Here is a 144,179-nt window from a genome sequence, read left to right as displayed (position 1 = left end):
AGCGGGTAGACAGGGCTGTTTGCCTACTTCCTTTCTTAGGACAAATATTCTTGTTGTCCAACCAGATTTCATGGTGGGTGGCCTAACTAATACTCCTCTGGGGGGATAGTGGGCATAGAACAAAGGGGCAGAACTTTACAATTAGAAGCAGCTCAATCAGACTGGCAACGGGAAGTATTCTCCATACAACGAAGAAAATGGGAAATCGTCATTGTTTATAAATGTCTCACGAGGCTTTTGGTCAATTGTAACGTTCAAGAGTAAGATTGTCAGGTGTTTGTTGAGTCGGTGGGGTGGGGTTTAATAGAAAGAGAATGAAGACTAGAGTGCAGGGGGTGGGGAAGGTGTTGAGTTGATGCACAGATCCACAGCAAATCGGATTGAGGGTTGGAAGTAAGCTTGAGGCTGCGGTCATGGGCAAAGTAGGTCATGGTGTGGAGATGCCGGTGTTGGACTGGGGTATACAAAGTTAAAAATCACACAACACCAGGTTACAGTCCAACAGGGTTAATTGGAAGCACTAGCTTTCAGAGCGACCTCCTTCATCAGGGAGTGTCGCTGCGAAAGCTAGTGTGCTTCCAATTAAACCTGTTGGACTATAACCTGGTGTTGTGTGATTTTTAACGTCATGGGCAAAAGTTGACACTGAATGACTTTGTGGGATAATAAAGGTTTACCTCAGTTATCACTGAAGAAGCTGAGAAATATTTCGCTGAGAATTTGCTTCTTGGGTTGAATTACAGCCCAACAAATCAGCCAGAAAAAACAATACCGTTTGATGGAGAGAAGAGAATATGTTGATTTAACAGCAGCATTGACTCTGGCCCTCAGTGGCTCCACGTTGTCCTTGATTTCCTGCTCTGGTTTCCCTCAGATCCTGCACTTTGACCCCTACAAACGTCAAATTGTGTGGGAATCCAACTGCACATCCAAACTCACTCTAAACTCCTCAGGATTGCAGCTTCTGACAAATCCCCTCCCTTTCAAAACCTGCGATCATTACAACCAACCTGGAGCACAGGAGAGAATAACAATGTAGGTGTATTCAGCAACTTTAATGTAGGAAAACATCCCAAAGGCACACACACGTGTGTGAAGCAGAGATACCTCAAAAGGAGCTACATAGGAGATGTTAGGGCAAATAGTCAGGTGTTTGGTCAAAGAGAAAGGTTTTAAGTTGCAAAGTGAGAGGGAGAAATACCTCCGGACAGAATCCTAGAACGTTGGGCCCAGGCAGTTCGAGAACTGTCACGAATAGTGGAGGGAATAAAATGAAGAATGCTGAAAGGGTAAGGATTAAGGCAGCTATCCCAAAGGACTGAAGCTGGAAGCAGATACAGAGATAGAGAACATAGGAACAGGAGGAGGCCATTCAGCCCCTCACCCCTCAAGCCTGCTACACCATTCAACAAGATCATGGCTGATCTGTGGTCTAACTCCATATAACTCCACCTTTGGCCCAGATCCCTTAATACCTGTGCTGAACAAAAACGTATCTACCTTCGATCCAGCGTTTGTGGAAGATTGTATCAAACCTCTACCACCCTTTGTCTGTAGACATGCTTCCTAACATCTCTCCTGAACAGAATTATGTCTGCCCTTAATTCTCAGACAAGTTCGAGAATCCCCAACCAGTGGAAACAATTTATCTATCTATCACTGTTCCTGTTAATAACTGTTCTGAAAGATTTGAAAACAGGGACACAAATTTTAAAATCAAGGTCATCCGAGAAAAAAGGCTCTCACTGAGCACCTTATCTAATCCTCTGATCATCTTGTATGTCTCCACTAAGTAGAAGAAAGTGAGGATTGCAGATGCTGGAGATCAGAGCTGAAAATGTGTTGCTGGAAAAGCGCAGCAGGTCGGCAGCATCCAAGGAGCATTCCTGAAGAAGGGATCATGCCTGAAACGTTGATTCTCCTGCTGCTTGAATGCTACCTGACCTGTTGCGCTTTTCCAGCAACACATTTTCAGCTCTGTCTCCATTAAGTCACCAGTCAACCTTCCTCTAACAAAAACAGCCACAAGTCCCTCAGCCTTTCCTCATAAGACCTTCTTTCCATACCAGGCAACATCCTAGTAAATCTCCTCTGAACCGTTTGCAAAACTTCTATATCCTTCCCATAATGCGGCAATCAGAACTGTACGCAATACTCCAAGTGCAGCTGCACCAGAGTTTTGTACAGCTCCAACATGACCTCATGGTTCTGGAACTCAATCCCTCTACTAATAAAAGCCAACACACTGTATGCCTTCTTAACAACCCTATCAACCTGAATGGTAACTTTGAGGGATCTATGTACATGGACACAGAGATCCCTCTGCTCATCTACACTACCAAGGATCTTCCCAATCACCCAGTACTCTGCATTCCTGTTACTCCTTCCAAAGTGAATCACCTCACACTTTTCTACATTAAACTCCATTTGCCACCTCCCCACCCAGCTCTGCAGCTTATCTATGTCCCTCTGTAACCTACAATATCCTTCCACACTGTCCATAACTCCACCGATCTTAGTTTAATCCGCACATTTACTAACCCATCCTTCTAAGCCCTCACCCAGATCATTTATAAAAATTATAAACACTAGTGGACCCAAAACAGATCCTTGCGGTACCCCACTAGTAACTGAACTCCAGGATGAACATTTCCCATTAACCACCACCCTCTGTCTTCTTACAAGTAGCCAATTTCTGATCCAAACCACTAAATCACCCTCAATCCCACGCCTCCTTATTTTCTGCAATAGCCTACCATGGGGAACCTTATCAAACCCCTTACTGAGACCCATATACACCACATCAACCACTTTACCCTCATCCACCTGTTTCGTTACCTTCTCAAAGAACTCAGTCAGGTTTGTGAGGCACAACCTACCCTTCACAAAACCATGTTAACTAATGCTAATCAAATTATTTCTTTCTAGATGATTGTAAATCCTCTCTCTTATAATCCTTTTCAACACTTTATCCACATCCGAAGTAAGGCTCACTGGTCTGTAATTACCAGGATTGTCTCTACTCCCCAAACAAGGGGACAACATTTGCTATCCTCCAGTCTTCTGGCACTATTCCTGTAGACAATGACGACATAGAGATCAAAGCCAAACACTCTGCAAACTCCTTTCTATCTTCCTAGAGAATCCTAAGGGTAGCAGGGTGGCTCAGTAGTTAGCACTACTGCCTCACAGCACCAGGGTCCCAGGTTCAATTCCAGCCTTGGGCGACTGTCTATGTGGAGTTTGCACGTTCTCCCAGTGTCTGCATGGGTTTCCTCCCATAGTCCAAAGATGTACAGGTCAGGTGGATTGGCCATGCTAAATTGCTCATAGTGTTAGGTACATTGGTCTTGGTGGGTTACTCTTTGAAGGGTTGGGTTGGGCTGAAGGGCCTGTTTCCACACTGTGGGGAACTAATCAAATCCCATCTGGCACAGGAAACTTACCTATTTTCACACTTTCTAGAATTGCTAACATCTCCTCCTTATGAACCTCAATCCTATCCAGTCTAGTAGCCTGTATCTCTATATTCTCCTCGACAACATTGCCTTTTTCCTGTGTGAATATCGATGAAAAATATTCATTTAACACCTCTTCTATCTCCTTGGACTTCACACACAACTTCCCTTTACTGTCCTTGACTCTAGTCATTTTTTGATTCCTGACATACCTACAGAAAGCTTTAGGGTTTTTCTTGATCCTACCTGCCAAAGACTTCTCATGTCCTCTCCTGACTCGTCTTAGCTCTCTCTGTTGGTCCTTCCTGGCTACCTTGTAACTCTCAAGTGCCCTAACTGAGCCTTCACGTCTCATTTTTACATAAGCCTCCTTCTTCCTCTTGATAAGAGATTCAATTTCTTCAGTAAACGACAATCCCCTCGCTCAACTACTTCCTCCCTGCCTGACAGGTACATATTTACCCAAGACACACAGTAGCTGTTCTTCGAACAAGCTCCAAATTTCAATTGTGCCCATCCCCTGCAGCTTCTTTCCCATCCTATGCATCCTAAATCTTGCATAATCACTTCAAAATTACCTTTCCCTCAGCTATAATTCTTGCCCTGTGGTATATACCTAACCCTTTCCATCACTAAAGTAAATGTAACCAAATTGTGGTCACTATCACCAAAGTGCTCACCTATCTCCAAATCTAACAGCTGGCCTGGTCCATTACCCAGTCCCAAATCCAACGTGACCTCGCCTCATGTTAATAGCAGAGCCTTAGTTAACTATACTGAAAGCAAAACCAACAAAGCCAGACCCCAGGACAGATGAGGACAACAGAATAGTGCACGGAGTTCATATCAGCAGTTGTTGAATGGAAGAGAAATCCAATTAACTGATTAACTTTAAAACTGAACACAGATTTATACGAGGGTTGCAGATATTAGACCGGCTCTGTTCAGGGCCGGGGGTTGTTGGCGGGTGCTAATATTAAGATCAGACATGGAGTAATGACGTGCGCAAACAGTCAGGCCGTCTTAAACACTGCTGTCTCTGAGAGTACAAAACAACAGGAAGTTACAGCAATTGACACAACAGAGAGAGCAGAGATTTATAAAAACAGGCTGTACTCTGTCTTATTTCCTTGCAATTTCTGAAATCCAAAGGTGTTTAATGCGAATAATTAGAACTGCTCTGTTTGATCTTTTCATGAGTCTCTCTTCAAACAAGTTAACACCCAATGCCCAAATTCCATCTTCACTAACCTACAAACCCTATGTACACCTTCACACTCTATCACAAACTACCAACTCATTAACGCCCACAAACTATTAACGCATCAATGGCTCAGAGAAACGCTTCATCTTGCATAGGGTATGCTTCTCGTTTTGTAAGACCTAGGCACATACTAACTCTCACTGGGGTACAGCTCCCACACACACTGACTCTCACAGGGGTACGGCTCCCACACACACTGACTCTCACTGGGGTACGGCTCCCACACACACTGACTCTCACCGGGGTACAGTCCCCACGCACACTGACTCTCACTGGGGTACAGCTCCCACACACACTGACTCTCACTGCGGTACAGTCCCACGCACACTGACTCTCACTGGGGTACAGCTCCCACACACACTGACTCTCACCGGGGTACAGTCCCCACGCACACTGACTCTCACTGGGGTACAGTGTCCCACACACACTAACTCTCACTGCGGTACAGCTCCCACACACACTGACTCTCACTGCGGTACAGCTCCCACACACACTGACTCTCACTGGGGTACAGTGTCCCACACACACACTGACTCTCACTGGGGTACAGTCCCACGCACACTGACTCTCACTGGGGTACAGTCCCACGCACTCTGACTCTCACTGGGGTACAGTCTCTCACACACTGACTCTCACTGGGGTACAGTAACACACTCATTGACTCTCACTGGGGTACAGTCCCACACACACTGACTCTCACTGGGGTACAGCTCCCACACACTGACTCTCACTGGGGTACAGTCTCTCACACATTGACTCTCACTGGGGTACAGTAACACACTCACTGACTCTCACTGGGGTACAGTAACACACTCACTGACTCTCATTGGGGTACAGCTCCCACACACACTGACTCTCACTGGGGTACAGTCCCACACACACTGACTCTCACTGGGGTACAGTCTCTCACACACTGACTCTCACTGGGGTACAGTAACACACTCACTGACTCTCACTGGGGTCCAGCTCCCACACACACTGACTCTCACTGGGGTACAGTCCCACACACACTGACTCTCACTGGGGTACAGTCTCTCACACACTGACTCTCACTGGGGTACAGTAACACACTCACTGACTCTCACTGGGGTACGGCTCCCACACACACTGACTCTCACTGCGGTACAGCTCCCACACACACTGACTCTCACTGGGGTACAGTCCCACACACACTGACTCTCACTGCGGTACAGCTCCCACACACACTGACTCTCACTGGGGTACAGTAACACACACACTGACTCTCACTGGGGTACAGTAACACACTCACTGACTCTCACTGGGGTACGGCTCCCACACACACTGACTCTCACTGCGGTACAGCTCCCACACACACTGACTCTCACTGCGGTACAGCTCCCACACACACTGACTCTCACTGGGGTACAGTCCCACACACACTGACTCTCACTGGGGTACAGTCTCTCACACACTGACTCTCACTGGGGTACAGTAACACACTCACTGACTCTCACTGGGGTACGGCTCCCACACACACTGACTCTCACTGCGGTACAGCTCCCACACACACTGACTCTCACTGCGGTACAGCTCCCACACACACTGACTCTCACTGGGGTACAGTCCCACACACACTGACTCTCACTGCGGTACAGCTCCCACACACACTGACTCTCACTGGGGTACAGTAACACACACACTGACTCTCACTGGGGTACAGTAACACACTCACTGACTCTCACTGGGGTACGGCTCCCACACACACTGACTCTCACTGCGGTACAGCTCCCACACACACTGACTCTCACTGCGGTACAGCTCCCACACACACTGACTCTCACTGGGGTACAGTCCCACACACACTGACTCTCACTGCGGTACAGCTCCCACACACACTGACTCTCACTGGGGTACAGTAACACACACACTGACTCTCACTGGGGTACAGTCTCTCACACACTGACTCTCACTGGGGTACAGTAACACACTCACTGACTCTCACTGGGGTACAGCTCCCACACACACTGACTCTTACTGGGGTACAGCTCCCACACACACTGACTCTCACTGGGGTACAGCTCCCACCCACACTGAGTCTTACTAACTTTGATAGAAAGCATTAAGAAGAATGTCTTTGATTGGATGGTGGGCTCGACGTTGGTTTATGTTTAATGACAAAAGAACTAGAAGTGAGACTAAAGGAAATTTGTTTGAAGCAGTGAGTTGTTCTGAACTGAAAGGGAGCAGATTCAGTGGAAACTTCCAAAAGAGAATTGGAAAATTTCTAAAAACGAGAATTTTCAGAGGAGAGAGCAGGAGATGGGCGGACTGATTCGAAAACTCTTTCAAAGAGCTAGCATTAGAGACAAAAAAACTGCAGATGCTGGAATCCAGGCTAGACAAGCAGGAGACTGGACAATGACGTCAAGCCAGGCAGCATCAGGAGGTGGAGATGTCGACATTTCAGGTGTAACCCTGCTTCAGGACTTGTAGTCATGAGAAGGATTACACCTGAAACATTGACTTCTCCACTCCCTGATGCTGCCTGGCTTGCTGTGTTCTTCCAAAGAGTTAGCAATGGCAAGTTGGGCTGAATGGCTTCTCTGATTTAAGATTTGATGATTCTGTGATTAATGCTTGGGAAGAGCTACTATAAAAGAGAGAAACATGACCAGACATGTGAGAGTGATGACTTATTCTGGGACAGGCAGGAGCAGCTGAGTCACTGCCTGGAATCAAAACATCCCTCAGTGTCAATGAGAGGGAAACGTGAGGCAGAGGTTATCGTGTGTCAGCCAGGGTCAGGGACACTTGCACCAAACTTGAGCTGGTGTGTCACACTGATTTATAGCTTCAGCTTCCCCCTGTTCACACAGAGTCACACACTTTCACTTCAATCTCACAACCTATGATTGTATTCCCATTGGAGATCTGAGGGAGTGCTGCATTGTCGGAGGGTCAGCATCGACGGACTGCTGCACTGTTGGAGGGTCAGTGCTGAGGGAGTGCGGCACTGTCGGAGGGTCAGCGCTGAGGGAGTGCCACACTGTTGGAGGGTCAGCGCTGAGGAAGTGCCGCACTGTCGGAGGGTCAGTGCTGAGGGAGTGCTGCACTGTCGGAGGGTCAGTGCTGAGGGAGTGCCGCATTGTCAGAGGGTCAGTGTTGAGGGAGTGCCGCATTGTCGGAGGGTCAGTGCTGAGGGAGAGCCGCACTGTCAGAAGGTCAGTACTGAGGAAGTGCCGCACTGTCAGAGGGTCAGTGCTGAGGGAGTGCTGCACTGTTGGAGGGTCAGTGCTGAGGAAGTGCCGCACTGTCAGAGGGTCAGTGCTGAGGGAGTGCTGCACTGTCGGAGGGTCAGTGCTGAGGGAGTGCCGCACTGTTGGAGGGTCAGCGCTGAGGGAGAGCCGCACTGTCGGAGGGTCAGTGCTGAGGGAGTGCCACACTGTCAGAGGGTCAGTGCTGAGGGAGTGCCGCACTGTCAGAGGGTCAGTGCTGAGGGAGTGCCGCACTGTCAGAAGGTCAGCGCTGAGGGAGTGCTGCTCTGTCGGAGGGTCAAGTGTGACAGACTGCTGCTCTATTAGTTGCACTGTCTTTCCAATGAGATATTAAACCATGGCTCCATTTGCACTCTGAGATAGATTTAAAATATCTGCAGAACCTGTGTCAAAATAAATCATGTTAGTGTCCACAATGTCATGGTGAATAAACATCCAAAAAAACCAATCTCACAAACACTGACATCACTGTGGGATCGTGCTGTTCAGAAACAATATGGAAACTGTGCTTGAAGTCAGTATTTTTAAAAATTCACTCATGGGATGTGGGGATCATGTGGGCCAGAGGACAGAAAAATACCAACCACACCATGTGGGTCTGGAGTCACGTGTAGAGTTGAAAAGTATGGCACTAGAAAAGCCATTCTGATGAAGTGCTTCTGCCCGAAACATCGAGTGCCCTGTTCCTCGGATGCTGCTTGACCTGCTGTGATTTTTCCAGCGCCATACTTTTTGACTCGGACTGTCCAGCATCTGCAGTCCTCATTTCCTCCTGGAGTCACATGTAGGCCAAACCAAGTAAGGATGGTCGATTTCCTTCAATCAAGGTTATTTGTGATAACATGGATTCATAGATGTTAAGGTGCTAGTTTTCTTTCCAATTAAAGTCAAATTTCACCAGAACCTATGCAACAAGAACATTGACGGAGGGATTTGGAATATCAGCCCCGCAATATCATCACAATTCAATCCAGTACTTTATCGGCTGAAAAGCAGTTGAACCTTTCTAAGACATTAAAAACAATGTGACAGTCTGATTTCCTTTCTTACCACCTTATGGTGGGAAGGGGAACGACAATAAATGGATGTTTGATGACCAGCACAGACACAATGGGCCAAAGAGCCTCTTTCTTGAGATGCAAAGCTCTGCAACTTTAATATCCCCCTACTATTGGTGCCTTTGTGATGAATCGACAGAGAACTGGTTTCTGCTGAGCATGAGGAAAGGACCATGCTGTTGGACATGTTGTGATCTGTCTGCATCATTGGCTGAGGGGATCAAGGCTAAAAATGCCCCAAAATGCCCTTTGTTGCCACACGCATCCACAATCCTTCACTCTGAACCCGCAACTACAGGCCCAGGGCAAACATGACCGCTCCAGCACCATCGTCATGGCAATGCCAGGTTACAGGCCACAGCCTAAATCTAGCCATTTCCCTTCAGCAAAACCCCAACTTTCTTCAGCGGGACTTCGGAGAACTTGGAAGAAGGCTGAAAAGCAGGACATCCAGGGTGATTATCTCCAGTTTGCTTCCAGTTCCTCGGGCTGGAGAGGACCAGAACAGGGAGAAAATGGACTTGAATGTGTGGCTGGGGAATTGGTGCAGGAAGTAAGGATTTAAATTCTTGGATCATTGGGGTATGTTTAGCGGTCAGGATAAATTATACAAGAGGGATGGGTTGCACCTTAATAGGTGAGGGACCAGCATTCTGGCAGGCAGGTTTGCCACTGCAACACAGCTGCGTTTAAACTAAATAGCGAAATAGCAGGGGGGGAGGGGACAGACTGGAAGTTTAAGAAGGAAGTTAAAGGGAAAGTTAGAACAAGAGAAGTCAAGAAAAACAACGGAATCAATGGAGCAGAAAACTCAAAAAAGGATCATGCCATAAGGTCAAGTGAAATAGGGATTTATAGGAAGGGTGAGGGGAGTTACAAATTAAAAATAATATATTTGAATGCACGAAGCATTGGAAATAAGGTGGATAAGCTTAAGGCTCATTTGGAAATTGGCAGTTACGATGTTGTGGGGATAACTGAGACGTGGCTTCAAGTGGACAGGTTATACGTGCTCTCGTAAGGGCAGACTGACTGGCAGAGGGGGTGGGGTGGCCCTGTTGGTAAGGAATGATATTCAGTCCCTTGCGCGGGGGGACCTGGAATCAGGGGATGTAGAGTCAGTATGGATAGAGCTGAGAAATTCTAAGGGTAGAAAGACCCTAATGGGAGTTATCTACAGGCCCCTAAACAGTAGTCTGGATGTCGGATGTAAGTTGAATAAGAAGCTGAAATTGGCCTTTCGCACAGATGTTACTACAGTTGTTATGGGGGATTTCAACATGCAGGTATACTGGGAGAATCAGGATGGTACTGGACCCCAAGAAAGGGAGTTTGTGGAGTGCCTCCGAGATGGATTCTTAGAGCAGCTGGTGCTGGAGCCTACCAGGGAGAAGGCAATTCTGGATCTGGTATTGTGCAACGAACCAGAATTGATCAGGGACCTCGAAGTGAAGGAGCCATTGGGAAGTAGTGACCATAATACAATAAGCTTCAATCTGCAATTTGAAAGGGAGAGGGTACAATCGGAAGTGACAATATTTCTGTTGAATAAAGGGAACTATGGAGCTATGAGGGAGGAGCTGGTCAAAGTTCAATGGTGCAATACCCTAGCAGGGATGGCAGTGGAGCAACAATGGCAGGTATTTCTGGGTATAATGCAGAAGATGCAGGATCAGTTCATTCCAAAAAGGAAGAAAGATCCTAAGTGGAGGCAGGGTGGCCGTGGCTGATGAGGGAAGTTAAGGACCATAGAAAGACAAAAGGGAAAAAGTATAACATAGCAAAGATGAGTGGGAAATCGGAGGACTGGGAAGCTTTTAAAGAACAACACAGGATAACTAAAAAGGAAATATGCAAAGAAAAAATAAGGTACGAAGGTAAACTGGCCAAAAATATAAAGGAGGATAGTAAAGGCTTTTTTAGGTATGTGAAAAGAAAAAAAATGGTTAAGACTAAAATTGGGCCCTTGAAGACAGAAACAGGTTAATTTATTACAGGGAACAAAGAAATGGCAGAAGAGTTGAATGGGTACTTTAGATCTGTGTTCACTGGGGAAGACACAAGCAATCTCCCTGAGGCAACAGTGGCTGAAGGACCTGAACTGAAGGGAATTTATATTAGGCAGGAATTGGTGTTGGAGGGACTGTTGGGTCTGAAGGCTGATAAGTCCCCGGGGCCTGATGGTCTGCATCCCAGGGTACTGAAGGAGGTGGCTCTAGAAATCATGGATGCATTTGTGATCGTTTTCCAGTGTTCTATAGATTCAGGATCAGTTCCTGCGGATGGGAGGGTGGCTAATGTTGTCCCACTTTTTAAGAAAGGAGGGAGAGAGAAAACAGACAATTATAGACCAGTTAGTCTGACCTCAGTGGTGGGAAAAATGCTGGAGTCAATTATAAAGGACAAAATTATGACACATCTGGAAAGCAGTAATGGGATAGGTCAGAGTCAGCATGGATTTATGAAGGGGAAATCATGCTTGACTAATCTTCTGGAATTTTTTGAGGATGTAACTCTGAAGATGGACGAGGGAGATCCAGTGGATGTTGTGTACCTGGATTTTCAGAAAGCCTTTGATAAAGTCCCAAAAAGGTTAGTGAGCAAAATTAGGGCACATGGTATGAGGGGCAAAATACTGACGTGGATTGAAAATTGGTTGGCTAATAGGAAACAAAGGGTAGTGATAAATGGCTCCCTTTCGGAATGGCAGGCAGTGACCAGTGGGGTACCGCAGGGATCAGTGCTGGGACTGCAGCTTTTTACAATATATGTTAATGATATAGATGAAGGTATTAAAAATAATATTAGCAAATTTGCTGATGATACTAAGCTGGGTGGCAGGGTGAAATGTGAGGAGGATGTTAGGAGAATACAGGATGACCTGGACAGGCAAGGTGAGTGGTCAGATGCATGGCAGATGCAGTTTAATGTGGATAAATGTGTGGTTATCCACTTTGGTGGCAAGAACAGGAAGTCAGATTACTACCTAAATGGAGCCAAGTTAGGTAAAGGGGCAGTACAGAGAGATCTGGGTGTTCTTGTACATCAGTCAATGAAAGCAAGCATGCAGGTACAGCAGGTAGTGAAGAAGGCTAATAGCATGCTGGTCTTCATAACAAGAGGGATTGAGTATAGAAGCAAAGAGGTGCTTCTGCAGCTGTACAGGGCCCTGGTGAGACCACATCTGGAGTACTGTGTGCAGTTCTGGTCTCCAAATTTGAGGAAAGACATTCTGGCTATTGAGGGAGTGCAGCGTAGGTTCACGTGGTCAATTCCCGGAATGACGGGACGATCTTACGCTGAAAGCTTGGAGTGACTGGGCTTGAATACCCTTGAGTTTAGAAGGCTGAGAGGGGATCTGTTTGAGACGTATAAGATTATTAAAGGATTGGACACTCTGGAGGCAGGAAACATGTTTCCGCTGATGGGTGAACCAGAGGACACAGCTTAAAAATAAGGGGTAGGCCACTTAGAACAGAATTGAGGAGAAACTTCTTCACCCAGACAGTGGTGGCTGTGTGGAATTCTCTGCCCCAGAGGGCAGTGGAGGCCAAGTCTCTGGATACTTTCAAGAAAGAGTTGGATAGAGCTCTTAGCTATAATGGAATCAAGGGTTATGGGGATAAGGCAGGAACAGGATACTGATTGAGGATGATCAGCCATGATCATATTGAATGGTGGTGCAGGCTCGAAGGGCAGAATGGCCTACTCCTGCATCTATTGTCTATTGTCTACTTGCATTTCTTGGTGATTGCAAACGTCAAACGACAACTGCACATATATTTCCAGATTTATATAAACCCTGCATAAACTTTTTAAATCTCGAGACACAAGGTTAGAGAGACTAACTCTGATATCCTGTTACTCAAATAGATTACCATGGACACAGGAAAAAGGTGGCGGGATTTCAGAGTAGTTTTATTTTTAGGTTAATTCATCCCTTTTATGCTGTGCTGATTTATGGTGTTTGTTTCCTCCTCACTATCAATGAATATGTTTCCCTCTGAGAGCGGGGAGGGGGGAAGGTAGGTGTAGGGTGATTCATTCATATCGAGAGAGAATGGATCGGAATATCAGGGACTCAGATGGTGAGAGCAGGAGGCAGAGACAGAAAGAACATGGTGGTGAGAAGAAAGGAGATATGCAAGGGTCAGAAGAAGGAAGACAGGAAATCTGGGAGAGGTTGGAATACCAGCAAACAATAAAACTACATTTCTAAAGCATCTCTTTCATCCTGAGGCTATTCCAAAACACTCCACAGCCAATGAAATACTTTTGAAAATACTAAGTACTGCGGCAATGTAGGAAACCATGAAGATAATTTATGCACAGCAAAATCCAAAAACAGTGACATGATCTCTTCAGTGATGTTGATTGGTGAATTCAATATTGATCACAGAGCAACAGGGGAAACCCCTGTTCCAGTCAAAAACAGAAGCTCTGGGACATCTTACTATCCCCACAGAGCAAGGACAGCATCTCTGTGTACACTGTCTCAGAAAAGAAGCACCTCCAACAGTGTAGCACTCACACACCATTGTCGAACTGTCGGAGGGTCAATGCTGAGGGAGTGCCGCACTGTCGGAGGGTCAGTGTTGATGGAGTGCCGCACTGTTGGAGGGTCAGTGCTGAGGGAGTGCCGCACTGTTGGAGGGTCAGTGCTGAGAGAGTGGGCACTGTCGGAGGGTCAGTGCTGAGGGAATGTGCACTGTTGGAGGGTCAGTGCTGAGGGAGTGCTGCACTGTCACAGGGTCAGTGCTGAGAGATTGCTGCATTGTCGGAGGGTCAGTGCTGAGGGAGTGCCGCAATGTCGGAGGGTCAGTGCTGCGGGAGTGCCGCACTGTCAGAGGGTCAATGCTGACTGAACACCGCACCCTCGGAGGATCAATGCTGAGCACATGCCGCACTGTTTGGAGAGTTCGTGCTGAGGGAGTGCCGCACTATCGAAGGGTCAGTGCTGAGGGAGTGCCGCATTGTCAGAGGTTCATTGCTGAGGAGTGCCGCATTGTCAGGAGGTCAGTGCTGAGGAGTGCCGCATTGTCAGGAGGTCAGTGCTGAGGGAGTGGGCACTGTCGGAGGGTCAGTGCTGAGGGAGTGGGCACTGTCGGAGGGTCAGTGCTGAGGGAGTGCCGCACTGTCACAGGGTCAGTGCTGAGGGAGTGCCGCACTATCGGAGGGTCAGTGCTGAGGGAGTGCCGCACTGTCGGAGGGTCAGTGCTGAGGGAGTGGGCACTGTCGGAGGGTCAGTGCTGAGGGAATGTGCACTGTTGGAGGGTCAGTGCTGAGGGAGTGCTGCACTGTCACAGGGTCAGTGCTGAGGGATTGCTGCATTGTCGGAGGGTCAGTGCTGAGGGAGTGCCGCAATGTCGGAGGGTCAGTGCTGCGGGAGTGCCGCACTGTCAGAGGGTCAATGCTGACTGAACACCGCACTCTCGGAGGATCAATGCTGAGCACATGCCGCACTGTTTGGAGAGTTCGTGCTGAGGGAGTGCCGCACCATCGAAGGGTCAGTGCTGAGGGAGTGCCGCATTGTCAGAGGTTCATTGCTGAGGAGTGCCGCATTGTCAGGAGGTCAGTGCTGAGGAGTGCCGCATTGTCAGGAGGTCAGTGCTGAGGCAGTGGGCACTGTCGGAGGGTCAGTGCTGAGGGAGTGGGCACTGTCGGAGGGTCAGTGCTGAGGGAGTGCCGCACTGTCACAGGGTCAGTGCTGAGGGAGTGCCGCACTATCGGAGGGTCAGTGCTGAGGGAGTGCCGCACTGTTGGAGGGTCAGTGCTGAGGGAGTGGGCACTGTCGGAGGGTCAGTGCTGAGGGAGTGCCGCACTGCCGGAGGGTCAGACTTTCAGATGGGTTGTTAAACCACTTTCCATCTATTCTGTCAGTTCAATGTGGAAGATTCCACGACAGTATAAAAGAAAGTGAGCAAAGTTCACCTTATTGTCTAGACCCATCGGGACACCAACATCAAAGGAGCTGACATGACCCAGAAATTATAGGGTTCCTGTTTGGGGGAGCTTGCTGTGAGCTTAACAGCTGCTGTTTTCATCCTTACAACTACAGCAACACCTTCAGAAATATTTCTTTGGTTATACAGTACTTTGTGACGATTACTCATTAGTATGTAAACAGATTAAGGAATGCTTTGAAATGCTCCAAAACCTACTGCCCACAGCGCCCCACCCCTCTCCCACACAGCCAGACCCCACATCCCCTCACCAACCCCCACCCCTCTCCCACACAGCCAGACCCCACATCCCCTCACCAACCCCCACCCCCTCCCACACAGCCAGACCCCACATCCCCTCACCAACCCCCACCCCTCTCCCACACAGCCAGACCCCACATCCCCTCACCAACCCCCACCCCTCTCCCACACAGCCAGACCCCACATCCCCTCACCAACCCCCACCCCTCTCCCACGCAGCCAGACCCCACATCCCCTCACCAACCCCCACCCCTCTCCCACACACCCAGACCCCACATCCCCTCACCAACCCCCACCCCTCTCCCACACAGCCAGACCCCACATCCCCTCACCAACCCCCACCCCTCTCCCACACAGCCAGACCCTGCATCCCCTCACCAACCCCACCCCTCTCCCACACACCCAGACCCCTCACTAACCTCCACCCTCTCCCACATAGTCCCACCCCTCACCCACACACCAGACCTCGCATCTCCTCCCCAGCTCCCAGCCCTCTCCCACCTCCATGTGAGAGTCTCATTGTGGCTGAGATGGGACATTATCCAGACAACTGTACATCACTTGAATAAACATCTAAAATCTTTCTCTTTGCGTTGTGAGGTAAGGAGAATTGTTTTAATCACCTTTGAAGTTAATCAAAAAATTGGCAGATTAAGTTATGAAGAATGCAAATAGATCTTTAAATACATCTATGTGAACTCTTTGAATTCTTCCCTGAAAACCGCACTGACCCCCAGCTGGGTACGGCTCCCACACACACACTGACTCTCACTGGGGTACAGTCCCACACACACTGACTCTCACTGGGGTACAGCTCCCACACACACTGACTCACTGGGGTACAGCTCCCACACACACCGACTCTCACTAGGGTACAGTACCACATGCAATGACTCTCACTGGGTCACCTGACATTATTTGAGGATACTGTTAGGTTTGCAGGAAGATTGTTAGAATATAAATCTTAGGTGTCAGGTAATATTCAGGGTTCATCGCTTCCCACGGCAGATATTTGAATATGACTTTAATTCAAAAAAAGTTATAATAAAGAATATAATAATGACCATAAATCCATTGACGTGAAAGCCCATCTTGATTCATTCATTTACTTCAGGGAAGGCAATTTGTTATTTTTGCCTGGTCTAACCCACATGTGACTTCAGACCCATAACAGTGTGGTTGACTGTTCATGTCCCTTACACCCACATCCTGCGAATGAATGATGAAAAAACACTTGGGTGATTGAATTGCTCTCAGGAGGTGGTGGTGAGCTGCACACATTACCTGCTGCTGATGGCATTGACACCATTTCATTGTCATTTCTGGGTCCAACTTTGCTGCTGATTTGTTGATGTGGTGTAACCTCTAGATCATGCTTCCTTCTGTAAAATACATCAGTGAGCCAGGTTGTACTTTACGATGATCCAAAGGCCACTTTTACTGTGTATTCTTTCCCCAGATTTCTGGCCCAATGGCAGTTGAGTAATTTGGGGTTTCCGAAGTTTTGTCTCAATTGCACACAGGTGCACATCTCGTGTACCTGACTGTAATTATTCTGAGAGCGAGAAAACCTGCAGCAACTCGCTCTGACCATTAATCCTTCCATTGAGACACTCAACCATCAAGGACATGTGCTGGCATGATCTTCACACAGTTATTAAAACTTTATATCAAAATAATCACCCTCCTCGTTTTCTCAAAACTCCACTCCCCAGGCCTGTGGTGGAATATCAAAGAGGGAGTGGATTTACAGAATAAAGGTTGTTCATTTCTAACTAAGATGTGAAGGAATTTCTTCTCTCAAAGTGGAGTGATTGTCTGACATTTTATGCCCTGGTCAGAAGTGGAGGTAAGATCAGAAAAAAAACATTTCAAGAGGACATAGATAAATGTCTGGAATGTCAAGGAAGGGCCACAAGGAGCTGACATGAGAGGGTAGCTGAGGACTGGAGCATGTCAACCATGATCTTAACAAATGGTGAGATAGGATTGAGGGGCAGAATGGCCTACTTATGCTACTATTTCTTATGCTATGGTTGTAGGGGACCTCAGAGAAACCTGGAGTCTGGTGTATAGTCAATATGCTCATTTTAGAAACTGCCTTAGAAGCAGTTCAGAGGAAATTCTTGGGATGTGGGACATATCTAATGAGGAAAGATTGTGTCGGTTGGATCTGTAGTGGAATGAGTGGTGATCTCGTGGAGACATACAAGACTGTGGGATGCACTTTAAATATAGGAAGGTCTTCAGTTGAAGACAGGGTGAGACTTTCCTTCCCTGGGGTGTTGTTACTTGATGGAATTCTCTACCGCTGCGAACAGCTGTGGCTGAGTCCCTGAATACATTCAAGGCTAAGTTAGAATGGTTTTCATCAAACAGGGGGTCACTGGGAGCACAGAAAACTGGACTTGAGGCCACAACCAATTCAGCCATAATTTTGTTGAACAGGAGTGTAAATTTAATGTAATTCCTATTTTAACCTAAAATATTACTTGCATCAAAACTGCCAAAGAAATGAGCAGTAGCTCAGTGGCTGTACCCTCACTGCGCAGTCAGGAGGTTGTGAGTTTGTTACCTCTCCCCATGTAAACTGGGCAAACACCCCCAGAGGAGTGCAGCACTGTCGGAGTGTCAATGCTGAGGGAGTGCCGCATTGTTGGAGGGTAGGCATTGAGAGAGTACCACACTGTCAGAGGGTTAATGCTATGGGAGTGCGGCACTGTCAGAGGGTCAGTGCTGAGGGAGTGCCGCTATGTCTGAGGGTCAGTGCTGAGGGAGTGCCCCACTGTTGGAGGGTCCGGGCTGAGGGATCGTCACACTGTTGAAGGGTCAGTGCTGAGGGAGTGCCACACTGTTGGAGAGTCAGTGCTGAGGGAGTGCCACATTGTCGGAGGGGCAGTGCTGAGGGAGTGTAGCACTGTCAGAGGGTCAGTGCTGAGGGAATACCGCACTGTCGGAGGATCAGTGCTGAGGAAGTGCCACACTGTCAGAGGGTCAGTGCTGAGGAAATGCCGCACTGTCGGAGGGTCAGTGCTGAGGAAATGCCGCACTGTCGGAGGGTCAGTGCTGAGGAAGTGCCGCACTGTCAGAGGGTCAGTGCTGAGGAAATGCCGCACTGTCAGAGGGTCAGTGCTGAGGGAGTGCTGCACTGTCAGAGGGTCAGTGCTGAGGGAGTGCCACACTGTCGGAGGGTCAATGCTGAGTAAGATCCGCACTATTGGAGGGTCAGCACTGAGGGAGCGTCACACTGTTGAAGGGTCAGTGCTGAGGGAGTGCCGCACTGTCAGAGGGGCAGTTCTGAGGGAGAGCCACACTGTCAGAGGGTCATCGTTGAGGGCGTGCCGCACAGTTGGAGGGTCAGTGCTGAGGGAGTGCCACACTGTCGGAGGGTCAGTGCTGACAGTGGGCCGCACTGTCGGAGGGTCCTTGCTGAGTAAGTGCTGCACTATCGGAGGGTCCGTGCTGAGGTAGTGCCGCACTGCTGGAGTGTCGGCGCTGAGGGAGTGCCGCTATGTCTGAGGGTCATTCCTGAGGGAGTGCCACACTGTCGGAGGGTCAATGCTGAGGGAGTGCGGCACTATTGGAGGGTTAGTGCTGAGGAAGTGCCACACTGTCAGAGGGTCAGCATTGAGGGAGTACCGCACTGTCAGAGGGTCAATGCTATGGGAGTGCCGCACTGTCGGAGGTTCATTGCTGACAGAGTGCTGCACTGTCGGAGGGTCAGTGCTGAGGAAGTGCCACAGTGTCGGCGGGTCAGTGCTGAGGGAGTACCGCACTGTCGGAGAGTCAGTGCTGAGGGAGTGCCGCACTGTCGGAGGGGCAGTTCTGACGGAGTGCCGCATTGTTGGAGGTTCAGCGAGGAGGGTGTGCAGCTATGTCTGAGGGTCAGTCCTGAGGGAATGCCACACTGTCAGAGCGGCAGTTCTGAGGGAGTGCCGCACTGTTGGAGGGTCAGTGCTGAGGGAGTGCCGCTATGTCTGAGGGTCAGTCCTGAGGGAGCACCGCAGTGTCGGAGGGTCAGTGCTGACGGACAGCCGCGCTGTCGGAGGGTCAGTGCTGCACTGCCGGAGGGTCAGTGCTGAGGGAGTGCCACACTGCCCAGAGGGTCAACGCTGAGGGAGTGTCACACTGTTGGACGGTCAGCGTTGAGGGAATACTGCACTGTCAGAGAATCAATGCTGTGGGAGTGCCGCACTGTCGGAGGGTCAGTGCTGAGGAAGTGCATCACTGTCTGAGGGTCAGTTCTGATGGATCGCCACACTGTCGGAGGGGCAGTTCTGACAGAGTGCCGCATTGTTGGAGGTTCAGCGATGAGGGTGTGCTGCTATGTCTGAGGGTCAGTCCTGAGGGAATGCCACACTGGCAGAGGGGCAGTTCTGAGGGAGAGCCGCACTGTTGGAGGGTCAGTGCTGAGGGAATGCCGCTATGTCTGAGGATCAGTCCTGAGGGAGCGCCGCACTGTCTGAGGGTCAGCGCTGAGTGAGCGCTGCTCTGTCTGAGGGTCAGTGCCGAGGGAGCGCCGCACTGTTGGAGGTGCAGTTCTGAGGGAGTGGGCACTGTTGGAGGGTCAGCGATGAGTGAGAGCCGCACTGTCGGGGGGTCAGTGCTGAGGGAGAGCCGCACTGTCGGAGGGACAGTTTTGAGGGCATGATGCACTGTTGAAGGGTCAGCTTTGAGGGAGTACCACACTGTCAGAGGGTCAATGCTAAGGGAGTGCCGGACAGTTGGAGGGTCAGCGCTGAGGGAATGCCGCTATGTCTGAGGGTCAGTCCTGAGGGAGCACCGCACTGTCAGAGGGTCAGCGCTGAGGGAATGCCGCACTGTTGGAGGGTCAGTGCTGAGGGAGTGCCGCATTATCGGAGGGTCAGAGTTGAGGGAGTGCCGCACTATCGGAGGTTCAGCGCTGAGGGAGTGCCGCACTGTCGGAGGGTCAGTGCTGAGGAAGTGTCGCACTGCTGGAGGGTCAGTGCTGAGGGAGTGCGCACTGTTGGAGGGTCAGTTCTGAGGGAGTGCCGCATTGTTGGAGGTTCAGCGATGAGGGAGTGCCACACTGTCAGAGGGACAGTTCTGAGGGAGTGCTGCGCTGTTGGAGGGTCAGCGATGAGGGAGTGCCGCACTGTCGGAGGGTCAGAGTTGAGGGAGTGCCGCACTGTCGGAGGGTTAGTGCTGAGGAAGTGTCGCACTGCCGGAGGGTCAGTGCTGAGGGAGTGCTGCAGTGTCAGAGGGTCAGCGCTGAGGGAGCGCTGCACTGTCGGAGGGTCAGTGCTGAGTAAGTGTCGCACTGCCGGAGGGTCAGTGCTGAGGAAGTGTCGCACTGCTGGAGGGTCAGTGCTGAGGGAGTGCACACTGTTGGAGGGTCAGTTCTGAGGGAGTGCCGCATTGTTGGAGGTTCAGCGATGAGGGAGTGCCGCACTATCGGAGGTTCAGCGCTGAGGGAGTGCCGCACTGTCGGAGGGTCAGTGCTGAGGAAGTGTCGCACTGCTGGAGGGTCAGTGCTGAGGGAGTGCGCACTGTTGGAGGGTCAGTTCTGAGGGAGTGCCGCATTGTTGGAGGTTCAGCGATGAGGGAGTGCCACACTGTCAGAGGGACAGTTCTGAGGGAGTGCTGCGCTGTTGGAGGGTCAGAGTTGAGGGAGTGCCGCACTGTCGGAGGGTTAGTGCTGAGGAAGTGTCGCACTGCCGGAGGGTCAGTGCTGAGGGAGTGCTGCAGTGTCAGAGGGTCAGCGCTGAGGGAGCGCTGCACTGTCGGAGGGTCAGTGCTGAGTAAGTGTCGCACTGCCGGAGGGTCAGTGCTGAGGAAGTGTCGCACTGCTGGAGGGTCAGTGCTGAGGGAGTGCACACTGTTGGAGGGTCAGTTCTGAGGGAGTGCCGCATTGTTGGAGGTTCAGCGATGAGGGAGTGCCACACTGTCAGAGGGACAGTTCTGAGGGAGTGCTGCGCTGTTGGAGGGTCAGCGATGAGGGAGTGCCGCACTGTCGGAGGGTCAGAGTTGAGGGAGTGCCGCACTGTCGGAGGGTTAGTGCTGAGGAAGTGTCGCACTGCCGGAGGGTCAGTGCTGAGGGAGTGCTGCAGTGTCAGAGGGTCAGCGCTGAGGGAGCGCTGCACTGTCGGAGGGTCAGTGCTGAGTAAGTGTCGCACTGCCGGAGGGTCAGTGCTGAGGGAGTGCTGCACTGTCGGAGGGACAGTTCTGAGGGAGTGCAGCACTGTCGGAGGGTCAGCATTGAGTGAGTACCGCACTGTCAGAGGGTCAATGCTATGGGAGTGCCGCACTGTCGGAGGTTCATTGCTGACAGAGTGCTGCACTATCGGAGGGTCAGTGCTGAGGGGGAGCCGCACTGTCTGAGGGTCAGCGCTGAGTGAGCGCCACTCTGTCGGAGGGTCAGTGCCGAGGGAGCGCCACTCTGTCGGAGGGTCAGTGCCGAGGGAGCGCCGCACTGTTGGAGGTGCAGTTCTGAGGGAGTGCCGCACTGTTGGAGGGTCAGCGATGAGTGAGTGCTGCACTGTTGGAGGGTCAGCGATGAGTGAGTGCCGCACTGTCGGAGGGTCAGTGCTGAGGGAGTGCTGCACTGTTGGAGGGTCAGCGATGAGTGAGTGCTGCACTGTCAGAGGGTCAGCGCTGAGGGAGCGCTGCACTGTCGGAGGGTCAGTGCTGAGTAAGTGTCGCACTGCCGGAGGGTCAGTGCTGAGGAAGTGTCGCACTGCTGGAGGGTCAGTGCTGAGGGAGTGCACACTGTTGGAGGGTCAGTTCTGAGGGAGTGCCGCATTGTTGGAGGTTCAGCGATGAGGGAGTGCCACACTGTCAGAGGGACAGTTCTGAGGGAGTGCTGCGCTGTTGGAGGGTCAGCGATGAGGGAGTGCCGCACTGTCGGAGGGTCAGAGTTGAGGGAGTGCCGCACTGTCGGAGGGTTAGTGCTGAGGAAGTGTCGCACTGCCGGAGGGTCAGTGCCGAGGGAGCGCCACTCTGTCGGAGGGTCAGTGCCGAGGGAGCGCCGCACTGTTGGAGGTGCAGTTCTGAGGGAGTGCCGCACTGTTGGAGGGTCAGCGATGAGTGAGTGCTGCACTGTTGGAGGGTCAGCGATGAGTGAGTGCCGCACTGTCGGAGGGTCAGTGCTGAGGGAGTGCTGCACTGTTGGAGGGTCAGCGATGAGTGAGTGCTGCACTGTCAGAGGGTCAGCGCTGAGGGAGCGCTGCACTGTCGGAGGGTCAGCGATGAGGAAGTGTCGCACTGCCGGAAGGTCAGTACTGAGGGAGTGCCACACTGTCAGAGGGTCAGTGCTGAGGGAGTGCCGCACTATCGGAGGGTCAGCGCTGAGGGAGCGCCGCACTGTCAGAGAGTCATGCTGAGAAAGTGTCGCACTGTCGGAGGGTCAGCAATGAGGGAGTGCCACATTGTCAGAGTGTCAGCATTGAGGGAGTGCCGCACTGTCAGAGTGTCAGTGCTGAGGGAAAGCCTCACTGTCGGAGGGACAGTTTTGAGCGCGTGCCGCACTGTTGGAGGGTCAGTGCTGAGGGAGTGCCACACTGTCAGAGGGTCAGCGCTGAGGGAGCGCCGCACTGTCAGAGTCATGCTGAGAAAGTGTCGCACTGTCGGAGGGTCAGCAATGAGGGAGTGCCACATTGTCAGAGTGTCAGCATTGAGGGAGTGCCGCACTGTCAGAGTGTCAGTGCTGAGGGAAAGCCTCACTGTCGGAGGGACAGTTTTGAGCGCGTGCCGCACTTTTGGAGGGTCAGTGCTGAGGGAGCGCCACACTGTCGGAGGGTCAGAGTTGAGGGAGTGCCGCACTATCGGAGAGTCAGCGCTGAGGGAATGCCGCACTGTTGGAAGGTCAGGGCTGAGGGAGTGTAGCACTGTCGGAGGGTCAGTGCTGCGGGAGTGACGCTCTGTCAGAGGGTCAGTGCTGCGGGAGTGCCGCTCTGTCAGAGGGTCAGTGTTGAGGGAGTGCCATACTGTCGGAGGGTCAGTGCTGAGGGAAAGCCGCACTATCGGAGGGTCAGTGCTGAGGGAAAGCCGCACTGTCGGAGGGTCAGTGCTGATGGAGTGCCGCATTGTCAGAGGTTCAGTGCTGAGGGAGTGTAGCACTGTCGGAGGTTCAGTGCTGAGGGAGTGTAGCACTCTTGGAGGGTCAGTGCTGAGGGAGTACCACACTGTCAGAGTGTGAGGACTGAGGGGGTGCCATACTGTCCGAGGGACAGTGCTGAGAGAGTGCTGCACTGCCGGAGGGTCAGCGCTGAGGGAGTGCTGCTCTGTTGGAGGGTCTGTGCTGAGGGAGTGCCGCACTGTTGGAGGATCAGCGTTGAGGGAGTGCCGCTCTGTCAGATGGTCTGTGCTGAGGGAGTGCCGCACTGTCGGAGGGTCAGCACCGAGGGAGTGCTACATTGTCGGAGGGTCAGCACCGAGGGAATGCTACATTGTCGGAGGGTCAGTGCTGAGGAAGTGTTGTATTGTTGGTTCAGGGTGAGACATTGAAGCAGCTCCCTCTGACAGTTCTGTCGTTTTGCTCCTTGGGTGGGTAGCTGTCTGGGGTGTTCGGATTGATATTCCTCATCCGTCTGCGATTTTCAAAGGAACAGAATATCTGACCCTATACCTTGTTATTGTTTGTGGGATCTTTCTGTGTGCAAATTGCTGTAGACAGATGGTTTGGAACAACCTGGCAGTTCATAAGTAAGTCTTACTGTTCCACTGCTGGCGTCACACTGTAATGCGAGCCTACCTCAATCCCTGGGTCATCACACGGCCACCTGCTTACACAGGAAGATCCCACTGAGAAGGGAAATATACAAGATATGATAGAAACATGAGAAAACTGCGGAAGTTGTAAATCAGAAACAAAAACAGAAATTGCTGGAATTGCTCAGCAGGTCTGGCAGTATCTGTGGAGAGAAATCAGGTCCAGTGACCTTTCCGCAGAATTTGAACTTTTCCAGCAATTTCTGTTTTTGATACATGTTGGTATGGTTGCCGAGAGAGGGGGTGGAACTACCAGAGAGGCTGAGGGAGTGCCGCACTGTTAGAGGGTCAGTCCTTCATGAATTGTAGATCCTTAAGGTGTGGGATTTGAGAATTTTGAGGGAGGGGTTTATGGGCTGGGGGTATGGGCAGTGATTAACCTGTCAAAAAAAAACCTGGTTCACCAGGGTTTCTATATAACATATTTCCAGATTAAACAATTAGGGATTGTCCAAAAGGTTGGTGAAAAGTTTTGAAAAGGTCTCTAAACTTTTGCTGCATTCGGATGAAGGTAAAGTTGGTTCTGATTCTGGGAGATTGAAGAGGTGTTGGGAGGAATGGGGCGTTGTTGGGAGGAATGGGGTGTTGCAGGGGGGAGTAGGGTGGTGTGTCGGGGTGGGGATGGGGTGGTGCAGGGGGTGGGGGGAATAGGGATGGGGGAATGAGGTGGTGTGGGGGGGAATGGGGTGGTGTGGGGGGGAATGGGGTGGTGCGGGGATGGGGTGATGCAGGGGGATGGGGTGGTGCGGGGATGGGGATGTGTGGGGGGAATGGGGTGGTGCGGGGGGGCAATGGGGATGTGGGGGGAATGGGGATGTGTGTGGGGGAATGGGGATGTGTGTGGGGGAATGGGGATGTGGGGGAATGGGGATGTGGGGGAATGGGGATGTGGGGGAATGGGGATGTGGGGGGAATGGGGATGTGTGTGGGGGGAATGGGGATGTGTGTGGGGGGAATGGGGATATGGGGGGAATGGGGATGTGGGGGGAATGGGGATGGGGGGGAATGGGGATGTGTGTGGGGGGAATGGGGATGTGTGTGGGGGGAATGGGGATGTGTGTGGGGGGAATGGGGATGTGGGGGGAATGGGGATGTGGGGGGAATGGGGATGTGTGTGGGGGAATGGGGATGTGTGTGGGGGGAATGGGGATGTGTGGGGGAATGGGGATGTGTGTGGGGGGAATGGGGATGTGTGTGGGGGAATGGGGATGTGGGGGGAATGGGGATGTGGGGGGAATGGGGATGTGGGGGGGAATGGGGATGTGTGTGGGGGGAATGGGGATGTGTGTGGGGGGAATGGGGATGTGGGGGGAATGGGGATGTGTGTGGGGGGAATGGGGATGTGTGTGGGGGAATGGGGATGTGTGTGGGGGAATGGGGATGTGTGTGGGGGGAATGGGGATGTGTGTGGGGGAATGGGGATGTGTGTGGGGGGAATGGGGATGTGGGGGGAATGGGGATGTGGGGGGAATGGGGATGTGGGGGGGAATGGGGATGTGTGTGGGGGGAATGGGGATGTGTGTGGGGGGAATGGGGATGTGGGGGGAATGGGGATGTGTGTGGGGGGAATGGGGATGTGGGGGAATGGGGATGTGGGGGGAATGGGGATGTGGGGGGAATGGGGATGTGGGGGGAATGGGGATGTGGGGGGAATGGGGATGTGGGGGGAATGGGGATGTGGGGGGGAATGGGGATGTGTGTGGGGGGAATGGGGATGTGTGTGGGGGGAATGGGGATGTGGGGGGAATGGGGATGTGTGTGGGGGAATGGGGATGTGGGGGAATGGGGATGTGGGGGGAATGGGGATGTGGGGGGAATGGGGATGTGGGGGGAATGGGGATGTGGGGGGAATGGGGATGTGGGGGAATGGGGATGTGTGTGGGGGGAATGGGGATGTGGGGGGAATGGGGATATGGGGGGAATGGGGATGTGGGGGGGAATGGGGATGTGGGGGGGAATGGGGATGTGGGGGGGAATGGGGATGTGGGGGGAATGGGGATATGGGGGGAATGGGGATGTGTGTGGGGGAATGGGGATGTGGGGGGAATGGGGATGTGTGTGGGGGAATGGGGATGTGGGGGGAATGGGGATGTGTGTGGGGGAATGGGGATGTGGGGGGAATGGGGATGTGTGTGGGGGGAATGGGGATGTGTGTGGGGGAATGGGGATGTGGGGGGAATGGGGATGTGTGTGGGGGGAATGGGGATGGGGGGGAATGGGGATATGGGGGAATGGGGATGGGGGGGAATCTCGATGGCTACGGGTCCATCTGCCCAGCATTACCCCCCTCCCCTACACTCAAGCCCATAGACACACACACACACACACACACAGCCCCTGGGGTCAGGGAGCTCTCTGTTTGATACAAACCTCGAGTCCCCGCCCACCTCCGGAGGGAGGGAGGGAGAGGGAGTCCCGGGGAAGTTTCTGTCTGTGTCTCTGTGTCGGTCTCAGTCTCAGTGCGGGCGGTACCGCTTTCAGAAGAGCAGCAGCTCCGAGTGGAGTGCAGTTATTGCCCCCCCCCCCCCAACCCCCTACCCCTTGGGGCAGGAGCTGGAACAGATCCCGAGCCGCCTGCAGCTCCCTCTCTGTCGCTCACTTTCCAAACTCAGCGCTGTCCGCTCCCTCCGGGATTTACAGCAGCCCCTGGATTGCCGCTCACTCTCTAACCTGCCGGATTTATGATCTGTCCGAAAGGAATATCTCGTGGATTGAAGGAAAGAGAGAGATCTCCCTGATCCTGGACTGGAGGAATGTTTGGATTGAGTTTGTGTCTCATTTTACTGCCAGCCTTTCTCTCAGGTAGGAGTCCTGGGGGTGGGGGTTTGGTAGGGGCTAGGATCCCGGGACACGCTCATTTGAACTTGGGGAGAAAGTTTTCTTTATTCGGATCCGGGGAGACACTGGTTTCCGTTACTGGGAACTGGAGTTTTGAAAGTTTCAGCGCCTTCTGTTCAAGTTTGGGCTCAGAGGAGATGGCCATAAGAGAGGGTCCCGTCCCTCTCCTCTGCCCCTCTCCCTCTCCCACTCCCCAGGGATCACAAACGGCTCTCCTTCCAACCGCCTTCCTTCCTAACCCCATCTTGGTAGAAGTTGCATTTCACCATCTCTGTACCGTGTGAGAGGATGTTGCTGACGCACTGGACCCTGTGGTCTGACTGTACACAGGGGACTGAGAAGGAGAGAGACAGACAGAGACGGGGGGTGGGGGGAGAGGAAGACTGAGAGGGGGAGAGACTGAGACAGAAAGACTGAGAGGGGGAGAGACTGAGACAGAAAGACTGAGACAGAGAGAGAGAGAGAGAGAGACTGAGACACAGACTGAGATAGAGAGACCGAGGAGGGAGCCATAGAGAGAGAGTCTGAGAGGTTGGAAAGAGAGATTGACAAAAAGAGACATTGAGGGAAAGGCCAAGGGAAAGATTGAGGGAGAAATGGAGGCAGAGACTGGGGCAACAGAAAAGCTGAGGGAGTGAGGAGGAAAGTTATTCAGGAGAGACTGTGATTGAGAAAGCTGGGGCATTTCCTGACTGAATCTTGCTTCTCTGATTTTTCTGGCTCACAATTATGACACTCAGAATGATCAAACTACTTGTATTTCTGATTTGGAGGAGCCAAATTTGGACTGGGGTGGACAATGTTATAAATCACACAACACCAGGTTATCGTCCAACAGGTTTATTTGGAAGCACTAGCTTTCAGAGCACTGTTCCTTAGTCAGGTAGGTGGTTGTGAGCAGTGCTTCAAAAGCTAGTGCTTCCAAATAAACCTGATGGACTATAACCTGGTGTTGTGTGATTTTATACTTGTATTTCAATATTGTTAGGCTAAATATCCAATCTCCAGGTTTTAGAACATAGCCCCTGACCCCTGGGACATGAACCACATGGTTCAGTCTATAGAACATGACACTGGTCTTCAGAATGGGGAGCACACTACAGTGTCCAGGCTAGAAAACAAATTATCCCCTGATTAACCAGAGTCTGCAACACACCCTGGGTCTGACTCTAAAACATTGCCAATCCTCAGTCTCTCAAACGTGATCCAGTCTGACTGTGACCCAAGAACATGAGCCTGACCCCATGCCCCCCAGTGTCTAGAACAAAGCCACTCAACTCCAGAACATAATTAACCCAAAACTCTGGAACATGATCCAACTCCCTGGCTACCCAGATTCTGGAACATGACCCTTACCACCCCCTTGATATGACCCGTATTCACCAAGCTTTGGAACACGAACATCCCAAAGCTGGCTGAACCTGGAACAAGTGAATGATCTCCAGATGGTAGACTTTATCCACAGACATACAAATTGGAATCCATTCCCCAAGCTCTGGGACGTGACTGTAAAATAAAACAAAGAACTATTGACAGTGTAGATCTGAATTAGATAAAAACAGGAATTGCTAGAGAAACTCAGCCGTTCTGGCAGCATCTGTGGTGAGAGAAACAGAGTTAATGTTGCAAGTTCTGAAGAAGGGTCACTGGACTTGAAATATTAACTTTGTTTTCTGTTACTGCCAGGCCTGCTGGGTTTCTTCAGCAATTCTTTTTCTTGTTTGTTTCTGGAAAATCTCCCCCCCCCCCCACCCCACCCCCATTCCTCAGACTCTAGAACCTAATCCCAATTTTGTAGACACTACACCACAATTCCCCAGGCTCTAGAACTCAAACTTGGGCGGCACGGTGGCACAGTGGTTAGCACTGCTGCCTCACAGCGCCCGAGACCTGGGTTCAATTCCCGACTCAGGCGACTGACTGTGTGGAGTTTGCACATTCTCCCCGTGTCTGCGTGGGTTTCCTCCGGGTGCTCCGGTTTCTTCCCACAGTCCAAAGATGTGCGAGTCAGGTGAATTGGCCATGTTAAATTGCCCGTAGTGCTAGGTAAGGGGTATGGGTGGGTTGCGCTTCGGCGGGTCGGTGTGGACTTGTTGGGCCGAAGGGCCTGTTTCCACACTGTAAGTAATCTAATCTAATCAAAGACCATCCTTCAGACTCTGGTACGTGACCCCTATTCCCCAGAATTGGGAACTCAAATCGCACCATATGCTTCCCACCCACTGCCAACTCCCCCCCCTCCCTCCCCACCAACCACCACCTCCACATGCAACTGTAGAACTCAAAATCCTATTCTCCAGACCCTGGAACATGACCCAATTCTCCAGACTGTTGAACTCAAATCTTGTCCCTTGGGTTCCAGAACCCAACTCCAGCCTATGTGTGCTAGAATTTGAATACCACCCTCACTCTCCAGACTCTAGAACCCCAATCTTCATTTTCCAGATTCTAGAACTCACCCCACCCCCATTCTCTAGATTCTACAATACCTCTGGATTTTTAGATGGCTGACATCTTCCCAATCTTCATAAAATTCAACTTGGGCAAAACTCTGCTACCTGCACCCAAAACCACACCAAGTCCCATTCACTATGAGCTCCCATGTTTGCTGACCTGCACTATCTTCAAGTCCAGCATCATCTTCATATAAAATTCTCCTCTTCATTTCAAAACCCTTCCTGGCCTTCACCCCTCTCTATTTCTGTCACTTACAGACCACAAGCTTCCAATAAATAGGCCATATAAATACAATGTGTTTTCAAGGTTGGGCTGGGGGATATGAATGGGAAGGATATCTTACTCCTCCCAGAAAGATGGGGTTGTTCCAGTTTCTCTGTGCATTTTTTAAAACCTCATTTAATTCAGTATTAACTCTGCATGATAGTTGACAATATTTTGACCAAATATTGTGTGTCTGTGTGTGTATGAATGTCTGTCTCTATGTGCATGTGTGTGTACTGATATAAGTGTTTGTCTGTGTGTGTGTGTTTGATTGCATGTTGTTCTGTATATGGGTGTTTGGGAGTATGTCTGTATGTGTATATGAGTGTTTGTGTGTATGTATAAGTATTTATCTGTGTGTATTTTTGTGAGAGTGTACATGTGTCTCTGAGTGTGTGTCTGTCTGTGTGTGTGTGTTTGTGTGTGTGCACATGTGTGTCTCTCTGTGTAAGTTCATGTGTCTGTCTATCTGTGTCACTGCTTTACCCGTCACTGACTAACTTGTGGCTCTCTTTTGCACGCGAGTGTGGGTTTTCTTTCCTCTTGTTGTGACCTCAAAGCTGTCACGTGGGACTCCGTGTCAACCTCATGTCAATCTCTAGACCATTATGTAGCAGCAATTGCTGTTCAGGGCAGATAGTGGACAAAATTTACTCAAGCATTGCCAGTCCATGGGTGCCAATGCATTTACATGGTACCAGAAAGAAAGTAGGTTTTCAGAAATGTTCTGTTCTGTTTGACAATGAAGAAGTAGAGCAGGAGCGTGAAACCTGGTGACAGAGTTGTGGATCTGTGTGCCCCCTCAGGGATGCTGTGTAATGTGATTTTCAATACAGCAGTTTCCCCACGCCCTCCCTTTCCTGTCTCAATGATTATGTCATGGGCAGTTCAGACCATTATCTATTATCTCCCCATGTGGTCGGTTGCCTTTGTAATAATCGTCCCAGATATGATAACTGCTGATTTGGCCTCTCTCTGATTCTTTGAGAATTGGCACTCATTCATGGCTGTTGAACTAACCCAGGAGCTCTCAGATACCCAGTCCCACAGTATAACAGGCAGGGTCCAAACTAACCTCAGTGCCTTTTGATCAGGGTACAAGCACCAAGCCAGGCTCTGAACACCAGTCTGGGGAGTTGAAGTCTCTCTCTGTCTCTGTCTTTCCCATATGTATGCCTCTCTGTTTGTCTCTGTCGCTGTATCTCCATGTTCCTGACCCTCTGTACGTCTCTCCTATGTCTGCTTCTCTGGACCTCTATTCCTTCCCTCTCTATCTCCTGTGTGTCTCTGTCTCCCTATGCCTCTCCCTCTGTCTCTGTGTATGCCTCTGTTATTCTGTCTCTCTCTGTGTCTGTCTCTTTGCACCTCTGTCCCTCCCTGTGTCTCTGTCTCTCTGTGTCTCTATCTCTTGTGTCCCTGTCTCTCTTTGTCTCAGCTTGAGTTAGGATATGTATATCTGCCTCTGTGTGTATATATCTGTGTGTATCTCTGTATTGCAGTCTTTTTGCCAGTTTATCTATCTGTTTCACTATCTCTGTCTGTGCATCTGCTTCTGTGTCTGTCCATATCTGTATCGGACAGCAAATGTTCCCGAGGAGAAGTGGGTGAGAGAGCCTGCAGAAAGTAATCTCAGGGTTGGGGAAGAAGATCAATGAGGGGAGAACTCACAGTGATGGGGAGAATCCAACAGAAAGATGAGGAGAATTGGTTGCTGGGTGAGTGATATGGGAGGAGAGGAGGAGTGGGTGGGAACATGGAAAGGAGATCCCTGTATAAACAATCTCCATTCCATCCTGTCCTCCCATGAGTTTATCAGCATTGAAAAGCAGATGTGTGGGAGCTGCTGACATTCATGAAATGAGCTATCTCTCATTCACCAAAGAATGACATCCCTCAGGATTATTGTAAAATATACCAGGTCCACAGATAATGGAAACTCATCAATGCCTCACAAAAATAAATCAAAATGAGTCACTTGGTTTGCTGCTTGTTGCTGTAGCTGTGATTGGAATTGGGTCTGATTGAGTCCCATCTGGGACTAGGAAACACGATTGTGTCTGACTTTGGAATCCAGGAGCCAGGAAACATAGGATTGTTCTTTTCTTGATTCATTCTCTAAGAGTAAGAGCGTGTGAATTCTGAATCTCAGGGAACGTGAATTCAAACCTCATTGAGAAATTGTAACAGAGTTGGAATTGGCCAAATAGGTGAATAAAACCACATTATAATCATTGGGGTTCAATAAAAGTGACCTCAAAGCGGTCAGCTTTTGTGAATGGGTAATTAATGTCTTGTAACCATAGTAACCTATGGCTTCTCCGTGGATTGGCACTGTATGTGACCAATGGTCTATCCACTACATTCTTAGAGTCACTCAAGGTAGGTAATAAAGCTTGTCTTTGCCAGACACCCACAGCCCCAGACTGATTAAAGAAAAATCATTTTTCTTTGTCCCCAAATTGAGAGGGATTTGCAAATCCCACTTAATCACATGAAGTGCACGTCACTAAAACAGGCCATTCAGCCCATCTACTTCACACTGGAAAAGCCTTGCCCCAGCCCCCTTCATCATATCTGATCACAATATCCTGCCATTCCTTTGTCCCTCCTGTATTTATTCAGTTTATCATTACCTGTATTGATACCATTCCTCTCGAGCACTTCTTGTGAACAAAGTTCACTTTCTCCCCACTTTCTGGGAGGTAAGATATTTCTCCGGGATTCATGATTGGATTTGTTATTGACTGTTTGATATTAATGCTCATTACTCCCACAAGTGGAAACATCTTGAGGTCAAGCTGTTAAGCCCCCATCGAAGTCACCCCTCAGCCTGTCTTTCTGACAAGGACAGGCTAACACCAGCTACAGTCGATCACTTTTCACTGTCATTGCTTTCCTCTCCTTCAGGAAGTGAAGGGGTTGGACATGGACTGAGGTCGGGTGATTGATAAGTTTGAACAGGGTTTGGTGATGTGGAGAATCATCAGCTGGCAGGATCCTGTACTAAATGCCCAGAATGTCGGAGAATTGCTAAACAGTGACAGAGAGTGTATTGCAATGAGCGCCCCAGCCCTCCATCTCTATCTGCCTGTTCTCTTTGTTCAGCAGATAGACCCCTGATACACAGCTGTCACCTGTTCCCAAACACGGGGCACTGGCTCTTCAGGGACAATACTGAACGCACACAGCAGAGTCACAGGATCGACAGCAGCAGGTCACCAGTCAGTGCGAGTAGGTTTCATCGCCCTCAGAGGATCAGAAACTAACCCTTCCATAAATATGGCAGTTATATGATTCAGGTTCAAATGAGAAAATATTTCAAATAAACATTCTTCTTCATCTCTTCTGGAACCATACCCCAGTGAGGGTCAGTGTGTATGGGAGCCGTAACCCAGTGAGAGTCAGTGAGTGTTGGAGACCGTATCCCAGTGAGAGTCAGTGTGTGTGGGAGCTGTACCCCAGTGAGGGTCAGTGTGTGTGGGAGCTGTACCCCAGTGAGAGTCAGTGTGTGTGGGAGCTGTACCCCAGTGAGGGTCAGTGTGTGTGGGAGCTGTACCCCAGTGAGAGTAAGTGCGTGTGGGACTGTAACCCAGTGAGAGTCAGTGTGTGTGGAAGCCGTACCCCAGTCAGAGTCAGTGTGTGTGGGACTATACTCCATTGAGAGTCGGTGTGTGTGGGATCTGTACCCCAGTGAGAGTCACTGTGTGTGGGACTGTACCCCAGTGAGGGTCAGTGTGTGTGGGAGCTGTACCCCAGTGAGAATCAGTGTGTGTGGGATCTGTACCCCAGTGAGAGTCAGTGTGTGTGGGAGACTGTACCCCAGTGAGAGTCAGTGTGTGTGGGAGTGCACCCCAGTGAGGGTCAGTGTGTGTGGGAGCCGTACCCCAGTGAGAGTCAGTGTGATTAGATTAGATTACTCACAGTGTGGAAACAGGCCCTTCGGCCCAACAAGTCCACACCGACCCGCCGAAGCGCAACCCTCCCATACCCCTACATATACCCCTTACCTAACACTAGGGGCAATTTAGCATGGCCAATTCACCTGACCCGCACATCTTTGGACTGTGGGAGGAAACCGGAGCACCCGGAGGAAACCCACGCAGACACGGGGAGAACGTGCAAACTCCACACAGTCAGTCGCCTGAGGCGGGAATTGAACCCAGGTCCCTGGCGCTGTGAGGCAGCAGTGCTAACCACTGTGCCACCGTGCCGTGTGTGTGGGACTGTACCCCAGTGAGAGTCAGTGTGTGTGGGACTGTGCCCCAGTGAGAGTCAGTGTGTGTGGGACTGTGCCCCAGTGAGAGTCAGTTTGGGTGGAACTGTACCCCAGTTAGAGTCAGTGTGTGTGAATTACTTAAAAGTGATACTTTCATCCATTGAGATTAAAAGCTAGTATTTAAATAAGGTTGGAAATCCTATTAGTGTATTCACTTTGAAGTGCAGTCACTCTGATGGAAGTTTTTTTGTGATATCAGACAGGTGTTTTGCTGGGCTTATTCATTCATTGAATGGGTGAGGCCTAATTAAAGGGACACTTGGCTTTGGATGGTATGTGAATTGAAGGTGTTGTGAATTACTGGCTGCTAAATCTCTCTCTTTCTCTGTTTGTCAGCTTTGAGGTGCTACACCCCCTGCTCCAACGGGGGCAGGTGTAACAGGAATCCGAATGGTACCGAAGATTGTCTGTAAGTAAAATGTATTGTTGGTTTGGGGGTATGTTGAATCACTCTGCATTTTACCCCAAGAGTTTCCCTTTCTTTTCCCAGTCATTTCGCTGCTCTACCTTCCCTTTCCCTTCCCTCTTTCCCTGCACCTCAGTTACTGTTGCCTTCATTCTCTCTCCTCCTTTCCTCTGGTGTTCGCCCCACGTGCTTCTCTTTTCTGCACTGGGCAGGCACAGCTCTGCGAGAGTCCCTGTGCTGCCCTGTAATTATGCTGCTCAGGTGATTTATTTTTGTTTCTGATACAAATGTGCCATTGCGGATAGCAGAACGCAGCCTTACACGGATGGTTGAAGTCTTACACTTTAACTTAAGAAGTAACTTTTTGTTTTGAATCCGGCCTCCCTGGGAGGAAGGTGGAAAGTGATCGCATTCTTTAAAAAGGAATTGGTTGTGGATTTTGAAGGAAGTACATGCAAAATAGAGGCAGATAGTCACCATTTAGCCCCTCAAGTCTGTTCCAGCCTTCAATAAGATGATGCAAAAAACCCAAAGAGCAACAGATGCCAGGAATCAGAAACAAAAACAGAAATTGATGGAGAAACTCAGCAGGTCTGGCAGCATCTGTGGAGAGAGAAAAACACAGTTAATATTTTGGGTCCAGTCATCCTTCTTCAGGACAGAAGAACTGGACCTGGAGTGTTAACTCTGTTTGTCTCTCCACAGATGCTGCCAGACCTGCTGAGTTTCTCCATCAATTTCTGTTTTTGTTTCCATAACATGATGGCTGATTTATTAGGATTCTGAATTCCACATTCCAATCTGCCCCCAATTACCTTTATCGTTCTGTCTAACATGAATCTATCCATCTCAACCTTCAACATATTCAATGACCCACCTCCACCACATTCTGAGGCATGGAGTCTCAAAGTCACACAAGCTTCTGAGAGAAACATTACCCCCTTCGTGCCAATAGACAATAGACAATAGGTGCAGGAGTAGGCCATTCAGCCCTTCGAGCCTGCACTGCCATTCAATATGAAATGCCACCCTGGATCTGGACTGACCCACAAGAGGAAACATCCTTTCCCCAACCACCTTGTCAAGACCCCTCAGCATCTTATAGACTTCCATCAAATCATCCCTCACCCTTCTAAACTTCAGTGGAAACAAGCCCAGTCTGTCCAACTATTCCCCAGACAGCAACACACTCATTCCAGTTCTCAATCCGGGAAACCTCTTCTCAACCATATCCAGTACATTTGCATTCTTCTTTAAATCAAGAGATCAAGACTGCACACAATGTTCAAGATGTGACCTCACCGATGCCCTGTATAACTGATGCAAAACCTCCTTACTTTTACATTGCATTCCTCTCATAACTAGAGATAGCTTCCCATTTGTTTTTTTGGTTACTTGCTGTAGTTTCACACTAATATTTTATAACTCATGCACTCAAACACAGAGATTCCTCTGCACCTTGGAATTCTGCAGTTATTCTCCATTTAAGCAACACTGATTTTTTAAAAAAAATCTCCCTTCCTAAGTGAAAAATTTGACATTTTCCACACCATACTCCCACCTGCCAGGCTGTTTCCCACTCACTCAGCCTACTTCTATCAGTCTGTAATTTCGTTGTGTCTTCTTCACAACATATTTTTCGACTAATCCTAGTATCATCTGCATTTCTATCCAAAATGTTATCCCTACCCCATAACATTTTATTTTCCAAAGTAACTTTATCGAATGTTTTCTGGAGATCCAACTCCAGTGTAACTCCAGGCTCTCCTTTATCTATAGCACATGTTACTCTTTCAAATTACTCCAATAAACTGCTACTTTCCAGTCTGATGGCGTGTTTCCTGAATCAAGGGAAGTTTGAAAAGTTAACACCAACGTATCTCCTACCTCAGTATACCTCTTGTATAAACCGAGGACAATGTCCATTTGGACCCAGAGATGTGTCAGCCACAGCTCCACCTGTTTGGTCAGCACCACTTCCCTTGTGATTGGACTTTCTCTAAGATCCTGTCTCCTTCCCCACCTCCTGGTTTACAGCTACTCCTGGAATAGGCTTTGATAATGAAGACAGAAACTCATTTAGCTGCCATGTATTTATTATTAACTCTTCATTCTCACTCTCTACAAGACCAACATTCACTTTTTTGCTTTGTAAATACCTGTTGATATTCTTGCCATTTGTTTATACACCTCCAGTTAGCTTCCCCTTTCTAACTTTCTTATCTTGATTAACCCTCCAGTTATTCACTGCCATATTCTGAGCAGTCACCTGACCTTACACTCACCTTTGCACAGTTTTATGAGCTTTCCATAAATGTGATGCTGACCTGGATTTCTTTAGCTAATCAGGGAAATTTCTATATTTATTCATGGGACATGGGTGTTGCTGGCTTTGGCCAGTATTTATTGCCCCATGCCTAGTTGCCCCTTGAGAAGGTGGGGGTGAGCTGCCTTCTTGAACCGCTGCAGTCCATGTGCTGCAAGTTGAGCTACAATGCCTTTAGGGAGGGAATTGCAGAATTTTGACCCAATGACACTGAAGGAAAGGCAATATATTTCCAAGTTAGGATGGTGAGTAGCCTGGAGGGGAATTTGTATATGTTGATATTCCCATGTATTTACTGACATTCTCCTTTTAGATGGAAGTGCTCATGGGCTTGGTAGGTACTGTCTAATTTGGTGAATTTCTGCAGTGCATCTTGTCAATAGTACACACTGCTGCTACTGAGTGTCGGTGATGGAATAAATGAATTTTTGTGGATGTGGTGCCTATCAAATGAGCTGCTTTGTGCTGGATGATGTTGAGCTTCCTGAGTGTTGTTGGAGCTGCACCCATCCAGGCAAGTGGGGAGTATTCCATCACATTCCTGACTTGTGCCTTGTAAATGGTGGACAGACTTTGACTCACCAAGGGGAGTTATTCACAGCAATATTACTAGTCTGTGACCTGCTGTTATAGTTACTGTTTATGCGGTGAGTCCAGTTATCCTTTCTGGTCAATGCTAACCTTCAGGATGTGGGGGACTCAGTGATAGTAACACCATTGAATGTCAAGGGACAGTGATTAGCTTGTCTGTTATTGGAGATGGTCATTGCCAGGTATTTATGTGGCATGAATGTTCCAAGTCTGGATATTTTCTGGATGTTGTTGCATTTGAACATGGACGGCCTCAGGATCTGAGGAGTCGCTAAAAGTGCTGAACATTGTGAAATTATCAGTGAACATCCCCACTTCGGACCTTGTGAGGGAGGGAAGGTCATTGATGAAGCAGCTGAAGATGGTTGGATCTAGGGCACTACCATGAGGAAGTTGAACCTTCTCTTGAAACTTTTTCTTTATAGTTAGAATATACTTAGAGTATTCTGAAATATCCCCTTAAATACGCATGTAACAATCTGACCTAGTACCCCAGTTCACTTTAGCTAGCTCAGCTTTCATGCCTACATATTTGCCCTTATGAAGCTTAAAATATTGCTCTTTGACCCTAACTTCTCCCTTTAAAACTGAATGCAAAATTCAATCTTAGTGTGATTGCCATTTCCCAGGGTGTGCTTTTCATCTGAGGTTATTCATCTATCCTGTCACATTACACAATATCTTGTCTAATATAAACAGCTCTTTGATTGGTTCCAGAATGCGTTGCTGTAAGAAACAATCTTGAAATCTTTATGAATTCCAAATCCAACTGCCAACTTTATTTTTCTGGTTTACATGTAAATTCACCCCATGATTATTGCTGTCCTTTTACCATAACCACTCAGTTTGTTTGTTTTGTATGCCCTATGCTGGTTACAGTTACGGACATATACAGCATATCCACAAGCAATTTATTTCACTAGCATTCCTCATTTCCTCCCAAACAGATTCTACTCCTGAACTCGTGAACCAACGTCATCCTCAAACATTGCACCTATGCCATCCTTTATTAACAGTGCTACCCTTCCAGCTTTTTAGAGCTTCTTATATTTCTTGGAAGTCATATACTCTTCAATAATCAAAGCTCAATCTTTATCACCCTGAAGCCATACCACCAATGTCTATCACTCGCATTAATTTCCTTCAATGTGTGCTATCATTACTTTGTAATGAAGGCTACGCACATTCGGGTACAGAGCTTTTGTTTTTGTCTTTTTGTTATCTTTGTAACATCTAGTCTTGAATGTGCATTCCTAGATTTTCTGTCTGCTCTTTGAGGCATTCTCTGACCCCCGTTTCCAATTTTACTATTTATCTCTCTTTCCTTGTCCTTACTCTTTGATTTGCCAGAGCTTTCCACGTCTGATCCTTTGCACCCACTCTTTAGTTTAAAGTCCTCTCCACTCCCATAGGTCTGTGGTTCACAAGAACAGTGGCCAGTTACATTCTGGTGTAGATTGGCAGCCCCCACTTCTCCCATGCCAGTCTTTGAGCCATGTATTTATCTGTCTAATTTTACATACCCAATACCAATTGGGGCTCAGGTAATAATCCAGAATTTAGATTCTGATTTTTAATTTACAACCTAGTTCCTCATAACTCTCTGTATAGAACCTTTTTCCTAGTTCTGCCTATGTCATTGGTGCATATATGGACCACAACCATGGGATCCTCCCCCTCTTGCTGTAAGTTCCTCTCTGACACTAAGCAAATGTCCTGAGCGTGACCCTTGTTGTAGACGCACAATACGGCCATCTAGACTTTTGGTCTTTGCTGCAGAGAATTGTGCCAAGCCTTCTGACTGTACAATCACCTGCTACAATTACATTCCTTGTGGTTCCCGCCACTTGAATGGTTCTCAGTAACATGTTTAGTTTACACAGCCCCTCTGTAACCCTCACTCTCATCCAAACAGGCCGAGAGAACCTCAAATCTATTAGGCAATTGCAAAGGCTGATGCTCTTGCAGTCCTGACATCTGTGTCCTGTTACCCACCTCACTCAAAGTTACATCCACCCATCGTATCCCCAAACAAAGAATCCAGGTTACCGTCGCCCCACAAAGCCTGTAGTTCAGACTACAGCTCTCAAACTCTGAGCTAAAGCTGCTTGAACTTCAAACACTTCCCACAAAGTTTTTTATCCTGGCATCCAGAATGCCCCACATGTTTCAGTCTTGATACACCAGGTGAACTACTATCCTCAAGGAATCTGAATCAGTTAGTTAGCTTATTTACTTATTTATTTTCCCTTTTATTTATTTAATCAACTTTTATTAACTTTACTCTCAACTTGTGCACTGTGTTAAAATTGAACAGTAGAAAATCTTAAACCATTTACTAGAGGCTTACAAACCTAGCTCCTTTCTCTAGAGTAGAGCAACAATTAGCTCCAAAGAATCTTGGAACAGGAAGGAAGGGGCAAGTAGAGATTTCCTTTCAAAGACCTGATACAGTTTTGTAGTGATGTGATTGGTCAAATAGTCTCTGTGTGTTGTGATTCAATGGAGGCCATTAGAACAATTGGTTGTGTTGTGAGATTTTGTTAGAAGGACTTTGTTACAGGATGGTTTTCTAGGTTGGGCAAGTTTGTCTTGGGCAGAAAGCATTGTTGGTGGTGGAGGGTTGTGGTGTTGGGGTGTTACCATGATTGGTGGATTGACTTTTATATTTTTTGAATCCTTGATGATGCCAAATGTTCACTTTCAAATTTGTTGGCTTCCTTCCCTCACAGACTTTAATAACCTGCTTGGGTTTTAACGGGATCTTGGTTGGGCTTTTATTAGTTACCCGGTTGAGTTTTTATTGGTTACTTGGTTGGGTGTTTATTGGTTACCTGGTTGGGTTTTCATTGGGTTCCCGGCTGGGTTTTTATCAGGGTCCCAGTTGGGTTTTCATTGGGATCCCTGTTCTGTTTTTATCAGGGACTCGGTTTGGGTTTATATCGGGCTCCCAGTTGGATTTTTATCGGGGTCTCGGTTGGGTTTTTATCAGGGTCTCAGTTGGGTTTTTAGCGGGGTCCCAGTTTGGGTTTTTATTGGGGCCCCGGTTGCGTTTTTATCAGGGTCTCGGTTGCGTTTTTATCGGGGTCTCGGTTGGGTTTTATCGGGGTCCCAGTTTGGGTTTTTATCGGGGTCTCGGTTGCGTTTTTATCGGGGTCTCGGTTGCGTTTTTATCGGGGTCTCGGTTGGGTTTTTAGCGGGGTCCCAGTTTGGGTTTTTATTGGGGCCCCGGTTGCGTTTTTATCGGGGTCTCGGTTGCGTTTTTATCGGGGTCTCGGTTGGGTTTTTATCGGGGTCCCAGTTTGGGTTTTTAATCGGGTACCCGGTTGGGTTTTTATCAGGGTCTCGATTGGATTTTTATTGATTACCTGGTTGGGTTTTTATCAGGGTCCCAGTTGGGTTATTATTGCGGTCCAGTTGGGTTTTAATCAGGGACCCGATTGGGTTTTTATCGGGGTCTCAGTTGGGTTTTTATTGGGCACCCGGTTGGGTTTTTATCAGGGTCCCTGTTTGGGTTTTATCGGGGACTCGGTTGGGGTTTTATTGGGGACCCAGTTGGGTTTTTATCGGGGTCTTGGTTGGGTTTTTATCGGGGTCCCAGTTTGGGTTTTTATCGGGGTCCCAGTTTGGGTTTTTATTGGGGTCCCTGTTTGGGTTTTATTGGGGTCCGGTTGGGTTTATTGGGGTCTCGGTTGGATTTTTATCAGGGTCTGATTGGGTTTTTATCGGGGTCCCAGTTGGGTTTTATTGGGGTCTCGGTTGGGTTTTTATTGGGGTCCCGGTCGGATTTTATCGGGGTCCCGGTCGGATTTTTATCAGGGTATCACTTGAGTTTTTATCGGAGACCTGGTTGGGTTTTTATCGGGGTCCTGTTTGGGTTTTTATCGGGGTCCTGTTTGGGTTTTTATCAGGGTCCTGGTTGGGTTTTTATCGGGGTCGGGGTTGGGTTTTTATCGGGGACCCGGTTGGGTTTTATCGGGGACCTGGTTGGGTTTTTATCGGGGTCCTGGTTGGGTTTTTATCGGGGTCCCAGTTTGGGTTTTTATCGGGGTCCTGGTTGGGTTTTTATCGGGGTCGGGGTTGGGTTTTTATCGGGGTCCCGGTTGGATTTTTATCAATCACCCGGTTGGGTTTTTATCAGTTACCAGGTTGAGTTTTTATCGCTTACCCAGATGGGTTTTTATCGCTTACCCAGATGGGTTTTTATCGCTTACCCAGATGGGTTTTTATCAATTACCCAGATGGGTTTTTATCGATTACCCAGATGGGTTTTTATCGATTACCCGGATGGGATTTTATCAATTACCCGGATGGGTTTTTATCGCTTACCCGGATGGGATTTTATCGATTACCCGGATGGGTTTTTATCGATTACCAAGATGGGTTTTTATCAATTACCCAGATGGGTTTTTATCGATTACCCAGATGGGTTTTTATCGATTACCCGGATGGGTTTTTATCGATTACCCAGATGGGTTTTTATCGCTTACCCGGATGGGTTTTTATCGATTACCCAGATGGGTTTTTATCGATTACCCAGATGGGTTTTTATCGCTTACCCAGATGGGTTTTTATCAATTACCCAGATGGGTTTTTATCGATTACCCAGATGGGTTTTTATCGATTACCCAGATGGGTTTTTATTGATTACCCGGATGGGTTTTTATCAATTACCCAGATGGGTTTTTATCGATTACCCAGATGGGTTTTTATTGGGGTCCTGGTTGGATTTTTATCAATTACCCAGATGGGTTTTTATTAAAGACCCGGTTAGGATTTCATTGGGTTCTCTGCTGGGTTTTTACAAATTGTGGATTTTCCAACTGCTGCAGTGTGAATTGAACACCTCATCTCAATGTTGTTCTCTTGTGGGTCAGTCACAAGGTTAAATGCAGCATGATATTTATGTAACTGCCGAGCAGTGCCTTGTGTCTTGCCATCGCTGAGGGATTGCAAAAGATGTAAAGGTGAAGCTTAAGGATAACCTGATAGAGATCTTCCTAATGTTGAAAGAAATGGGTCAGTTTAACAGGGAGGACAGAAATACTGGGTCATTAATATGAGAGTCACAAACCAATTGGAGATAATATGGATCTTGCTCCCAGACAGAGTGGACAAGGGGAATTGTTTAACAGGGAAACTGAATGAACATGAGGGAGAAAGGAATGGGAGGAAATGGGAAGACAGTGAACTGAAGATCGGGTAGGAGGAAGAGCATCATGTGGAGCAGAAAGACATCACCGAGTAGAAGGACCAAATGGCTTATTTCCATGCTGAGAATTTCTGTGTCAGATTTAAAAATGTTAATCTTTGCTTTGAATTGCGTCTAAGAGGTACGGGGCAAGGAGAAGCTGAGGGAGGTAGAGGAGCTAACCACTTGGTCCAGTGTTCAATTCATTCAGAGAGTGAATTGTTTTTAAAAATGCTGCATTGTGGATCGACAAACATTTTGATTTCCAGCCCCCGCGACGCACCATCCTACCATCTGTTGACTGTAAGGATCACACATTGTGTCACTCACTGTTCCGTATCTAAACTCTTCCACACACACAGCCTCCCTCCCTCCCTCCCTCGTGCCCTAGCCAGGGCTATGAGCAATTACCAGACAAAGTCCCAAAGCATCCCTTTCAATAAGCGAAAGCCAAGCCACACCACTCAGGCAAACCTGCATCCCCCGCCCCCCACCGCTTTGCCAACGCTTCAATCTTTAAATCTGTTTTTCTCTCATTCTTTCAGTGGCTGACAGCTGGAGTTTGGTTGGACTTTGGGGTCTATTGTTAGACCTCAGATTAATACTGTGTGACTAATCATCATGTCTGAGGCTGTCAGGGCACGTCTTGCTGTGACTGCTCTTTGCTGGGTTACAATGCCAGCGCAGATGGACACACATTCTAATTAGACCCTTTCGTCCTTTCTCTCCTTCAGCCCCTCCAATCCATTCCCCCCCCGCCCCACAATGAAATGAGGAGGGTGCATATATTATTCTTGAAGGAGAGATAGGCATCGTCATCATTGAGAACACAGAGTAATGTTTAATAAGGTTCTAGCACTAAGCACCCTGAGATTTGGGTTAGCGACAAGTGGGATTATGCAGTGAAGCAACTTGGCAAATGGCCCTTGTTTCAATGTGTCTCCCTCAGTCACACAATGCCTTCATTGTGTAGAGCTCAGGCCCAGACCCAACCCCATTCAAAACCCCAGCCCAATCAGAGAGTGTAAAAAATGTGTCGATAGAGAGGTGCCGGTGAATTGTCTTCATGTGAAGAAAACACTGTCTCTCTCTTTTTCTGTTTCTCTGTACCTCTCTGTCTGTCTCTGTCTCTCTCTCTCTCTTTCTTCTCACTTTTTCTCTTCTCACTGTCTCCTTACTCACTCTCCCTGCTCACTGTCCCATTCTCTTTTCAGTCTCACTCTGTTTCTCTCTGTCTCTTTTTCCTTGTTTTTCTCTTTGTCTCTCTTTCTAATCAACCCTGGCTCCTTTGCTGTACTCTTCTTCATCTTTGTTACTCCCTCTCTCTTTCTCAGAAAACTTGATCAAACAAGAGAGATTATTATGCAATATCTTCAAGGAGCAAAGAGAAGTAGAGGGAATGAGTCTGAGTGAGAGCATGTGAGTAAGAGAGAGGGAGAGATCTGAAGATTGGTCTCTCCAGCTGGGTACATTCCAGTCCCTGTTCCCAGTCTATTGGGTGGACTCTGCACACAGGGAGATTTCATTCTGGGTTCCTCATCTTCAGAACAACATCCCAGTTCATAGAGAGGCTGGGAATATAGATTTAGAGGAACAGACTTAGAGACAGGAGTGTTCAGTGAATGGGGAGAGACTGGATATGCTGGGCTTGTTCTCTTCAGAGCAGAGAAGGTTAAGGGGAATTTAATTGAAATATCCAAGATGATGTAGGTTTGGATCAAGTCAATAAGGCAAAGCTGTATCCGAGACAGGAGGGTGAGTGACCATAGGGACACTGATTGAAGTATAAGAACCAGAGGTGGGAGAGAAGGAGAATGTTTTTGACACAGTGAGTTGTTGTGTTCTGGGACATGCTGCCTGAAAGCAGATTCAGCAGGAACTTTCCCAAGGGGAATTGGAGTAATACTGGAAAAGGGGAAATGTGAAAACTAATGGCGAAAGAGCAGTGGATTGGAATTAATTGGATAGCTCTTTCAGGCATGATGGGCTGATGTACTGTATCATTCTCAGACTGATTCAACCAACCCCCTCTCTGCTCACTCACCCACATTGGCTCCTACTCCAGCAAGACCTCATGTTTAACAATCTCTTCACTCTGTGGCCTCACCCCTCCCTATCTCTCCTCAACCTCACAGCCCTCTGCACTTCTCCCCCTCCAGCATTTTGCATTTCCCTGATTTTAATCCCTCCGCCATTGAGACTGTCCTTCAACTGCTTGGGTCCTAAGCTCCAGAATTCTCACCCTCTAAACCTCTCCGCCTTTCTCTCTTTTTCTTTTAAGATGTTCCTTAATACTGACTTCTTTGACCCCACTCTAGATTACTTGGTCCTCTAATATCTCCTTTTTTGTAGACAGGTATCGATTTTGATTTCATAATGCCCCCTGTGAAATGCCTTGGGATGTCTACTGTTGTTACTGAATAAGCGTAAATTGTTGGATGGGGGGCACGGTTTGAGCTTGTGTTTCCCCAAGCCTCAGCTCCTATTGTTTACATTCAGAGTAAGAGGCAACAACATGTCGGGTGTGAGATCCTGTCAGACACTGGGCCATTATAACTGGGAGTTAGGCCCTCAGCCTGAGACTGCTGTCTGGCTGACAGAGTGAGACAGGATTAACATGATCAGAGTTGCTCCATTGAGCTGCTGTAGGAGGTAACCCCACTTGAATTCAATGTGCCAAATGTGGGTAATGCTTCCTATAAGATGGCCACCTGCACGGGTGGCTGCGTGATAATTTTAAAAGGACCATGGAGTGCAACAAATACATTGTATCCAGCAAAAGGGAAATTAGATGGAACCTGACTACACGCAATTTTCCTCTAATAACAATGTTAACGTTCACTGCAGTAAAGATTCCACATTCCATACTCACCGGGTTTGAGACTATGCAGTGTCTTTTTTATTCACTCACAGCATGTGGGCATTGCTGGCTGGGCCCACCATTAATTGCCCGTCCCTAGTTGCCCCCTTGCAATGATGGGGGTGAGCTACCTTGTTGAACTGCTACAGTCCACATGCTGTTGGCTGACCCACAATGCCCTTAGGGAGGGAATTCCAAGATTTTGACCCAGCGACACTGAAGGAACGGCAATATATTTCCAAGTCAGGATGGTGAGTGGCTTGGAGCAGAGCTTGCAGGAGGTGGTGTTCCATGTATTTGCTGCCCTTGTCCTTCTCGACGGAAGTGATCATTTGTTTGGAAGTCTGTCTAAGGCTTTTCTGTGAATTTTTGCAGAGCATCTTCTAGATAGTAGCAACAGTATGTACTGAGGGTTGATGGTGGAGGGAGTGGATAATCTAGGTGGTACTTGGCTGGGTTGGATTTGTCCTTCCTTTTGCGTACAGGACATACCTGGGCAATTTTTCACATTGTCGGGTGGATGCCAGTGTTGTGACTGTACTGGAACAGCTTGGCGAGGGGAGAGGCAAGTTCTGGAGCACAGGTCTTTAGCATTATTGCTGGAATATTGTCAGGACCAATTGCCTTTGCTGTATCCAGTGTCTCCAACTGTTTTATGATATCACTTAATGTCAGAGAGATCTACAGCACAGAAAAAGGCCCTGCAGCCCATTGAGTCTGTGCTGGTCAATAACAACTGTGTGGAGTTTGCACATTCTCCCTGTGTCTGCGTGGGTTTCCTCCGGGTGCTCCGGTTTCCTCCCACAGTCCAAAGATGTGCGGGTCAGGTGAATTGGCCATGCTAAATTGCCCGTAGTGTTAGGTAAGGGGTAAATGTAAGGGTATGGGTGGGTTGCGCTTCGGCGAGTCGGTGTGGACTTGTTGGGCCGAAGGGCCTGTTTCCACACTGTAATCTAATCTAATCTAATCTAAAAAACTACCTAACTATTCTACTCGCATTTGCTAGCACTGAGTGTTGTATGCCTTGGCATCACTGGTGCACATCTAAATCCTTCTTCAATGTGATGAAGGTTCCTCCTTCTCCCACCCTCACAGGCAGTCAGTTCCAGAATCCCACCACTCTCTGGGTGAAAAGAGTTTTCTTACATCCCCTCTAAATCTCCTGCACGTTCCCTTCAATCTATGCCCGGGGTCACTGATCCCTCTATCAATGGGAAATCTTCCTTCCTGTCTACCCTGTCTAGGCTCCTTATAATGTTATTCACCTCAATCATGTCCCCCTCACTCTCCTCTGCTTTAAGGAAAACAACCCCAGTCTGTCCAAACTCTCTTCATCACTGAAACTCTCCAGCCCAGACCCCATCCTGATAAATCTCCTCTGTACCCCCTCCAGTGCTATCACATCCCTCCCATAATCTGGATTCCAGAACTGCACACAGTACTGCAGCTGTGGCTTAACCAACATTGTATATAGTTCCAGCATCACGTCCCTGCTCTGAAACTCTAAGCCTCTATGCCTTCTTAACTACCTTACTAAGAAGTGAATTGAATTGGCTGAAGACTGGTATCTGTGATGCTGGGGACCACTAAAGGAGGCCAAGATGGATCATCCACTTGGCACTTCTGACCAGAGGTTGGTGTGAAAATTTAATGTCTTTTAATCTCAACGACACTGAGGTTAATTGGGGAGGTGGAAGCTTCCTGGTGTCTGTTACCGAGTCTCAAGTTGGTCAGGCCCTGACCTTCCTGAATCATTCTAATTCAACATCTGAAGTCAGGTTACTGTTTACATATGAAAGTGAAAGTATTTTTGGAGCTGTGCTTTGATGTTTAAGTTTGAGGTGAGAAGTGCTATTCAATCATTAATCCAAAGACAGGAGTCATTTATTTATTACACAACCACCTGGGTTGAACATTGATGAACGAGCAGGCAAGCCACACTCGCTGCTTCTTACCTTCCTCCTTCAGTCTCAAAGGTTGAACTGTAATATGACACATTCCACAGGAACCTTCCTTGTTGTGAGAACTGTGATGTGGAATCTTCCAGAAATGAGCCATTCAGCCCCTCCACTCTCTGCTGATCTTTCTGCTCCACACAAACCACCCCTGCCCCAGTCACCATTCCCTTCTGCCATGTGCATCTTCCCCATAAACATACCAACACCATTCACTTGGACCCCTCTGTATGGGAGAGAGCTTCATCCTCTCCCCACTCTCTGGAGGAAGACATTTCCCCTCAATTCCCCACTGGATTGATGAAGCACCCTTAGACTGGTGATCCCCCTGCTCCAACTGTCTTAGAAATAAAGCCATTGTCTCAATATCTAACCTATCAAAGCCTCTGGACACTTTAAAATACATTTTCTGCTATCATGCAGCTTTTGTGGGGAGAAAGCAGGGTTAATATTTCAAGTCCAATGACTCTTCATCAGAACTGGTTAAGACACCAAACTTGAAAGATTAACTCTACCATCTCTCTCCACAGATGCTGCCAGACCTGCTGAGTTTTTCAAGCAATTGCTGTTTATGTTTCAGATCACCAGAATTATTTGTTTTATGTTCCCAATCAGCTCCTTTTGACATATAATGTACATGAGGTATCATAAAGACAAAGTCATCATAGTCTCTCAGAGTTAGTAGAAAGAGACAACTCTCTGATGGTGCGTTTAACCACAGGGACATTAAGACTCAGGCAAAGGGAGAGATTGAGGAGAAGAACCCTTCATGTCAGTATCAGCCAGTGCAGGAATTGAACCCATGCAGTTGGTGTCATTCTATATCGCAAACTAGCCCTCCAGCCAACTGAGCTTACCGACCCCAATGACACTGTAATATTTAGAGCTGTGGTAGCTCAGGTGGAGGCAGTGCCATGAGCTGTTATTGGCTGTGTGATTCATAGGCCAAGGTTACGAACTCTGGGATATGAGCTGTAATCTGGGCAAAATTGTGGAGAAAATTAAATAAAACTGCAAAAGCAAAACTAGCCTTAGAAACAGTGAGCATCAGACACTATATGGCATCACTGAGGACAGAGTGGCTCAGTGTTCAGTACTGCTGCCCCACTGCGCCAAGGACCCGGGTTCAGTTCCAACCTTGGGTGACTTTCTGTGTGGAGTTTGTATATTCTCCACCTGTCTGCATGGATTTCCTCTGGGTGCAGAGTCCAAAGATGTGCAGGTTAGGGTGGATTGGCCATGCTAAGTTTTGCCCCATAGAATCCAGGAATGTGCAGGTTAGGGTGGATTGGCCATGCTAAAGTGTCCAGAGATGTGCAGGTTAGGATGGATTGACCATAGGAAATGTAAGGTTACAAGGATAGGGAGGAGGGTGGATCTGGGTGGGATCCTTTTTTGGAGGGTTGGTGTGGACTCAATGGGCCAAATGTCTTCTTTCTGCACTGTAGGGATTACCTGACACTGCACCTGGAGTATTGTATATTGTTTGGGTCCCCTTACCTGAGGAGGGGTGTAGCTTCATTGGAGCAGTTCACTACATTGATTCCAGAGATGAGGGCTTTGTCTTGTGAAGAGAGATTGAGCAGTTGAGGCCTCTTCCTCTCTGAAGTTTATAAGGGTGTGAGGAGATCTAATTGAGGGATATAAGATGCTAAAGGGGATTGACAAAGTAGACATGGAGAGGATGTTTCCTCATGTGGGGTAACTGAGAACGAGTGGTCATGGTTTTAGGATACAGGATTTAAAACAGAAATGAGGAGAAACGAATCTCTCAAAGGTTTGTGAATCTCTGGAATTCACTGCCCAGAGTGTGGCTGATGCTGGGACTTTGGGTAATTTTAAGGAGGAGATAGACCGATTTTTAATAAGTAATGGTCAGGGAGAGTGGGCAGGAAAGTGGAGTTGAGGCTGAGATGAGATCAGCCATGATGGCATTAAATGGTGAAGCAGGTTTGAGGGGCTGAATGGCCTCCTCCTGCTCTTGACTCTTAAATAAATTACCAGATTGTCATGAACACCCATCTGGTTCACTGATGTCTTTTAGGGAAGGACCTGGCCCTACATGTAACTCCAGATCAACAGCAATGTCATGGACTCAGATCTGCCCTCTGGAATGGTTGAACAAGCCACTAACCTCAGGGGTAATTCAAGATAGGCAACAAATGCTGCACTTACCAGTGATACTAGCAGGCCTGTTAATCAATGTAAAATTTATAACGGTTATGAACAGTAATAAAATCAAACTGCCACTCAATGTACGACTCATTCCAGAACTGTCTGTTCTGTTCAGAGACTGAAATCAGACAGCGATGACAGATCAGACAATCGAGAGAGTTTCAGAAGTGGTTCATAGAAGATGCTGACTGAAGCCTGTATGGGGGTGGGGAAATTGCTATTGCTTACTGATGAGTGATAACTGCTCCCACCATCTCATCAAATTATTCAGTGTTTGCCCTAAATTTGCTCACCCTGTCCTCTCCATTATTTCCCACCAACCTCACAGACAGACTACACTGAGGGCTTGTGCCCGAAACGTTGAATTTCCTGTTCCTTGGATGCTGCCTGACCTGCTGCGCTTTAACCAGCAACACATTTTCTACACTGCTATAGCACCTTCCACCTTGGTGACAAGTACCACCAGGACAAGGAAGCAAATCCCAAAATCTAGTAACTGCTGGAGAATCAGAAATGTGACAGGCAATTCTTGCACAGCAAGAATTCACACTTCTCTGGACTTTAGGTTCTATTTGAAGGTAGCAACACCAACGCTGCAGACTCCCTCAGCGCTGACCCTCTGACAGCGCAGCACTCCCTCAGCACTGACCCTCCGACAGTGTGACACTCCCTCAGCACTGACCCTCCCACAGTGCCCCTCCCTCAGCACTGATCCTCCAACAGTGTGACACTCCCTCAGCACTGACCCTCTGACAGTGCCCACTCCCTCAGCACTGACCCTCCGACAGTGTGACACTCCCTCAGCACTGACCCTCTGACAGTGCCCACTCCCTCAGCACTGACTCTCCAACAGTGCCCACTCCCTCAGCACTGACTCTCCGACAGTGCCCACTCCCTCAGCACTGACCCTCCGACAGTGCGACACTCCCTCAGCACTGACCCTCTGACAGTGCGGTGCTCCCTAAGCACTGACCCTCCGACAGTGTGACACTCCCTCAGCACTGACCCTCTGACAGTGCTACATTCCATCAGCACTGACCCTCTGACAGTGCGGCGCTCCCTCAGCACTGACCCTCTGACAGTGCTACATTCCGTCAGCACTGACCCTCTGACAGTGCGGCGCTCCCTCAGCACTGACCCTCTGACAGTGCTACATTCCATCAGCACTGACCCTCTGACAGTGCGGCGCTCCCTCAGTACTGACCCTCTGACAGTGCGGCGCTCCCTCAGCACTGTCCCCTCTGACAGTGCGGCGCTCCCTCAGTACTGACCCTCTGACAGTGCTACATTCCATCAGCACTGACCCTCTGACAGTGCGGCGCTCCCTCAGCACCGACAGTGCTGCACTCCTTGAATACTGCAAGCATTGCAATATTGCAAGAGTCACCTGGATGAAGTGTCAAAATTCTGAGTGAAACATTGATGGTGTACAACAGAGATCTCTCCTTGACTCATTGAACTGTGAGGAATGAGATTGTGAGAGTCTCCTTATCTGTCTTCACACAGAAATTGAACTGTCCAGAGGAGCACCACCATTTCATCTGCTGATATCTGTCATACAATTTCACAAACCAATAAACAAGAGCCTGAACTATGAACAGGGCTGCTGATAGAATTGAAGACACACTTATTTTTTGGCAAGTGCATTACTGCCTCTAACACTGGCTGAAGGCTTGTGTATGTGGGACTGTACCCCAGTGAGAGTCAGTGTGTGTGGGACTGTACCCCAGTGAGAGTCAGTGTGTGTGGGACTGTACCCCAGTGAGAGTCAGTGAGTGTGGGAGCTGTACCCCAGTGAGAGTCAGTGTGTGTGGGACTGTACCCCAGTGAGAGTCAGTGTGTGTGGGAGCTGTACCCCAGTGAGAGTCAGTGTGTGTGGGACTGTACCCCAGTGAGAGTCAGTGAGTGTGGGAGCTGTACCCCAGTGAGAGTCAGTGTGTGTGGGAGCCGTACCCCAGTGAGAGTCAGTGAGTGTGGGAGCTGTACCCCAATGAGAGTCAGTGTGTGTGGGACTGTACCCCAGTGATAGTCAGTGTGTGTGGGAGTCATACCCCAGTGAGAGTCAGTGAGTGTGGGAGCCGTACCCCAGTGAGAGTCAGTGTGTGTGGGAGTCATACCCCAGTGAGAGTCAGTGAGTGTGGGAGCCGTACCCCAGTGAGAGTCAGTGTGTGTGGAACCTGTTCTCTGAACCTTGATCCTGACTGATGTAACTCACCAATGTGTTCTTCCTCTTTCATTTTCAAATTATTTCCAATCTTTGCAATTCTTGTTCCTTGCTGAGGTTTCTCTGTTAACACCAGTTCCCTCTTTACCCTCTCTTGTGTCACGCAGTGTCTGGAATGTAGCCCCTGTCTCAATGCTGAGATGTCATATGTTTGTTATCAAGAGAGCTCTCCTCATGGAGGGGGAGCTGATGGTTTTTTCAGGAGCTGAATGAAACCCTGTCCACATGGGGACCAGCATCACAGCCTCAAGTTATTGTCCATACTGTCTGCTCCACCTACTTCATCCATAGCAGCTCTTTAAAGCATTAAGGTCAGGGTCAGGACAGAGTTAGGTACAGAGTGAAGCTTAATCCACATTGTTGGTTACTTTCATATTACTTTTTGTGCCATCTTGCTGTGCGCAACCTGGATTACATTTCAGACATTCCAACAGTGACTGTGCTTCATGAAATTCTTCACTGTTTGTAAAATATTTCGGGATGCCCTGTGGTGTAAAGACAGGTTGTCTCCAAGATAAAGTCATTCATTTGTTTCTCACATTAATAACTGTTGGGGACTGCAGTACTTCTGGGATGTAATAGTTTCTCAGTGCTCTGACCTGGGCTGCCAGTCCTGCATCCATTTTTGATTTCCCCTCATCTTCAGCTCTCCTGGTGCTCAGGCCCTTGGTGTCTGGGGCAATGTTGGGCCTGTCTGTAGCTGAGCTAGGAATTCAAACATTTGTACCTCTTTCGTCTCAGACTCTCTGACAGAGAGGCCGTTAGGTTGAACTCTGTCAATGTTGGTCTCTGGTACAAACAGCAAGTGAACCTGGTGAGAAGCAACTAAACAGACAGCATGAAAAATCTAAAATAAGCTTCTCAACAAAAAAGGACTTTTTAGAAACAGTTAAAATTCTCACAGGACCAGACAAGGTAAACACAGGATGTTCCCAATGATCTAGGAGTCCAGGACCAAGGGATCACAGTTTAAGGATATGAGGTCAGCCATTTAGAAGATGCAGAAGTTATGCTGCAGTTATACAAAACCCTAGTTAGGCCACACTGGGAGTACTGAGAGCAGATTAGGGCACCACAGGAAGGATAAATTGGTCTTGGAGGGAGAACAACATAGTTTACAAGAATGATACCTGGACTTCAGTGGTTACGTTATGAGGACAGATTATACAATTTAAGCCTGTTTTCTCGAGAATTTAGAAGGTTAAGGGGTGATCTGACCAAAGTCTTCAAGATATTAACAGGAAAAGACAGGATAGATAAAGATAAACTATTTCCACTGGTTGGGAATTCTAGAACTAAGGAGCACAGTCTAGGAATTAGGGCCAGACAGTTCAGGAGCGATGAAAGGAAGCACAACGATACACAAAGGGTGGGAGAGGTTTGGAACTTCCTTCCACAAATGGCAGTGGATGATGGATCAGTTGTTATTTTTAAATATGAGATAGATACATTTTTGTTAAATAATTAAGGGATCTGGGCTAAGGCAGGTGTTGGGCCACAGATCAGCAATGATCTCACTGAATGGGAGAACAGGCTCGAGGGGCTGAATGGCCTACTCCTGTTCCTATGTTTTTATTTTGGAGATGAGGAGATATGTTTTCATGCAGAGAGTGGAGAGTCTGTGATATTCCCTGTCACAGAAAGTGATTGAGGCCAAAACATTTCATGTTTTCAGGAAGGAGTTAGATTTGGTTCTTCGGGTTAAAGGAATCAAAGGGGATTGAGTTGGATGATCAGCCATGATCTTATTGAATGGCAGAGCAGGCTTGAAGGGCTGAATGGCCTACTGCTGCTCCTATTTTCTGTAAACTGGTTGTATGTGGGAGCCAGAAAAGCAGAGGATAAATTGAAAGATAAATGGGACGAGGGAAGGATAAAGAACAATGAACAAAACAAGGCTCTGTTGAGTAAACCAGGTTTCACTTTTAAGGCTAGGCCTCATTGGGCCCAGCAGCCTCTGGGCAGGTGTTTTGTATCACCTGCTGCCTCAGTGCCTCCTGTTGGTTGACGTTTTTATTGCTCATCAACTCTCTGGAATCTGAAACACTTTCAGTTGATTACACTCCGTTGGTGAGGAATGTGCCTTCAATTGGAATAGCTACTGCTGAATGAAGATAAAGTCGATGGTGGGGGGGTGTTAGTCGGTGGGGGGGGGAGTGTGTTATCAGAGGGGAGATCTTTTTTGTGGGAGAAATGGTGGTTCCTGGGTGTAATTATGCATTAAAAATAAAAATGAGGCGAGGACCTGACTCCCGCTCGGACTTTTTGAAGGAAGGGCAGGGCCAAAGTCACTGATCTGGTACCAGTGGCCCTGGGCCTGTAGGCCTGGAGCAGAGTCAGGGTGACCTGGAAACAGAGCCATGCCGCATGTGAGGGATTGGAGAGTGTCTGCTCTGGGACACGACAGACAGACAGCAAATCCGTGCAGGGTGTTCTCCATCACAATGTGAGCTCCATTCAGTGGCTATAAGCCGAGTACCCCCCCACCCCCCCCACACCGAACACGGTCACCAGCAGCAGATGTCTGCTGGCATCGCGATGGGAAAGCGAAATCCCAGCTTAACATTACCATCAAGATCAAAGGTCACAGAGCCATCTGTCCCAGACACCCCACTGTCAGAAACTCTTTTGAGATTTTTCAGATTTTGGGATCAGAGAATGGCATGTGAAGGAGAGAGAGCGAGAGACTCCCTCCACACAAACTGACTCTCACTGGGGTGCAGCTCCCCCACACACTGACTCTCATGAGGATATGGTCTCTCACACACACTGACTCTTACTGGGGCACATCTCCCACATACACTGACTCTCACTGGGGTACAGCTCCCACACACACTGACCCTCACTGGGGTGTGGCTTTCACATTCACTGACTCTCACTGGGGTACAGGGTCCCACACACACTGACTCTCACTGTGGTACAGGGTCCCACACACACTGACTCTCACTGTGGTACAGGGTCCCACACACACTGACTCTCACTGGGGTACAGCTCCCACACACACTGACTCTCACTGGGATACAGCTCCCACACACACTGACTCTCACTGGGGTATAGTGTCCCACACACACTGACTCTCACTGGGGTACAGCTCCCACACACACTGACTCTCACTGGGATACAGCTCCCACACACACTGACTCTCACTGGGGTACAGCTCCCACACACACTGACTCTCACTGGGGTACAGAGTCCCACACACACTGACTCTCACTGGGGTACAGTCCCACACACACTGACTCTCACTGGGATACAGCTCCCACACACACTGACTCTCACTGGGGTACAGCTCCCACACACACTGAGTCTCACTGGGGTACAGCTCCCACACACACTGACTCTCACTGGGGTGTGGCTTCCACAGTCACTGACTCTCACTGGGGTATGGTCTCCCAAACACACTGACTCTCATTGGAGCACGTCTCCCACATACACTGACTCTTGCTGGAGTACAACTCCCACACTGACCGTCACTGGGGAGCGACTACCACATACACTGACTCTCACTAGGGTACGGATTCCCAAACACACTGACTCTCACTGGGGTACAGCTCCCACACACACGTACTCTCACTGTAGAGAAAGGGATAGTGTGTGGGTGGTTGTGGATGATAATTGTTAGTTTCTGTAGTTAGAGACAGAAACTGAAGTGATTTGAGGTGTGGCTGCACAAGGGTATCCCAGAGCTCATCATACAGCATCACTCAGTACTTATCATAGAGTCATAGAGATGTACAGCATGGAAACAGACTCTTCGGTCCAACCCGTCCATGCCGACCAGATATCCCAACCCAAACTAGTCCCACCTGCCAGAACCCGGCCCATATCCCTCCAAACCCTTCCTATTCATGTACATCCAAATGCCTCTTAAATGTTGCAATTGTACCAGCCTCCACCACCTCCTCTGGCAGCTCATTCCATACACGTACAACTCTCTGCGTGAAAAATTTGCCCTATAGGTCTCTTTTATATCTTTCCCCTCTAACCCTAAACCTATGCCCGCAATACTCTGACCAATAAAGGAAAGCATACCAAATGCCGCCTTCACTATCCTATTCATCTGCGACTCCACTTTCAAGGAGCTATGAACCTGTATTCCAAGGTCTAAGTCCTGCTAAGATTTGCTTTCTCAAAATGCAGCACCTCGCATTTATCTGAATTAAACTCCATCTGCCACTTCTCAGCCCATGGCCCATCTGGTCCAGATCCTGTTGTAATCTGAGGTAACCCTCTTTGCTGTCCACTACACCTCTAATTTTGGGGTCATCTGCAAACTTACTAACTGTACCTCTTATGCTCGCATCCAAATCATTTATGTAAATGACAAAAAATAGGGCATAAGAGCATAAGACATAGAAGTGGAAGTAAGGGCCATTCGGCGCATTGAGTCCACTCCGCCATTCAATCATGGCTGATGGGCATTTCAACACCACTTACCCGCATTCTCCCCGTAGCCCTTAATTCCTTGTGACATCAAGAATTTATCAATCTCTGCCTTGAAGACATTTAGCGTCCCGGCCTCCACTGCACTCTGCGGCAATGAATTCCACAGGCCCATCACTCTCTGGCTGAAGAAATGTCTCCGCATTTCTGTTCTGAATTGACCCCCTCTAATTCTGTTCACGGGTCCTAGTCTCCTCACCTAACGGAAATAATTTCCTAGCGTCCAAGCCATGTATTATCTTGTAAGTTCCTATTAAATCTCCCCTTAATTTTCTAAACTGCAATGAATACAATCCCAGGATCCTCAGCCATTCCTCATATGTTAGACCTACCATTCCAGGGATCATCCGTGTGAATCTCCGATGGACACGCTCCAGTGCCAGTATGTCCTTCCTGAGGTGTGGGGACCAAAACTGGACACAGTACTCCAAATGGGGCCTAACCAGAGCTTTATAAAGTCTCAGTAGCACAACAGTGCTTTTATATTCCAACCCTCTTGAGATAAATGACAACATTGCATTCGCTTTCTTAATCACGGACTCAATCTGCACGTTTACCTTTAGAGAATCCTTGACTAGCACTCCCAGATCCCTTTGTACTTTGGCTTTACGAATTTTCTCATCATTTAGAAAGTTTAGACCGTTTAGAGGACCCAGCACCGATCCTTGTGGCACTCCACTGGTCACAGGCCTCCAGTCTGAAAAACAACCCTCCACCGCCACACTTTGTCTTCTACCTTTGAGTCAGTTCTGAAGTCCATATAGATCACATCTACTGCTTTGTCCTCATCAATCTTCTTTGTTACTTCTTCAAAAAACTCAATCAAAATTGTGAGACATGATTTCCCACACACAAAGCCATGTTGACTATCCCGAATCAGTCCTTGCCTTTCCAAATACATGTACAACCTGTCCCTCAGGATTCCCTCCAACAACTTGCCCACCACTGAGGTCAGGCTCACCGGTCTATAGTTCCCTGGCTTGTCTTTACCGCCCTTCTTAAACAGTGGCACCACGTTTGCTAACCTCCAGTTTTCCTTGTGAAGTGTTGACTGAACGTGACTGTTTGGCATGCCTTTGCCAAGTTGTTGAGTAAATGAGAGATTTTGGGACGAGTGTAGTTTTGCTATTTTTAACTGTTCACATGTGTCTGTGAGACAGGAGCTGCTGTGTGTGAATATAATCAAATAATTTCTGTTTGTCCCTTACTTAGTGATGGAGCATTCATATAGTCAGTCAGAGTGAGATCCTGAGGTGCAGGAGGTAAGATCACAAGGGATTGAGGTGGCGAGGGGGCTGAAGGATTGAGGGTTGAGTGAGGAATGTGCCAGGAGGCTGCCACACTGAGTGGACCTTGGCTGCCGGGTAGAGCCAGTGAATATTTGTCTGAAAGTGACTGCGTGGCAGAGACTACCCCCCAGTCACTCTGCTTCATCCCAGGGCCCGTCACCTTTACACCCCACCAACCCTTGAGGTTTTCCCCACCCCAGCATTCACCCTCCCAAACCCTTGGTGCTCTCTTATGCCCCTGGATCCTCCCCTCAACCCTGCTCTCTCCTGCCCCACCTGACCTCCCTCTCTCTCTTTCTCCCCCCGACCCCCAAGCACTTTCCCTCTCTGTCTCTCCTGACCCTGGGGCTCTCCCAATGTGTTCAGGATTAAGGTGGGGTTGGTCTGTGGTGATGGCATGGAATGAAGTTCCCACTCATTGACAGCTCCACACTCTTTCCTCAGCTCTTTGTCTTTTCTGGCTGGGTTTTCTGATGCACATTCCTTCAGGTTGAGCTGCCCCCTTGAGGGTACACCAGCTGCTCCTGCCCTCACTCCCCACAGCTGCTGCTCGGCAGCCTTTCACACCCACTCACTGAGCAGATGATCAAAAATACTCCCCCAGCCAGCCCTTTTACCCCTTTCTCTCCAAATCTCTCACCCCCAGTCTCTGTCTCACACTCATGCATGTTTGCTCTCACTCTTTCTAATGGTCTCTCTCTCTCTCTCTCTCTCTCTCTCTCCCACTCCGTCCCTCCGTCCTCACACTCTCTGTCTCCCCCTCTCTCTCCCTGTCCCTCTGTCTTGCTCTCTCTGTCTCACTCTTTCTCTGACCCTCTCTCTCTCTGATCCCCAACCCCCTCTCCCCAATTCCCCCTCTCTATGTCTCTCTCTCTGTCTATCTGTCTCTGTCTCCCTCTCTCTCACTCTACCTCTTTCCCTCTCCTCTCTCTCACACATTATGTCTCTCTATTTCTCACACACATTCCTTCTCTCTCAGTAGCCTGTGTTTTTTTCTCTCATGAATCCCTCTGGTGAGTAATAAAATTGTCCGCTCAATTGACGACCCACTCTCTTAGTTTTCTCTTTGTCTCTTGGTAGCCAATGAGCTTCAAGCCTGTTGTCTGCTGGAAGCAGATGGTTTGAAGAGAAGCTCATTCCACGAGTGTCTCCCAACGCCTCATTGTGCTCCGCTTTTGTTTCCCTGTGACCTGTGCTATACACATGAGCCATTGGTCCGTGTGTGAATTCTGCAGGCCAGGGACTGGCGGTTTTTACTTGATTGGAAGGTGGCATTTGATGTTTCTCCCTCCGAGTCTCACCATGAGAGCCTCCAGGGAATTTGAAAGCGACCATTTGTCCGGAGCTGGTTTCTGCTCGCCTTGTGAAGGTTGGGAAACAGCCAGAAACACTTCTCTGTTAAATAGTTTCACATTCTCCATCCCCAGGGGAGCAGAGACTCCACCTGAACGAGGGGCCCAGAATTAACTGTTGGAGTTGCCAGGAATGAGCAGCGACAAACTTGCATTTATATAGCCCCTGTAATATCATAAACCATACAAGGCACCTTCATGGGAGCCATTATTAAACAGAAATAATAGTAGTGGTTTTTAATGACCCAAACGTGACCTGGGTTTGCTTCAGTGTGCAAAATAGAGGGGTGCAAAACTCTCCAATTACATTCAGGAGAACATTTTAACCAATAAGTTAAAGGAGGGGGCAGTTATAGAGTCATAGAACAGGAAACAGACTCTTCAGCACAATGTCTCCATGCCAGCCAGGTTTCCTAAACTGAACTAGTCCTATTTGACCCGTATCCCTCCAAACCTTTCCTATCAATGTACCTGTTCAGATGTCTATTAAACATTGTAGCTGTACCTGCATCTACCACTTCCTCTGGCAGCTCATTCTATACACGAACAATCCTCTGCGTGAAAAAGTTGCCCTCAGGTCCCTTTTAAATCTTTCCCCTCTCACCTCAAACTCATGCCCTCTAGTTTTGGACTTCCCACCCCAGGGAAAAGGCTTTAACTATTCACCCTATCCATGCCCCTCATGATTTATAAACCTTTATAAGGTTACCCCACACCCCCCCCAAGCCTCCAATGCTCAAGAGAAATTGGCCCCAGCCTATTCAGCCTCTCCCTATAGCTCGAACCCCCAACCCTGGCAAGGTCCTTGGGGATGGCACAGTGGCTCAGTGGTTAGCACTGCTGCCTCACAGCACCAGGGTCCCAGGTTCGATTTCAGCCTCGGGTGACTGTCTGTGTGGAGTTTGCGCATTCTCCCCGTGTCTGCGTGGGTTTCCTCCGGGTGCTCCGGTTTCCTCTCACAGTCCAAAAGATGTGTAGGTCAGGTGAATTGGCCATGCTACATTGCCCATAGTCAGAAGGAAATGGGTCTGGGTGGGTTACTCTTCTGGGGGTCAGTGTGGACTGCTTGGGCCAAAGGTCCTGTTTCCATATTGTAGGAAATCTAATCTAAATCGTTGTTGTGGAATTCATGTTTGGAAATAAGCCATATTAATCAGTTAGGTTTCAGATAGTTATGGAGAAGGATAAGGATGGGGTGGGAATAAAAGGGAAAAAGGCTAGTTTTATGACGATGCGATAGGATTTGGCCCAAGTGGCTTGGGAGCAGCCACCTGTGGTTAGCACTGTTTCTGGGAGGTGGGAGACAGAACAAATCAATCGAGACAAAGGTTGGGACCAAAACCAGAGAACCCTGGATGTAGAGGAACATAAAGGTTCAGATTAAGAAAAAAAAAACCAGAAGCAGATACCAAGGGCTCAATACAACTGAGTCCCGAGACTCGTATACAATTTGCAAGGGGAGGGGTGGAGAGCAAAGAAAGTGCACAAGAAAGCATTGATGAGTAGAATAACCGAAAATTCAAAGGGCATTTAAAAAAATATAAAGAGTACAAGAATAAATAGGGAAAGATTCCACAATGTAGGGATTATATGTGTGTGTGTGTGTGTGTGTTGAGGCACGATCCTCAATGAATATTTTGCATTGGTTATCACAATGGAAATGGACGAATCAGCTGTAGATAAAAGTTGTAGGACTGAAATTGACAGTGAAGGGAGACTGGTAGTTCTAGCAGCCTTAAAATGAATAAATCTGCAGGCCTGGATGAGAAGTATCCCTGGCATTTGGGGGAGGTAATGGTGAAGATATCAGGGGCCATGACAGTAATCTTCAAATCTTCTCTGGACATGGGTAAGATTCCAGAGACTGCGAACATTGTCCCATTATTAAAAAGGAGGAAGGGATAGGCCAGGAAATTACAGGCCAGTCAGTCTAGAGAAGAAGTTAATGAGAAACAATTCTGAGTTACAGAAAATACAGACACAGGTTAGTGAGAGATACTAAGCTTGGATTTGATCAGGGCAGACAGAAATTTTTGAGGTGAAAACCAGGAATGTTGTTAAAGGTAATGCATTTGATGTGGTTGATATGAGCTTGAACAAGGCTTCTGATCAGGTTTCTCATGCTAGACTGGTCAAGGAAGTGAGAGACCATGGATTCTGAGACAAAGTAACATGTGGGATCCAAAATTGGGCGATAGGCAGAAAGAAGACGGTGATGGAGGAGGGATGTTGCTGTGACTAAGTGAGCTTGAAATGTGGTTTCTCAGTGAAATATGTCTTCAGAAACCAACATCCCATCACCTTTAATTTACAAATGCAGAGCCTTTGACAATAGTATTGCCTCTCTCAGAGGCAAACATTTCAGGGGGAAGAGGGTTAATATCCCTTAATGCGCAACTTTTTTATGTCAGTCAGTACACCCTGGTTGGATCAGGTTGACAGCCTCAATCGGGGATCTCCATATTCTGTGAAGCCAGGCTGGCTGACCTCGTCACTACATGCAGGGCTCAGGGCTGGGGCTCTTGCAGTTTGTGGTCTACATTAATGATTTAAATGTAGGAAGTATGATCAAGAAATTTGTAGATGACCTAGGAAACAGTAGGTGGTAAATAGTGAAGAGGATGGCTGTAAATTGCGGGAGGATATCAATAGACAGGCAGCTGGGCAGAGCAGTAGCAAATAGAATTCAACCCAGACAAATTCGGGCTAACACTTGGGGAGGGTTAACAATGTGAAGGATTACACTGTGAATGTTAGGAGTCAGGAAAGTGCTGAAGATCAGAGGGAGCACACCCACAGATCCCGAAAGGTACAGGACAGGTAGATAACATGGTTAAGGAGGCATATGGGATATCTTGCTTTATTAGCTGGGGCACAAAATACAAGAGCAGGGAGAATATGTTGGAACTGTATAAAATGCTGGTTAGACCACAACTGGAATACTGTGTGCAGTTCTGGAAGGACAGGTTTGAAGTAGAGAGGGTGCAGAGGAGATTTAACAGTATGTTGACTGGTGGGTCTGAACTCTGAGGTAAATTTGGATAGACTGGGGCTGTTTTCCATAGTGCAGTGAAGGATGTGAGGGACCTGATAGAGAGGGATAATAAGGGGACTTGATAGGGTGAATAGCAAGGCAGCTTTTCAATGAGGGGAGGGGTCAATAATCAGAGAGCATTGATTTAAGGTAGAAGGCTGAAAGTTGGTCAGAAACATTCTCACTCAGAGGGCAGTGGGAATCTGGAACTCACTGCCTGAAAGGATGGGTGAGTCCAAAACTCTGATAACAGGATAATGAATGTCTGACTTACAAACATTCATACCTTTGACCACCATGCCATACAGGGGTATAATTTTACTCAATTAACGTATAAATGTTTCCTGAATTCACAAATGGCTGCTTTACATTGTCCAGCTGTGTTCCAACTGGTGAACAAATTGACTTGTGAACAGACTCCAGAAGGGAACCCATTCACAAACTGGGCACTGCCCGTATTTAGATATTCACTTGAATCGCCATTGCTTCTCCAGCGATGAGTCCAGAGCTGAGAAATGGGATGAGTGTGGTCATTATTGACTGGCACAGACATGATGGGCTGAATGGTCTCCTTTTGCACTGTCAATAAAATGTAGGGATATTAGGACAGGCGAAGACCAAAATCTCAGTCAAAGAGGGGTTTAATCAAGCATCGTAATGGAGGAGAGCACGAGTGAGAGAGAGAGAGATGGAAGGAGAGGTTTAGGGAGGAGGAGGAGAGAGTGAGATGGAACGAACAAACAGTGGAAACCTCAGTTGTCTGTTGTTCTGCACAGAATTCAATCTAGGAATTACTCAACCAATGCTCCCAGGTCACAATTCCGAAACTTCACCTTCTACCCAGGGTTACTCCTTTCCAACCTTGATCCTTACCCACAGGACCATTCTTTGCTGACCCTTAACCCTTACCTATAAGGTCACATCTTCCTGACCCTCGCCCACTGGGTGACTCTTACCTATAGGCTTGCACCTCACTGATACTTGACTCTTACCCACAAGGTTATGTGTTCTGCTTCTCCACACACAGACCTCACCTCACCTTGCCCCCACCCCTCCCCCCACTAGTACTGTGGTACAGAGTTGGTCAAATCCAGCCAATCAGCAGCTCTAGCTGTTATTCTGGAGGTCACATCAAGTGACCTCCCATCTCTGCCAGATCCTCCCCCACCCTAAACCTATCACCCTGCCACCTTTGCCCTATTGCTCCCATTTTATACAAAGCTTGCAATCCATCTCCTGGTCTCGTCCAAAATCCTATTCACCCATCTCCCAATTTTGCTTAATGGCCTTGGCTCCCAGTCTAGCAATAACTTCATTCAAACATTCTTAACTCACTTTTCAAATCCTCCTTATCTCTTTCTCCCTTCCACCCAATCTTCTCCCTCCCTAGTTCCTCCTCCCTCCTTCACAATCTCCCCCATCCTCCCTATCTCCCTGTCCCTCCCTATCTGTGTAAACCCCTCAGACCCACAATGCTTTGAGGTCTGACCAATTGAGCAAACTCTGAGGTTTCCAGCCTGGGGCTTGGGCTCTGGACCATCTTCCATGAAACCCTCCACCTCAAATCTCTGCCTCCCTCTGCCTCTCTCTCTCCCACTTCCTCCGCCTTGCACACCAACCTGTATGACTGAGATTTTGCTCATTTGGCCTGACATGTTTCTTATGGAGCTCAAGGACAGATTTAGTCTGATTTCTGTCAGTAACTTCCCCAGGCCACTGAAGTGGTTCCTAACTGTGATCAATGCTGTTTGTTTTTAAGCTAGAATCTCTAGCTTGATGTGTGTGATTTGAGGCAGTGAGCAGGTCTCCTCTCTGTTCCTGTACAGGTGCAGTAGTGGCTATGTTGGAGCTCGGTGCCAGTTCGCAGACCCGTGCCTAAGCTCCCCATGTGAGAATCATGGGAGCTGCAGTGCTGTTGTCCGGGGCCAGACTGTCGATTATGCATGTGCCTGCCAGCTGGGTTACACAGGGCACCAATGCCTCTCTCTCCTCGACAATGCCTGTCTCATCAACCCCTGCCACAATGGAGGCAGCTGCCAACTGGTCAACAACCTGAGGGAATACAAGTGTCGCTGTCTGCCAGGCTGGGCAGGTACGTTCATACATACCAGGATCCCCTCCCCAGAGAACAGCTCCCACACACATGGACTCTCACTGGGGTACAGCTCCCACACACACTGACTCTCACTGGGGTACAGTCCCCCACACACACTGACTCTCACTGGGGTACAGTCCCCCACACACACTGACTCTCACTGGGGTACAGCTCCCACACACACTGACTCTCACTGGGGTACACTCCCACACACACTGACTCTCACTGGGGTACGGTCCCACACACACTGACTCTCACTGGGGTACACTCCCACACACACTGACTCTCACTGGGGTACGGTCCCACACACACTGACTCTCACTGGGGTACACTCCCACACACACTGACTCTCACTGGGGTACAGCTCCCACACACACTGACTCTCACTGGTGTACACTCCCACACGTACTGACTCTCACTGGGGTACAGCTCCCACACACACTGACTCTCACTGGGGTACAGCCCCCACACACACTGACTCTCACTGGGGTACAGCCCCCACACACACTGACTCTCACTGGGGTACAGCCCCCACACACACTGAGCGAAAGTGAGGACTGCAGATGCTGGAGATTAGGGTCAAGATTAGAGTGGTGCTGGAAAGGCACAGCAGGTCAGGCAGCAAAAGATGAGCAGGAAAATCAATGTTTTGGGCAGGAGTCCTTCATCGGGAATCGCACACACTGACTCTCACTGGGCTTTACCTATATGTTTAGAGTGTACTTGGTGGGGAGGATACACGGTTTGTTGGTGAACTGGGAACCATTGAAATTATTGCAATTTATCTGCTGTGTGATTGTTTGATGAACTAAATGAATGCTTTAACCTTATGGCAGGAAAGCAGTGCCAACAGGCAGACCCTTGTGCATCCAATCCATGTGCCAATGGAGGTCAATGTGTCGCGTTTGAAGCTCATTACATCTGCAAATGCATAGCTGGATTCCATGGTCCCACGTGCAATCAGGACGTGAATGAATGTGGAGTAAACCCCTCACCCTGTCGCAATGGCGGGACCTGCTTCAACCACATCGGCTCTTACCAGTGCAGCTGCCCCCCTGAGTACACTGGCCGCAGCTGTGAGAATCTTTACGTGCCATGTTCACCATCACCCTGCCAGAACGGGGGCACCTGTCGGCAGCTCGGAGACGCTCTGTATGACTGTACCTGCCTCCCAGGTGAGTGTCAAAACCCGGGATAAAGGTGCACCAACCATGGCACAGCCTTAGCAGCACACGGCATCAAATCATCAAATCAGACATATCAGAGAGAATAACGGGAGCGAGTTACAGACTGGAATTTATATGGGGGAGGGCGGGGGATGGTGGTTGGTGTTGGTATCCGAGGTGGAGTGTTGTATGTGTTCTATATTGGGCTGTTTTTGAAGAGTGATCTGTTTACTGTTTGAGAGTCTGTGCTGTATTTCGTGAGAGAGGGGAAGCAGTGATGGGGGAGACGGGCAGTGCACTCATGGATCTGGGATTGTGTTATTTCATTGAGTTGAGTGAAGCTCTTAATCATGCAGGAAACATCTGTGCAGCTGGCTCCTGGGCTGTCTCGAGCTGTGAAGCTGGGCACTGGATTGGCAGCAGTGAGAGCTGGGCACTGCACCTGCCCTTCCCTCCCTCACCCACACTCTTCTGCCATTGGGCCCTAGTCTACTCCTTCCCCCATTTCCAGACACCCCTGAGCCGTGATGTTGAGTTGTAACTGGGGGAAATGAGAGAACAATGCAGTTGCGAGTGATGTTTGGTTTGAAGTTGAGGCAGCTCTTCAGCAAAGGGGCTGTGTATTGTTTATTTTGCAACTTAAAGATTTAGTAAAAGTTGTCATTTATCTATCCAATCGCGAAGCTTCATTACATAAGTCTCTTACCTTAATATATGACTCTTAGTTCAACCTATTCCCATTCTGCACAGAAAGAGATCTTTCATCTGATTTTTCTTCACTCATGCTGGCTGGGTCAGGGTTTATTGCCTGTCTCTAGTTGCCCTTGAGAAGGTGGCAGTGGGCTGCTTTCTTGAACTGCTGCAGGCAGACCCACAATGCTGTTCAAAAGGGAGTTGCAGGATTTTGAGGATGTCCTGCAGTGATGTCCCGGAGCTGAGCTGACTGACCACCAACAACCATAACTGTCTACCTATGTGTCAGGTATAACTCCACCCAGTAGAGAGTCTACCTCACACCTCCTCCCCTTCTGCTCCCCCCCCTCCCCCCCCAACCCCCAACTGCCCATTGGTTCCAGTTTTGTCAGGGCTCCCGAGCCTTGATGTAAAGGGCTGTCACTCTCACCTCACCTCTGGAATTCAGCTCTTTTGTCCATATATGAACCAAGGCTGTGACGAGTTCAGGAGCTCAATGGAACCCAAACTGTTTGAAGTCTGTCCCATTTAGCACAGGAAGGTGGGACTTTGTTTCCTCAGGGACTGGGTGGTGGCCGCTCTTACTGATGCTGCCATAGACAGATCCATCTGCAGCTGGCAGATTGGTGAGCATGAGGTCAAGTATGAATTTCCCTCTTGTTGGTCCCCTCACCACCTGCTGCAGACCCAGTCTGGCAGCTATTTCCTTTAGGACCTGACCCGCTCGATCAGTAGTGCTGCTGCTGAGCCAGTCTTGGTGCTGGACATTGAAATCCCCCACCCAGAGTATATTCTGTGTCCTTTCCAGTCTCAGTGCTTCCTCCAAGTATGAATCAGTATTCCTCCAACAAAGAGGAATACTGATTCATCAGCTGATGGAATATGGGTATGTGGTAATCTGCAGGTGGATTTCTTGTCCATGTTTAAACTGAAACCTTCAGACTTCATGGAGTCTGCGGTCAATGTTGAGGACTCCCAGGGTAACTCCATCCCAACTGTATCCTGCTGGGTCTGTCCTGCTGGTAGGACAGGATATATCCAGAAATGGTGATTGTGGTGACTGGGACATTGCCTGTGAGGTACGATTCTGTGATTGTGACTATGTCAGGCTGCTGTCTGCTGAGTCTGTGAGACAGCTCTACCAATTTTGGCACTAGCCTCCAGACGTTAATGAGGGGGACTTTGCAGGGTCGATAGGGCTGTTTCTGACGTTGTTGTTTCCAGTGCCTAGCATGATGTCAGGTGGTGCATCCAGCTTCGTTTTTTTGCTGGGACTTTTTCAAGTGATTAGGTATAACTAAATGGCTTGCTCCACCATTTCAGAGGGCATTGAGGGGTTAACCAGATTGCTGTGGGTCTGGAGTCACACATAAGCCAGAACGACTAATGACAGCAGTTTTCCTTCCCTAAAGGACATTAGCAAACTAGATGGGTTTTTACAACTATTAAGAAATAGTTGAAGCACTGGATATTGCAAAGGCTGTGGGCCCCAACAATATTATGGGAGTAGCGCTGAACTAAATTAGTCAAACATCGTTTTTCTTTCACAAAATCATTTTCATTCTGTCTGATTGCGCTGAAATTTTTCTGAGTGACTGTTACAACCTCCTTACTAATAATTGCCAGATGTTAATTTATCTGGCTTTTAGTTTCCTGTTTTCTGTCTTTGTCATTTCTGGATTAGCAAACTGATATTGGCTACTTTCCAATCTGATGGGACCTTCCCATAATCTAGGGAATTCTTAAAAATGAAAACCAGTTCATCGACTGTCAAATAAAGAGATAGTGATGAACAGACAGGTAAGTGCAGCAAACTATTTTGGACTGCAAAATGGAATACCAGCCTTTACTGCAAGACGATTTGAGTTCAGAAGTAGGGATGTCTTACTGCAGTTATCCAAAGCCTTGGTCAGACCATAACTGGAATACTAAACAGTTTTGGTCTCTCTTACCTAAGAAAGGATAAATGCGCATGGACCTGATTTCTGTGCAGAATCAGAATTAGTAAATATTAAAAATAAATAGATTCTAGTTATAGGGAAGAATTTATAAATTGTTGTCATTTAACTCTAATCCGCATATAAAGGCCCCCTAGAAACACACATACCTACTCAAAAACATATGGTGATATGGGTGGAGGCAAAGATTGGGAAAGCAGTCATTGGATTATAAAGTCATAGAGATGTACTGCACGGAAACAGACCATTTGGTCCAACTCATCCATGTCAACCAAATATCCTAACCTAATCTAGTCTCATTTGCCAGCACTTGAGCCAAATCCCTCTATACCTATCCTATTTATATACCCATCCCAGCCTATTCAGCCTCTCACTATAGCTCAAACCCTCCACTCCTGTAACATCCTTGTAAATCTTTCCTGAACCCTTTCAAGTTTCACAAAATCCTTCTGATAGGACGTAGGAGACCAGAATTACATGCAATATTCTAATAGTGGCCCAAACAATGTCCTGTAGAACCACAACATGACCTCCCAACTCCTATACACAATGTTCTGACCAATAAACAAAAGCATACCAAATGCCTTCTTCACTATCACCCAGTAGTCCCTGTGTTTTTTTTTAATTCACTGATGGGATGTAGTGTCACTGATTGGGCCTAGCTTTGATCGCCCGTCCCTATTGCCCTTGTTGTGGTGGTGGGCTGCTTTCTTGAACCACTGCAGACCATGTGCCAGAGATAGACCCACAATGCCTTTAGGAAGGGAATTCCAAGGACTTTGACCCAGCAACAGTGAAGGAATGACAATATATTTCCAAGTCAGGATGGTGAGTGGTTTGGAGGGGAAACTTGTAGGGGGTGGTGTCCCCATGTGTATGGTGCTCTTGTCCTTCGAGATGGCAGTGGTCATGTGTTTAGAAGGCATTTGCTGAGAGGTTTTGTTGAACCTTGAAGCCTCCCACATCCTATCAGAAGGATGTTGTGAAACTTGAAAGGGTTCAGAAAAGATTTACAAGGATGTTGCCAGGGTTGGAGGATTTGAGCTACAGGGAGAGGCTGAATAGGTTGGGGTTGTTTTCCCTAGAACATTGGAGGCTGAGGGAATTTATATAAACTTAAACTTCTATAAACCTTATAAAGTTATGAGGGGCATGGATAGGAAAAATAGAGATCTTTTCCCTGGGGTGTGGGAGTCCAGAACTAAAGGGCATAGGGTGAGAGGGGAAAGACATAAAAGGGACCTTAGGGGCAACATTTTCACACAGAGCATGGTATGTGTATGGATTGAGCTGCCAGAGGAAGTGGTGGAGGATGGTACAGTTACAACATTTGAAAGGCATCTGGATGGGTATATGAATAGGAAGAGTTTGGAGGGATATGGGCCAAGTGCTGGCAAATGGGACTAGGTTAGATTTGGATGTCTTGTTAGTATGGATGAATTGGACTGAAGGGTCAGTTTCTGTGCTGTACATCTGTATGACTTGTATGACTCTATTTCAACATCAAAAAGTTTTAGAGGGGTGGGAGAAAGTGAGGAGTGCAGATGCTGGAGGTTAGAGTTGAAAAGCTCAGCAGCTTAACAGCATCCGAGGAGCATAAGCCTTTCATCAGGAATGTGGGGGATGTGAAGGGGGCCAGGAGATAAATAGGAGGGTGGGATAAGGCAAGGTAGCTGGGAAGGCGATAGGTAGATGTAGGTGGGGAGTGACAGTGATAGGTTGTAAGGGAGGGTGGAATGGATAGGTGGCAAGGAAGATGGACAGGTAGGACAGTTCAAGAGGGTGGTACCAAGTTGGAAGGTGGATCTGGGATGAGGTGGGGGGAGTGGAGATGAGGTAACTAGTGAAATCAACATTGATGCCATGTGGTTGGTGGGTCCCAAGGCAGAAGATGAGGTGTTGTTCCTCGGGTATTGGGTGGCTTGTATTTGGCAGTGGAAGAGGCCCAGAATTTGCATGTCCTTGGCAGAGTGAGAGGGAAAGTTGAAATGGTCGGTCAAAGGGTTGTGGGGCTGTTTGGTGCATGTATCCCAGAGATGTTCCTTGAAATCTTCCGCAAGTTGGTGTCCTGTCTCCCTGGTGTACAGGAGACCACATCGAGATCAGAGGACACAGTAGATGAGGTGCTTTGAGGTGCAGGAATATCTCTACCGGATGTGGAAGGATACTTTGGGGTCTAGGATGAAGGTGAGGAGGGAGGTGTGGACACAGGTTTTACACCTCTTGCAGCGGCAAAGGAAGGTGATGGGAGTGCAGGGTGGGTTGGTGGGGGGAATGGACAAAATGAGAGAATCGTGGAGTGAGTGGTCCCTGCAGAATGCCAGTAGAGTTGGGGTGGGGTCTGATTGTAGGTAGTGGAAATGGCGGAGGATAATGTGTTGTATCTGGATATTAGTGGGGTGGAAGGTGAAGACCAGGGGGGTTATAGAACGTAGAACTTTTACAGGCGCTTCAGCCCTTGATGCTACACTGTACTGTGAACCCAATCTGAAGCTGATCTAACCTACACCATTCCATTCTCGTCCATGTGCCTATCTAATGACCATTTAAATGCCCATAAAGTTAGCAAGTGTACAACTGTTGCAGGCAGTGCGGTCCACACCCCTACTACTCTCTGAGTAAAGAAACTACCTCTGATATCTGTCCTATATCTGTCAGCCCTCAATTTAAAGTTATGCTCCCTTGTGCTAGCCATCTCCATCCAAGGAAAAAGGCTCCCATTGTCCACCCGATCTAACCCTTTGATTATCATACATGTTCCAATTAAGTCACCTCTTAACCTTCTCTCTAATGAAAACCTTTCCTCATAAGACCTTTCCTCCATACCAGGCAACATCCAAGTAAATCTCTTCTGAACCCTTTCCAAAGCTTCCATATCCTTCCTATAATGCGGTAACCAGAACTATACGCAATACTCCAAATGCGGCCACGCTAGAGTTTTGTGCAGCTGAAGCACGACATCATGGTTATGAAACTCGATCCCTCCACTAACAAAAGCCAATGCACCGTATGCCTTCTTAACAACCCTTTCAACCTGGGTGGCAACTTTGAGGGATCTATGTACATGGACACAGAGATCCTTCTGCTCATCTACACTACCAAGGATCTTCCCATTAGCCCAGTACTTTTCATTCCTGTTATTCCTTCCAAAGTGAATCACCTCTCACTTGTCTGCATTAAATCCCATCTGCCACCTCTCAGCCTAGCTCTGCAGCATATCTATGTCCCTTTGCAACCTGCAACATCCTTTGGCACTATCTACAACTGTACCAACCTTAATGTCGTCCGCAAATTTAATAAGCCATCCTTCTACGCCCAACTCCAGGTCGTTTATAAAAATGACAAACAGCAATGGACCCATAACAGATCCTTGTGGTACATCACTCGTAGCTGAACTCCAGGATGAACATTTCCCATCAACCACCACCCTCTGTCTGCTTTCAGCTAGCCAATTTCTGATCCAAACCACTAAATCGCCCCCAATGCCATGCCTCTGTATTTTGTGCAGTAGCCTACCATGGGGAACCTTATCAAACGCCTTACTGAAATCCATACATACCATATCAACCGCTTTACTATCATCTGCTTGTTTGGCCACCTTCTCAAAGAACTCAATAAGTTTTGTGAGGCACGACCGACCGTTCACAAAACTGTGTTGATTATCCCTAATCAACATATTCATTACGAGATGATTATAAATCCTTTCTCTTATAACCTTTTCCAACACTTTACCCACAACCAAAGTAAGGCTCACTGGTCTGTAATTACCAGGGTTGTCTCTACTCCCCTTCTTGAACAAGTGGGAAAACATTTGCTATCCTCCAGTCTTCTGCCACTATTCCTGTCGACAATGACGACATAAAGATCAAAGCCAAAGGCTCGGCAATCTCCTCCCTGGCTTCCCAGAGAATCCTAGGATAAATCCCATCTGGCCCAGGCGACTTATCTATTTTCACACTTTCCAGAATTGCTAACCCCTCCTCCCTGTGAACCTCAATCCCATCCAGGCTAGTAGCCTGTATCTCAGCATTCTCTTCGACGACATTGTCTTTTTCCAGCATGAGTACTGATGAAAAATATTAACTTAGCGCTTCCCCTATCTCCTCTGATGCCATGCACAACTTCCCACAACTGTCCTTAATTGGCCCTAAGCTTATTCTAATCATTATTTTATCCCTTATATACCTATAGAAAGTTTTAGAGTTTTCCCTAATCCTATCCCCAACAACTTCTCATGTCCCTTTCTCACTCATCTTAGCTCTCTTTTTAGGTCTTTCCTGGCTACCTTGTAACTCACAAACGCCCTAACTGAGCCATCACATCTCATCCTAACATAAGCCTCCTTCTTCCTCTTGACAAGCGATTCAACTTCCTTAGTAAACCACGGCTCCTGCGCTTGACTACTTCGTCCCTGCCTGACAGGTCCAGACCTATAAAGGACACATTGCAACTGTTTCTTATATAAGCTCCGCATTTTTATTGTGGCCATCTCCTGCAGTTTCCTTCCCCATCCTATGCATCCTAAATCTTGTCTATTTGCATCGTAATTGCCTGGCCCCAGCTGTAGCCCTTCCCCTCTGGTGTATACCTATCCCTTTCCATCGCAAAAGTAAACATAACTGAATTGTGGTCACTATCACCAAAGTGGTCACCTACCTCTGAATCAAACACCTGGCCGGGTTCATTATCCAGTACCAAATCTAATGTGGCTTTGCCCCAAATTGGCCTGTCTACATACTGTGTCAAAAAACCCTCCCGCACACAATGGACAAAAACTGACCCATCCAAAGTATTTGAACTATAGTATTCCCAGGTTATGTCCATGTAGCAGTTGAAGGAGTGGGGTTCAAGGGTGGAGATGTGGGAAGTGAAGGAGATGCTCTGGAGGGCATTGTTGATCCAGTGGGAAGGGAAATTGCAGTGCTTGAAATAGGAGGCCATCTGGGATGTCCTGGAGTGGAATTGCTATTCCTGAGAGCAGGCATGGCAGAGGCAGAGGAATTGGATGTGAGGGATACTGTTTTTACAGTGTGTGTGTGTGTTTGTGGGGGGGTTGGGAGGGGTGGTGGATTCCAGGCAACTGTCGGATTTGGTGGGTTTGAAGCAGATGTCTGTGTTGAGCTGGTTGCCAGAGATGGAGCTCCCAGAAGGGGAGGGAGGTGTTTGAGATGGTCCAGGTGAACTTGAGGTCAGGGTGGAAGGTGTTCTTAAAGTGAGGAACTGTTCAATCTCCTTTTGGATGCATGGGGTTGCACCAATAGAGTCATCAATATGGCGGAGGGAAAGATGGGGAATGGTGCCAGTGTAACTGCAGAAGATGGTCTGTTCCACGTATCTGATGAAGAGGCAGGCATAGCTGGAGCCCAAACATTGGGTGGTTAGTCATTTGATTGAGGTGGTGTCACCCTCACTGTAAGAGATATTTGTGCTGTCTCTGGATTGGTCATGGGGAATTGATTGGCAGCAGGACGTGGAGGATGAGAACTGGACCAGGGATAGTGCAGGCAGCTAGCAGTGATGCACACAGGGTTGAATAGTCTGCCAGGCACCAAGCAACCTAATGGCCAAGGGAAGGATGCAGGGCTGTGATAAAAAGAACAGTGAAGGCCAAGCAATTTTGGGACCTGGAGTTGATCGCCAAGTGAGAGGGGTCTGCATTCCAACCGATATCTGTCCCACACAGAGCTAGAACACTCTGTGACACAGGAGTCTTCCTGCTCTGGTTCTCTTGTTGGCACATCACTGACTCACCCACCACATCTGCACTGTCTTCAGCTCTGCTTCAATGAATATTTTACTGCCATCCTAATCAGCTCAGTTAATTCACTCCACATCCTTTTACACCCACACCCTCTCCATCAGGGACTCCCCAATTCTAACATTCTCACCCTTGTTTTCAAATCCCTCACTGGCCTCACACTCCTCTCTATCTCTGTAACCTCCTCCAGTCCCTATACCCTCACTATCTCTGTAACCTCCTCCAGCCTGTACACCCTGTCCCTATCTCTGTCATCGCTTCCGGCCCCATACCCCTCCCTATCTCCGTAAACTCCTCCAGCCCATATAACCCTCCCTATTTCTGTAATCTCCTCAAGTCCCTATATTGTTCCCTATCTCTGTAACCCCCTCCAGTCCTGACACCCCCTTCCTATCTCTGTCACCCCTTCCAGCCCCTACACCCCTCCCTATCTCTGTAACCTTCTCCAGTTCCTATGCCCCTCCCTATCTCTGTAACCTCCTCCAGTTCCTATGCCCCTCCCTATTCTGTAATCTCCTCCAGCCCCTACACCCCTCCCTATCTCTGTAACCCTCTCCAGCCCCTACACCCCTCCCTATCTCTGTAATCCTCTCTAGCCCCCTACACCCCCTCCCTATCTCTGTCACCTCTTCTAGCCTCTAAACACCTCCCTATCTCTGTAACCTCCTCCAGTCTTGGTACCCCTCCCTATCTTTGTCATCTCCAACAGCCCCTATACACCTCGCAATCTCCTCCATCCTCAATAACCCTCCCTAACTCTGTCACCTCCTCCAGCCCCTACACCCCTCCCTCTCTCTGTCTCCTACTCTAGCACTCTATATCCCTCTCTATCTCTGTCACCTCTTCCAGAATCACAATCCTCTGAGATCTCTCCAATTCCTGCCTCTCAAACATAGATGAGGAGATGATGGCCTTGAGGTATTATCACAAGACTACTAATCCAGAAATTGAAGTAATATTATGGGGAACCTGGGTTCAAATCCCACCATGATAACTGGTGGAATTTCAAATCAATAAAAATCTAGAATTAAGAGTATAATGATGACCATGCATTTTCTATTATTATGTCAATTGTCATTAAGGACCCACCTGCTTCACTCATGTCCTTTAGGGAAGGAAACTGCCATCCTTACCTGGTCTGGTGGGGGAGTGTGTCAGTATTTACAGTGGGGTCCCTGGCGGGGAGAGTGTGTGTCAGAATTTAGAGGGGGGTCCCTTGTGGGAGAATGTTAGTATTTACAGGGGTCCCGGCGGTGGTGGGGGGGAGAGAGTGTTAATATTTACAGATAGTCCGGGGGGGGTGGTACAGTGCTGAAATTTACAAAGGGTCCCAGGGGGACAGTGTTAGTATTTCCGGGGGGTCCCTCGGGGGAGTGTGTCAGTATTTACAGGGGAGTCCCTGGGGGAAGTGTGTTAGTATTTACAGGGGGATCTCTGGGGAGGGGGGGGTGTTGTCAATATTTACAGAGGGATGGTTGAAAATGTGTTGCTGGTTAAAGCACAGCAGGTTAGGCAGCATCCAAGGAATAGGAAATTCGACGTTTCGGGCATAAGCCCTTCATCAGGAATGAAGCCCTTCCTGATGAAGGGCTTATGCCCGAAACGTCGAATTTCCTATTCCTTGGATGCTGCCTAACCTGCTGTGCTTTAACCAGCAACACATTTTCAACTGTGATCTCCAGCATCTGCAGACCTCACTTTTTACCCCATTTACAGAGGGATCCCTAGAGGGTAGTGTGTCAGTGTTTACAGTGGGGTCCCTGGGGGGGAGGGGAGGGGAATTTACAGGGGATTCTATTCATTGGAGTTTAGAAGATTAAGGGGAGATCTAATAGAATCTTACAAGATAATACATGGCTTGGAAAGGGTGGACACTAGGAAATTGTTTCTGTTAGGCGAGTAGACTAGGACCCATGGACACAGCCTAAGAATTAGAGGGGGTCAATTCAGAACAGAAATGTGGAGACATTTCATCAGCCAGAGAGTGGTGGGCCTGTGGAATTCATTGCTGCAGAGTGCAGTGGAGGCCGGGACGCTAAATGTCTTCAAGGCAGAGATTGATAAATTCTTGATGTCACAAGGAATTAAGGGCTACGGGGAGAATGCGGGTAAGTGGTGTTGAAATGCCCATCAGCCATGATTGAATGGCGGAGTGGACTCGATGGACTGAATGGCCTTACTTCCACTCCTACGTCTTATGGTCTACATGTGGCTCTAGATCCAAAACAATGTAGTTGACTTTTTTAAGTCAATTAGTGATAGGCAATAAATGTTGTCTTAGCCAGTGATGACCTTAGCAGTAGGCAGCATGATGGCTCAGTGGTTAGCACTATTGCCTCACACTGCTAGGGATCCGGGTTCGATTCCAGCCTTGAGCAACTGTCTGTGTTGAGTTTGCACTTTCTCCCCCTATCTGTGTGGGTTTCTCCCAGATGCTCCACTTTCCTCCCACAGTCCAAAGATGTGCAGGTCAGGTGAATTGGCCATGCTAAATTGTCCATATTGTTCAGGGATGTATAGTCAGGAAAAAGTCGGGTAATGGGTCTGGGTGGGATACTCTTCGAAGGGGCGGTATGGACTTGTTGGGCCGAAGGGCCTGTGTCCGCACTGTAGGAATTCTAATTCTAATTCATCCTGTGAATGAATACAGGGAAAAAACCCCTGGATTCCCATTGGGAACTGTGCCTTCAGCTGTTTCAACCTCATATTCTGGAGCTCCTCCTAACCTTTCTGCCTCTTTTTAAGATGCTGCTATCCCAAAGTATTTGATGATGTTAAAGCTGCTACATAAATCCAGATTGAAGTTGGTGAGCTGTTCCTGTATCCAATTGAAGGAAATCTGCTTTCCTGGAGCTGGCAGTTTTATTTCACAGAGCAGGGGAAGGGTTTGTTGTTGTTCTAGTCGGGCATGAGGAACGGAGAGAGGGTCAAGGAATGGCCCCTCAGAGCCCAGAATGAAGGACAGGATGTTAAAATCCAAGCTGTGCCATTCATCAAGCAATTCGTCACTTAAGTGGAAATCTGGGATTCTCTGTTCCCGAAACATCTGTGTGACTGAGCAGGAGAGATGGGGCAGTTGTGGGGGTGGGGTTTGAGAGTGTTGTGCTGGAAAAGCACAGCCGTTCAGGCAGCATCCGAGGAGTGGGAGAGTTGACCGCTTTGGGCAACAGCTGAGAATGTAATAGGTAGATGAAGGTGAGAGGAGGATGGAGCGGATAAATGGAAAAGACGATGGACAGGTCACAAGGGCGGTGCCGAGTTGGGGCTTGGGAACGGGATAAAGTGGGGGGAGGGGAAATGAGGAAACTGGTGAAATCCACATTAATCCTATGGGGTTGCAGGGTCCCAAGGTGGAAGATGAGGTGTTCTTCCTCCAGGCATCGGGTGGTTAGGGTTTGATATTGGAGGAGGCCCAGGACCTGCATGTCCTTGGTGGAGTGGGAGGAGGAGTTGAAGTGTTCGGCCACAGATCAGTGGGGTTGGTTGGTGCAGGTATCCCAGAAGTGTTCTCAGAAACAATCCATAAGTTGGTGCCCTGTCTTCCCGATGTAGAGGAGACCACATCGGGTGCAAAGGATACAGTAGCTGACATTGGAGGAGGTACAGGTATTCTCTCGGATATGGAAGGATCCTTTAGCGCCTCGGACAGAGGTGAGGGGGGAGTTGTGGCTGCAGGCTTTGTACTTCCTGTGGTGGCAGGGGAAGGTGCCAGGAGTGGGGTGAGGGCTGGTGGGGGAGGGGTGGTTACTGTGGATCTGACCAGGGAGTTACGGAGGGAATGGTCGGGAGGGGAATATATCCCTACTGGTGGGGCCTGGGGCAGAAGTGGCGATGTATACGGAGGTTGGTGGGGTGAAAGCATGGAGGGAATGGTCTCTCCGGAACGCTGATGGGGGTGGTTTGGGAATGAGTTGGAACAGGTCTGAAGGGCTGAATGGCCTCTTCTGATGCTACATGCTCAGGAAGAGAATGAGGTAAGACTTATACGCTTAATGGTAAGGTCCCAGGGAGTGTTGCTGAACAAAGAGACCTTGGAGTGCAGGTTCCTAGCTCCTTAAAAGTGGAGTCGCAGGTAGATAGGATAGTGAATAAGGCTTTTGGTATGCTTTCCTTTATTGGTCAGAGTATTGAGTACAGGAGTTGGGAGGTCATGTTGCGGCTGTACAGGACATTGGTCAGGCCACTGTTGGAATATTGCGTGCAATTCTGGTCTCCTTCCTATCGGAAAGATGTTGTGAAACTTGAAAGGGTTCAGAAAAGATTTACAAGGATGTTGCCAGGGTTGGAGGATTTGAGCTATGGGGAGGGGCTGAACAGGCTTGGGCTGTTTTCCCTGGAGTGTCAGAAGCTGAGGGGTGATCTTATAGTTATTTACAAAATTATGAGGAGCATGGAAAGGTAAATTGGCAAAGTCTTTTGCCTGGGGTGGGGGAGTCCAGAACTAGAGGGCATAGGTTTAGGGTGAGAGGGGAAAGATATAAAAGAGACCTACGGGGCAATTTTTTCACACAGAGGGTGGGGCAAGGAGAGACAGAAGTGGAAGGGGGAAGGTGCAGATTTGGATTACACCAGGTCACAGTGATTAGAGTTTTGAAACATTGCAATCAAAACTTAAATATAAAAATCACAGGAAGCCTGGGGTTTGACAATTTAACTTCCTGTTTCTCAGTGCTTTGAAGGTGCAGCTTCCTGCTAACAGCATTTGACCAAAATTAGTAATCCCTCACAAACACACTTATGTTCTGGTTTTAAACAAAAAAAATCTCTTGATGTTTAATATCATAAACGAGCTGTTTTTGAGAAACCCGCTTGTTTCTGAGTTGAGGAAAGTTCTGGAATTCCTCACTAATGTGCGTGAGCAGAGGTGAAGCCTCAGGAACTAGCTGTGTAGTTGGCCAAGCCCCTGCTTCCTTATCATATTCCTGGCTCTGTCTGATTCTAACTTTAAACACAAGCACGGCAAAATCATTCTGGAAACTGCCATAAATTTATGACCAGTGAGTCCAGCTCTGGGAGACAAAAGTTTGAGTTAAATCGAGGCTGATCAAGACCACATGAATCTGCACTTTTCCTCATGGTAAACCATTTTGTTAATTCATTCTGCTGCTGGCAAGACCCACTTTTTATTGTCCATGTAATTGAATGTCAAGGAGCCACCTGAACCATTCATCATATTGGGCAGAACTCACATGCCCAGGCTGGGTAGAGATGGCTGGCTTCCTCCCTTAAAGAGCACCAAAAACCCAGTTGGAATTCGATGAATGGGTAATACCCTGACCTTGTCCTGATCCAGAAAATTGAGCACAATTTGATTCCGTCCAACACATGCTCAATGCAGTACTGAGGAAGGGCTGCATTGCCAGAGTTGCCATCTTTTAAATGTGAGATTGGAGCAAGTGAGACTTTATGGCGCAGCATGTCACTGGGCATAAAAAGTACAATGTGGGTGGGGTTGAGAGGAATAGAGACTCTCAAAGCACGAGGTAGGAGGCTGCATTCTCACTAGTTTCAAACCCATCCTTGAGGAGAGTGAGGAGAACCTGCCTCCATGCTCGTTAAAGGGATCTCAGTGAGATGTCTAAAACACCATGAGGCTTTGACAGAGCCAATCCTGAGAGACTGTCATCCTGTATCCCCTGCATGCCAGGCTACATGGTAGTGGGGGAGGCGAAGCAGTCTCAGGAAAAGGGTGAAGCATTTTGGACTGAGCGATGGAGCAATGTTTTCAAGGAGGGGGTGAGACCTTGGAATTCTCTGGTTGAGAAGCAGTGGATCTCTGTCTCTGATTAAGGTCAAGGTCAAGATCAATCAGTAACTGATACGGCAAGTAGGCCACATAGTCAAGGAGGACTAAAAGATCAGCTATGATCATATTGAATGAGAGAGTCGGTTCAAGGGACCACATGGCCTCCTTCTCCTCTGATGTATGTTTTTCTGTAAAATTAGGGGCTCATCTGTCTGAGCAAGGCAGTCATATCTAATGGAGAAATCAGGAACATGCTCCAATAGGGAATGGTTGAGGTAATCATACTCAGGGGAAGCTGGATACACACACAAGGGGGAAAGGGATAGAGGGAAAGGGTATGAAGAGGTGATGAGAGAAGGCTCATGTGAAGCCCAGAGCAGATGGGCTGAATGGCCTGTTTCTGAGCAGCCAATTCAATCTGATACTCATCTGAGTCTAGGGAAGGTCATGATTTAACCCAATGAGGAGCTGGAACATGACCTGGTTTGTCACAGTATCCCAGATTTAATAGTTTTCTCTTTATTCCAGGGTTTTCTGGACAGCACTGTGAGGTGAATGTGGACGATTGTGCTGATCATCACTGTCAGAACAAAGGCCTATGTGTGGACGGTGTGAACACCTACAATTGCCAGTGTCCGCCAGAGTGGACAGGTAAATGCTCGGTATTACTGTTCCTGAATGCCCCACTGCCAACATCCAGTGTTGGACCATCTGGACCATCTATATAAATACTGTGGCTATGAGCGAAGGTCAAAGGTTAGGAATACTGCAGTGAGCAACTCACCTCCTGACTCCCCAAGTCTGTCCACCATCTACAAGGCACAAGTCAGGCGTGTGACAGAACACTGCCCGCTTGCCTGGATGGGGGGAGCCCCAACAACATTTAGACAGCTAGACACATTCCAGGACAAAGCAGCCCACTTGATGGGCATCAAATCCACACTCGTCCACTCCCTCCACCACTGACAGCAGCAGCAGTGTGTACTAGCATAAGATGCACTGCAGAAATTCAGTAACGTTCCTTGGACAAACCTTCCAAACTCATGAGCACTTCCAATTAGAAGGACAAGAGAAGCAGATATACAGGGCAACACCAACCCCCTGTACATTCCCCTCCAAGTGACTCATCATTCTGACTTGGGAATATATTGCTGTTTCCTCACTGTCCCTGGAATTCCCTCCCTAAGTGCGTTGTGGGTCTACCTACACCACATGGTCTGCAGCAGTTCAAGAAGGCAGCTCACCACTACCTTCTCAACTAGAGACAGGCAATAAATGCTGGCCAAGCCAATGACACTCAAATATCACAAAAATGAATTTTAAGAAATCACAGAAGATGTACAGAAACCTGTAGTATGGAGAGAAGTTTCTGAGCAAACCACATCCACTACCTCCCAGCAAGGCCCCATTTAATCCACCCTTCCTGGCCCTTGCTCCTGTAGTTTATTGCTCTTAAGTGAATATCCAATAGTCACTTAAATATGATGAGGGTTTCCATCCTGGTGAACCTGTCTACCAGAACCACTATTAGCCTCTGTGTAGACACAACTCATCTGAGAAGCGACCACTTTGGCCTAGCTTTTGGTCACCTGTCTTATGTTACAGAAGCTTAGAAATCTTACATGTGCAGAGAGAGGCCATTCAGCCCATAATGCCAGCACTGATGGTGAGAGGGGAAAGATCTCAAAAGGACCTAAGGTGCAATCTTTTCATGCAAATGGTGATGCATGTATGGAATGAGCTGGTGGAGGCTGATATAATTACAACATTTAAAGGCATCTGGATGGGTACATGAATAAGAAGTGTTTAGTAGGATATGGGCCAAGAGCTGGCAAATAGGACTAGATTAATTTAGGATATCTGGACCAAAGGGCCTGTTTCCATGTTTACATTTCTGTGACTCTATGACTCTCCAAACCAACAGCATTACCTCGTGTCAATCTTCTGCTTTCTCCCCATAACCCTGCACACTATTTCAACCCAAATAATCACCCAATGCCCTGTGAAGCATCTTTGGGATGATTTAATGTTTGCAGGGTTGCTATATAAATGCAGTCAACTTTGCTGTGATCTGTGTTACCCAAATTGAAAAGGATAGGCACCTAGCTGTTTTTGATCCTGGTGACATTCTTTTCATACTGAGTGTTGTCCCCCCTCACAAGGGGGCCCTGGTGCAAATCCAGCAATGGGAGTGAGATATGCGCCCATGGCACCATCCATCACAGTCTTCACCTGAACTTCCCACTGGGTGGACATGGCAGTGATCGGTGTGGGGGCGGGGGGGGTTGGGATTCAGAGGGTGGAGAGTTGGGGTTTGGAAGGTGGGTCAAAGGGTTTGGAGAGTGGGGTGACGGGGTGAAATGGAACTCTGGTTAGCCCTGCGCCAGAGCCCATTGCTCCACAACTTTTTGTAGCCCAAGGTGGAGGTGACAGATATCTGATGGCCATTCCCTTCACACACTCGATCTCTGGCTGGTGAAGACAATTGTGAGGAGCAGGTGGGATGGAAGCTGAGGATTATTTGAGGTTTGGTCTGTTTCCTGCCTCCAGGTCAGTTTTGTACAGAGGATGTGGATGAATGCCAGCTACAGCCCAATGCCTGTCAGAATGGAGGCACCTGCCATAACACGAATGGGGGCTATAACTGCGTCTGTGTCAATGGCTGGACAGGAGACGATTGCAGTGAGAACATTGATGACTGTGCCATTGCAGCCTGCTACAGTGGGGCTACGTGCCACGATCGTGTCGCCTCCTTCTACTGCGAGTGTCCCCATGGCAGGACCGGTAAAAGTCTGAGAGGGCACTGTCTCTGACCTTTCACTTCCTGTGACCTTTCACTCCCTCTGAGCTCTCAATACCACTAACGTTTCACCGCCTCTGACCTTCCACCCTCTCTTGCCTTCCATACCCTCTTGCCTTCCACGCCTTCTGAACGCCCACGCTCTCTGACCTTCCAACCCCTTTGACCTTCCATCTCCTCTGACCTTCCACCCCCTTTGACCTTACACCCTCTTTGACCTTCCATGTCCTCTGACATTCCAACCTCTTTGACCTTCCAACCACTTTGATCTTCCCTACCCCCTGATTTCCAACTCCTTTGACCTTCAATCTCCTCTGACCTTGCATGCCCTCCGACCTTGCATGCCCTCTGACTTCCTAACCCCTTTCACCTTCCACCCACTTTGACCTTCCATCTCTTTTGACCTTCCACGCCCTCTGACCTTCCACCATCTCCTATCTTCCACCCCCCTCTGACCTTATACCCCCCCTCTGACCTTACACCCACTCTGACCTTCCACCCCTGTGAACTTCCACCCCCTCCGACCTGCCATCCCCTCTGACCTGCCACCCTACCCTGGCCTTCCACACGCTCTGGCTTTTCCCTGCCACTAACCTTTCACCCCTCTGATGTTTCACCTCCTCCAACCTTTCACCAGAATTAACCTTTCACACTGATGTGTAACTGTGAAATATTATGTCTTGATTGTATGATGTAGGAATAAGTATCACAGAGGGATCCATGGAGACAGATGCACAAGTCATTGAAAATAGCAGCACAGGTTAATATGGCCCGAAAAAACATACAAATGCTGGGATTAAGGGCTGTGTGTTGTCAGGGTCATGTCCGTCCTGCAGGTCCACGTCAGGATGGGATAGTCACAGAGCATATTTCAACTGATTCATTTTAAAACATCAAACATTGAACTGCTTTCCTCAGGGACGGAACTGAAAAGCAGAGAAGTTCCATTATACTGCTGATGAAGCTGGAGTCTGCTCTTAGGTAATGGAAGGAATGGAGAAAATCAAGAAAGGATTTACAACAACTGGCACCAAGAGGTGACAACTGTTGTGGGGCAGGGGGGAATGTCTAAACAGAATAGGGCTCCTTTCCATCTAAAGACCAGGAAGCTTGCAGTTGACTGGATAGGGGGGGTCTTGGAAATTGGGCGGCACGGTTGCTCAGTGGTCAGCACTGTTGCCTCACAGCGCAAGGGACCAGGGTTTGACTCCAGCTTTGGGCAACTGTCTGTGTGGAGTTTGCACACTCTCCCTGGGTCTGTGTGAGGTTTCTCAGTGCTCTGGTTTACACTGTCCAAAGATGTGCAGGTGAGATGAAGTGGCTATGCTAAATTACCCATAATGTTCAGGGATATTAAAGTTCAGTGTATTAGTCAGGGGTAAATATAGGGTAGGGGGAATGGGTGTGGGAGGGTAACTATCGGGAGGGTCAGTGTGGACTACATAGAACATAGAACATAGAAGGATACAGCGCAGTACAGGCCCTTCGGCCCTCGATGTTGCGCCGACCGAATCCTACCTAACCTATACTAGCCCAATAACTTCCAAATGCCTATCCAATGCCCGCTTAAATGACCATAAAGAAGGAGAGTTCACCACTGATACGGGCAGGGCATTCCATGAACTCACAACCCGCTGTGTGAAGAATCTACCCCTAACATCTGTCCTATACCTACCACCCCTTAATTTAAAGCTATGTCCCCTAGTAACACCTGACTATTTGGGCTGAAGGACCTGTTTCCACAGTCCTCTGATTCAAAAAAAAGGAACAACTTTGAGAGGGCAGTTGTACAGAAGATGCTTCTCCCTGTGGTGGATACAAGATGATGTTGCCACATTCAGTGCAGTGCATCAACATTTCAGAGCAGCTTAGGTGGTCAGTGTTGGAAAGGGAATTAAGGAGCAGGGTGAGTAAATGGAATCAAGGAGTGCAGGGGAAATAAACTGGAGGACAGACTGGATGGCCTGTTTGTGAGCAGCCTTTTTCTCTGTTAATCATGACCATGTTAACTTTGTTGCTCAGGGTTGCTGTGTCACCTCGACGACGCTTGCATTAGTAATCCCTGCCACGAGGAGGCAAACTGCAGTACAAATCCCGTCAACGGCAAAGCCATCTGCACGTGTCCAGTCGGATTCTCGGGGGCTTCCTGCAAGCAGGATGATGATGAATGCTCTCTGGGTAAAAGCAACTAACTCCACACCACCTCTTCTTTCTTTTACCTCTTAACCACCTCCCTCAGGGCATTGGGTAATACTACTTCTGAGTCAGAAAGATCAGTTCACAGACATGAGGCTAACATGCTCAGTGCAGTGCTGAGGGAGTGCTGCACTATCGGAGGGTCAGTGCTGAGGGAGTGCCGCACTGTCGGAGGGTCAGTGCTGAGGGAGTGCTGCACTGTCGGAAGGTCAGTGCTGAGGGAGTGCCGCACCGTCGGAGGGTCAGTGCTGAGGGAGTGCCACACTATTGGATGGTCAGTGCTGAGGGAGTGCCGCACTGTCGGAGGGTCAGTGCTGAGGGAGTGCCGCACTGTCAGAGGGTCAGTGCTGAGGGAGTGCCGCACTGTCGGAGGGTCAGTGCTGAGGGAGTGCCGCACTGTCAGAGGGTCAGTGCTGAGGGACTGCTGCACTGTCGGAGTGTCAGTGCTGAGGGAGTGCCGCGCTTTTGGAGTTTCAGCGCTGAGTGCCGCACTGTCAGAGGGTCAGCGCTGAGGGAGTGCCACACTGTCGGAGGATCAGTGCTGAGGGTATGCTACATTGTGACTGTGAGTGTTTATAATGCACGTTTTGTTAACATAATTTCACTGTAATGCAATTGATGAATTGCAGACACTGTTTCTAAAGCCCGAACATTTAAAGCACGTATTGTTTATAACACGATTCCAATCCCATTAGCTTAAATGGTGTTGCCATTACATGATTTTCTTATACCACGGGATTGCATGAGAATGGAACTACCGTGTTATGGCAGAACTGATTAACTGCCTGTTTTGATTCGTTTGTAATTCCCTTTTCTATCTCTCTTTCCTGCAGGGTCCAATCCGTGTGAGCATTCAGGGAAGTGTGTGAACACCTTGGGATCCTTCAAGTGTCTGTGCCAGCCCGGTTACCATGGGCCTCGCTGTGAGCTGGACATTAATGAATGTATGTCCAGCCCCTGCCACAATGATGCCACCTGCCTCGACCTGATTGGAAAATTCCAGTGCATCTGCATGTCTGGTAGGTCCTGAGTCTATTGGGGTTGAGGAGTTGGTCATGAACAGAGTTCAAAGGTTATTCTGGAGTGAGAGGGGAGTAAGGACTGGACAGGGGACCAACCACCCTCCCCCAATTGTCAGTATTGGGACCACAGCTCTCTCTAATGTGTATGCGTAACCTGCATTTGTGTTTCCAGGACAGTGTTTCAAAATTGACAGTATGGGATGAAACGGGGAAAAGTAGTTAACCAGGAGGGGACAGTCCGAGGCTACAGGGGGCGGCAGACCGACTGGAAAATGGCAAGATCCATGGCTGTCCCACAGGCCACGATAGGACGCTGGATCAGGCAGGCCCTCGCCACTTTCAGATTATTTTGTTTGAAGGACATGAGAAGTCATACCTCTTGTCTCCCTATGACTCCAGTCCCTTAGAGAAACATAGAGGATAGGAGCAGGTGTTGGCCTTTCAGTCCTCAAGTCTGCTCCACCATTCAACATGATCATGGCTGATCATCGAGGTCAATGCCTTAATCCTGTCCTCCCCCATATTCCTCAATGCTTTTAATTACAAGACTATATTTACCTCCTGTGTGAAAACACAGAATGATTTTGCCTCAACCACTTTCTATAACAGAGAATTTCACAAGCTTACCACTCTCTGAAAGAAGAAATTTCTCCTTGTCTCAGTCCTAAAAGGTTTATCCCTTATCCTTAAACTATGATCCCTTGTTCTGGATTTTCTCCCACGATCAGAAACATTCTTCCTGCATCTAACCTGTCTAGTCCTGTTAGAATTTTATTGGTTTTTATGAGATTCCCCCTCATAATTCTAAAGTCCAGTGAATACAATCCTAACAACTCAATCCTTCCTCATATGTCAGTTCTGCTGTCCCAGGAATCAATTTGGTTAAGCCCATACTCTGTGAAATGCCTCCATGTGTGTCAGAGCATTGAGAGTTGATCAGTAAGGAGCTGAGTTACATTATCCTGACTGGACGGTGATCAAACCAAGCAGTTTCAGATGGGTCAAGCATTTGCTAGGGTCTAAGGAGAGAAATGATCTCCTCTGGTGCGGGGGTGCTGATGCTGGGGGAAGGGCATATGGAGTCCAGAACAAGGGGGCAAAGCCTTAGCAGTTATGTTGGACCATTCAGGGGGTGATGTTCCTCACACAGATGGGGGTAAATGGAAATCTAGAACTACCCCCTCCTTCCCTCTGCTGCACCATCTACATCATTCCTTGATGAAGCTGGTGTTACATTGATTCAAGAATGAGATTGATTGTTGTTGTCTCTTCATGAAGGCAATTATTAGTTACCTACAAAGGTAGGCAGAGGGTGAATTGAGGTACAGACTGATGCTTGTCACGTTGAGGGGTTTGACCGACTATGAGAAATATGATTTCTTTTGTGTGTATCGTATTTTCTGAGGCACCAAAGGGAGAATTGCAAACCTGGTATTTTGTGAATAAATTGCTTATTTAGAAATGAGCAATGACTTCTTGTCCTTGTCCCTAACCTCAAAAACAGGAGAAACTCCCCATCCCTGTCCAAACTCTGGATGAAGCCATGGACTTTATAGTATTACAACAGGAGGGAGTTTATCTTTCCACTGCCCTACCTGTATAAACCAGCATGGGTACTTGAAATGGATGGGAATGGTTAATTGTGTGTGTGTCTTACAGGATATGAGGGAATCTTCTGCGAAATTGATATTGATGAATGTGCCAGTAATCCGTGCTTAAACAAGGGTAACTGCGTCGACAAAATCAATAAATTTGAGTGCGAATGCCCCTCAGGTAGGTGCCAATGTTCAATAAATCTTCACCCTTTTGCCTGAGTTCTCTGAGCCAGTCCTGTTATTAATCCCAGCCTGCAGGCAGGCTTTACTGACCAAGACACGGCCTACACTCACTCACATCCCACAGCCTCTGGGATCATCCGTCTGAGGCCAGAATTATTCACAGCAACTGAAATCTCAGAAAGTGAATAGAACACTAAAAAAAAATCAAAGTAATTTGTGTCTCAGGTAGAATACTCAGTTCCAGCAAGAATATGATTGGAACCTTTGGACACAAACTTTCCGGCTGCATTAGCATTCATAGAGTCATATTCATAAAGTCATACAGCACGGAAACAGATCCTTTGGTCCAACTGGTCCACACCGACCAGGTTTCTGAAACTAAACTAATCCCACTTGCCTGTGTTTGGCCTATATTGCTCCAAATCTTTCCTACTCATGAACTATTCCAAATATATTTTAAACATTGTAACTGTACCTTTATCAACCACTTTCTCTGGTAGTTCATTCCACACGTGAACCACTCTACATAAAAAAGGTTGCCCTCATGTCTTTTTTAAAACTTTCTCCTCTCACCTTAAAAATATGCCCCTTTGTTTTAAAGTCCCCATCAAAGGGAAAAGACCCTTGCCATTCACATTATTTATACCACTCATGATTTTATAATGCTCTATAAGGTCACTCCACAGTCTTCTACGCTCCAATGAAAGATATCTTAGTCTATTTTTATCACGTAAACCCTCCATTCCCAGCAACATCCTGATAGATCTTTTTTGAACCCTCTCCAGTTTGATAAGATATTTCCTATAGGAGGGTGACCAGAATTGGACACTGTCCTCCAGAAGGGGCCTCACCATGTTTTATACAACCTCAACATGACGTCCCAACTCCTATACTCCGGTTTGATCAATGAAGGCAAGTTTGTAAATGGCTTCTTAACCACAATGTCTACATGTGACTCAAATTTCAAAGAATTATGTACCTGGACCCCTCGGCCTCTTTGCTCTACAACACTACCCAAAGCCCTATTTTTAATTGTACAAGTTCTGCCCTTGTTTGCTTTACCAAAATGTGATATCTCGCATTTGTCTAAATTAAATTCCACCTGTTACTCCTCAGTCCATTGATCCAATTGATTAAGATCTCTTTGTAATCTTAGATAACCACTTTCACTGTCTACCATACCATCAACTTTGGTATCATCTGCAAAATTACTAACCATGCCTCCTATATTCTCATCTATATCATTTATATAAATGATGAACAAAAGTGGACCCAGCACCAATCCCTGTGGAACATTGCTGGTCACAGGCCTCTCGTCTGAAAAGAAACTCCACCACCACCCTCTGTCTCCTACTGTCAAGTCCATTTTGTATTCAATTGGCAAGCTAATCCTGAATCCCATATGATCTGGCTTTATTAATTAATCTACCATGCAGAACCTTGTCAAAGGTTTTACTAAAGTCCATGTAAACGACTTCTACCCCCACCTCATCAGTCATCTTGGTTACGTCCTCAAAAAACTCAATCAAATTTGAGAGACATGATTTCCCTCTTGTTCCCATGGTCACAGACTCCTAGTCATTGTGACACACACACTCCCACTTACACACTCACAGCAATGCTTGTAATCAGACACTCACAGGCACGTACTCATTCCCACATGTATTCCAGGAATGATGCATTAACTTGTGAAATTCCTAAATTGCCTGAATCAAGTGAATTGTTGAGGGATTCACACACACTGCCCCCTTCCCAGAGCTGAAAACATACTGAATTTTCTCTTGCACTGACCCTCAAGTAGTCCCTGAGCTGTGTAAACCCTGACTTGCCATGAATCACTGTCTGGGGGCTTGTTAATGGGGTCACCTTGGGAGGGCTCTCTGCGTCCTGACTCCTTTCTGAGCCTGACACACCTCCCGAGTGACCCCACTGCACCCAGCTCCTTCTGGAATCTCAGGCTGCACCAAATAAATCCTGATATCACTGTGGGTGTCATGTAGATTCATAGAATCCCTACAGTGCAAAAGAGGTCATTCAGCCCACGAATCTATAACAACCCTCAAAAGAAAATCCCGCCCAGATCCACCTGCCTACACTATCCCCATAACCCTACATTTCCCATGGTTAACCTTCCTAACTTGCACACGTTTGGACTGTCCATGTGGACTGACCCTCCCTGCCCATCCAAAAGCGTTATTCATGTCCTCTCAAAACTAAACACCTCCCCAACATAAGATGTCACCTCTCCCTCCCCAAAGCTCACTGTCCCCCTCACTGAGTAATACCCCATACCCACTACCATTGCTCCCCCCCACCCACCCTGAATGATGACCCATCCCATGTTCCCCTCTCCTTTAGTTGGATTGAGGTCTGATCATGTTGCATTTTTTCTCTGATGATCCCTTCAGGATTCAATGGGAATCTGTGTCAGATAGATGTGGACGAATGTGCAAGTACTCCCTGTCAGAATGAAGCCCGCTGTGTGGATGGACCCAACAAATATCACTGTCAATGTTTGGAAGGTCAGTGCTGTTCTCTGCTCCCTCCATTCCCTTGCTCCCTCCATTGCTCCAACTTGCTTTGGTCTTCCTCCTGACCCCACCTTTCCAACTACCCAATTATTGTTTTTACCCAACCTCCATGTACCCACTTTGTCCCTCTTCCTACTTGCCCTGTCTGCAGCTTCAGTCACACACTCTCGGCTTTGTTCTCAATGCTTCTCCAATTCTTTACCCAACTGCTCTGTGATTCACTCAGTGAAATCTCCTGTTCTCCCATTTCTTTCACACTCCCTGTCTCTCAGACTCTCCCTGTCATTTTCATGCTCCCTCTCTGTCTCTCATAGTCTCTCTCGCTCATGCTCCTGCCCTCATACTCTCCCTCTATTTCTCACGCTCTCCCTCTCTCACAAGCCCACCCCATCTCTCAGCTACTCCCTCCTCCACTTTATGCTCTCCTTTTCCCCTTTCTCTTCCTCACCCTTCTTTTTCATTCTCTCCCTCCCCTCTCTCTCTAACTCCCTCTCCTGTGATCTCTCCTTTCTGATTGGTGATGCGGTCCTCCTGTAGGTTTTACTGGAACACTGTGTGAGACGGACATCGATGAGTGTGAGCAAGACCCCTGTCACTATGGCGTTTGTAAGGATGAGATTGCGACCTTTCTCTGTGTCTGTAACCAGGGTTACACAGGCCGAGTATGTGATATCAACATTAATGAGTGTCAGAGCCAGCCATGTCAGAATGGAGGAAGCTGCCAGGATAAGATCGATGGCTATGTGTGTGCCTGTCTAAAAGGAACCACAGGTACTGAGCTCTCCCCTGTCTGCACACCACCCCCTTCCTCCTTCAATGCCTCACTCCCATCCTCACCCTGAATCCCCCACCCCAGCCCCACACCTTTCACCACCTCATGCCTTCAGATGTTCTGGGAATCTGTAACTTCAGGAATTCATATTCTCAAAAAATGGGGCAGTTGGATTGTGATTAGATTGTTGCCTGTGGGATCTTGCTCTTCATAGTCAGTTCCCCACTTAAAAGAGAATCTCGTTGTCCGTAAAAGGGGTTTGGGACATGCTGAGACACTACAGAAATGCAAATCTGTTTCGCTTTCTGACAATAGCTTATTTATTTGTCCTGGTGTTAAGTGGTGTGAGCTTGTTGTGATTTAATCACTAAAAATATTATTTTGCCTCAGGCGTGAACTGTGAAACAAATCTGGATGATTGTGCCAGTAACCCGTGTGAATATGGCAACTGCATCGATCAGATTAACAGTTATGACTGTGTCTGTGAGATCGGATATTCAGGTAGGACACGCTACTAAACTTAACCTCAGTCACATTGTCTGATTTCACCTATGACCCAGCTGTCCTGCTGATGGGACCCTCACCACACACCCCAGTCCTTCCTTCAATTCACACTTTTAAACTTTACCTCCTCCAACCCTTACACCCCTCCCTATCTCTGTACCATCCTACATCCCACGTTATCTCTGTCACCTCCTCCAAACTGTCCACCCCTCCCTATCTGTGTAACCGCCTTTAGTCTACCTCTGTCACCTGTCCTCATGTACCCTCAAAGCTCACGCTCTGTATTTGGGGACAGTGCTGAGAAGCACCATGAGACTTTGCATTGCTTGAAAGTGTAATATAAATGCAGGCTGTGTTCCTCACCGGTGACAGCAGTCCTCACAGATTCTCCCTGTTGTTTTGTTGCTGCAATAATGTGAGGGACTGTCCCTGACAACCCCTCTCTCCCTTAGACAGTTTCTTTTCCACTTGGTTTTTGTTGGCTGCTTGTGAAATTGAATCCTGGACAATGTTCACTTTTACTAAAAGAGATTTTCTTTTCTGTTCTGTTCTCAGTCTTCCCAAGTCTGTGCAGGATCCCTGAAGCTCACTACTAACTCTCTGGCCATTCACATTGTGACCACCAGCCTCCCTCCACTCATTCCTCTTTCCCCACTCCCCTGCCTTAATTCCCCACCATCGCCTTCATTCCCCTTTTCCCACTCTTCTCAGCTTCACACTCCCCGCTCTAATTACTTGCCCCTTCTCCTCTGTCTATACATCTCAGTTCTAACCTGGCCCCTCCTCTTCCCCCTCTTCTCTCCTTCTTTCACCTTCTCTCTCTCTCTCCTCTCTCCAATCTACCCCCTGTCCTGATAAACCAACCCCTCACCTCCCAACTTTTGCTTTCATCTGTAGTCCCAGTGAGGGGCTGATGTTAAATTACATCAGAGTCTTAGATGAGGGAATGTATTAGTGGCTGGACATACAGATGATAGACAGAGGGAAAGTGAGTGGTGAGGATGGCATTACAAGTATTCAGACTAATATATTTATGGTCAGTGAATGGGCAAAAATCTGGCAGGTGGAATACAATGTGGGAAAATGTGAAGTTCTCTTTTGCAGGAAAATGAGAACAACAGTTTTATATGAATAGAAAATGACAGCATAATTCTGAGTTGCATAGGGATCAGGGTGGTTATAGTGCATGAGTCACAAAAATTATTACGCAGCTACAGCAAGTGATTAAAAAGCTAATGGGGTGATATCCTTTATTATCAGCAGATTTGAACTCAAAGGGGAATGATCAGAAACAGAAATGACTGGAGAAATAGAGTCAATGTTTCAGGTTGATGAAGGGTCATTGGAGATGATTCATTAACTGTTTCTCTCTCCGCAGACGCTGCCAGACTTGCTGAATTCCTCCAGCAACTTCTGTTTTTGTGTCAGATTTACAGCATCGGCAGTTCTTTGTTTTACAGAGATGCACCTGTTATGCTTCAGTTGTACAGGGTATTGATGAGGCCACTTTGACCTCTTTATTGAAGGAAGGATACATATATATTGGAGGCAGTTAAGAGGGGTTTAGCAGATTGAGAGCTGGAATAAGTGGGCTGTTTTATGGGGAAAAGTTGGATGGATTGGACTTGTTTGCACTGGAATTTAGAAGAGCGAAGGGTGACTGAAGTGTATTAGATCCTGAATGGTCTTGACAAGGTGGATTTGGAAAGGATGTTTCCTCTTGACCAAAGGCATTGTTTTAAAATTAGGGATCATCCTTTTAGGGCAGAGGGAAGGGGAATTTTTTCCCTGAGAATTGAGAGATTCTAGAATACTGCCTCACATTAAATATTTTTAACAGGAATGTTGAGTTTTAGGCAGGGATATCGAGGGTTGGGGGCAGGGGTGGAGACGGAAATGTGGATTTCAAAACACAAACAGATCAATATGATCTTGAATGGCAGAGCAGAGTTGAGAGGATGAATGGCCCACTTATGCTCCAAAATCCTAAACAGCAGGAAAATACTTCATCCTAAAGGCTCTGGGGCCACTCAGTCCTGCTGTCTTCTGATCGTATTTAAACTCCATTTGAAATTACAGGCCAAAGAGGCGAGTGAAAGCACTGGAGTGTGTGTTGCCAGGGCAGCGATGTCTCTGCCCGAACCCAGTCAACAGCAGCAGGGAAATACAGGATCCAGACTGAAAAGGCCGAGAGTCATCAGTCACAGCAATTCTCAGGGGTATCAGGTTCCATATCCTGGTCGATGCCCCCCCACCCCCCCCACTCACTCTCTCCTTCAATGTGGAGAATTTCTCCCCAACACTGTGCTGTACCTGAACCACAGGCAGATCACGGCCTTGCTGCCATCTCCGAGAAACAGGCACAGGAGTCTCTGACAAAAAGCACTACATTCCAAATAAAGGGCCCATTATGAAGTGGACGATCCATCTGGCGTCTCCGGTTACAGGGTCACACCACTGCTTTCAAAGATAGAGGGCAGGTGAAGCAGAAAACAATCCTGACACCTGAGAACATCAAGGCCTCCCCACCCTAGTACTGTTTTTGTTTCTGGGGGCGGGAGTGGGGCTCGATACTGAGCAACCCATTTATATGAATGCATCGCACAACAACTTTTGAAGTTTAATTTGAGCAGTTGAGATGTTCCAGAACTGACTGACTGATGCTGCTTTTCAATAACTGTAAATCTCCTTCACTCTCTAGTTTCCAGGCTCCCTTCTGACTCTCACTGGAGTACAGCTCCCACACACACTAACTCTCACTGGGGTACAGCTCCCACACACACTGACTCTCACTGGGGTACAGTCCCACACACACTGACTCTCACTGGGGTACAGACCCACACACACTGGCTCTCACTGGGGTACAGTCCCACACACACTGACCCTAACTGGGGTACAGTCCCACACACACCCGACTCTCACTGGGGTACAGTTCCCACACACACTGACTCTCACTGGGGTACGGTCCCACACACACTGACTCTCACTGGGGAACAGCTCCCACTCACACCGACTCTCACTGGGGTACAGTCCCACACACACTGACTCTCACTGGGGTACAGCTCCCACACACACCGACTCTCACTGGGGTACAGCTCCCACACACACTGACTCTCACTGGGGTACAGTTCCCACACACACTGACTCTCACTGGGGTACAGTCCCACCTACACTGACTCTCACTGGGGTACAGCTCCCACGCACACTGACTCTCACTGGGGTAAAGTACCACACACACTGACTCTCACTGGGGTACAGCTCCCACACACACTGACTCTCACTGGGGTACAGTACCATACACACTGACTCTCACTGGGGTACAGTACCACACACACTGACTCTCACTGGGGTACACTCCCGCACACACTGACCCTCACTGGGGTACAGTCCCACATACACTGACTCTCACTGGGATACAGCTCCCGTACACACTGACTCTCACTGGGATTCAGCCCCCATATAGATTGACTCACGCTGAGGGACAGCACTGACATCCTACTGGTATATTACTCGAATGTTCCTTTTTATTGTATTAGCCCCCATGATTAATCAGTGTCGGGCTACTATCTGACTGTAGCTGTAATACATTTAAGACTGTTCCTGTGTCCTACAAAACACTAGCCTGGACTGCAGCCCAAATCTGAGGTCCATGCCACACACTCTCGTCCTGCAGTGGCCCCCACACAGCCCCTTTGGAAGTCTAGAGCTCATGTCGAACCCCTCCTGGATGCAGCCTGTCATTGTTAGTTGCTTGTGTCAAACTGCACATGGATTCAACTAGCAAACCTGTTGTCAGACTCCTAATGTTCATTGTTTTTAAAAATATTTATGTTTTTGCCAAATTGTCATTCTCTATCCTCACAAAACGATGGCGGTGATATTTATTACTGTTTGGTTTTAATGCTGATCTTTATGAATCTTCATACTGTATGTTTGTCTTTCAGGCCCTATGTGTAACATTAACATTGATGAGTGTGCTTCAAACCCTTGCCACAATGGGGGCACCTGCAAAGATGGCATCAACAGCTTCACTTGTGTCTGTCCAGAGGGTTATCACGACCTGGTTTGTCTGTCAGAGGTGAATGAGTGCGACAGCAACCCCTGTATCCACGGAGAATGTCAAGACCACCTCAATGGGTGAGTGCCCCTTCATCACTCGATGTCCATCACGGGGCAATGTGAGGGAGGGATCAGAAAAGTGCAGGGAGCAAGACCTGAAATGGTGCTTTACTCTGTATCTAATCCCATGCTGTTCCTGTCCTGGCAATGTCTGATGGAACAGTGTAGAGGGAGATTTACTCTGTATATAACCCTGTGCTGTCCCTGTCCTGGCAGTGTTTGATGGGGAAAGTGTAGAGGGAGCTTTACTTTATATCTAACCCTGTGCTGTCCCTTCCTGGCAGTGCTGGATGGGGACAGTGTCATCTGTGCTGTGGGCAGTCTAACTCTGTTCTCTCTCCAACAGGTACAGCTGTGAGTGTAGTCCAGGTTGGACTGGAACAAACTGTGATCTGAATGTCAATGAGTGTGAGTCTCACCCTTGTGTGAATGGGGGCACATGTCGGGATATGAACAATGGCTACCTGTGTGACTGTCAGCCCGGGTTCCGAGGTAAGGAGTACAGCATTAATGTTAGGGTTAGGGTGGGGCTGGCCCAGAAATGGTGTCAGGGTTAGCTCCCGCTCTACTGCATGTTCCTGTATTACTGACAGCAGGCAGTGGTTGAACTGTCAGGTGCTCTCTCTCTCTCTGTCTCTGTGTCTGTGTCTGTGACATTTTCTCCCCCACATTATTCTTCTCTCTTTCAGCAGCTCTGATTTTATCTTTCCTCATTCTTTGCTTTGGTTATCTCGGTCTATGTCTCTCTCTCTTGCTTTCTCCCTCATCTTTCTCTTTTTCTGACTCTCTCACTACTTCTCCTCCATCTGTATATCACACTCTTCTCTCCCTCTTTCCCCATGTTTCTCTCTCTTTTGCTCCCTCTTTTTCTCTCTATCTCACTTCTCTCTCTTTACTGCCTCTCTCTTTACCTCTCTATATCTCCCCTCCACTTCTCATCTCCCTCTTTCTCACCCTGCCTGTCTCCCTCCCTCCCCCTATTCTCTCTCTCTCTGTCTCAGATAGCGTATAATTTGTCATCTTTCCACTGATGCCTGGTTTTGTTTCTGTTCCAGGACCCAACTGCCAGACGAACATCAATGAGTGTGCATCGAACCCGTGCCTGAACCAGGGGAGCTGCATTGATGATGTTGCTGGATACAAGTGTAACTGTGTTTTACCATACACAGGTAATGATGCAGTATCAGCTCAGCCCCAGCGCTCAGCCAGTCAGCACCCCCATACATTTAGTCACTATGTGGGCTAAAAACACTTGGGAAAATCCTGCTGCAAAGATATTGTAGAATAAAGACAAATTTGAAAATATATGGCACCTTTCACAAACTCAGGATGTCCTAAAGCAGTTTACAACTATTCAAGTAGTTATTGAATTCTGACACTGTTGTAATACAGGGCAGTCAGTTTGCACGAAGCAAGATCCCACAAAAGAAATAACATAAGGTACCCGATTAATTATTATTGTAACATCAGTTTGGGAGTGAATGTTTAGTCAGACACCAGGGAGAACTTACTCATGTTTCTTAACTTTTATATTAACTTGAGGGGAAAGACAGAGTCAATTTAACATTTCTTTCAAATAATAGGATCTGACAGTGCAATGCTCCCTCAGCACTGTGCCTCCAACATTGTGGCACTTCCTATCACTGACCCTCTGACAGTGCGGCACTCCCTCAGCACTGACTATCTGACAGTGCGGCACTCCCTCAGCACTGACTATCTGACAGTGCAGCACTCCCTCAGCACTGACCCTCTGACAGTGTGGCACTCCCTCAGCACTGACCCTCCGACAGTGTGGCACTCCCTCAGCACTGACCCTCCGACAGTGCGGCACTCCCTCAGCACTGACCCTCTGACAGTGTGGCGCTCCCTCAGCACTGACCCTCCGACAGTGCGGCGCTCCCCCAGCACTGACCCTCCGACAGTGCGGCGCTCCCCCAGCACTGACCCTCCGACAGTGCGGCGCTCCCTCAGCACTGACCCTCTGACAGTGTGGCGCTCCCTCAGCACTGACCCTCCGACAGTGCGGCGCTCCCCCAGCACTGACCCTCTGACAGTGCGGCACTCCCTCAGCACTGACCCTTTGACAGTGCGGCACTCCCTCAGCACTGACCCTCCCACAGTGCGGCACTCCCTCAGCACTGACCCTCCGACAGTGCGGCACTCCCTCAGCACTGACCCTCCGACAGTGCGGCACTCCCTCAGCACTGATCCTCCGACAGTGCGGCACTCCCTCAGCACTGACCCTCCCACAGTGCGGCACTCCCTCAGCACTGACCCTCCGACAGTGCGGCACTCCCTCAGCACTGACCCTCTGACAGTGCGGCACTCCCTCAGCACTGACCCTCTGACAGTGTGGCACTCCCTCAGCACTGACCCTCCCACAGTGCGGCACTCCCTCAGCACTGACCATCCCACAGTGTGGTACTCCCTCAGCACTGACCCTCCGGCAGTGCGGCACTCCCTCAGCACTGACCCTCCGACAGTGCGGCACTCCCTCAGCACTGACCCTCCCACAGTGCGGCACTCCCTCAGCACTGACCCTCCGACAGTGCGGCACTCCCTCAGCACTGACCCTCTGACAGTGTGGCACTCCCTCAGCACTGACCCTTTGACAGTGCGGCACTCCCTCAGCACTGACCCTCCCTCAGCACTGACCCTGTGAATTTTGAGCTGGAACCTCTGGAGTAGGACCTGATTCACTGAGTGCTGTTCATGGAACCGTTGCTGATACTTTCTGAATTTGTCCAGAAGGTAGGAAGGCCATTCAGCCCCTGTGCCATGACTTTGAAAGTGCTTCATGTTTAGTCCTGCACTCTTCTTGTGTATCTCTCTATAGGTTTCTCAACCCTGAAGACCTAAAGGTTCAGGTCAGGTATAAGAAGGCATCTGAGATATCAGCGTTTACTGACTGAGGTATATAATTTCAGAGCAGGGAGGTGAGGCTGGAACTATATAAAATGTTGGTTAGGCCACAATGAGAGTATTGTGTGCAGCTCTAGAGTCAACATTATAGGAGGGATGTGATAGCACTGGAGAGGGTACAGAGGAGATTTACCAGGCTGGTGTCTGGGCTGGAGGGTTTCTGTAATGAAGGGAGATTAGACAGACTGGGATTGTTTTCCTTAGAGCAGAGGAAATTGAGGAGGCACATGATTGAGGTATACAAAATTACAATGCACATTGATTAGGTTGACAGGAAGGAACTTTTCCTCTTGAAAGCGGGATTAATGACTAAGAGCAGAGATTGAAGGTTAGGTTCAGACTGGATGTGAGAAAAACCTTTTCACCAGAGGGCAGTGGAATTCTGGAACTCACTGATTAGATTAGATTAGATTACTTACATTGTGGAAACAGTCCCTTCGGCCCTACAAGTCCACACTGCTTGTGAGGGTGGGAAAGGCAGAAGCCCTTGTACATCGAAGAAGGATTTAGATATATGCTTACGATGCCAAAATTGCAAGTATGTGGGCCAGGTGCTGGGAAATAGGATTAGAATAGTTTGGTGATTGTTATTGACCAGCACAGATTCGATGGGCCAAAGGACCAATCTCTGAGTTGTGGAACTCTATATATCAAAGACCTGGCCAGCACCCAGTTAAAGTTACTAATAGAACCAGCTCTCTCCACTGAGTGCTCCAGATCTGGACAACTCTTTAAGCGAAAAACAATTCCCATCTCCCAATGCAATCAATGAAACCTTTTGCAATGTCTCACAGGAACACAATTTCTTCAGCGACTTTGATGGAAGCGAAGGATTCTTAAGGGGGAGGGAGTGAAACGAGAAGTAAAGGGAGAAGGACCTGAAAAGAGAATATAGGGAATTAGGTCGGAAGCTAGAGGGAGGACAAGCAGAGTAGTAATCACAAGATTGTTACTGGTGCCACAGGCTACTGAAGCTAGGAACAGAGACCGTGTGCAGATGAAAACATGGCTGTAGGGCTGGTGTAGGAGGGAGGGCTTCAGTTATGTGGATCATTGAGATACCTTCAGGGGAAGGTGGGACTTGTACATGAAAGACGGGATGCACCTGAACTGGAGGGGCACCAATATCAGGGGCAGGAGGTTTGCCAGAGCTCTTCAGGAAGATTAAACCTATACTGGCAGGAGAGTGGAAACCGGAGCTAAGGATCAGATAATGGAGTAGGTAGTGAACTGCCAGATACAGTGTATGGAATCTGTGAGGAAGGATAGACAGTCGATAGGGCAAAGGTGCAGTCAGTATGATGTTTGAAGTGTGTCCATTTTAACACTGTTAAAAATCACAAGACACCAGGTTATAGTCCAACAGGTTTATTTCAAAGTACAAGCTATCGGAGTGCTGCTTCTTATCAGGTAGCTAGTGGGGTAGGATCACTTTGGTACAAATTTAGAGCAAAAAGATCATAGTATCATATACTGATGCAATATATTGAACAAACCTAGACCGCTGTTAAATATATTGTTTAATATATTGCATCAGTGTATGACACTATGATCTTTTGCTATAAATTCTGTGTCCTATGATCCTACTCCATGAGCAACCTGACAAAGGGGCAGCGCTCAAAAGCTTGGGCTTCCAAATAAAGCTGTTGAACTATAACCTGGTGTCATGTGACTTTTAACTTTGTCCACCCCATTCCAACACTGGCACCTCCACATCATATTTTAATGCAAGTGTCAGGAATAAGGGTGATCAACGTGGAGCATGGATCAGTGCTTGGAACTATGATGTTGTAGCCATTACGGAGACTTGGGGTCAGGAATGGTTGTTGGATGTGCCAGGGGTTACATGGTTCAAAAGGAATAGGGGAAGTGGTAAAAGAGATGTGGGAGTAGCATTGCTAATCAGGGATAGTATCACGGCTGCAGAAAGGGAGCTCGTTAATGAGGGTTTGTCTAAAAGGTCAGTATGGGTGGAAGTCAGAAACGGGAAAGGAGCAGTCATTTTATTAGGAATTTTCTACAGATTCCCTCAGTAACAACAGAGACATGGAGGAGCAGATTGGGGGGCAGATTTTGGAAAGGCGCAGAAGTAACAGGGTTGTTGTCATGGGTGACTTTAACTTGCCTAATATTGACTGGAACCTCCTTAGTTCAAATAGTTTGGATGAAGGGGTTTTTGTCAGGTATGTCCAGGAAGTATTTCTGATTCAATATATAGATAGGTCGACTAGAGGGGAGGCCAGATTGGATTTGTTGCTTGGCAACAAACCATGCCAGGTGTCAGATCTCTTGGTGGGAGAGCATTTCAGTGATAGTGATCACAACTCCCTGACCTTTACTATACCCATGGAGAGGGATAGGAGCAGATGGGAAGGTATTTAATTAGGGGAGGGGGAATTACAATACTATTAGGCAGGAACTGGGGCACCTAAATTGGGAACAGATGTTCTCTGGGAAATGCATGAGAGAAATGTGGAGGTTGTTTAGGACCACATGCTGATAGGGCTGGACAGGTTTGTCCCACTGAGGTAAGGAAAGGATGATAGGTTGAAAGATCTGTAGGTGATACGAGATGTGGAACCTGCTATGATTTTGGCCTTTTGTGGCTGCCATCAGCAACTACCACCTCTCCAGTAGCTGCTGTTCAATGAGCTGCTGACTTCTGAAAGGTTGGTAGTTCTCTGTGTTCAAGCTTCTGCCTAGAAGGCTTGTGATCCTGGGGAAGTCCAGCCACTGTCCCATAAGTACCTGGCATTGGCTCTTAAAGTGGCCTTAGCTAAAAAGAGGCCACTTGAAGCTTTTTACGGCTCTAACCAACTGGTAAGACCTCCATCATAGAGTCATAGAGATGTACAGCATGGAAACAGACCCTTCGGTCCAATCCATCCATGCCGACCAGATATCCCAACCCAATCTAGTCCCACCTGCCAGCTACTGGCCCATATCTCTCCAAACCCTTCCTATTCATATACCCATCCAAATGCCTCTTAAATGTTGCAAAAGTACCAACCTCCACCACATCCTCTGGCAGCTCATTCCATACACATACCACCCTCTGTGTGAAAAAGTTGACCCTTAGGTCTCTTTTATATCTTTCCCCTCTCACCCTAAACCTATGCCCTCTAGTTATGGTCTCCCTGACCCCAGGGAAAAGACTTTGTCTATTTATCCTATCCATGCCCCTCATAATTTTGTAAACATCTAAGGTCACCCCTCAGCCTCCAACGCTTCAAGGAAAACAGTTTTCACTAGTGAGAGGGACATTGACGTTTGTGAGGACTGCGTGAAACAGACTGATATGCTTGAATAGGTTGATGTTAAGAAGGAGGATTTGCTAAAAAGTTTGAAAAACATAAGGATAGATAAGTATCCTGAGCCTGACAGGATATACCCAAGGTTACAACAGGAAGTGAGGGAAGAGTTTGCAGCACCTTTGGTGAGGATCTTTGCATCCTCACTGTCCACTGGGGTAGTGTCAGATGATTGGAGAGCAGCAAATGTTATTCCCTTGTTCAAGAAAAGGGAATAGGGATAATCTTAGGAACTACAGACTAATTAGTCTTATGTTAGTGGTGGGCAAATTATTGGAGAAGATTTTGAGAGACAGGATTTATGATTACTTGGAGAAGTAACTGGTTAGAGATAGTCACCATGGCTTTGTGAAGGGAAGGTCATACCTCACAAACCTTATTGAATTCTTTGAGGATGTGACACAACACATTGATGAAGGTAGAGCAGTTGATGTTGTGTACATGGATTTTAGCAAGGTGTTTGATAGGCTCATTCAGAAAATAAGGAGGCATGGAATACAGGGAAATCTGGCTGACTGGATACAGAATTGGCTGGCTCATAGAAGACAGAGGGTGGCCGTAGATGGAAAGTATTTTGCCTGGAGCTCGGTGACCAGCGGTGTTTCACACAGATCAGTTCGAGGACCTCTGCTCTTTGTGATATTTATAAAGGACTTGGATGAGGAAGTGGAAGGGTAGGTTAGTAAGTTTGGCGATGACAAGAAGGTTGGTGGTGTGGGGGGTAGTGTAGAGGGCTGTGGGGTAGGTTGCAACTGGACATTGACAGGATGCAGATCTGGGCTGAGAAGTGGCAGATGGAGTTCAGTCCGGAAAAGAGTCAAGTGATTCATTTTGGAAGGTCAAATTCGAATGCAGAGTACAGAGTTAAAGGCAGGATTCTTGGCAGCTTGGAGGAACAGAGGGATCTTGGGGTCCATGTCCATAGATCCCTCAAAGTCACCACCCAAGGTGATGGAGTTGTTAAGAAGGTGTATGGTGTGTTGGCTTTCCTTAGCAGGGGATTGAGTTTAAGAGCCTCAAGGTTATGCTACAGCTCTCTAGAGCCCTGGTGAGGCCACACATGGAATATTGTGTTCAGTTCTAGTTACCATCACTACAGGATGGATGTGGAAGCTTTAGAGAGGGTGCAGAGGAGATTTACCAGGATGCTGCCTGGACTGAAGGGCATGTCTGACGAAGAAAAGTTGAGAGAGCGAGGGCTTTTCTCATTGGAACGAAGGTGACTTGATAGAGGTGTACAAGATGATGAGAGGCAGAGCAGATAGCCAGAGACTTTTTCCCAGGACAGAAATGGCAATCACGAGGGAACATAATTTTAGGGCAACTGGAGGAAGGTTTAGGGGAGATATCAGAGGTAGGTTCTTTACTCAGAGGGTGGTAGGTGCGGGGAATGCACTGCTAGTGGTGGGAGTAGAGTCAGATATATTAGGGACATTTAAGTGACTCTAGGATAGGCACATGGAAGATAGTACAATGAAGGGCACGTAGGTTAGTTTGATACAAGGTCAGCACAACATTGAGGGCCTACGGGCCTGGACTGTCCTGTACTGGTCTATGTTCTATGAAACCCCACATTGAATTGAGACTGCCAGTGAGTTCATATCATCTTGCTGCAATGATGGGGGTCCAGCCTTCAGTTTGTGAAGGAGAGCTCACTGCTGAGTGTGAGAGTGAAGGGGAGCAGGATTGCACGAACTGACCCCTCCCCTCACTCCACTCTGTACCAGCCCCTCCCCCTGCAGCCCCATCACGATAGACCATGTGGTATCCGGTCACCATTCTGGCTGCTGTTTGAGGACAGGGATTCTCTGCCAAGGCGGAGTGAGAATAAACAGACGACAGATTTCCTGCTGAGGGTTCGGATGACAAGGGTCTGTTGTTTCCCAGTTTCCTGTTCCCTGGATTCGGAGCCACATAGAGAACAATTGCTGGAACTGGCGTCACCTTTCCTGTCCTGGCAGTGTTTCCATGGTAACCGGACATGAAAATAGTCCACACTTAGCGAAAGCAGTGAGAAGAAAGGTTTACTTTCAAACTGGCTACTCGAGCAAAACAAAATTACAGACACCTTGACATTTTAAATTCTTTTCAACAGCAGTTTCTCAAGTGTTTAATCTTTCTGTTGTTCTGGGACCTCTGGTGAAGTTGGATTGGGATAAATCACTGGAATAAATTACAGCAAAAATATCCCAAAGTCAGCTCCTTTCATTGTTAGGGACCCCTGCTGGACAAACTGAGAGAGTCAGTGTGCGTGGGACTGTAACCCAGTGAGAGTCAGTGTGCGTGGGACTGTAACCCAGTGAGAGTCAGTGTGTGTGGGAGCTGTATCCCAGTGAGAGTCAGTGTGTGTGGGACTGTAACCCAGTGAGAGTCAGTGTGTGTGGGAGCTGTACCCCAGTGAGAGTCAGTGTGTGTGGGAGCTGTACCCCAGTGAGAGTCAGTGTGTGTGGGACTGTAACCCAGTGAGAGTCAGTGTGTGTGGGAGCTGTATCCCAGTGAGAGTCAGTGTGTGTGGGACTGTAACCCAGTGAGAGTCAGTGTGTGTGGGAGCTGTATCCCAGTGAGAGTCAGTGTGTGTGGGACTGTAACCCAGTGAGAGTCAGTGTGTGTGGGAGCTGTATCCCAGTGAGAGTCAGTGTGTGTGGGACTGTAACCCAGTGAGAGTCAGTGTGTGTGGGAGCTGTATCCCAGTGAGAGTCAGTGTGTGTGGGACTGTAACCCAGTGAGAGTCAGTGTGTGTGGGAGCTGTAACCCAGTGAGAGTCAGTGTGTGTGGGAGCTGTACCCCAGTGAGAGTCAGTGTGTGTGGGACTGTACCCCGTGAGGGTCAGTGTGTGTGGGAGTGTACCCCAGTGAGAGTCAGTGTGTGTGGGACTGTAACCCAGTGAGAGTCAGTGTGTGTGGGACTGTACCCCAGTGAGAATCAATGAGTGTAGGAGCTGTACCCCAGTGAGAGTCAGTGTGCGTGGGACTGTAACCCAGTGAGAGTCAGTGTGTGTGGGACTGTAACCCAGTGAGAATCAATGAGTGTCGGAACTGTACCCCAGTGAGAGTCAGTGAGTGTGGGAGTGTACCCCAGTGAGAGTCAGTGTGTGTGGGAGCTGTACCCCAGTGAGAGTCAGTGTGTGTGGGAGCCGTACCCCAGTGAGAGTCAGTGTGTGTGGGAGCCGTACCCCAGTGAGAGTCAGTGTGTGTGGGGCTGTACCCCAGTGAGAGTCAGTGTGTGTGGGAGCTGTACCCCAGTGAGAGTCAGTGTGTGTGGGAGCCGTACCCCAGCGAGGGTCAGTGTGTGTGGGAGCCGTACCCCAGTGAGAGTCAGTGTGTGTGGGAGCTGTACCTCCTGTAATATCTCTGTCCTGTTAGGCATTTACTCTGAGATTAGAATCTCCAGGTTTGTGTTGGGGAGGGGTGGTGGCAGGTACAGCTTCTCCCTTTCTCCTCTGACCAACCCCTGCAGAATCTTGTCGACCTGATGAGATAGCTGGAATTTCTGTCAAATGCCACAAGCTAACCCTCATGTCACATCACCAAAACCTCGACAGTTGTACCATAGTTTCTGATTTCCTGTGCTCATCTTGCTGTAAATGTCCGATATGTGACTGCATGGAGATTCGCAACTGAATATTGTCTGGATATGTTGATGGGATGGCTTTCTGGGTTGGACTCTTATTTGATTCATCCATTCCTTGCCCCGCTTTGAGGAGATGCCTGATGTTGGAAATGATGGTGTTTTCTTGTGGCTTGTGTTTAGTTTTGTTAATAATGGGGCCGTTTGTTGACAGGAGTGAATTGTGAGGACGTCCTTGCTCCGTGCTCTAGTCAGCCGTGTCAAAATGGTGGCGTGTGTCACGAGTCTGAGGATTACGAGAATTTCTCCTGCGACTGTCCAGAGGGATGGCAAGGTGAGGAGAGTGAGAGAAACCCCCATCCTTCCCCCAGCCAAGATCACCCCCCAACTCCAGTGAGAGCCCCTCTCCCTGAAACCTCCACCCTCCACCACCACCACCACTGCCACTGTGGGACTGTACCCCAGTGAGAGTCAGTGTGTGTGGGACTGTACCCCAGTGAGAGTCAGTGTGCGTGGGAGCTGTACCCCAGCTGTACCCTTACCCACCAAGACCCTCTCCCTGACACTGCCACCCCCTGCAACATCTCCTCACCTGCCCCAGGAGTGATTTCAAATCCTCACCTAGCGTGACTCCCCCTCTGTGATACCAGCAGCACGCCCCCCCCCCCCCCCCCCCCCCCACACCACCCTTCCCTCCCCTTCCCAACAACAAGAATGATCTCTGCCCTCTATGCCCAAGGTGATCACTTCCCCTTCCCGTGGATGTTCCCCCCCCACCACCTCCCCTGGAATTAGGGGGAGGGGGAATGATTTTACATAGGCTGTTTTAGTTACATACTACCTCTCAGATTATATGATCCCTCAGATCTGCTTTTCTTAGTGTGGATTAATGCCAGTATTCTCTCTGTCCAGGTCAGACTTGTCAGAAAGATGTGAACGAATGTGTGAAAAGCCCCTGCCTCAATGGAGCCACTTGCCAGAACTCGATGGGAGGATTCCAGTGTGTCTGCCGACAGGGTTACACCGGCACCATCTGTGAGACCGACGTGGATGACTGTCAGCCCAGTACGTGGAGACTGAGAGAGATCATATTTTCAAGAGGTGGCACTCCCTCAGCACTGACCCTCTGATAGTACGGTGCTCTGTCAGAACTGACCTTTCAGCAGTGCGGTGCTCCCTCAATACTAAATCTCTGACATTGCAGAACTCTCTCAATACTGATCCTCTGGCAGTGCAGCACTCCCTCTGTACTGACCCTCTGATAGTGCAGCACTCCCTCAGCCCTGACCACCCTCCGATAGTGCAGCACTCCCTTTGCACTGATCCTTCGACAGTGCGACACTCTCTCAGTACTGACTTTCCAACAGTGCAACACCCCTTCCGCACTGACCCTTCAACAGTGCAGCACTCCCTCTGCACTGCCTCTCTGATGGTGCGGCACTCCCTCCACACTGACCTTCCGTCAGTGAGGCACTCCCTAACTGTGATTAGCTGCCTGATTTCAATTCCTTTGAAAGGCTTCAATGGGGGGAAGGGAAATATTTTTGTTCAGTGGTGCTATCTGAATCAGATTAATTTGGAGTACTGTGCGCAGTTTTGGGCACATATCTCAGGAAGGATGTACTGGCCCTGGAGCATGTTCAGAGGAGGTTCACTAAAATGGTCTTAGGATGAAAGACTTAACAAATGAGGAACATTTGAAGACTCTGGGTCTATACTCACCGGAGCTTTGAAGGATGAGGGGGGAATCTAATTGAAATTTACAGAATACTGAATGACCTAGACAGAGTGGATGTTGGGAAGATGTTTCCATTGATAGAAGAGACCAGGACCAGAGGCGCAGCCTCCGAGTAAAAGGAAGACCTTTTAGAATGGCGATAAGGAAAAACGTCTTCAGCGAGAGAGTGGTGAATCTATGGAATTCACTGCCACTAAAGGCTGTCAAAGCTAGGTCATTAGTATATTTAAGACGAAGGTAGATAGCTTCTTGATTGTCAAGGGGATCAAGGGTTATTGGGAGATAATGGGAGAATGGGGTTGAGAAAGTTACCAGCACTGATTGAACGGTGGAGCAGACTCCATGGGCTGAATGGTGTAATTTCTGCTTCTTTGTCTTTTGGTCCTATGAATTGTGTAATGGCTCCTGTCTTGATCTAGCCTGTTTTTTCTGTTTTGCCTTTGACAGATCCATGCCATAATGGAGGCTCGTGCTCTGATGGAGTCAGTAGCTTCACCTGTGACTGTCTCCCTGGATTCCGTGGTCCCAAATGTGAGGAGGATATTAACGAGTGTGCCAGTGATCCCTGCAGGAACAGTGGTAACTGCACGGACTGTGTCAACAGTTACACATGTACCTGTCCCCTGGGCTTCAGTGGTATGCACTGTGAGAACAACACCCCCGACTGCACAGAGAGGTGAGCACTGAGTCCATCAGATCATAAGAAGTAGCAATATGAGTAGGTCATTTGGACCCTCAAGCCCACTCCACCATCAAAAAAAATGGCTGAACCAATTTTCCTCAGTCCACTTTCCATTGTTTTACCTGTGTAGCGATTGGAAGCAGGTGAATCTCGTTGACTACGAGATCCTTAATTGGGGTTGTTAATCTGGCCCAATCAGGGAGCCCTGGCTAACAGAGATAAACAGAGAAGAACAGGAGTGTCAGACATTCTGTTCTCTCTAAGAGCTGCCTCTGAGGGAGCAAAAAAAAGAAAAAAAAGAGAGAAAAAATAAACAGGGAATTAAACAAACAGGAGAGTCAGAGGTTCTGTTCATTCTGAGAGCTGGTTGTGAGGGAGTTGAACCAGTGTCAGATATTATGTACGTGTAAATAAAGGGTGGCTTGATGACTGAATATCAGCATCTGTGGAGAACGAGTACATGTGGTGTATTTGGATAAACACTCTCATAAGAGGTTAATGACCAAAAGTTTTTAAAAAACGGAATTATGGTACGAGTGTCACATTTAGCCACTGATGATATGAAATTGTGTAATATGCTTTTTTGTACGAAGTTATATTGTACTATAATAACTAAAATACTTTACATTTTTGATTTAATAGTAGATTTTTCAAAGAAATAAAGCCCTTGAAACATGAAAATAAATAAACAGGGGATTCAGAGAATTTCCTGACTTCATGGACTGTGTTTGAGCTGCCTGGTCATACATATGTGCACCGTATGTATGCTCAGAGACAGTCCATGAATGTATGGTGCACATATAAATGAAAGGTGACCTGGTGACGAGATACCAGACCCTGTGCAGTTATTTCAATAATTATTAATATTTAATAGTGAAACCCAAAATTTAACCATTGAAATTTGAAAGTTGGAATCAAATCACTTACCAGACATAGTCATTTATTAAAAATACTGAGAAAAGATAAACAGGGGATTCGGAGAGATTCCTGACTTCAGGGACTGACTCCGACCTGGCTGGCCACAGCTAATGTATGTGCACATGTAAATAAAGGGTAACTTGGTAATGGGATACAGGCCTCTGTGTAACTATTTTAGTGGTGATGAGGGAAAACAAAATGTGCCTGAAAAACATTCACTCGCAACAGTCATCTTTGAGTTCTGGTAAACATTTCTGGCATCATGCCTGTATTTGGGAAGCTTGACTTATCCAATCCACCTGATGAAGATTGGTCTCAGTATGTGGAAAGGTGATATGTTTTCTGGGAAAATGACATTGGGACAGATGAAAAACAATGAATATTCCTTCTGACTGCTTGTGGATCCACAGTATTTTTGAGTATTAGGGCTTAACTTGCCAGAAGCACCAGACACCAAAACCTTCCAAGAGTTGACGGATTTGGTTATGGTTTATTACCACCTCAAACCTCCTCTAATTCTGAGATACTGTTGGTTGTATTTGGTTGTTTAAGAACCAGGGGAATCCATATCAGGATTTTTGATGAAGTTAAGATGACTGGCAGAGGCATGTGATTTTGGGATAACCCTGAATAAGATGCTGAGAGACCATTTTAATGACATAACCATGCAAAAGTGCCTACTAGCAGAAGCTCAACTGAACTTCAAACAGAGTTGAAAAATGTAATTCTGGAAAAACACAGCAGGCCAGGCAGCATCCAAGGAGCAGGAGAATCGATGTTTCGTGCATAAGTCCTTCTTCAGGAATGAGGAGGGTGTGCCAAGCAGGCTATGATAAAAGGTAGGGAGGAGGGACTTGGGGGAGGGGCGTTGGGAATGCGATAGGTGAAAGGAGGTTAAGGTGAGGGTGATAGGTCGGAGAGGGGGTGGGGACAGAGAGGTCAGGAAGAAGATTGCAAGTCAAGAAGGCGGTGCTGAGTCCGAGAGTTGGGACTGAGATAAGGTGGGGGAGGGGAAATGAGGAAGCTGGAGAAATCTGCATTCATCCTTTGTGGTTGGAGGGTTCCTAGGCAGAAAATGAGGCGCTCTTCCTCCAGGCGTCGTGTTGTCATGGTCTGGCGATGGAGGAGGCCAAGGACCTGCATGTCCTTGGCGGAGTGGGAGGGAGAGTTAAAGTGTTCAGCCACAGGGCGGTTGGATCGGTTGGTGCGGGTGTCCCAGAAGTGTTCTCTGAAACGTTCCGCAAGTAGGCGGCCTGTTTCCCCAATGTAGAGGAGGCCACATCGGGTGCACCGGATGCAGTAAATGATGTGTGTGGAGATGCAGGTGAATTTGTGATGGATATGGAAGGATCCCTTGGGGCTTTGGAGGGAAGTGAGGGTGGAGTTGTGGGCGCAAGTTTTGCATTTCTTGCATTTGCAGGGGAAGGTGCCGGGAGTGGAGGTTGGGTTGGTGGCGGGTGTGGACCTGACGAGGGAGTCGTGGGGGGAGTGGTCTTTCTGGAACGCTGATAGGGGAGGGGAGGGGTCTGTTTGGATATGGCAGAAATGACAAAGGATGATACGATGTATCTGGAGTTTGGTGGGGTGGTAGGTGAGGACCAGTGGGGTGCTGTCCTGGTGGCGATTGGAGGGACGGAGGAGCGGGAAGTGGAGGAGATGCGGTGGAGAGCATTGTCAACCACGTCTGAGGGGAAATTGCGGTCTTTGAAGAAGGAGGCCATCTGGGTTGTTTGGTATTGAGGCGAAGGAATTAGGAATATGAGATGGCGTTTTTACAGGGGGCAGGGAGGGAGGAGGTGTAATCTAGGTAGCTTTGGGAGTTGGTCGGTTTATAGTAAATGTCCGTGTTGAGTCGGTCGCCCGAGATAGAAATGGAGAGATCTAAGAAGGGGAGGGAAGAGTCTGAGATGGTCCAGGTAAATTTGAGGTCAGGGTGGAAGGTGTTAGTAAAGTGGATGAACTGTTAAACCTCCTCGTGGGAGCACGAGGTAGTGCCAATATAGTCATCGATGTAGCGGAGGAAAAGGTGGGAGGTGGTACCAGTGTAGCTGCAGAAGATGGACTGTACCACATATCCGACGATGAGGCAGGCATAGCTGGGGCCCATGCGGGTGCCCATGGCAACTCCTTTGGTTTGGAGGAAGTGGGAGGATTGGAAAGAGAAGTTGTTCAGAGTGAGGACCAGTTCAGTCAGTCGAAGGAGGGTGTCAGTGGAAGGGTACTGGTTGGGTCGGTGGGAAAGGAGAAAGCGGAGGGCTTTGAGGCCTTCGTGATGGGGGATGGAGATGTACAGGGACTGGATGTCCATGGTGAAGATAAGGCGGGGGCCGGGGAAGCGAAAATCATGGAGGAGGTGGAGGGCGTGGGTGGTGTCCCGAACGTCGGTGGGAACTTCAAACAGGCACTACAACTGACTCTGTCTTTAGAATATGTGGCAAGTGGAGCCTGGGAGCTACAGGGCAAAGGAGGTGGACACCCTCACCAGTCCAACTGAGCTTGGGGAACACCTTGAGTGTCAGCAATTGCAGAGCCTCACGCAGGGTATGTCCTGAGTCAGCCCATAGCAAAACCCCAAAACAAAGCCAAGCCTCGGACAACTGGCTAAGTCATTCTCCAGGATCTGGGTCAGCAAACCATTGCAGTTGCTGGTGGTATGCAGACTTGAGACAGCAAAGGAGTCTGAGAAAGTCTGTCTTGAGTAAGAGAGTCTACACCCTGGAAAGTCCACCCACATGTGGTGTGGAACAGTTAAATTGCTCAGCAACATCCAAATCAGGAACCAACTAAAATTAATATTTGGTTAAATGGTCACCCAGTTCTCATGAAGATTGATACTGGCATTGCTGTATCAGTGGTTGTAGAAGCTACCTTTAACAAGATTTGCTCTGTACCCCAACCCTTACGTTTGCACAAGACCTCAGCCAGACTGAGAATGTAAACCAGGGAACCGTTACAGATTCACGTACCACCTTGGTTCCAGTCTCCTATGAGAAGCAGTTGGTGCAGTTACCACTGATTATAGTAAGACGCTCGGGCCCAAGCCTATTGGGGTGGAATTAGTGGAGAAAGATTCACCTCGATTGGCTCAACATTTCTTGATTAGAAAATGGCTGCCCAAGTGATGTCCTAATGAAATCACCAGTAGTTTTTCAGGAAGGGTTAGGGACTATCAAAAGGGCCAAGGCCACTTTACATGTTGATCAGGAAGCAATTCAGTGATTTTGCAAGGCCTGACCAGTGCCATTTACCTTGTGGGGAAAACTAGAGGTGGAAATCAGGAGGCTGGAGAGCGAAAGAATCATCAAACCGGTGCAGTTTATGAAATGGGCAGCACTGGCCATACCAATTGGTTCGCCTTTGTGGGGATTTTAAGCAAATGATAAACTGCTTTTGCAGCTGGATAACCTATGCTATCACATAAAGCAAAATTAGTTGGGCAGAGGGGTTTTTCACAAAGCTGGGCATGAGGCACGCCTACCTGCAATTGTGACGAGATGAGGAGTCTCTCAATTAATATCCATAAACGTTTGTATCAATGTACAAGGCTGCCATGTGGGGTATCATCAGCCTGCACCCTTTTCCAATGGACAATAGAGAACATTTACAAGGGCTATGCCAGGTTGCCATTTATCTGGATGATGTGTTAACAATCGAGAATTAATAAAGTGCACTTGGAGAACTTGGACAGATGCTTAAACATTTCTCCTAAGTGGGTGTACACCTTAAAAGGGGAATATGGATGTTTCAGGTGCTCTAAGTGACTTCCTTGGGTTACAAAGTTGACAAAACCAATCCTCCCACTTCCTCCAGATGAAAGGGGTAGTCATGAGCATCCACATGGGCCCCAACTATGCCTGTCACTTTATCGGCTCCGTAGAACTCCATTTTCCAGAGTACACCAGCACCACTCCCCACCTCTTCCTCCGCTACATTGATGACTGCATTAGCGCCACCTCATGCTCCAATGAGGAGGTCGAACAGTTCATCAAATTCAACATTCCACCCCGACCTTAAATTCACCTGGACCGTCTCTGACACTTCCTTCCCCTTCCTGAACCTCTCCATCTCCATCCACGAAGACCCACTCAACACTGACATTTTTTACAAACCCACTGACTCCCACAGCTATCTGGATTACACCTCCTCTCACCCTACCTCCTGCAAAAATCCCGTATTCCCAAATCCTCTGCCTCCACCGCATCTGCCCCCAGGAGGACCAGTTCCACCACACCAGATGGCCTCCTTCTTTAAAGACTGAAATTTCTCCTCCCACGTGATTGAAGACCTCCAACGCATTTCATCCACATCCCACAACTCTGCCCTCGAACTCCACCCCTCCAGCTGCAACAAGGACAAAACCCTGCTGGTCCTCACCTTCCAGCCCACCAACCTCCACATAAATTGCATCTTCCGCTGACATTTCCGCCACTTACAAACAGACCTAGCTGCGTTTTGGAAAGACCGTTCCCTCCACGACTACCTGGTCAGGTCCATGCCCCCTAACAAGCCACTCTGCTATCCTGGCACCTTCCCCTGCTACAACAGGAATTACAAAACCTGCGCCCACACCTTCCTCCCACCTTACCTCGATCTAAGGCCCCAAAGGAGCCTTCCACTTCCATCAAAGTTTCACCTGCGCTTTCACACATGTCATTTATTGTATCCGTTGCTCCCAATGTGGTCTCCTCTACATTGGGGAGATTGGATGCCTTCTCACAGAGCACTTTAGAGAACATCTCTGGGACACCCACACCAATCAACCCCACTGCCCCGTGGCTGAACATTTTAACTCCCCTTCCCACTCTGCCAAGGACATGCAGGTCCTGGGCCTCCTCCATCGCCACTCCCTCACCACCTAATGCCTTATCGTCCACCTCAGGACCCTTCAACTCCAGGGCATCAATGTGGACCTCATCAGTTTCCTCATTTCCCTTCCCCCCCACCGTACCCCGTTCCAACCTTCCAGCTCAGCACCACCCTCATGACCTGTCCCACCTGTCAATCTTACTTCCTACCTATCCGCTCCACCCTTCCCTCTGACCTATCACCTTTACCCCACCTCCATCCATCTATTGCACTCTCAGCTATCTTCTCCCCAGCCCCACCCCCCTCTCATTTATCTCTGCACCCCAAAGGCTCCCAGCCTCATTCCTAATGAAAGGCTCTGGCCCAAAACATCAATTTTCCTGCTCCTCGGATGCTGCCTAACCTGCTGTGCTTTTCCAGCAACACACTCAACCAAAATCAGGTTACACCCATTAAAAGATTAAATGAGGGCAATCAAAGGTGCCCTGGCTCTGCCTTTCCTTGGATTAGTGAATTATTAGGGGAAATTCATATGTAACTGGCCATAAGGATGGCATATTACTGTGGGGAGCAAGAGTGATTGTCACCTCCAGATACTGGCCAACCTCCAAAAGGGACAAGCAGGGGTCTTCAAAATGAAGATGTTGGCTAGAAGTTATGTCTGGTGACCAGGATTGGATGCTGGCATAGCTGCATTGGTGGGGCAGTGCCTAAAGTGCAAATAAGCACAAAAATTACCACCAGCAGCTCCCCCACGTTGGTGGGAATGGCTAGGAAGACCTTGGACTTGGTTTCATGTCGACTATGCTGGTCCTTTTATAGGCTGAATGTTCCTGGTTATTGTGAGTGCCTATTCAAATTGGATGTGCACAGAGTTCATTCAGTAAACTCAGGGATAATGATTGAAAACATCATTTGTGACACACAGACTCCTGGAAGTATTGGTCACAGACAATGGGATGCCATTTACCAGCAAGGAAATCACGTATTTCCTAAAGTCAAATGGCATTTGGCATGTTCGCTCAGATCCATACCGTCCATTGTCCAATGGTCTGGCAAAAACAGTGGTCCAAACATTGAAGGCAGGTTTAAAGAAGCAGCCTTAGCTTCACTTGATACCAAACTTTCCTGGTTCCTGTTCGATTATAGGACCACCCCTCGCGCAACTACAGGAATAGCTCCAGCAGAGTTTCTGATGGGGAGAAGAGTCCACACTAAATGAAACCTGATATTCCTTGAGCTGGGGGTTGGATGAAATGGCAGCAGGAATGCCAATGCTGGCCACATGCTTTCTCTAAGCAAGAAAAACAGCTTACTTCAGCGAACCTCAGAAATGGCCCTGCATGGGTATGAGGCGAGGTCAGGGTAGGTGAGGCAGTCCTGAACAAACATGTGAATCACATGAAAGCTGCTACCTCGTAATCAAGGTAGGAGCAAAACGTACCTAGCCCCTCAGAACAGCCATAAAGCCTGTCAGAAAACATAGGTTCTCCTGCTTTGTCTAATGTTGAGGAAACCTCAGAGTCCGAAGAAGAGGAGGAAATTCTCCTGAGATGCTCCAGGTTCAAGAGACGGACTACAATCCAGCACAGGCTGCCTGTGTCCAAGTCAAAGGGGCAAAAACATCTCAGGAGAAGCCACCAGAGGAAGACCAGGTCTACATCCTGGAATTAGTGGGGGAGGGATATTCTGATTGGAACCAGATGGATCTCATTAAATGTGACCTTTGATTGGGGTTGTTAAGCTAGGCTCCAATCAGGAGCCCTGGCTGACAGATGTAAACAGAGGATTAGAGAAAAATAATAAATAGGGGACTCAGAAGGAAAAAAAGCAAGAGATTCAAAGTCTCCTTACTTCAGGGGCGGACTCCAAAAAAAACATAATAAACAAGGGATTCAGGGACTGACTGAGCTAGCTGGTCACAGCCAGTGTACTGTGCGCATGTAAATAAAAGGTGATGTGGTGACAGATACCAGCCTTTGTGCAGCTATTTCAACCTCTAACCCTAGACCACCTATTGATCAAGAATCTATCTCATCCTTAAATATACCCAAGGACTCTGCCCCACAGCGCTTTGTGGCAAGGCATTCCAAAGACACTCAACCTTCTGAGAAGAAATTCCTCCTCATGTCAGGTGCCCTTTTACTCTGAGACTGTACTATCTGGTCCTATGACTCTTCCATGAGGGGAAACATTCTCTCAGAATGTATCCTTTCAAGTCCTTTAATAATCTGACATGTTTCAATGAGATCACCTCTCATTCTCTTAAACTCCAGTGAAGAGAGTCCCAACCTGTTTGGCCTTTGCAGGAGTGACTGGGGAGAGTTTGGAGGAGAGAGAGGGGCACAGGGAGAGATGGAGTAACTGGATGACAGAGTGTGGAAGAAATGACTTTGGAGGTAGCTTCCTGTGTAGGGCAGTGTTGGAGGGAGGGGAGGATATGTGACCAATGCTCAGTCAGACAGATTGTTTTGAGGATCATTTTCAAAGAGGAGAGAGTGGATCGGGGGAAATTCCAGAGCTTTGGTTTCAGGCAGCTGAAGGTCAACAGTGTGTTCAAAATCCTGAGGGGATTGAATTGAGTGAATCAAGAGAAGCTGTACCAACAACAGGAGGGTCATTGACCAGAGGGACACAGATTGAAGGGAATCAGTTTAAGAAAACGAGCAGGAGAGAAGGATGCAATGAGTTGTTATGTTATAGAATGTTCTGCTTGAGAGGGCAGTGGAAGTAGATTCAACAGGAACGTTCCAAAGGGAATTGGAGTAATACTGGAAAAGGGAGCATTTGCAGGACTTTGGAGAAAGAGCAGAGGAGTGAGACTGATTGATTGGTTAGAGAGACAGTACAGGCATGATGGGTGGAATGGTCTCTTTATGAGCTGTATGTTCTATAGGAATGCATTATATTAAACCTGAGTTTTTTTGTTTGTTTCACAGTTCATGTTTTAATGGTGGGACTTGTGTTGATGGAATCAATACCTTCACCTGCCTTTGTCCGACTGGCTTCACAGGCAGTTACTGCCAACACAACATCAATGAATGTGACTCCAGACCATGTCTCAACGCTGGCACTTGTCATGACAGCTATGGCACCTACAAGTGCACCTGTCCCCAGGGCTACTCTGGCCTCAACTGTCAGGTTTGTGCAATCTCACCAAATAACTAAACGCTGAACACTCTTTCCTGCTGTCACATCCCCTGGTGGTGGGGCTGGAGGATGGATAGGAGAGGTCCAGTCCAGCGGGTCCTGACATCCTGGACCATAACCTGACTGTCAGGGGTTTGGGGGCTGGGATGGGATATAGTGTGCAGCTCGGGTTGGGTTGATAATGGTCAGTATTCACAGTCACACCTAGAGTGAGCACTCAGGGTGAGGCTGGTCAGTACACATCAGTGACCTGAGGTGGAGGCATATGAGGCTGGGATCTGCAAAGGAGCATTTTATCAATTAAAGAACCATTTATTTGTAAACTGGGGTGAGAGAAGACTTAATTGCAGTTCTCAATATCACAACGGTCTGGACTGACTGGTTTGGGAGCAACCATTCCTGATAGTGAAAGGTTAAGAACAAGAGGGCACAAATTTACAGAATCCAAAAGGTAGACTGGAGCTTTCCCTGGAGCATCAAAGGTAGAGGAGGGACCCGATAACAAGGTATAATATTATGAGAAACACAGACAGAATGTATAGCTACTCCATAATTGGAGGGGTCAATAACCTGGGCATAGATTTAAGTAAAGAGATAGAAGACTAAAGCAGTGGCGAGGAGAAATGTATTTGATATCGAATAGAGTGTGGGTAAGTTTGTTAATGACACAATGATTGGCTTGATGATTGACAGTGAGGAGGAAGTTGATAGGCTACAGGAGGATACAGATAGGATTAGGTTAGTGGAAGATGGAGATTAACCTTGATAAATGGGACGTGATGCACTTGGGAAGATGTAACAAGATGAGGGAGTACTCAAAGAATAGCAGATAAGCAAGATGCTCAGAGGGATATTAGGGAGCTTGTCCCCAGATCCCTGAAGGTGACAGGACATTATAATAGAGTAATTAAGAAGGCTTACAGGACAATTGCATTTATCAGTCTTGGTACAGATTACAAGAGCATGGGAGGTTATGTTGGAGGTGTACAGGACTTTGGTTAGGCCAGAGCAGGAGGACTGTGTGCAATTCTGGTCATCACACCATAGAAAGAATATGATCTTACTGGAGGGGGTGCAGAGGAGATTCCCCAGGATGCTATCTGTGAATATGATCTTACTGGAGGGGGTGCAGAGGAGATTCCCCAGGATGCTATCTGTGAATATGATCTTACTGGAGGGGGTGCAGAGGAGATTCCCCAGGATGCTATCTGTGAATATGATCTTACTGGAGGGGGTGCAGAGGAGATTCCCCAGGATGCTATCTGTGAATATGATCTTACTGGAGGGGGTGCAGAGGAGATTCCCCAGGATGCTATCTGTGAATAGAAATCAGCTATTCCCCTTAGTTTTAGGGCCAATTTTAAGGTGAAATGCAGTTTAAAGAGGATTTGAAGAAAATGGTAGGGGTCTGGAGTACACTGCCTGGGGAGGTAGCCAAGGCGGGAGACCTCACAACCTTTAAAAATTACTTTGATAAGCACTTGAAATGTCATAGGCCTAGTGCTGGTAAGTGGGACGAGTGTTGATAGGTCAGTGCAGAAGTGATTGGCCGAATGGCTTCTTCTGTACTGTATGACTCTACAACTGTGACACTCAGAGGGTGGCAAGTGTCCAGAATTCTCTGCCCGAAAGGGTGGGTGAGTTGGAAACACTGATAACATCTGATAATCTCCAGGGCTTTGGGCTAAGAGCTGGGAAATGGGATGACTTGTCAAGTCACTGAGGGCATGAGAGTGGTTTATGGTCAGGAGTTCACCTTGGGGCTGAGTCAGGTGAGAGGTTATAAAGGCATTGGGTTCACTATCTCACTCTCTTTCTCTCTCTGGCTCTCTGCCTCCAGAACCTAGTACGTTGGTGTGACTCGTCACCTTGTAAGAATGGGGGAACCTGTTGGCAGACTGGCACCACCTATCGATGTGAATGTCGGAGCAGCTGGACTGGCCTCTACTGTGATGTGCCCAGTGTGTCCTGTGAAGTGGCAGCCAAACAGCAAGGTACCCTCCAGTGTGGATGATCGCCTACCCCTCCAACATCAGAATCAAACATCCTTCAAACTTCATTTCCCCCCTCCAGCGTACTCCCCCTACCTCCCAACTGCCTCCTAACCATACTGCACCCTATCCCACCTCCTCCAACACACCCTACACTCTGCCTCAGCTCACAGCCCGCACACACACGCAGACATGCGCGCGCGCGCTCACACACACACACACACACACACACACACGCCTCCCCCCCCCCACATGCTCACTCCACTTCCTCTCATACTTCCACAAATCTTCATCCTCTGATACCTGCGCACACTCTCTAACTACCCACCTCTTGCCCTTCTGGGCTGTGCTGGTCAGTCATTCCTGTTGTTTGGTTCTGTAGGGCTGGACACAGAGCAGCTGTGTCGGAACAGTGGCATCTGTATTGATGCCGGGAACACACACCATTGTCGGTGCCAGGCTGGCTACACAGGCAGTTACTGTGAGGAGCAAGTGGACGAGTGTACCCCCAACCCCTGCCAGAACGGAGCGACCTGCACTGACTATCTGGGCGGCTACTCCTGCAAGGTAGGGTCAGACAGTCAGCAGGGTTAAAGGTCAGTGTCAGGGGTCAGTGTGGGGAAGGAAGGGCTCAGTGCGGAGGGAAGAGGGGGGTCAGTGCAAGGGGTGTGTCAGCCCATTGGGTTTGTACTGTCAAAACTGCACTACTCCCTGCACCAGTCCCACTGTCCCGCACTCTGCCCACAGCCTTGAATGTTATGACACTGGGTGCTCATGCAAATACTTTTTAAAGGTTGGGAGGTTTCCTGCCTCAACTCCCCTCCCAGAAGGGTTTGTTGATTCCAGTGCCCTATCAGTGAAAAGGTTTTTCCTCAAATCCCCTCGAAATCTCTTGCCTTTCACTTTAAAACCATGTCCCCTTGTTATTGACCCTTTGACTAAGGGGAACCGCTGGTCTTGTCCCTCATAATCTGATACGTCTCTATTGGGTTCCTCCTCAAACTTCTCTGCTCTGATGAAAACAATCGGAGCCTATCCAGCCTCTCTTCATCGCTGCAATGCTCCATCCCAATTCTGGTGAAATCGCCTCTGCACCCTGTCCAGTACAATCACATCCTTCCTGTAGTGTGGTGATCAGAACTGCACACAGTGCTCCAGCAGTGGCCTAACCCAAGTGCTGGACAGTTCCATCCTAACCTCCCTTCCAAATACAGTAGAGGCATGTTGGTTTTGTAGCACTTTTGAGTGAGCTGATGTAGGTGCAGGTTCTATATAAATGCACACCTTTAATTTCTATTGTGGGGTAGTAATGATCCTGCCACAATATTCTGTGCCTGGTGAGTTTTCTTGTTGCTGTGATTGAAATGTTTTTTTTAAAAATGTTCCTCTCTTTCTCCTTTGCAGTGTGTTGCTGGTTATCATGGAATCAATTGCTCAGAGGAGATTAACGAGTGTCTCTCCCAGCCTTGTGACAATGGGGGCACATGTATCAACCTCATCAACACCTATAAGTGCTCCTGTCCTCGAGGGACTCAGGGTATGCTAGCGGGCAGGAATGAATGGAATGTGGGGAGGTGAAGCTAAGTTTCAAGTCTGACTGGAACACAATCCTTTTCCACATGACTGGCAGTGAAGCCGAGTGTGGCAGTGGCCAGTCATTGTGTTTATACAACTTGTGTTTGGGCAGCACATGGTGCCATCCCATTTCCTAACATTTTCTCTGTCTCCTCCCTCATCCTTCTCATCCTGTCTCTTGTTCCCCCTCTCTCCCTGCTGTTCCTCATTTCCTTTCTCCCGTCTTTTGTTTTTCCCACCCCGTGTCTCATTCCCTTCTTTCCACCTATCTCTCGTTCCCCCCGACTGTTTCTCATTCTCCCCCCATCCTGTTTCATTCCCCTCTCTCCCCCCCACCTGTGTCATTCCTTCTCTCTCCCTCCTGACTCTTGTTTTCCCCTGTCTCCCTTCTTTCTCTTGTTTCTCCCTCTCTTCCACCTGTCTCTTATTCTCCTCACCCCTCCTATTTCTCATTCTTATGCTGTCCCTCCTATCTCATTCCACCTCGCACCCACCTGTCTCTCGTTCAATACCCCGTCTATCTCTTGTTCTCCACACCTGTCTGTCATTCTACACCTACTGCCTGTCTCTTATACCCCTTTTATCACCTGTCTCTTGTTTTCGCCTCTCTCCCTCCTGTCTCTCATTCCCCATCTTCTAGGTGTGCACTGTGAGATAAACCTGGACGACTGTAACCCCCATTTGGACTCTCTGCCTTTGGACCCTCGATGTTTCAATGAGGGGCGCTGTGTGGACCGTGTTGGAGGTTACAGTTGCATCTGTCCCCCAGGATTTGTGGGTGAACATTGTGAGGGCGACGTCAATGAGTGTCTGTCAAACCCATGTGACCCTCGAGGAACCCAGAATTGTGTCCAACTCGTCAACGCCTATCACTGCGAATGCCGGCCAGGCTATACAGGTGAGGGGAGTTGGTGGGGAGAAATTGGGGTGGTGCGGGTGTGAAAGAGAATGGGAGGCATGAGGGAGAATGGGGCTTGGGGAGGTGAGACAGAATGGAGAGTGAGTGAGAAAGGAGGGGGAATGAGGGAGAATGGGGATGAAAGAGAATGTGGGGGTTAGGGAGAACGGTTGGTGAGGGAGAATAGAGGGTGAATGAGGAGATGGGAAGACTTGAGGTGATCAATATGGATAAGGGATTTGGGGATTTGTAGGGAGTCGGTATAGGGTACGAGGTTACTTTTAGGGAGTGAGTGTGGGAGTTCAGGGCGATGGGATAGGGCTGACACTGGGTGCTTCCTGAGAGCTGATTGAGCTCAATGTCTGTTATTCTCCAGGGCTCCGATGTGACCGGATTATTGACAGCTGTAAGGACCGGCCGTGTCGAAATGGCGGGACATGCTCTGTCGCTGGGAACACAGTTCAAGGCTTCATCTGTCGCTGCCCCTTGGTGAGCCTCACCTCCACCTTCCTCGCAATATGCTCACCTCCTCTGTCTCTCTCACACACCTATGACCTGACCACTCCTAACCCGTGTTTACAAGTTCTATTGCACAGACTCCTTTCCGTAGATATACAAACCATTACAATTCATTCTAATTATTAATTATTAATGTCACAGTCTTGCTTTATTACTCTGTGATTGTCTGTCATTCTGTTGCATTTTTTCCCTGTCCCTTCACACACACTATCCCATCTCTCATGTACTGTCTTTCAGCCTCCATTAATCTCTCTCACTCATACATTCACAATCTCTCCCTGCTCACTCTGTCATGCTCATTTTCTTTCTCTTTCACTCTCTATCTTTGTCTCTCATTCTCTTTTTTCCTCCTTCACTCTCTCTCATTGCTCTATGCCCCTTGCGCTCTCTCTCCCTCTCTCCCTCTCTCCATTCTCTCTCTCTCTCTCACTCACATTCTGTCTCCCATCTAACTCTCACCCCTCTCATGCTCTCTGCTTCTCACTCTTTCTCTCACTCACCCTCCTTCAATCTCACTCTCACTCACATTTTCTCTCTCCCTCATTCTATCTCACTCATTCCCTTGCTTTTACTTCTCTCACTCTGTCTCTCTTTCTCTCTCACTCTCCCCTCAATCTGTCTCTCACTCTCTCTCTGGCGCTCTGTCTTGCATGCTGTCTTGCGCTCTCTCTCCCCTTCAATCCCTATCTCTGTCTTTCTCTCCTTTACTCTCTGTCACTCTCTCTCTTCCCCCCTCAATCTCTTTCTCTCACTTCTTCACTTTCTCACTTTCTCTCTTCCTCTCACACTCTCTCTTTCTCTCCCCTGCAGGGTTATGAGGGAGCATCCTGTGAGAATCAGGCCAGTGTCTGTGGTAATCTGCAGTGTCATAATGGGGGAACGTGTGTACTGACGCAGGGGGGTTCGCCCCGCTGTGCCTGCCCCCTGGGACAAGGCGGGGTGGACTGCCAGCTGCCCACCAGGAACCCATGCAAGTCCAACCCATGTTACAACGGGGGCACATGCGAGAGTGTACCCACTGAGCCTTTTTACCGCTGCCATTGTCCTCGCCTCTTCAATGGGCTGCAGTGCTTCATCCTGGATTATGAGTTTGAAGGAGGAAATGGACAGAACATCACGTTTCCCCCGAACATTGAGCAGGGCTGTGATAAACCCGAGTGTGTACAGCTTGCCAAAAACCGGGTGTGTGAGGCTCACTGTAACACTCACGCCTGCGATTGGGATGGAGGAGATTGCTCCCTCAACTTCAACGATCCCTGGAAGAATTGCTCACATGCTCTGCAATGCTGGCGTTACTTTGGAGATGGGAAATGTGATAAACACTGCAACAATGTGGGCTGCCTGTATGATGGTTTTGACTGTCAGAGCATCGAGTCCCAGTGCAAGTGAGTCCCTGAGTGGACTACAGGGGCATGGAGGGAGGGAGACAGTGGAGAGGCAGGAGGAGGGACATGGACAGGGAGGTGGAGAGAAAATGAGGGTCGGGGAGGAGCAGAGAAAGGAGAGGACAGGAGGGGAGGGAAAGAGGCAGGGGAGAGGGCAGCAAGGAGAGGGTTTGGTTTGCAGGAGTTATGCTGATAACTGTGTTCATTGAGAGGGCAAGTGGGCGGTTGTGAGGGGCAAGAGGATCTACCCAGGATATGACTACTGGTGACCTCTGACCTTGCTAGAAGGAAGGCATGGCAGGGAGGAAGAGAGAGAAATACAGACACAAAGGGAAAGATATGAAGGAAGAACAAATAAAGCAATAGAAAGGAAATGAAAATGAGGATGGGAGGGATCGGGGGAGTGATGGTGCAGGAAAAGAAATTTGAGGATGGATAGAGGTGGGAGGCAGTGTGGTGATATTCTGGGAAAGGGTATGATGGACTATTACTGTGTCCCGGACACTGATTAACAGACTTTTCCCTCTCTCCCTGCATTGCAAAGTCCCCTGTATGACCAGTACTGCAAAGATCACTATGACGATGGTCACTGCGACCAGGGCTGTAATAATATCGAGTGTGGATGGGACGGTCTGGATTGTGCCAACGACAAGCCACAGAAGCTGGCAGAGGGAACACTGCTCCTCATTGTCCTGGTGCCTCCTGAACAACTGCTGAATGACTCGGTGGGGTTCCTCCGTGAGCTCAGCCACATCCTGCACACCAACGTCAAGTTTAAGAGGCACCCCAATGGCGACATGATGGTTTACCCTTACTATGGGAACAAGGAGCAGCTGCACAGACACCATGTGAAGAGGTCAATGGTAGAGGCCAGTGACCGAGTCATTGACGCATTGAGCCATGTCAAACGCTCGCTCTATGCACTGGTGTCCCCTCGGAGCCGCAGGGAGTTGGACCGGCAAGAGGTCAAAGGGTGAGTAAAAACAGCTTCTGCCCAGCCTCCATTAAAAAAAACCACAGCTAGTATTTTGTAGAAATATTGGGGTGACCTGGTAGCACTGCTGCCTCACAGTGCCAGGAATCCGGATTCAATTCCATTTGGGGAAAGAGTGGAGGGGTGGGGCAAACCTGTAGGGCCAAATGGCCTCAGTCTGCACATGAGGGATTCTAGGTGGGGGGGTTATGTAAAAGAAGAAGAGCTTTTCTGGGTCCCCTGGGCCTAATATTCATATCTCCACCAACAGACATTATCGGATCATTGTCACACCACAGTTTGAGAGATCTGGCTGGGTACAAATAAGGCAGTCACCTTTCCTCCATGAAAAATTAGTTGATTGGATTGTGTATTGACCGTGAGGCACTCTGGGATAACCTGAGGCAACAAAGGCACTATATAAATGTACACTGTTTGTATTTTTCCTTGGCTAGGTCGATTGTTCACCTGGAAATCGATAATCGACAGTGTTACCAGGCTTTCTCTGACTGTTTCGCCAGTACAACAGATGTGGCAGCTTTCCTGGGTGCCATGGCTTCCCAAGGCAGCCTCCAGCTACCATACAACATTGAGACTGTGGAGAGTAAGTGTGAGACTCTAACATGTCCCCCTACCTTCAGAGGATGTGGTGCAGGAAAAGAAAGCACACATTGTCTGTCAGACTAATTAACCACCTCTCAAAGGGTTCCTCTGGTCTGACTTATCAGCTGCCAAATCATTAAGGCAAAAAAAGAAGGAATTGATCGGAGTGGATGAGAATTTGATATCTTTGTAGTTAGGATCAGTCTGTAATTCCTGAGATTTTGACAGATTAATCCTGCTGTGCTAATTTGATGATTGCTAAATCCTTTCCCTTCGTGAGCGAGACAAGAGTTCGACTTTCTTCAAGTCGAAAGAAGGAAAATACAAACAAACCCCTAGCACCGTTTTGGGACATTTTTCTTTCTTTCGTTTATATTTTTTGCAATTCTGATTACCCATCATTTAACTGACCTTGTTCAGAGAGTTTATCACACTGACTGAATTCTAATTTCTCTTCATGCCTCTGTATAAAATGGAACCCTCGCAATTTATAACTCTGCACATACTGCTCGTGGTCTGTCTCTCCTTCTCCTTCTCAATCTCAACCTCTCTTTCTCATCCGTCTCTCCCTCTCCCTCCCTTTACCTTCCCCCCCCTTCTTACTTTTCATTTCTTCCCGTCTATCTCTTTCTGTCTCTTCTTCTATTCCCTTTCTCTCTGTCTGTCCTCCTCCTCTCGCTTTCTTTCCTACTCTTTCTCTCTCCCTCTTCCTCTCTCTCCCTCTTGCTCTTCTTCTCTCTGTCTTCTGTCTCTCTCTCTCCCTCCCTCCCTCCTTCTGTCCTCTTTCTCACTCCATTTTCTCTCTCCCCTCCCTTTGCACTCTTTCCTCTCTCCCTCCCCTTCTTTTGTCTCTCTCTTTTTCCCTCTTCTTCTCTCTCTCCTTTGCTCATCTCTCTCCTTTCGCCCTTCCCTCCCTCTTTCTCCTCTCACTTTTGCTCTCATTTCTTTGTTTTCTTTGCTTCTCCCTCCCCCATCTCTCTCTCTCTCCTCCCTCTCTTCCTCTCCCTTCTCTCTGTTCCCAGTCTGTTTTGATCATTTTCTCCTCCTGCACTCTCTCCAGGTGAAGGAATTGTGACCATTCATGACGATAACCTGTATCCCATGTACGTTGTGGTGTCTGTGCTCATATTTCTGGCCTTCATTGGGATGGGGGTGCTGGTGTCTCGGAAACGACATCGAGAGCACGGACAGCTCTGGTTCCCCGAAGGTTTTAAGGTGACAGAGAGCAGCAAGAAGAAACGCCGGGAGCCGGTGGGTGAGGATTCGGTTGGGTTGAAGTAAGTCAGGCATTAACCATTTGCTATTTGTTATTTATCAGCTGCCCAGACTGGAGGGTCAATGTGTGAGTGCGTGTGTGTGCGTGAGTGTGTATGAGTGTCTGTCTGTGTGCGAGGAGGTGTGTTTCCATTGAGTGTGTCACTATACCTTGGATAGGCTGTAACCTCTCTATTTATTGTCCGAGTGTGTGACTACAGTGACCTTCCCTGTCCCTTGAGCTTTGAACCTTAGCAAGGCAGGTACCATTCAATAGCACTTACCCTTCCCTTGCTCTATACCAGTTGGTCAAATGGCCACGTAGTGAGATGAAAATTGATGTCATTCTATTTTACAGTCATATCTCTCAGTGTCTCTGTATTCAGTTGTATATGTGTTTATCCTCTCTCTGTCCGGGGGTTTCTCTCTGTCCAGGTGTGTGTGTCTCTCTCTCTTTCTTTATTCAGGGGTCTCTGTCCAGATTTGTGTCTAGGTTTTCCTCGCCTTATTCCTCTGTTGTCACTCTCGTCCATTTTCTGTTGATGCAGTTTGTGCCTTTATTTTCTCTCCGTTCCCCAGCTCGCTCACAGTTGCACATGCTCAGCCTTTCACTTATCATTGTCTTGAAACAGCTCAATCTCTCGCCATACCGATTTATACTCAAAGAGGCCATTCAGTTCATCTGCTCTGTGTTGGTGATTATCCTGTACATTAATAATATCCAATTCCACGGGGGCTGCTCTGTTTTCCTTTATCTTAAATGTTGACCTGAATTTTGCTTCCATCACTAACTTTGAATGTAAAATCCTCACAACCTCCTCCTCTGAGGAGTTTCCTCAACCCATGTCCTAATTTCCAACTTAATCCTCTGCAATCAGTGAAAGCAAACAGTTACGACATTTCCCATCTCTTAATAATGTTAAAGATCTTAATTCAGTTAGCCCCTAAATGTCCTCTGATCTAATGAAGTCAGCTGAATTTTCCAGCTCTATCTTTTGTCTTTTCTCAGACTGGGCAGTTTCATGGTGAATTTGAAACTGAGAAACCTCAATATAGCTGTCCTATGGAGACCAATATAATACGTAGTCCATTCACTGTTGAATTCCTTAGGTTTATGTAGACTTACCATAAGATCAGAAGACCATAAGACCTCGGAACAGAATAAGGCCGTTTGGCCCATCGGGTCTGCTCCACCATTCGATCATGCCTGAATGTTTGTCTACTCTATCTCCAGCTTTCCCTCAATAACTCTTGTTCTCTTTACTAATCAGACACCTATCTATCTCTGTCTTAAGTACACTCAAAGACTTGGCCTCCACAGTCATTGTAGCAATGAGTTCCACAGATTCACCACCCTCTGGCTGAAGAAATTCCTCCTCATGTCAGTTCTAAAGAGTTACCCCTTCACTCTGAGGCTGTGCCCTCAGATCCTTATCTCTCCTACTAGTGAAAACATCTTCTCCATCTCCATGCCCCTCAGTATTCTGTAAGTTTCAATGTGATTCTCTTTCATCCTTCTAAACCTTATTGAGTATAGACTGAGAGTCCTCAACTGCTCTTCATATGACAAGCCCTTCATCCTTGGGATCATTCTTGTAAACCTCCTCTAGATCCCCTCCAATGCCAATATATCCATCCTTAGAAACTGAGCCCAAAACTGCTCACAATATTTCAGATGTGGTCTGATCAGAGCCTTTTACAGCCTCAGCAGTACATTCCAGATCATATATTCTAGCCCTCTTGAAATGAACGGTAAAATTGCATTTGTCTTCCCAACTGCTAACTGAACCTGCATATTAAAAATTCAAGAGAGTGAGAGGGCAGAGCTGAATATGGAGGCCATCATCAAAGAGAAGGTGCTAGAAAAACTGAATGGCCTGAAGGTGGATTAATCACCTGGACTAGATGGACTATATCCCAGAGTTGTAAGGGAGATAGCTGAAGAGATAGTGGAGGCGTTAGTGATGATCTTTTGGGAATTGCTAGAATCAGAAAGGGTCCCAGAGGACTGGAAAATCACTAATGTGACACCCCTGTTTAAAAAGGGAATAAGGCAAGAGATGGAAAATTACAGAACGTTTAGCCTAACCTCGGTCATGGGTAAGATCCTAGAATCTATTGTGAAGAATAAGATTTCTGAATACTTGGAAGTGTATGGTAAAATAGGGCAAAGTCAGCATGGTTTCATCAAGGGAGGTCATGCCTGACAAATCTGCTAGAATTCTTTGAGGAAGTAACGAACAGGTTAGACCAAGGAGAGCCAATGGATGTTATCTACCTGGCCTTTGACAAGGTGCTGCACAGGAGGCTGCTGAGCAAAATAAGGGCCCATGGTATCAGAGGGAAGGTGCTAGCATGGATAGGAGCTTGACTATCTGGCAGAAAGCAGAGAGTGGGGATAAAAGGGTCCTTCTCAAGAAGGCAGTCGGTGACAAGTGGTGTTCCACAAGGTCAGTGTTGGGACCACAACTTCTCATGTTCCACATTAACAATCTACATGAAGTAACTGAAGGCATTCTGGCAAAGTTTGCAGGTGACACAAAGATAGGTTGAGGAACAAGTAGCATTGAAGAGGCGGGGAGGCTGCAGAAGGATTCGGACTGGTTAGGAGAGTGGGCAAAGGAGTGGCAGGTGGAATACAATGTGGGAATGTGTGAGGTCATGCACTTTGGCTGGAAGAATAAAGGCATGGACTATTTTCTAAATGGGGAGAAAATTCAGAAGTCTGAAGTACAAAGAGACTTGGGAGTTCTCTTCTAGAATTCTGTTAAGGTAAACATGCTGTTTGAATCAGTAGTTAGGAAGGCAAATGCAATGATGGCATTTATTTTGAAAGATCTTGAATATAAAAGCAGAGGTGTACTTTGGAGGCTTGATAAGGCTCTGGTCAGACCACATTTAGATTTCTGGGCACAGGTTTGGGCCCAATACCTCAGGCAGGATGTACTGCCCTGGAGCGTGTTCAGAGGAGGTTCATGAGAATGGTCCCAAAAGTGAAAAGCTTAACATATGAGGAACGTTTGAGGACTCTGGGTTTATACTCGATGGAGGTTTGAAGGATGAGGAGGGATCCAGTTGAAACTTACAGAATACTGAATGGCCTGAACAGAGTAGATGTTGGGAAGATGTTTCCTTGGTAGAACAGACAAGGACCCTCGGACATAGCCTTAAAGTAAAGGGGAAAGCCTTTTAGAGTGGAGATAAGGAGAAACCTCTTCAGCCAGAGAGTGGTGAATCTATGGAATTCATTGCTACAGAAGGCTGTGGAGGCCAGGTCATTGAGTATATTTAAGACTGAAGTAAGATAGGTTCTTGAGTACCAAGGAGGTCAAGGGTTATGAGGGAGAAAGCAGGAGAATGGGATTGAGAAACTTATGATTCAATGGTGAAGCAGACTCTATGGGCTGAATGGCCTAATTTCTGCTCAATGTCTTATGATTAACATTAAGAGAATCTTAATCTAGGACTCCTGTCTCTTTGTGCTTCAGATTCCAGAAACCTTTTCCCATTCAGAAAATAGTCTATGCCTCAGTTCTTGCTACCAAAGTGCACAGCTTCACATTTTCCCATGTTGTAACTATTCCATCTCATTTTGTATATCCCATTAACTGCATCTTCAGATTCAATTTCTATCTTTCTGTTTTACAGAACATGCTGCTCACATATTAAATTCTACTGCGTCTGATGCTCCCCCAAATCATAAGCTCTATCCCATTCAAGTTATAATTCACACTTTCTAAAAGAAAATGTACTACCTTACCTATTGCCTCATCTTACCGAAGCTGATAGCCTTTTGCTCTCACATAACTCTATTTTCCTCCTCTTTAACTCTTATTCGAATATTTGGACACTGACTCCCACTTCCGACCAATTTGAGAAAGCTCCGTAAACCCTCACACCCTTTCTAAGCAGTTTTGAAATGCAACTTTCTCCTCCTAACTCCACATCCCTTAATTTTTTCCAATAGACTGTTAGGCAGCGTTTTGTCAAAGGCTTCTCGATGTCCACATCCACTGCATTTCCCTTGCCCATGCCAATTGCCACCTCCTTAAATAAACCCATATTTACTACTTCGCCTTATATTCTCCTCATAGATTCATACAGCTTAGAAGAAGTCTATTTGGCCCATCATGCCGATCCCATCTCTTTGATGATTCTATCCAATTTTATAACTGTCCTTGCCATTTCCCAGTAATCTGCTGTTTTCTCCTTCTCAAGTATTTTTCCAATTCTCTTTGGGAAGTTCCTGTTAAATCTGCTCCCACTGCCCTTTCAGGCAGTATGTCCCAGGCCATAGCAACTCATTGTGCCAAAAAAGAAATCCACCTCATCCTCTTTGGTGCAATTATTGATTCCCTTCATCTGTGTCTCTGTGGTCACTGATCCTCCTGCCCCGGAAACACATTCTTCTCATTGACTCAATCGTGGGCGGCACGGTGGCACAGTGGTTAGCACTGCTGCCTCACAGCGCCTGAGACCCGGGTTCATTTCCCGACTCAGGTGACTGACTGTGTGGAGTTTGCACGTTCTCCCTGTGTCTGTGTGGGTTTCCTCCGGGTGCTCCGGTTTTCTCCCACAGTCCAAAGATGTGCGGGTCAGGTGAATTGGCCATGCTAAATTGCCCGTAGTGTTAGGCAAGGGGTAAATGTAGGGGTATAGGTGGGTTGCGCTTCAGCGGGTCGGTGTGGACTTGTTGGGCCGAAGGGCCTGTTTCCACACTGTAAGTAATCTAATCAAACCTTTTCTGGATTCTGTTCTAAAGAAGGATCATTGGATCTGAAAGTTTAACTCTGACTTCTCTCTGCAGATGTTGCCAGACCTGTTGAGATTTTCCAGCATTTTTTGTTTTGTTTCTCCCTTCCTGATTTTGATCAACTCAATTAAATCTCCTCCTTAACTTTCCCTGCTTGAAGGAGAACAATTCCAGCAACTCCAATCTCTCCAAGTTCATTCAATTCCCTCATTCCTGGGCTGTCACAGTAACTCGCTCCCACATCTGCTCCCAAAGCCTCAAAGTCAGAATTAGGCACTCTGCTAAGACCCAACCAGTGACTTATAGAAAAAAATATGGTTTCCTAGCTTTTGTATTGAGTAATTTAAATCTTCAGTTGAAATTCAGAGCTTTCATTGTTCACAAGTTTGACTTGTAATTATTTGGTTACTATTCAATTTATTCTTCAGTTGTTGACACAACCGCTAACTCAGTCACTTGTAGCTCCCTTGTCACTTTCTTTCACTCCTAATAGAATTTTGAAATGTCAATTCTAAGGGCAAATTATTAGTTCTCACTTGTTCACGTGCACAGATATTCAGGAACGATTTACACACTCACCTCTCCTCACTCTCCTATGTACAACACAATTTATCTCTTTCTCCGTATCTCACTATGTCTCACTCCCCCCACCCCCACCAGTTCCTCCCTATCTTTTCCTTTCTCCTCGCACTTTCGCTTTTCTTTTGCCCTTCTCTTCTAGCTTCCTTCCTTTTTTTTCCCCCTCTCTTCTTCCCTTCTGTCTATTTCGTTCCTGTCTTCCTTCCCCCTTACCTCACTTCCAGCTGTTCTCTTGTGTGGGTTCCTTCAAGCCTGATGTTATCGAGTGGCTTTCTGGTCTAACTAGAAAGGTCTTGTAGAGTGAATAATAAGATGTTTGTCATACACAGACTGTTTACACAGAACTTGAATATCACCATATAAGTACAGAAAGTGCAAGAAGTTTCTGAGCTTGAAATTCCTCATAACTTCTTCTTTACTCTCAGTGTCCTCGTCACGTCGTCACCATACAGCACTCCATCAATTATTAACCTATTCAGACTCTTTCTCGCTTACATACAACTTCCTTCCCTAGCCCCCCATCCTCCAGCTCCGTCTCTCTATTCCTCCAGTCCTCCTCCACTTTTCTCTCCATCACCTATCCCAGTCCACCTGCTCCCCCCACCTCTCTTCCCAGTATCTGTCCCCCACCTGTGTCTGTATAACACTGGCTGATGATTCTTCCTGCTCAGCTTGAAGCTTTCCTTCCTGAACAGTTTGGTAGGTTTTAGCTGTTCCTCCTGTTGAGGAAATGGTGAGGAAACCAGACGAGGCTGGTGGTGACTCATTCCTCATCTGAACTGTTGACAGGCCTTTGAAGAATGTTTCTGATGGAGCACTCATGGATGACAACCAAAATGAGCACTGGGGTGATGACAGGGCGGCAGATACCAAGAGATTCAAGGTATGGGATCCTGTCTCATATGGTCTTTTCTAACCTCCTTCTTTCTCAGAACCATTGAAAGACCCAGCCCTCTCTGTGGCACCTGCTCACCAACTCCTTTCGCCCTCCCACTGCCTCTCTCCCTCCCCCTCTGCTGCTCTCCTCCCTCACCATCTCACTCCCCCATCCCTCTCCACTGCCATCCTCCCCCTGCCACTGCCTCTTTCCCCTGTCACCCTCCCTTGTCACTGTCTCTCTCATTGCACCACCATCTCTCCCTCCCTGTCTCTCTCTCTTCTCCATCTCCTTGCCTGTCTCCATCGCCTGCCTTCTCCCATCTCTCTCCCTCGCCCTCCCCTCTCCTGCCTCTCTTCCCCCTACATCTCTTTTCCTCTCCCTCCCCTCCCCTGCCTTTCTCCCTGTCTGATGATGTGGTTTCTGTTTGTGATCCTACACAGTTCGAAGAGCAAGTGATTTTGGTGAACCGTGAGGAGCACACTGACCACAGGCAATGGACACAGCAACACCTGGATGCTGCTGATCTCCGACTGCCCACCATGGCCCCTACCCCTCCTCAGGGAGAGACTGAGTCTGACTGTATGGACGTCAATGTCAGAGGCCCCGGTAGGTTTCTGGGCCAAATACTATAAATATGTGAACACACCAAATAGAGAGCATCATAAAATTTCTATATGTTCTATAATACAACCCCGTAACACTCAGTAAATATTTGTTTTTCAAGAATGGCCGAGGAATTAGGGTGGGGATCGGGATTTGGGGCAAAATATAAGATGAGATAGGTTAGATGCAGGATGGATATTCTTAATTGTGAGGGGAGCCCAGAACTAGGGGACATAGATTAAGTATAAGGTGCAGGCCTTTTAGGTCTAAGATGAGAAATGTTATCATTCGGCCTGTGGAATTCATTACAACAGAAAACAGTCAGTGTCAAAATAATGGAAGAATTCAAGAAGGTGTTGGATGTAGCACTTGGGGCTAAAGAGATCAAAGGATATGGGGGCAAAGTGGGAACAGTCGGATGAATTGGATGATCAGCCAGGATCATAATGAATGGAGGAGTACACTCAAAGGGCTGAATGGCCTACTCTCGTTTCTATTTTCTATGTTTGTATATGGTTTTGGGAGTGGAGGTTTAGGGTTGTGGGTGATGGCTTAGGGTGAATGGTGAAGGTTTGGGTTGAGGGTGATAATTTGGGGTGAGGATGAAGGTATGGGGTTGGGGGTAGGGATTGGCAGTTGAGGGTGAGGGTTTGGTGATGAGGTGTAGAGTGAGTTGAGAGGGTAGAGGTGAAGTGTTTGGAGGTTGGAGTGAGGGATTCAGGTTTTTGGGAGCTTGGTGTGCATTAAAGTTATGGGGAGGAGGCTGAGGTTACCATTACCTGATATCCACCTATTACTAACAATTGACGTTCTCCTGACAATTTGCCTCCCAGATGGGTTCACCCCCCTGATGATCGCCTCGTGTAGTGGAGGGGGTCTAGAGACAGCGAACAGTGAGGAGGAAGTAGATGATGCTTCCGGGAACCTCATCTCCGACTTCATCTACCAGGGGGCCAAGCTCCACAACCAGACTGACCGGACGGGTGAGACTGCCCTGCATTTGGCTGCACGCTATGCCCGTTCCGACGCTGCCAAACGCCTCCTAGAATCAAGTGCAGATGCCAACATTCAAGACAATATGGGCAGGACCCCTCTGCACGCTGCAGTTGCTGCTGATGCCCAGGGAGTTTTCCAGGTAAGACCATCACCTCTGCTACTGATTTCACCAAAAGCCATCACTCCTGTGACTAATTTTGCCCAAAACATTCACTGCCATTACCAATCTCACCAAAAACAACCATTCCCACAATTGACTCACTAAAAATGATCATCTACACAACTGACTCACTAAAAACAATCACCTCCTTTGCTGATTTCATCAAAAACTATCACTTTCTTCACCGAAAACCATCACTTTCCCCACCAACTTTCTGAAAAACAGTCACCTCCAAGATAAATTTCACCAAAAAGCATCACCTCCACTACCAATTTTGCCCAAGACAATCACTTCTGTTACCGATTTCACCAAAAATCATCACCTTCACTGCCGATTTCCCAAAAATCCATCACCTCCAAGCCAATTTCCCCTAAAACCATCGCCTTCGCTATCAATTTCCCCTAAAACCATCAGTTCCGCTACTGGTTTCACCGAAACATCACCAGGTTGATGTTGAATCAGATAGTTGAATGGGGAACAGTCTCAAGATGCAGAATAGCTTCCAATTATTCCTCCACACTCTCTGTGCTCTCCCCTGCTGATACTGACCCATGTTTTATGGTCTACTTGGCAGATCTTGATCCGGAACAGAGCCACGGATTTGGATGCGCGAATGCATGACGGAACCACACCATTAATCCTGGCTGCACGGTTGGCTGTGGAGGGAATGGTGGAGGAGCTGGTGAACTGCCATGCTGACGTCAATGCTGTGGATGACTTTGGTATGGAACTCACATCACCAAATAGGAATATAGCAGGATTCCAGAGGGGCCTGTCATTGGAACAAATGTATCGTCAGGGCTCACTGATTTGGAGTTGGATAGTTGAGGTCAGGGGTCACTATTTGCAGGTGAATTGCTACAGTCAAGTGTCAGTGATCAAAGGCATGTTGTTAGGGTCAGGAGTCACTGATTAAAGATAGATTGTTGGGATCAAAGGTCATAATTGGAGGTTGATTAATGGGGTCAAAAGTCACTTATTGGAGGTAGACTGTTGGGGTCAGGGGGCCAGCGATTGAATGCAGAGCGTGGGTTCACTGTTTAAGTGACAGATTGTTGGGGTACACAAACTGAACCTGAATTCAACTCCAAGGTTGCTGATATTGAAGAACAGTCTTCTCTTTCCAGGGAAATCTGCTTTGCACTGGGCTGCTGCCGTCAATAACGTGGAGGCAACATTGGTCCTTTTGAAAAATGGAGCAAATAAGGACATGCAGGACAACAAGGTAAGTCGGAGCTATACTGACACAGGGTGGTTGGGGAGGTGAGCAACAGGGAGTAGAGATAGATGGGTGACACAGGATGTTCAGAATAATTGGCAAAAGAACCAGAGGGAGAGGAGGACAGGAATCAGATTCAATGGGAACTTTCTAAAGAAATTGGAAAAATATAAGGAGGGATGCCAAGAGAGCAGTAACTAATTGGATAACTCTTTCAAATCTTTGGCACACACACAATGAGCTAAATGTCTCCCACACTGTATTATTTGCCATTACACGTGGCGTCAGGATGGGAATTTGTGGTTTTGTCTTTCCAGAATCTTCTGGTGCTGAGCTGTGTTAATCTCTGTTTCTCTATCCCCACTCAGGAAGAGACCCCACTGTTTCTGGCAGCTCGGGAAGGGAGTTACGAGACGGGCAAGCTCCTGCTTGAGCACTTTGCGAACCGTGAAATCACTGACCACATGGACCGACTGCCCCGTGACATTGCTCAGGACCGCATGCATCATGATATCGTGAGGTTGCTGGATGAGTATAACCTGGTGAGGAGTCCTCAGGTGTCAATGGGCCCCAATGCCACCACCCTTTCCCCGACAATCTGCTCACCCAATGGCTACGTGGCCAACCTTAAACCGGCCAGCCATGGCAAGAAGACCCGGAAGAACAGTGCCAAGGCTGGGAGTGGCAAGGACTCCAAAGAGGCCAAGACAAAGAGGAAGAAATCTCAGGATGGGAAGGGAAGCCTGTTGGACAATCCAGCTGTCCTGTCTCCTGTTGATTCCCTGGAATCGTCTCACACCTACCTCTCGGACGTGGCCTCTCCTCCTCTCTTGACATCCCCCTTCCAGCAGTCACCCACAATCCAGCTCAACCATTTGCAAGGACTAGCTGGTGATGGGCAGCTGAACCTAGGCCACCTGAGCATGGGCAGTAAGCAAGAGATGGCTCTAAGTGGGACCAACAGGATGGTCTTCGAATCAGTGGCTCCTCGCCTCTCTCATATGCCCAGCTCCAATGGGCAGGCTCTGGGCAACACTTCAATGGGCATGAAACTGGGAGGGGCTGGGACTGTGAGCGGCCAATGTGACTGGCTGGCTAGGATGCAGGCCGGAATGCAGCAAAATGTTTACAGTGCCTTGAGGAACCCAGTCCAGCCCCAAGCCGGCAGACTCCAGCAGAACCAGCATGGGATGATGACCTCCTTACACAGTGGACTCCCTAACACCGCCTTATCTCCGATCGTCAGCTACCAGGGTCTGGCCAACACCACCAGGCTGTCCCAACCCCATCTGATACAGCAGCAATCGCAGGCCATGCAACCCCTCAATACCATGCCCACTGGAAATGCTCACCCCACGAGTCAAAGCTACTGCAATGGTGATTCACGACAGAATGATCTGTCCCCAATGGGGGCAAACAACCTCCCTATGCACATGGTTTCAGCTCAGGAGACCCAGCTGATCCAGACGTCAATGCCAACCTCCATGAGTCAGTCAATGGCCACCACCCAGTTCCTGACTCCCCCCTCTCAGCACGGGGGCTATTCCTCTATGGACAACACGCCAAACCACCCCTTCCCTCTGGCTGACCACCCTTTCCTCACCCCCTCCCCAGAGTCCCCTGACCAATGGTCCAGCTCCTCGCCGCATTCCAATATGTCAGATTGGTCAGAAGGTATCTCCAGTCCTCCAACCAGCATGCACTCCCAAATGGGACATCTCTCTGACCAGGTCTTCAAGTGAATCCCTCTTTCACCCCCAATTCCATCCTCCTTCCCCCCAATATCCAGCCTCCCCCTTCCCAGGTGACAATGACAGAGACTTGAATTGGGACAGTGGGAGAGCCTTCAATTGGACTTTAAGAAGATGTTTGTCCAGTTTCTGCTCCAGTTTGAAGCAAATGAGGATGGGATAGATTTTTATTCTTTGCTTTTTGTTTAATTTATTTATGTACTTTATGTTTTACTGCATTCTTTATTTAAAAGTGTCAATGGGTTTTATCTGTTGGTATTGAAGAGTTGGCCGATTGTCATGTGTTTGCTGATCTCCTTCACAAACCTGGGCAGTTAGAGACTGTAGCTTGTGTAGAAATCTGACAATTCATTTTAAAACAAAAAATTATAAAGCTGATATTTGTGTCAATTGGTTTTTAGCCAAATAATTTGTTGCTAATAATTAATGTATAAAATAGTGTGACTTATATTTATGCGAGTTCTGAATCTTCGCAGGAGAGAGTAAAAATGAACCATGTAAACATATATCTGTAAACCCCAGATTCTCACACCAACACTCACTCAATCACTTGCTCAATCAATCATACTCATTCACTCACTTACATTCACTACCTCACTCTTTCCCTTACTCACTCACTCACTCACTTATTCATTCAATCCCTCACTCACATTCACTCACTCCCTCTCTAATCACACACCCGTTCAATCACTCACACACATATTCACATGCAATTGTGTATGCACACTTTATAGACTCTTGCTCTCTCACACATTCACCTGTACACACTGTTGATCACTGTTTTGGCTGCACACACTCTAGGGTGTGGTGTGAGAGTGTTGAGTGCTCCAGCTACACAATGAATGGCATGGCCTTCTGAAGGTGCTCACACTTTGATCAGTTACAGCAGACTTCACATTTTGAAAACATTACGAGTGTGGCTTTCAGTCTTATCATGGAGCTGCTGTGTTCATGTTATCCTGAAGATTCTGACATTGTGGTCTTGGTCCCTGGAATTGAACCCAGGAAAATGAGCACTTGTGGTCAATACCAGGAGAGATGCTTTTAACTTGTGTTTTGTTTTTGTAACCACCCTGTGAAGATGTTTGTTTATTTCAATAATGACACTATGTTCGTTTTTTAAGTAAAAAACATTTAAGTTATTCTGGGTAGGAGGGAGATACTGAGAAATGAGGATGGGGTGGGGAGCAAAATAAGAATAGTTTGGGTTGTGATGAACTAGCAGGCGAGTTCCACATCCAGATGTACTCCTCAACTTCCACTCTCCACTAACACTGTCACCACGTACCCCCTCCTCCCCCAACCCCAACCCTGCAGTGGTTATATTCTCCCCCACTCTCCACCAACATTGGCAAGAAATCCCCCACAACCCTGTGCACTGAATATAACCTTCCTCATTCCTACCCATCAAAATTCAAATGTTGCCAGTTTACAGGGATCGTCTTCAGCTCCATCTGTCATTATCAGCAGGATGCCACAGCTGGAGGTCTAAAGGGAGCTGGATGGGGCTTGTGGGGGGATGGAGGGCAAAGAGGGAGGGTGGAAAATGTCCTAATTTTGGGGTGACAGTGTATGGTGAGGGAGGTAGGGATGAAAACATGACAGACAAATGCCTTTATACGTAATCTCTCAAAATGTGAAATTCCTAAGGCGGGGTTGGGGAATGTGGTGCTGAGAGCATCCCCCAGCTTTCTAATTGGAGCTGTGGGGATTGCCTTTGAAAGCACGCGGTGTAAACATTGATTTGGCTGTTCAAGTGAAATCACCATTTCTGTGGACATTGTAAATAAACGGTGTTTTTTAAAGAAGATTTTGTTTCAGAAATCTGTATGATGTAAGTGAGACACTTAAATCTGTCCTGACTGTAACAAAGTATTTTTTAGACTCCAATCTGCCCGTGAGAAAATATTCTGGTTTTATAACAGTTGACCAGTGGGCCTATTCTAAAAATCTGGTGTATTCCTGTTAACTGCTTTTTGTAAAAGGTTCTTATAACAATAAAACTGTGCCAAGGGCATCTAGATCTGCTTTGACTGCTTGTTTGCTCTTCATTTCTTGAGAATCACCTTCAGTTCTTGTTTCTGCACAGAGTCCCTCACTCCAGTCCTTCAGCTGGGAGAAAGCCAGCATCTTGAATCAATGTAACCTTTCACTTTTATCATCGCAGGATGTTCCCTGACATTTCAATGAAGCATAAGTCACACATACATTGACATTGAGCCACATCAAATTATTAGAACAAGTGACCAAATGGCTGGTCAAAGAAGTAGATGTTGAATGAGTGTGTACAAATCTGAAAGGGTTAGTGATGAGAAGTGCCATATGGATTTGAAGAAGAGAACAACTGAGGTTCTTGAAGGAGTGAGAGATTCTAATTCCAGGAGGTAGTGGCGGTAGTATCACTGGACTAGTAATCCAGAACCCCAGGCTTATGTTTTGGGGAATGGTTTCAAATCCCACCACAAAGGTTGGTGAAATTTGAATCCAATAAAGTCTAAAGTTAAAACCTCATTGTGATTATGTAGCCATTGCTGATTGTTGTAAAAGCCCATAAGGTTCACCAGTGTCCCTTAAGGAAGGAAATCTGCCATCTTTACCTGGTCTTTACAGCAATGTGGTTGACTCCCAGCTGCACTTTAGGTAACTAGAGATGGGTAATAAATGTTGGCCCTCCTGGCCAGTAATGCCTACAGCTCATGAACAAATAAATAAAGTGATTCCGATCCTGATAATCTCTGTAACAATAAATGTCACATTAAATTATATCTAATTATTGTCATGCAATAAACTACATGTTGTTTAAGATAAGAGGAAAAAGTGAGGTCTGCAGATGCTGGAGATCAGAGCTGAAAATGTGTTGCTGGAAAAGCGTAGCAGGTCAGGCAGCATCCAAGGAACAGGAAATTCGACGTTTCAGGCACAAGCCCTTCATCAGGATGATGTGCCCGAAATGTCGAATTTCCTGTTCCTTGGATGCTGTCTGACCTGCTGCACTTTTCCAGCAACACATTTTCAGCTCTGTTTAAGATAAGAGCCTTGTTTTATCATACTGCCACACAAGACTAGACAGACCCCAGTCAGGAGAAAGGATGTTTGCAGCAAATCTACCAGATAACTCATGCAACATGGTGGCAGAGGTGAGCATACCATTTAGCAGCCTCCTCCTGCTAGCAGGGCAGAAGTCTGAAGACCTCCTCAGAGGGCAGCTCGTGCACAGAGTCTGCAAAAGGAAGGGCTGAACATTCGAGAACCCTACAGAAGAGAACATCATGACTAGACTTGCAACGCAGAATCTACAACTAACGGTAAAAGATGTTACCTGGTAAGAAATGTGTGTGAAAGCTGGAATCTCCCTGTATAGCTGGAACACCAATCACACTGAGGCAGTAACAGATCATCAACACTTGTGCAACAGTGATCCTGAGTCAAGATTTAATGAGAGAGTAATTAGATGGTGAGCAGTCCGTGCCTGAAATTGTGCCCTGTTAGCGAGAGGAAAATGGGTTTTTAAAAATGGCGCAGTATTATAGGCTGGGAAAGCTAGAAGGAAGCAAATTGCTTATACAGTAGATTAATTGTTACTGCCATAGCTGACAATATAAGACACAGCTACAGTAATAAAAAGCAAAGACCAAGGTAGCACTTTAACACTAGATCATAGACTGGTGATGTCACAAAAGGGGCCAATCAGAAGCTTAAACAGACAAAGGAGAAAGTGAGGTCTGTAGATGCTGGAGATCAGAGCTGAAAATGTGTTGCTGGAAAAGTGCAGCAGGTCAGGCAGCATCCAAGGAGCAGGAGAATCGATGTTTCGGGCACAAACCCTTCATCCTGATGAAGGGCTTGTGCCCGAAACATCGATTCTCTTGCTCCTTGGATGCTGCCTGACCTGCTGCGCTTTTCCAGCAACACATTTTCAGCTTAAACAGACAAAGCCTAGTGAAAGGCAAAAAGGTAGAAGAATGAGAGATATGGAATTAAGAAAAACAAAACCTAAAAATATTTTTGAAATGGTGAAAGAAACATGAATAATTCTAGAGAGCTACAGACAGCAAGAATCATTGGGGAAAAAGACGATGATGTATGAGATTCACCTCAGGAGCACAGAAAGCAGGATTCACTGAAGTTGTTCAAGAAACTGGAATAATTTATCAAGGCTGCAATTATCAAGATCCATCTAGAAAGGCTGTGAAAGAGGCTGGAACTGGCTTTCAGAAGACAGGAATCTTCTAAATATTTTCCAGTTGAACAAGTGCCTGTTTCAGTTAGAAAGACACCCTCAGAATGTCATCCTAGGGATTAAAGGTATCCAATCTAAAGGGACATTTAAAGCTCACATGTCAGGTACAGACTTCAAATCTAATCATCTTCAACCCAGAGACCAATCAGTCTCCCAGCTCCATAGAAAATGCGTTCCAGTACAATAGCAAAACACCCAGATCATTTGAATTGGTGAAAATGAGATTTTGGGGGAGATTAATTTGTGGTAAATGTAATTATATACATGAATATAGATATCTTTGTTCTGATTCCAGCTGAAGATAAAACTACACAAGGAAGACCCCAGAGTAAAATCTAATCAATCAGAAATAAACGTTAGAAATTGGTTACTGTGATGTTTGAACATTGAACATATTATCATGAGACTGTTAATGTTCTTTAACTAAGGAACCCAAGCTTTTAACAGAAAAAAAACTATATCTATAAGCTATAAATAGATAAAAAGATGTTAATAATATAAAACAGTCAAAATGTTATTTTGCTGTTTTTGACCCCCAGCAATATATTTTATAGATACTCAATTCCACTGAAGTGTCACTCCTATTTTGACTTTTCAATTCCTTAATCAAGCCATCTAGTTATGATAACCTAAACTTTTTTCCAATTCTGACAGGTTGAAAACTTCTAAACAAATTCTCACACTTTGGAATCTTCACTAAGAAAGCACTCCTGGTCTGCAGATTTCTACACAGTTCACAAAGCTGATCTTCTGCTAGGATAAAACCTGATTCTTCTGATCCGAAAGCAAAGTATCGGCGACCTCTCTTTCTTTTGTATATCAAAAAAGTTCAATTCTGTGAACACATCATCAATTAACTCCGCAGGTATTTCATCAAGGTTTTTAATTTAAATTCCATGTTTTCTTTCAAGTAATTAGTTAGTTCACTGTTCCAGATGAATTTCTGACCTGCTTTTTAAAAAGTTACCTTTGCAATATTGAAATTGTAAATCTATTTTACCTCTACTTTAAAATCCAAATTAAGATAAAAATAGTCATTCTGCATTCATAATGAATTTAAAACAGCTGGAAGGACAGATGCTGCATAAGAACATCAGGGTCTGAAAGGGTTAATGCCTTAAGCACCACCCACTCTGTTGCACTGGTTGGGGAAACAATACTACCGGATTTTAAAGGAAGCAAACCTACATCTAGCATTTCGTTATGGTCTCTAACAATGTCCATCATGCTCATGTAACTTGTAGATTGTTGCTAGCATGCAACAATTTTTATTAATTTATTTATTCAGCAGGTGGCTCGAACTGAGGGGCATTGTAAGACCATTTCAGAGAGCAGTTGAGTCAGTCACATTATTCTGGGTCTAGACCAGGTAAAGGCTAGACCAGGTAAAGTTGGCAAATTTCCTTTGCTTCGTGAGTTGTGTGGGTTTTTATGATTAACAGTGGTTACATGTTCAGTTTTTAATTCCAAATTTGTACTGAAATCAGACGTCAACTTTGGGCATTTGGAATTTGAACACATCCTAAGGAATCAGCCTGGCTCTTTTGATTACTGGCCCAATGACACTACAGGTCGTTCTGCTAAAGTCCCCCTTTCAGTCAGTGTGGATTGCCATAAGGTGATTCATGAATTGTGGAAATTGTTTGGATAATGTGAACTTTGTTTTGAATGGGTATAGTAATTTTCTATTCGTGATCTTCTACAGCACGATTTTCTATAGCAGTTTTCAATAGCATAATGCTGCAGAGAAACACAACTGGGCATTTTAGCAGAACTACCTGTACCACTAGGCCACCACAGACAAGAACCACTTCTGGTTAGAATATTAACTGGTTTCACTCAATCATTCCAGATCAAACAGGCCCTGTAAATCCCCACCAGAAAAGTGGAGAGAGAGGGAGAGCCTGAAAGACGGAATTCCAGTGCTAGGCCCCATCCAGATGAAAGCTGCTGATGGTGAAGGAGTTACACTCAAAAATGTACTAGAGGGCAGAATTGTAAATGAGAAGCTTTGCCCAATAGGGAGACCTGAGTCCAATGAGCATAAGGAGATGTGGATGGGGGGGTGGGGGGAGGAAATGTATATATAGAATGTACTGAACTCAGGAGATGTAAAACTGGAGGTCCAACTAGGTACTTTACAGACGAAGTACTTTACAGCTTACTGGGTCAATATTGAGTTCAACACCTTCTGAATGTAAACCCATTCCCATTCCTTCCCTTTCTTTTACCTTTACTTGTTAGATTCTCTGTCACCATGTCCTCTCTCCCCTCCTCCCACTCCAGTTGGACTGTTTGTTTTTTGCAGTTTGGCAGTTAGACCCATCATTCATTGTTCTGGCAGTCTCATATTCTGATCACTAAATCAGAACTATCACCATCCTTTCTCCCCAGCATTCCAACCCCACCCTGCCACTGTTCCATAAATGCTGCCCCCTCCACACTTCACGTCAGCTCTGATGAAGAGTCATTTAGACTCGGAACAATAGCTTTCTTTTTCTCTATGGATGCTGCCTGACCCACTGAGAACTCCAGCATTTATTATTTTCAGAACAGATTCCAGCATCTACAATAATTTGCTCAGAGAGGAATGCTGTGCTTCCTGTGAATTCAGTGGCTTGACTCTGCTGCCCTCAGCTGGATGTCAGTCCAACTGCAACAGAAATTCACATCGTTCCGAAACCTAATCTTGTCTCAATCTCAAATAAGGTCAAAGATCACATGACACCTGGTTATACAGGCAGTTCTTCTATAACGCGATGGTGGCCTTCTTGTGTAACCTTGCATTATAGAAAAATTGCGCTTTGGAAACAGTGCTTGAAGTGTTGGCAATGTAATTGTGTTATAGCCAACACACATTTTAAAAGTTTGCACTTTAGAAACAGTGTCCCCAGTTATCAATTACGATACAGCAAATTCGCATTAACAGAATGTGTGTGATGGCAGAATGACCTTTGAAAACACAAGATTTTGGAGCCTTGCTCCTTCTTCAGATGCAGGGAGCGATGCTTCGAAAGCTCGTGTTTTCAATTAAACCTGTTGGACTATAACCTGGTGTCATGTGATTTTTGACCTTGTTCAACTCATTCCAACACTGGCACTTCCACATCATAATCTCAAATAAAACAAAGAACTACTGGTGATGAAGATCTGAAGCAAAAACATAAACTGCTGGAGAAACTCAGCAGATCTGGCAGAATCTGTGGAGAAAAAGCAAAGTTAATATTTCAAGTTCAGTGATCCTTCAGACTATTCTGAAGGGTCAACGTCTTACTTTAAACTGATGAACATCGCCCACCATACTAACTAAGATTGATTTTGAATAGATTTAGCAACTCAAAACATGTTATTTATAAGGAGTTGTAGCCCATCAACAACAACCGAATTATACTCAAACACAATCTACAACCTAGTAAAGACTAAAAGATTTGCAAATGCTGTAAATCAGAAACAAAAACAGAAACTGCTGGTAAAGCTTAATGGATCTGGCAGCATCTGTGGAGAGAAATCAGGGTTAACGTTTCGGGTCGAGTGACTCTTCCTCAAAACCTCAATCTACAACATCATAGCCTGGCATATCCCCCACAATACCATTACCATCAAGCCATTAACCCTAGTTCAATGAGGCGTGCAGGAGGGCATAAGCACTAGGAGCAGGAGTAGGCCATAATGCTGATATTTTTGTGGCCTCAGCTCCACATACCCACCCTCTCACCATAACCCTTAATTCTTTTCCTGTTCAAAAAATTATCTATATAACTTTAAAATCATTCAATGAGGAAATCTCAACTACTTCACTGGGTAGGGAATTCCATAGATTCACAAGCCTCTGGGTAAAGAAGTTCCTTCTCAATTCAGTACTAAATCTGCTCCTCCTAATTTTGAGGTCATGCCTTCTTGCCCTAGTTTCACCTGTCAGTGGAAATAGCTCCTCTACT

The 144,179-nt window shown here is 47.6% G+C and overlaps 1 protein-coding gene across 1 annotated transcript; it reads left to right on the top strand.

Moving 5' to 3' along the window:
• Nucleotides 1-26,454: 26,454 nt before the first annotated feature.
• Nucleotides 26,455-138,023, top strand: LOC132825960 (neurogenic locus notch homolog protein 1-like). Its single transcript, XM_060841639.1, has 34 exons — nucleotides 26,455-26,751; nucleotides 34,121-34,193; nucleotides 63,457-63,722; nucleotides 64,562-64,900; nucleotides 79,575-79,697; nucleotides 81,597-81,830; nucleotides 83,869-84,024; nucleotides 84,876-85,061; nucleotides 86,724-86,837; nucleotides 89,251-89,364; nucleotides 89,911-90,144; nucleotides 90,536-90,646; nucleotides 94,594-94,786; nucleotides 95,115-95,260; nucleotides 95,824-95,937; nucleotides 104,783-104,902; nucleotides 105,481-105,633; nucleotides 106,754-106,982; nucleotides 115,652-115,853; nucleotides 117,703-117,856; nucleotides 118,236-118,420; nucleotides 119,258-119,390; nucleotides 120,069-120,326; nucleotides 120,703-120,815; nucleotides 121,656-122,230; nucleotides 122,775-123,203; nucleotides 123,659-123,807; nucleotides 124,867-125,083; nucleotides 131,182-131,275; nucleotides 131,713-131,878; nucleotides 132,709-133,010; nucleotides 133,606-133,753; nucleotides 134,159-134,256; nucleotides 134,619-138,023. Exons 1-34 carry the CDS (start codon nucleotides 26,703-26,705, stop codon nucleotides 135,990-135,992), a joined length of 7,551 nt encoding a protein of 2,516 aa, XP_060697622.1. The 5' UTR covers nucleotides 26,455-26,702; the 3' UTR covers nucleotides 135,993-138,023.
• Nucleotides 138,024-144,179: the final 6,156 nt, after the last annotated feature.

Source organism: Hemiscyllium ocellatum, chromosome 21 (assembly GCF_020745735.1).
Source record: "Hemiscyllium ocellatum isolate sHemOce1 chromosome 21, sHemOce1.pat.X.cur, whole genome shotgun sequence".
Classification (NCBI taxonomy): Eukaryota; Metazoa; Chordata; class Chondrichthyes; order Orectolobiformes; family Hemiscylliidae; genus Hemiscyllium; species Hemiscyllium ocellatum.
This window is presented reverse-complemented; position numbering and strand designations above follow the sequence as displayed.

What these genes read in the sequence shown, in the direction of transcription:
- LOC132825960 (XM_060841639.1), top strand. Translation starts at nt 26,703, where the DNA reads ATGTTTGGATTGAGTTTGTGTCTCATTTTACTGCCAGCCTTTCTCTCA. An exon ending in GTGTCCCCATGGCAGGACCG is followed by an intron (nt 81,831 to 83,868) that starts GTAAAAGTCTGA and finishes TTTGTTGCTCAG; the next exon opens with GGTTGCTGTGTCACCTCGAC. An exon ending in CAGATACCAAGAGATTCAAG is followed by an intron (nt 131,276 to 131,712) that starts GTATGGGATCCT and finishes GATCCTACACAG; the next exon opens with TTCGAAGAGCAAGTGATTTT.